The sequence below is a fragment of the Pecten maximus genome, chromosome 9 (genome assembly GCF_902652985.1).
Source record: "Pecten maximus chromosome 9, xPecMax1.1, whole genome shotgun sequence".
Lineage (NCBI taxonomy): Eukaryota > Metazoa > Mollusca > Bivalvia > Pectinida > Pectinidae > Pecten > Pecten maximus.
The window spans coordinates 39615183-39759361 of NC_047023.1; the positions used below are offsets into that span (position 1 = coordinate 39615183).

Sequence of the window (144179 nt, forward strand, 5' to 3'; positions counted from 1 at the left end):
AAATTTGTCGCGATGTCGGAAACAGTTATGTTCTTGTCACCATGATCAATGAAACGACGTATCCGAAAGGATTCTCTCGAATATTTTGATATTGATGGCTTTATTGCATCAGAGGTAAAAAACAAACTTTTGGTGACATAAAGACGTTAGTATCTGTTTAAACTGCATTTGCCGCACATAATTCATTTCCGTCACCAATTACAGGCCATACATTGATAACTCTCACGTTGATTAACTTACAAAAATTACAAAAGATACACGCTCGTGTCTTCTGTAACATTTAAACATCCTATCCAACTACCACTCATTTTGTAAAACTTATTTACTGAGTATTAACCACACCAGAGTAAAAACCAAAGGATCTAAAATAAGTTGTTTCCATTTTCTCATTCGTGAGCAGTCATCAGAATTATGTGATATTCTGCTTGACAAATTCAATATTGAATGTAAAAATCTTTGAGTTGTCACTGTCAATGAAAAATCTAAACATTGGTTTGCGAAGGTCTGGTGTGTTATTAACGTGGGAAGTCCTCTTAGATGTAGAGAACGTTGTTGAAGATGGAATTCTCATTTAAAACGATAACAAGTAAAGAATAAAATAATAAACTCTTTATAGACCTACTGTTTGTCTCATTCAGTCACATTACCCAGGGTTAAGCCCTTAGTCAGGTTATAGAGTCTTACACAGGCTTAGTGAAACAAAACACACCGCTGATCAACAAAAATGATTTGTTATTTTCAAGCATCCAGACCCTATTCTCATGTCAAATTCAGATCATGTATTTAAAGATTTTGAATTGGTTTAACTGATATAGTTATACGTAAAAATTTCGACTAATAAATTAAATGTTTGAGACAGAGAAGTAGAATGATAAGATATTGGCCATGTTGGATATCTAAATATCCTCCGCAATTTTTATATTGTCTCATACAAGCGAGCAGAACGAGAATGAAATCTTTGTTGCTATAAAACTACACAGTGGGACCAGACTCTAATTCAATATGGTGTTTTTATGATCCGCTGAAACTGAACCCCGATACCTTTGGGAAAAATAAAAACAACTGACCTGAATGAGGACATTGCAAAAACATCGTACGTCGTCACGAAATGATCTCACTGTCTTTAAAACGTTGAACATTCGCCAAACATTTACATGGTTGTAAAGCGTCCAATAGTCTCTCTCTCTCCTTTGCAGGGAAGAAACGTGATGATTTTGATAAAACATTTCTGTGGTTCTGAATTCGTATAAAATCCTTGGAAAACAACACCTTATCGAATCAGATACTCCTGCGCCGGAAGTATTTGAAGATTACAAATGATATGCACTTTCGAGAAGCAGACTCATGGGAATATAAAGAGTAAATGGTTGATCGTCAAAGTGTCGTTCTTGAATATCAGTATGTTTTCATCTTATCATGTTATTTATCAAAACATCATAGAACGAATGAAAAAGACACTATCTGCTTCACAAACTATTTCACTCTGATGTGTTGCATAATTGATGGGTTGCTTGACGTTTGCTAATTGTCTTTAGTTAATGTTAGTCGATGTATCGATTTTATTGCTTTAATGACAATTTTAAATATGATGTATGTTCATTATATTTCGAATGAAATTGAAATATTAAACCAAGTTAAATATCCCTATCAAAATAGCTGCAATCATCTTTTTCTTGTCTTTCCATTAAACGCAATTGTCTTTGTGCAACTTAATTAAATGCTGCTCCTGAGTAGTGTAGTAGCAATGTCATATTTACGCTTATTCAGCATTCAGTTTATGGTTTGGACACTGACGAAGTAAACGTTTTTGCGAACAATTGAGCAGATATCTAATGGAACAAAATTAGTATAGCATGCCCCACACATCACTGTCGAGACCTAAAGGCATTAAATAAATGTATCATGCCTCTAACATCACTGACGAGACCTACAAGGATGGAATATCTGTATGGTGTCCTTAACAGCACTAACGAGTCCTAAAGGGACGAAACATATGTATGGTGTCCCTTACATCATTAACGATTCCTAAAGGGACGAAACAAATGTTTGATGCTTTTTAATTCATTTGCCTGCTCTTCTGTATCCAACTCTCAATTTGTAATAAAGGTGCTAATATATTTTGTGTATCTTGTTCAATTATCCAACTACAGGGCTTGAGGTCAAAGGGATGCATTTACGGAATGTCGCCATCTTGAGAAGGTGGTGAAACATTTTACATTCCATATTAGAGTACCATTTGTATTAAGGAGTAGTCTGATGGACACAGTCGCGTGCTAAACATTTCCCAAACGGGTCCTCGCGTATCGAAATGTTCTCCGACAGATCGCCACTTAAAACTTATATACCTACACTAAACCGGGGTAATATCGCTATGGGGACATTTTATACAGAGGAATTGGTCTTCTAACAGAAACGTCAATTCCTTTATAAATTCTTATTGTCGGATTTGAAGAGAAGCATGTGACATTCAGAAAGCAATTTGAGAAGTTAATAATGAGGAATTCTGACATTTAAAGAAGTTCAGTAAAAAGCTGTTCGTGTGTATAATTATAATTCAATGTGACGTGTACTTGTTAATGATTTGTGATTTAAAAATCCATTAAGCCCTTAACATGATTATACACCCGTTGTCTGTTCCACCGTGTTTCAATGTTGTTGCAGCGTGGCTTGGTGTCATAAACCTGACAACAAACCGGCCCAAATCATTTTACCAAAAAAATCGGATTCGAGATCACTGAAACGCAAAATGCAACCCCATACTTCCGGCAAACAAGCCTCATTAAGTGGGTTTTTTTACAATCAGATGAGTGGCAAGCTATTGACGGTTTCAACTCAATCAAGTAAGAGTGTCTTTTTGCAAAACTCTTCTGTTTGGTCCGACCAACACCATAATATAGGGAAATAGGGAAAATAAGCAATTAACAATTGTCAATTATATTTTAAATGTCTGGTGTCAATGTCATTCATTGGAAGTTACAAAAGACAATACATTTTAATTGTCTGGTGTCAATGACCTTAATTGTAAGAAATCATTATTTATATTTGTGATTAAATCAGTTGATTTATCTCCTTTACGTAACAACATCCGCGGTATCCATCACCGGTTGCTTATTGTAAAGGAACTTTGAGATTTTCATTAGTGAGGCTAGTTTATTAGTCTTTGCAGAAAATATGGTAGAGCCTTGAAAAGTTAAAGTGTGAAATGAATTAAAATGCTTCAAACTTGTCTACTCTAATTAAAACTAATAAGTCGGGCGTTTGAAAAGTTTCTTCTTTTCATCCCGGCCACAAATCATTTGATCAATTAATAATGACACATGAGGGTCGGGACTTTCGTATTACACGAATATAAACTGTTTCCTGGAAACTCCCTCTGTTTCAGATAATTTGTGTTCAAACACGAAAAACGTATACTTTATGTCAGTGTTACTACGTGATGTAGTAAAGGGTGCGATATGCTTTTTTTTTTACATTTGTGGTAATGTGACGGAGTAATACATTAGAAATGTTTCTCGTTCCAAGCGACATTTACTACTAGAATATTAATTCCCATATGTTTTAGCGTGGTATTCTTGCCTGCCATCAACGTGAATTCTCGTTCTACACAAACTATTTAGAGATTACAAGATGTGCTATCAAAAATATCGCTGACGAATGTACCTAAAGCAATGTTTCTGTATTTAAGCATTAAAAATCGTATTAATAGAGTGTTCATTAATAATTAATAGTGGTTAGTGAAATAGAAGGACAGACTGAGCAATTCATGATTTGTCGCTATGTCGGTATAAGAATACCCACCTCCCCTTTTCTGCCAATTATTTAATCTGATTGGAACACAATACCAGGTATATCGTATGTTATAAGAAGAGAACAATGCCTATGTTTGCTGCTTTAAAACAATGTCCTAGAACAAACATAATATATCAGGTATAATAGAAGCTAACAAATACCCCAGTAACAAATGCAACTCTGGTTCTGGTACATCAATGGTGTTTATAAAGCCGTGTCTTTTTATCATTATATTTCATCTTTTAATTTTATTCCAATCAGATTACCTTACACGCTATCCTTATTATTATAACTTGGTTTGTTTGTTTTTGCTTGTTTTTTTTTGTTTTTTTTCGTTTTCTTTCTTTCGCACAACGCATAGTCCTTTCCCGAAGTAAGTGAAAATGATAACCCCTTTAAAACAACAATTTTAGCAGTACATGTCTGCCTATATGAAATAGACTGATAATAAGATATTTTGAAGGTAATACTTACACTCTACAAACACATGGTTTAGGGAGGGGTAGAGTGATGAAGGTAATACATACACTCTACAAACATATGGTTTCAGGAGGGGTAGTGTGATGGGGTAATACTTACACTCTACAAACATATGGTTTCGGGAGGGGTAGTGTGATGGAGGTACTACTACATACACTCTACAAATATATGGTTTAGGGAGGTGTAGAGTGATGGAGGTTATACTTACACTCTACAAACATATGGTTTAGGGAGGGGTAGAGTGATGGAGGTAATACTTACACTCTACAAACACATGGTTTAGGGAGGTATAGTGTGATGGGGTAATACTTACACTCTACAAACATATGGTTTAGGGAGGTGTAGTGTGATGGAGGTAATACTTACACTCTACAAACATATGGTTTAGGGAGGGGTAGTGTGATGGAGGTAATACTTACACTCTACAAACACATGGTTTAGGGAGGTATAGTGTGATGGGGTAATACTTACACTCTACAAACATATGGTTTAGGGAGGTGTAGTGTGATGGAGGTAATACTTACACTCTACAAACATGGTTTAGGGAGGTGTAGTGTGATGGAGGTAATACTTACACTCTACAAACATACGGTTTAGGGAGGGGTAGTGTGATGGAGGTAATACTTACACTCTACAAACATGGTTTAGGGAGGGGTAGTGTGATGGAGGTAATACTTACACTCTACAAACATGGTTTAGTGAGGGGTAGAGTGATGGAGGTAATACTTACACTCTACAAACATGGTTTAGGGAGGGGTAGTGTGATGGAGGTAATACTTACACTCTACAAACATGGTTTAGGGAGGGGTAGAGTGATGGAGGTAATACTTACACTCTACAAACATATGGTTTAGGGAGGGGTAGTGTGATGGAGGTTATACTTACACTCTACAAACATATGGTTTAGGGAGGGGTAGTGTGATGGAGGTACTACTTACACTCTACAAACATATGGTTTAGGGAGGGGTAGAGTGATGGGGTAATACTTACACTCTACAATCATATGGTTTAGGGAGGGGTAGTGTGATGGAGGTACTACTTACACTCTACAAACACATGGTTTAGGGAGGGGTAGTGTGATGGAGGTTATACTTACACTCTACAAACATATGGTTTAGGGAGGGGTAGAGTGATGGAGGTAATACTTACACTCTACAAACATATGGTTTAGGGAGGGGTAGTGTGATGGAGGTACTACTTACACTCTACAAACATATGGTTTAGGGAGGGGTAGAGTGATGGAGGTAATACTTACACTCTACAAACATATGGTTTAGGGAGGGGTAGTGTGATGGAGGTACTACTTACACTCTACAAACATATGGTTTAGGGAGGTGTAGTGTGATGGGGTAATACTTACACTCTACAAACATATGGTTTAGGGAGGGGTAGTGTGATGGAGGTACTACTTACACTCTACAAACATATGGTTTAGGGAGGTGTAGTGTGATGGGGTAATACTTACACTCTACAAACATATGGTTTAGGGAGGGGTAGAGTGATGGAGGTTATACTTACTCTCTACAAACATATGGTTTAGGGAGGGGTAGTGTGATGGAGGTACTACTTACACTCTACAAACATATGGTTTAGGGAGGGGTAGAGTGATGGAGGTTATACTTACACTCTACACACATATGGTTTAGGGAGGGGCAGAGTGATGGAGGTTATACTTACACTCTACAAACACATGGTTTAGGGAGGGGTAGAGTGATGGAGGTAATACTTACACTCTACAAACACATGGTTTAGGGAGGGGTAGTGTGATGGGGTAATACTTACACTCTACAAACATATGGTTTAGGGAGGTGTAGAGAGATGGAGGTTATACTTACACTCTACACACATATGGTTTAGGGAGGGGTAGAGTGATGGAGGTAATACTTACACTCTACAAAGATATGGTTTAGGGAGGGGCAGAGTGATGGAGGTTATACTTACACTCTACAAACATATGGTTTAGGGAGGGGTAGAGTGATGGAGGTAATACTTACACTCTACAAAGATATGGTTTAGGGAGGGGCAGAGTGATGGAGGTTATACTTACACTCTACAAACATATGGTTTAGGGAGGGGTAGAGTGATGGAGGTACTACTTACACTCTACAAACACATGGTTTAGGGAGGGGTAGTGTGATGGAGGTTATACTTACACTCTACAAACATATGGTTTAGGGAGGGGTAGAGTGATGGAGGTTATACTTACACTCTACAAACATTAGGTTTAGGGAGGGGTAGAGTGATGGGGTAATACTTACACTCTACAAACATATGGTTTAGGGAGGGGTAGAGTGATGGAGGTTATACTTACACTCTACAAACATATGGTTTAGGGAGGGGTAGAGTGATGGAGGTTATACTTACACTCTACAAACATATGGTTTAGGGAGGGGTAGAGTGATGGAGGTTATACTTACACTCTACAAACATTAGGTTGAGGGAGGGGTAGAGTGATGGGGTAATACGTACACTCTACAAACATATGGTTTAGGGAGGGGTAGTGTGATGGAGGTTATACTTACACTCTACAAACATATGGTTTAGGGAGGTGTAGAGTGATGGAGGTAATACTTACACTCTACAAACATATGGTTTAGGGAGGGGTAGTGGGATGGAGGTTATACTTACACTCTACAATCATATGGTTTAGGTAGTAGAGTGATGGAGGTAATACTTACACTATATAAACATATAGTTTGGGGGGCAGAGTGATGGAGGTAATACTTACACTCTACAAATATATGGTTTAGGGAGGTGTAGAGTGATGGAGGTTATACTTACACTATATAAACATATAGTTTGGGGGGCAGAGTGAGGGAGGTACTACTTACACTCTACAAACATATGGTTTAGGGAGGTGTAGAGTGATGGAGGTTATACTTACACTCTACAAACATATGGTTTAGGGAGGTGTAGAGTGATGGAGGTTATACTTACACTCTACAAACATATGGTTTAGGGAGGTGTAGAGTGATGGGGTAATACGTACACTCTACAAACATTAGGTTTAGGGAGGGGTAGTGTGATGGAGATTATACTTACACTCTACAAACATACGGTTTAGGGAGGTGTAGTGTGATGGAGGTTATACTTACACTCTACAAATATATGGTTTAGGGAGGTGTAGTGTGATGGAGGTAATACTTACACTCTACAAACATATAGTTTAGGGAGGGGTAGTGTGATGGAGGTAATACTTACACTCTACAAATATATGGTTTTGGGAGGTGTAGTGTGATGGAGGTTATACTTACACTCTACAAACATATAGTTTAGGGAGGTGTAGGGTGATGGAGGTTATACTTACACTCTACAAACATGGTTTAGGGAGGTGTAGAGTGATGGAGGTTATACTTACACTCTACAAACATATAGTTTAGGGAGGTGTAGAGTGATGGAGGTTATACTTACACTCTACAGACATGGTTTAGGGAGGTGTAGAGTGATGGAGGTAATACTTACACTCTACACACATATGGTTTAGGGAAGTGTAGTGTGATGGAGGTAATACTTACACTCTACAAACATATGGTTTAGGGAGGTGTAGTGTGATGGAGGTTATACTTACACTCTACAAACATATGGTTTAGGGAGGGGCAGAGTGATGGAGGTTATACTTACACTCTACAAACATATGGTTTAGGGAGGTGTAGTGTGATGGAGGTACTACTTACACTCTACAAACATGGTTTAGGGAGGTGTAGAGTGATGGAGGTTATACTTACACTATATAAACATATAGTTTGGGGGGCAGAGTGATGGAGGTTATACTTACACTATATAAACATATAGTTTGGGGGGGCAGAGTGATGGAGGTAATACTTACACTCTACAAACATATGGTTTAGGGAGGGGTAGTGTGATGGAGGTTATACTTACACTCTACAAACATATGGTTTAGGGAGGGGTAGTGTGATGGAGGTAATACTTACACTCTACAAACATATGGTTTAGGGAGGGGCAGAGTGATGCAGGTTATACTTACACTCTACAAACATATGGTTTAGGGAGGGGTAGTTGTGATGGAGGTAATACTTACACTCTACAAACATATGGTTTAGGGAGGTGTAGTGTGATGGAGGTTATACTTACACTCTACAAACATATGGTTTAGGGAGGGGTAGAGTGATGGGGTAATACTTACACTCTACAAACATACGGTTTAGGGAGGGGTAGTGTGATGGAGGTAATACTTACACTCTACAAACATATGGTTTAGGGAAGGGTAGTGGGATGGAGGTTATACGTACACTCTACAAACATATGGTTTAGGGAGGGGTAGTGGGATGGAGGTTATACGTACACTCTACAAACATATGGTTTAGGGAGGGGCAGAGTGATGGAGGTTATACTTACACTCTACACACATATGGTTTAGGGAGGGGTAGTGTGATGGAGGTTATACTTACACTCTACAAACATATGGTTTAGGGGGGTGTAGAGTGATGGAGGTACTACTTACATTCTACAAACATATGGTTTAGGGAGGTGTAGTGTGATGGAGGTTATACTTACACTCTACAAACATATGGTTTAGGGGGGTGTAGAGTGATGGAGGTACTACTTACATTCTACAAACATATGGTTTAGGGAGGTGTAGTGTGATGGAGGTTATACTTACATTCTACAAACATATGGTTTAGGGAGGTGTAGTGTGATGGAGGTTATACTTACACTCTACAATCATATGGTTTAGGGAGGTGTAGAGTGATGGAGGTTATACTTACACTCTACAAACATATAGTTTAGGGAGGTGTAGTGTGATGGAGGTTATACTAACACTCTACAAACATATGGTTTAGGGAGGTGTAGAGTGATGGAGGTTATACTTACACTCTACAAACATATAGTTTAGGGAGGTGTAGTGTGATGGAGGTTATACTAACACTCTACAAACATATGGTTTAGGGAAGTGTAGTGTGATGGAGGTTATACTTACACTCTACAAACATATGGTTTAGGGAGGTGTAGAGTGATGGAGGTTATACTTACACTCTACAAACATATGGTTTAGGGAGGTGTAGAGTGATGGAGGTAATACTTACACTCTACAAACATATGGTTTAGGGAGGGGTAGTGTGATGGAGGTACTACTACATACACTCTACAAACATATGGTTTAGGGAGGTGTAGTGTGATGGAGGTTATACTTACACTCTAAAAACATATGGTTAAGGGAGGGGTAGTGTGATGGAGGTTATACTTACACTCTAAAAACATATGGTTTAGGGAGGTGTAGTGTGATGGAGGTTATACTTACACTCTAAAAACATATGGTTTAGGGAGGGGCAGAGTGATGGAGGTAATACTTACACTCTACAAACATATGGTTTAGGGAGGGGCAGAGTGATGGAGGTTATACTTACACTCTACAAACATATGGTTTAGGGAGGTGTAGAGTGATGGAGGTTATACTTACACTCTACAAACATATGGTTTAGGGAGGGGTAGTGTGATGGAGGTAATACTTACACTCTACAAACATATGGTTTAGGGAGGGGTAGAGTGATGGGGTAATACTTACACTCTACAAACATACGGTTTAGGGAGGGGTAGTGTGATGGAGGTTATACTTACACTCTACAAACATATGGTTTAGGGAGGGGTAGTGTGATGGAGGTAATACTTACACTCTACAAACATATGGTTTAGGGAGGGGTAGTGGGATGGAGGTTATACTTACACTCTACAAACATATGGTTTAGGGAGGGGTAGTGTGATGGAGGTAATACTTACACTCTACAAACATATGGTTTAGGGAGGGGTAGTGGGATGGAGGTTATACGTACACTCTACAAACATATGGTTTAGGGAGGTGTAGTGTGATGGGGTAATACTTACACTCTACAAACATATGGTTTAGGGAGGTGTAGTGTGATGGAGGTTATACTTACACTCTACAAACATATGGTTTAGGGAGGTGTAGAGTTATGGGGTAATACGTACACTCTACAAACATTAGGTTTAGTGAGGGGTAGAGTGATGGGGTAATACGTACACTCTACAAACATATGGTTTAGGGAGGGGTAGTGTGATGGGGTAATACTTACACTCTACAAACATACGGTTTAGGGATGTGTAGTGTGATGGAGGTTATACTTACACTCTTCAAACATATGGTTTAGGGAGGGGCAGAGTGATGGAGGTTATACTTACACTCTACAAACAAATGGTTTAGGGAGGGGCGGAGTGATGGAGGTACTACTTACACTCTACAGACATATGGTTTAGGTAGTAGAGTGATGAAGGTAATACTTACACTCTACAAACTTATGGTTAGGGGGGGGGGGGTAGAGTGATGGGGTAATACTTACACTCTATAAACATATAGTTTAGGGAGGTGTAGAGTGATGGAGGTACTACTTACACTCTACAAACATTAGGTTTAGGGAGGGGCAGAGTGATGGAGGTTATACTTACACTCTACAAATATATGGTTTAGGGAGGGGTAGTGTGATGGAGGTTATACTTACACTCTACAAACATTAGGTTTAGGGAGGGGCAGAGTGATGGAGGTTATACTTACACTCTACAAATATATGGTTTAGGGAGGGGTAGTGTGATGGAGGTTATACTTACACTCTACAAACATATGGTTTAGGGAGGGGCGGAGTGATGGAGGTACTACTTACACTCTACAGACATATGGTTTAGGTAGTAGAGTGATGAAGGTAATACTTACACTCTACAAACATATGGTTAGGGGGGGGGGGGGGGTAAGAGTGATGGGGTAATACTTACACTCTATAAACATATAGTTTAGGGAGGTGTAGAGAGATGGAGGTTATACTTACACTCTACAAACATATGGTTTTGGGAGGTGTAGAGTGATGGAGGTACTACTTACACTCTACAAACATTAGGTTTAGGGAGGGGCAGAGTGATGGAGGTAATACTTACACTCTACAAACATATGGTTTAGGGAGGTGTAGAGTGATGGAGGTTATACTTACACTCTACAAACATATGGTTTAGGGAGGGGCAGAGAGATGGAGGTAATACTTACACTCTACAAACATATGGTTTAGGGAGGTGTAGAGTGATGGAGGTTATACTTACACTCTACAAACATATGGTTTAGGGAGGTGTAGAGTGATGGAGGTAATACTTACACTCTACAAACATGGTTTAGGGAGGGGTAGAGTGATGGGGTAATACTTACACTCTACAAACATGGTTTAGGGAGGTGTAGAGTGATGGAGGTTATACTTACACTATATAAACATATAGTTTGGGGGGTAGAGTGATGGAGGTAATACTTACACTATATAAACATACGGTTTAGTGAGGGGGTAATGGGATGGAGGTTATACTTACACTCTACAAACATACGGTTTAGGGAGGGGTAATGGGATGGAGGTTATACTTACACTCTACAAATATATGGTTTAGGGAGGTGTAGTGTGATGGAGGTTATACTTACACTCTACAAACATATGGTTTAGGGAGGTGTAGAGTGATGGAGGTACTACTTACACTCTACAAACATATGGTTTAGGGAGGTGTAGTGTGATGGAGGTAATACGTACACTCTACAAACATATGGTTTAGGGAGGTGTAGTGTGATGGAGGTGATACTTACACTCTACAAACATATGGTTTAGTGAGGGGGTAATGGGATGGAGGTTATACTTACACTCTACAAACATATGGTTTATGGAGGTGTAGAGAGATGGAGGTAATACTTACACTCTACAAACATATGGTTTAGGGAGGTGTAGAGAGATGGAGGTAATACTTACACTCTACAATCATATGGTTTAGGTAGTAGAGTGATGGAGGTTATACTTACACTCTACAAACATATGGTTTAGGGAGGGGTAATGGGATGGAGGTTATACTTACACTCTACAAACATGGTTTAGGGAGGTGTAGAGTGATGGAGGTTATACTTACACTATATAAACATATAGTTTGGGGGGTAGAGTGATGGAGGTACTACTTACACTCTACAAATATATGGTTTAGGGAGGTGTAGAGTGAGAGAGGTTATACTTACACTCTACAAACATATGGTTTAGGTAGTAGAGTGATGAAAGGAATGGGTATGCATTATCCTAGCCGCACTTTGAATATTAAATGTCCTGTACCTGACCTAGATCAATCGTCATGTCGTCGATGAAGATGATTACGTTGAAATCGTCCTTCTGCTGTCTGAGCCCTGATATTCATAATTTACGAGTTGGATTCATGGTATTATTTACACATAAACAATCTTGCATTGTTCTATTCGGATAGATTATTTAATAACCAATGAAAACATCAATAACATTGTGTGGTGTGCGTGAAAATGTTTTATTTTACTGTCTTTAACAAACACGTAAAATGTTATCTGGCTTACGCGACAACCTCAATAATCACGAGAAATATAAATATAGATAATAATCAACACCACGTGGTCACCAGCTGACGTCATATATCAGCAAGAAAATATTCCAAAATGAATTGTGCAAGTGAAATCTTAAAACCTGTATCTGGAAGGTCAAATGAAATTATACAGCAAGCACAATAATAATAAAAAGAATCACTTCAACCCTATTTTGTGATAAATAAGTTATGGAGATAAGCCGAAAACTGTACAATATAAGAGCCACATATAAGACAGTAAAAGGTAACATATAGGATAGTTACAGGTAATTGTCCAAGACTTCTGTAGTTATAGCACAGAAAGAACAATGGATGACATCACAGCTATGTTTTAAGTGTGATAGAGAACAGAATCGAGGCCCGACAGATCCGAGATTTGTTCTCTCTCACACATATTGTACAGTTTGAGGCTTATCTCTAACTTAAAACATAGCAACCCTTTATGGTAATATAGAACACGTTTATTTTATTATAAACCAGATTTATAGCCTATTGTCTATAAACTGGGTAGTTCTACCTGTGTGCGTCCAACCATATCAATGTATTCATTACATACCATACAGAAAAATGTAACATATTAGGTAGTACATACCATACAGACAGAGGTAACACATTAGGTAGTACATACCATACAGACAGAGGTGACACATTAGGTAGTACATACCATACAGACAAAGGTAACACATTAGGTAGTACATACCATACAGACAGAGGTAACACATTAGGTAGTACATACCATACAGACAAAGTTAACATATTAGGTAGTACATACCATACAGACAAAGGTAACATATTAGGTAGTACTTTACCTGCGTTATATGTGATGAATAGCATTAATAGACTGAATGCTGAATGCATGAAGCATGTTTTTGTAGTGCACAGTTCAGTTCTGGAAATTCATGTTCACCATGTCATCCGACAGTGATGCAGGGATTTTCCTCACTCAATCCAATATGTCAGGTTGTGATCCTGGACTTAGTAAGGACACAGACAATGTTTTAAGTGATGTTGTATCAATAGAAGAGATTGAAAATATGCCAAAACTTGATTTCATGCCAAAAAGTGACATGTTTCTGATATTTCGGAAAACGAAATGCAGGAAATAATACAGGAAATGAACAAATTAGAAGAGCAACAGACAACAAGGTGTCTAGCCCCATTACAGGAAGGTGACCTAGAAAACGTTTTGAAGAAAGGACTGGATTTTACACTAATCATTCCCTTACTGCAACCGCAGTCACAGGATTGTATGCTGCTGGGGTGGATGAGCAGCTAGTGGCCGAAAACACTGGCCATAGATCATCAGCCATAAGGTCATATAAACGTACCTGTAATGACCAGCTAGTACGTGCAAGTTCAGTAGTGCAAGGAGGTTTGAATTCTGAGTCACCTCCAAAAAAGTGAAAGTGCTGTGTGAAAAAACAGGAGAACTCCATTGCTCCAGGCAACAGATTAACTCAGCATCAGTGCTCCGGATATGTCTTTCACATTAAAATTCTAGAACAAATCCTTCGAACATACTCGGATTCTATATGTGGATGTATTTTGTGCCAGTTGACGAATTTTCTTGGAATAATGACACTTTGTTCTAATTTATAAATTTGTGTCTATTTGATTAATTAAACAAAAGATGACTGTGTATATTGCTTTGTGTTGTGGGTATATAATGGATTATGGATACATTACCAGTAACTCCCCCTAAGTTACATACAACTGTCTTATATGTTACTGTCTTATAAGAGAGTCACACATGACAGTAAAAGGTAACATATAGGATAGTCACAGGTAAATGTCCAAGACTTCCGCAGTTATAGCACAGAAAGAACAATGGCGCTATGTTTTAAGAATGAGGTAATGATCTCATAATTCTTTACGAAGAAAAAAAATATGGAATCGCTTAACTTGATTAAACCTATAATGTAACTTGTAAATATATTTCATTCCGGTGTACATATTGTATACCAATAACAATTACACAAAGCTTCCGTTCCTTCGGTCAGCACAATTGGTGTCAAACGCAAGGCAAAAAGTCAACTAATTACATAAAACAAATAATAATGATGGTTAAAAGTGAGTTTCATCAGTTTTATTGTAAAGAGATATTTAAAAATCTATTCTGAGAAAATACAATTATTCATTGGTTTGAATATAAGCATACGCTTTTTTGCTTGTAGTATATGTAATATAGAGCAGAAGTTTGCAGCTACCCAGCTTGCCAATATCGTTTGAACAGTGACACTTGCTCAGAAGACATTGTAGATTGTGCTTTGAATATCAGCAGGAATGTGTTGATGCTCCTAATCTTCACTCTGGATGTTTACACCTTCGGACCCTAACATTAAAAACAGCTGTATGATACCGGACCCCTACATTACTATCTAATCCTAACAGCTCTATGATGTACAATTGTACATGTAGTTTTCTTTTCTTTTTTGACCTAGATGTTTCTATACTGTATTTTTATCCAATTCTTAGTTTAACAACCTATTTACTTGCATGTTTTGAGCAATTATTACAAATACCGATATTATACAATTATTGCCCTCGTTCCGGGTTGACATGAATATTTGACCACCCGAGAGGTGTCATGTCACCCGAGGGCGTAGCCCGAGGGTGACATGACACCTCAAGGGTGGGCAAATATTCATGTCAACCCGGAACAAGGGCAGTAATTGTTTTATTATACCGAAAAAAACATAAGTGAATCAATTTTGGTATCAATAAGTTTATTTATTACTAGACTATCAACAGTTTTTAAGAAAATTTATTTCATTAATTCATCAACTATTCAACAAATGCTCAATTGTAATCAACCTATAGCCATAGGATTCTAACCTGACCACTGATGTCTATACTCATTTTGTTCAATGTGTATTTCTTCAAACCATATTTTAGACTGTTCAACGAAGATCGTTTAAGAGGTACCCCATCGTCTTTCTGGGCCCCGGCATAAAATTCTCCCAGTCGAACGTTCTATGTATGGACGTCGAAGTTTTCAAAATCCTTTGGTCTACCTGTTGCAGATAGGAAATGTATAAAGGAATCCACGTCCCCATTGATGACCCTTTTGGTGTTTTTAGAATCCTTTTCTTGCAATAATTTCGCCATTTCCTCCACTGTTGGCAGACGATAGCGTCCGCCGGCAGCCATTGTTGTTATCGAGCAGAATACTCGGAACTCCTCTGATTCGACTACTTTTGAAGACGTTACGGAAGAGAGTTCCGAGTTGGGGCTCACGAGAGGGTGACATAACGATTTTGGAGGGCTCACGAGAGGGTGACATTATGATATTCAGAGGGTGACATGATGTTTCGAAAGCGACAGCAAGTAAATAATGAATTATTTGGAAATTTGTGGTTGACACAACGAATGTTTTTAATCACGTGACATGGTTTTCACTAATTAGAAGCTGTGATACAAGTCTGAGGTATAATAAAATAAATTAAGGGAAGGAACGGTTGCAATTTGCTGCATGTCATATTCTAATTTGATGTTTAGAAAATGTCAATGTGTTTGACACTTATTTAAAATATAACACTACAAATTATGATTTATTGAAATATGTTTTGCCTCCATCCGCTCCGTGCTTTAGGATCATTGACGAGACCCAGGAGGACACACATCTGGAGGCTATCCAAAACATCACTGACAGGTTCCAGAAGGACAAAACGGCTGTATAATATCCCTAATATTACTGACAGGTCCAACAGCTGTATGATGTCCATAATATTACTGGCAGGTCCAACAAGGACGAAAAAGCTGTATGATGTCCCTAATATTACTGGCAAGTCCAACAAGGACGAAATAGCTGTATGATGTAGTCTTTGCTTTGACTCCATTGTATATTTGTGTGGAAACGTGATACGATATTGTATTTATTTTATGCAACCTGCCGTTTATTTTGCAAACAAAGTCGAAGTTATGTCTATTTTTGTGAAGATTATTTACAGTAAAGATACGTACAATTTTACGGCACAAGCAACAAGTTAGTTTGTGATTCCCGTGCATGGTGAATGTTATACACTTTGGAAGAAGGAAATTCGAAAACGAAGCATGATTTTACATTACAAATTGGTTGTTTATTTGAAACGTATCCACACCTCGATGAGATAATTCCAGCATTTAACATCACAGTAGATGTAAATCTATCACAATTAAATGAAACCCATGTCATTGGTGTCGATACATATTCATCAACTCTATGATAATTTTCGGTTTTACATCCGTTTCCTGTAATTATACACAACATATCACAATTAAAATAAAATCATTAATTTGATGTTTTTGATGTTTAAACATCAATGAATGAATATTTACCAATAATCAACACTATTTTCACTGAAGTATGAAAATAGCAAATATTTCACACAAGACCAGAATGAGCATGTGGCTCAGGGCTAGAACAAGCGGGCGGAAATGTTTTCCGTGGCGACGTCCGCTTTGTCACAGTATGTATGTCGTTACTCCGTAACAGCCGTGGTACTATTGTCGATCTTTGATATGCTCATTAAGATACCCTATCGTCATTGTAGGACTGGGGACCAAAACGTCGGGTGTATTGAGATTTTCTCTATAATTAGCATCGATTTTATCAGCTTCCTAGTATACACATCATTTTGAAATACATCTTCAGGCACCAGCCTTATGCTTCGTTGGTCACGTCCTTCTCAATATGCAAATTTGCGCAAAATAAATCGATTCATGATCAAACGTATAGCGTCATAAAACCCCTATCAATACAACTATTTTGATTCCAGAACAGTGATGACGATTAAAAATACGAAATCGCTTGGTGTTTGTTTGTTTGTTTGTTTTTTTTACTGATGTACGAATTGCTCAAAATATGCACAATATATATCAAACCTTTATTTACCGTACATGTAACATACAGTTCTGGAAAGAGATTTTGTAAAGTACATGACTTGCGTTTCCTATCCATTGTTACAATCCAGTATAATATCAGCACGAATAATAAATGCAGCGACCATATAATAACATCTTAAAATCTTTTTATCATTAACAACGAGAAAGTTGGTTTCTATTCCTTTTAGGAAGCTCTACTGATGTTCTAATAACGTAACCAGTAGGGATAGCTTCCAACTTGGCTGTGTGATTATCGTGATGACTTAAATTCACCATAAAAAATCCCTATTAAAATGTCACCATTTTGTAGTTGATCGAATAAGATGTCAAAAATTACGCTTATTGCATTTACTCTACGAAAACCTATCCTGTCTTAAAATAGCAAATCAATAGAAAATTATTAAAATTATCTTATTCGGGATTCCATACTGTCAAACGTCTGTCAAACGCTTGTCATCTATGTATTTGTTTCTTGTTTAAAAAAAACGGATGTAAATTTAACAGCCTATTCGGTAATGTTGATTTTTCATTTATTGTTTATATTTATCATCATTTATCACGATCAATTTTTACTACGAAATATTCGTGTATCGCAGATATTATTACTCTGTTGAATAGTGAACGACAGTTTCATTAAAATATAAATATTAAACACGTAAATATCATTTTCAAAGACAAACATAGCACAAAATACCGTAATGTTTTTCATATTTCAATTACAAGGGCTAACATCTGTTCCTTAAATTGCTGAATATTATCAAAATATCGATATGTATGGAAGCGGCCGCCTCTGTTGCCTTTTCTCATTTTAAATTCCTTATAAAATATAATCATATTCATATATACAACTCTCTTTAACTACTGAGAGAAGATTATAGAGAGAACACAGTGTCTTCGACAATACATACAAATAGCGTTTGCATTGTAGGATTCACGCATAGATAATTGTCGCAACATGTTGACCATAATACCCATACTATCCAGCTCTGGTGACATTGGTATTTCTCAACACACATGCAGATATCGTCCAATATAAGAAGTGAATATGAGTTGTGGATTCTATTGAATACGCACCATGCACAGACATGTACAGTACTATTATAGAAGCAAGAGGGCACGGAATGCAAAAGAAGTACATGTACAGTGATGCAATGGACTAGTAAAACGTATCAATTATGAAGCATGAAGTTTGATAACAATGACGTCAAAGCTATCATTACAGTATCGAATCAAGAGTTGTTCGAAATTTAACAAATTATAATCTTGAAATAGTTGTTTTTGTTGTAGTGCTCACTTTTCGAGATAATCCGCGTGACTCAAAGGAGTCAAATCTTGCTCTGATATACTCCTTTCGCCGGTGACGCAAGCATAAGCAAAACAGACACTTCTTGAAGTTCCGTCGAAAGTTTTGACTAAATATGCTGTACAGTACCGGGTTGGCTGCGGAGTTTATATTGGCCACCACGGTTGTGAAAACTGCAAACGACCAGCTCATGTGGAAGGGCCGGTCAGCAAACATGTTATAGAATGTTAGCACCTGAGGGGCGGCGTAACACACTATGTACACCATAACACTGGCCACTAGCATCTTAACCACACCCTTTCGCGCCTTAATCGTTTCTGCAGCTCGGTCCGTTTTACAGTTGTTCTCCTTCCGCATGTGAAACTTAGTACTAAGTTCATCAGTGCTGGCGTAAAGGCTTTTGCCGATCACGGCGTAAAGTGCTGTTTGTATACAAACCGGTACAAAATAGAACAGTGCAAATTCGGTGAACTTGAATATCTGAATGTCCCGGATATGGTTTGGGAAGACTATTTGACAGTATCCCGGTGGTATAACCTGGTTGTACATTGCTGTGGGTAATCCACATGCTATCGAAATGATCCACACTAACATGACAGCTATAGCGTTCTTACGTCTGTTACACAGTATCTGGGCCTTGATGGGGTGGACAATGGCCACAAACCTGTAACAAACAAAATCATAAACCATTAATAATATCAATAGAGGCATAATGTACCTCATTATAACAGGCTTCCCTTCTTAGGACTATAACATTGGAAATTATTGTCAAATTAGAAAGCAAAAAACAAACAAAACAAACAAACAAACAAACAAAAAACAAAAATGGACATATTAGATCAGGGATTAAGCAAAGAACCTTTGGGCACTCCGCCTTAAATAATTCAATTGGATTTTTAAGTCTTTTACAACCCGTATATAGCCATCTTACTTGGTGTTGGGCATATGTGTATGTATATGTATCAATCAAGTGATGTTTCTGATTCAGTATAAGCTTTGATATTTTAGATAATCTTGAAACTCTCTCTCTCAAAAAAAACCCCACTATTTTTCGTGGACATCACTGTCATATGATCCACCATAAGTTTGGTTTGGTGTCGCTATATCAGGTTTTGTGTCTCTATATTATATTTAATGTCTCTTTATCATGTTTAGTGCCTTTATATTATGTTTGGTGTCTCTATATCAGGTTTGGTGTCTCTATATCATGTTCGGTGTCTCTATATCAGGTTTGGTGTCTCTTTATTAGGTTTGGTGTCTCTATATCATGTTCGGTGTCTTTATATCATGTTCGGTGTCTCTATATCAGGTTTGGTGTCTCTATATCAGGTTTGGTGTCTCTATAATAGGTTTGGTGTCTCCATATAAGGTTTGATGTTTCTATATTAGGTTTGGTGTCTCTATATCAGGTTTGGTGTCTCTATATCATGTATGGTGTCTCTATATTATATTTAATGTCTCTATATCAGGTTTAATGTCTCTATATCAGGTTTGGTGTCGCTATGTTATGTTCGGTGTCTCTATATCAGGTTTGGTGTCTCTATATTAGGTTTGGTGTCTCTATATCATGTTTGGTGTCTCTATATCATGTTTGGTTTCTCTATATCAGGTTTGGTGTCTCTATATCATGTTCGGTGTCTCTATATCAGGTTTGGTGTCTCTATATTAGGTTTGGTGTCTCTATATCAGGTTTGGTGTCTCTATATCATGTTTGGTTTTTCTATATCATGTTCGGTGTCTCTATATCAGGTTTGACGTCTCTTTATTAGGTTTGGTGTCTCTATATTAGGTTTGGTGTCGCTATGTTATGTTCGGTGTCTCTATATCAGGTTTGGTGTCTCTATATCATGTTTGGTTTCTCTATATCAGGTTTGGTGTCTCTATATCATGTTCGGTGTCTCTATATCAGGTTTGGTGTCTCTATATTAGGTTTTGTGTCTCTATATTAGGTTTGGTGTCTGTATATCATGTTTGGTGTCTCTATATCATGTTTGGTGTCTCTATATCAGGTTTGATGTCTCTTTATTAGGTTTGGTGTCTGTATATCAGGTTTGGTGTCTCTATATCATGTTTGGTGTCTCTATATCAGGTTTTGTGTCTCTATATCAGGTTTGGTGTCTGTATATCAGGTTTGGTATCTCTATATCAGGTTTTGTGTCTCTATATTAGGTTTGGTGTCACTATATCATGTTTGGTTTCTCTATATCAGGTTTGACGTCTCTTTATTAGGTTTGATGTCTCCATATTAGGTTTGGTGTCTCTATAATAGGTTTGCTGTCTCTATATCAGGTTTAATGTCTCTATATCAGGTTTGGTGTCGCTATGTTATGTTCGGTGTCTCTATATCAGGTTTGGTGTCTCTATATCAGGTTTGGTGTCTCTATATCAGGTTTGGTGTCTCTATATCAGGTTTTGTGTCTCTATATCATGTTTGGTGTCTCTATATCAGGTTTGGTGTCTCTATATTAGGTTTGGTGTCTCTATATCAGGTTTGGTGTCTCTATATCATGTTCGGTGTCTCTATATCAGGTTTGGTGTCTCTATATTAGGTTTGGTGTCTCTATATCAGGTTTGGTGTCTCTATATCATGTTCGGTGTCTCTATATCAGGTTTGGTGTCTCTATATTAGGTTTGGTGTCTCTATATCATGTTTGGTGTCTCTATATCAGGTTTTGTGTCTCTATATTAGGTTTGGTGTCTCTATATTAGGTTTGGTGTCTCTATATCAGGTTTGGTGTCTCTATATCATGTTCGGTGTCTCTATATCAGGTTTGGTGTCTCTATATCATGTTTGGTGTCTCTATATCATGTTTGGTGTCTCTATATCAGGTTTGGTGTCTCTATATCATGTTTGGTGTCTCTATATCATGTTTGGTGTATTTATATCATGTTTGGTGTCTCTATATCAGGTTTAGCGTCTCTATATTAGGTTTGGTGTTTATATTAACTGAATATCAGCACAATGTTGAAATGACTTTCATATTAGCGTAATTTTTAGATTGTTCACTGAAAAAACTTATAACAGAACTAAATTATTTTGTCAGTATAGCATCTCTCTCTCTCTCTCTCTCTCTCTCTCTCTCTCTCTCTCTCTCTCTCTCTCTCTCAGATCAAACCGTCAAATCTGCTTCAGTTACCACATTGCATTTCAACAATTTATATGTTAGTAAAGATAAACATACACTTATAACATTTGTGAGCGTTCGCGCAATTGAAACAATTTTCGTTCGTGACCAAACCAATCTTTGAAATCAGTGCCGGTGACATAAAGAAACAGATCAAAGCATTAAATCGACCGTGACACCACCGGAAGTTGATAAAAAAGACATGCGATCAGTTCCCTAATCCGGATATATAATCCACAGCGATGCACGTAGCTATTGCTACAAAGAGCATTGCTTACAAAGAATTATAATAAAACACTAATTACTGTACGTTCAATTCGAATTTGTCAGCAACACTGATAATATATTTGAATTTCAATTGAGCGCTAAGATAGGATGAAACGACGTCAAAAAGAACCTTTACAAGTTTCTTCGACGGATCAATATAGAATAGTGATAGAAATGAAAACCAATTAGTATTGCTCAAACAACAAACAGTTCTTTTCTTGCGCAAGCCATTTCATTTATAAAACTGATGTAAATTGAATCAAATCAACAGAAGAGATAACTGATGCTTGTGTGTATAGAACGATCCTGTGTATCACCACTATCATTAGTGAACGTTATGGATTATGAATCAATTACATAGTTCACAGTTTACAGATGTATTTAAACCTTCAGTAATAGTATCTGTATTCTGGTAAGTCGAACATCTTCGCGAGAATGTTTTTCTCGATATTTCGACAGCAATTTTTAATCCGTACATAAACCTGGGGATACACTATTCCTTTAATGACGTGACGTTTCATCGAACACTCATCTAACATGTGATGTGGTTTCTTAGACAAACCTTAGCTAGTCGCTCAAATCGCATTTATCCATTGCAATATTATTTATCGATCATTAAAGAGATATGATAAGTTTAGACAGCTTGCGTCTTGTATAACCCCGGTATTCCGTCTGACATTTATGATACAGTTTATTTACATATTACTTTTACAATATCAATGTGTACAGTAAAGGCGGAAGAATGCCACTAGTTACACGTGAATCAAAAACAAGCATGTCATTCTAGGAAGTGCACTTTACTTTTATTTCAATGACAGATTCGCTTATGCAGAATAAAAAAAAAGTTATGTTAATTCAGATTTGCTTAGCAAAATTATCTCTGAAATGTTTATGTGTGATATTTCCGTGACTGGTATGATGTGGATTATGTCACCTTTATCAAACGGTGGTAAACAGATAAAGCATACCCCTAAATAAAGTAACAGATACATGCTGTCTTGACTAATGTGTTTGCATCTAAAGCCGTATACCACAACTGGTTTGTCCATTTACAATATAGGAACTCATCGGTGATACTAGGGGCACCGGACAGCTGTTTCGTCCTTCTAGGACTCGTCAATGAAGCCATGGGCATCACACAGTTGTTTCGTCCTTTAAGGACAATGTTTAAGGTGAAAGGGGCAGTCATGAACCCGACAATTTATCGTATTTCCTTTGCTTTTTGTTTTGTTTTGCATTCTTTTTTTATTTCATATATATCAGACGATCAAAAGCCGAAACAGAAATTAAATACTAATGTATTGTTAATCTGTGCCATTGTTCACGAGAATGAAACTGCCAGTCAAGGTAGAACAAATCTGTTGTTTGGTGCGGTTTTAAGTTCAATATTCGGCGGTACATGCAGTATATACTGTATGCATGAAGAAGTTATTCCATGGAAGTTTTATTTAATTCTTCACATTATCTAAGTTTCCCTCAAACGTTCCGTTGCCCTTGGCTATTGTAATACGAAGCGGAGTCGTTTTTGTCCAGACATAGTACTGTGGCGATCCTATATTATTCCCGATGACGATTCTACACATATCTCTGTTCACGAACTTAATATAAAAGTCCCTACAACAATGAGTCTTATGAATTTGTTACCCGCACCTCAACCATGTTTGGAATCTTTGACATGACCACGCGGTTTCTGTGCCTAATTTGTATTCTAGTCAGGAGATCATTCCTCTCTATGACGTATAAGCTCCCCTATCATTCTAATGAAGCTTTCGCGAACCATAGCGGTTTTGGCAGTTCGGGAAGATCTCCATTTCTTCATAACAACCTTGTTATATTCATGAGCTGGATGGGCAATAGTTCCGTCATTATAAGGGTCAGCGGCTGGACAAACATGTTTGTCACGTGACTGAGATACGCGATAAGGTACCACAATAAGAAATGGTTCGAGTGTTTCTCGTGGATAGATTTTTAGCGCGGATCAGGGATTTTCGTCATAGAGTTATTTCAGCAGAACATTTATAAGGAATTGAAGATACAAAATGTAAGATAATAGTTCTTGCATCCTGCTGAATATGTTGTCGTTGTACATTGGTACACGTCGGAAAAGCAGCATCATTTGCGATGTGGTATATATTGGATAGATATTGTCTTGTGTTTTAGCGCTGTGGTATATATTGGGTATATACATGTATTGTCTTGTGTATTGACGTTGTGGTATATATTGGATAGATATTGTCTTGTGTTTTAGCGCTGTTGTATATATTAGGTATATATATTGTCTTGTGTATTGACGTTGTGGTATATATTGGGTATATATTGTCTTGTGTATTGACGTTGTGGTATATATTGGGTATATATTGTCTTGTGTATTGACGTTGTGGTATATATTGGATAGATATTGTCTTGTGTTTTAGCGCTGTTGTATATATTAGGTATATATATTGTCTTGTGTATTGACGTTGTGGTATATATTGGGTATATATTGTCTTGTGTATTGACGCTGCGGTGTATATTGGGTATATATTGTCTAGTGTATTGACGCTATGGTATAGCTTGTCCATTTTGTTAATATGTGTCACTTAAACGTACAATGTAGTTTTGTTGATGAAATCCCAATGAATCAAATCAGATTAGCTTATGAAAAAAATCCTTGGTACAGTAAATGTACATACTGTATGCTTACTTATTTTTTTTATAAACAAATATAATTTATCATTGCGTGACATGACAGATGGAATCTGATTATGGGGAAAGCTTTAATCGCGGTTAACAATGTTAAACGTGAGTATCTTAACAAGGAATGCACGAGGAAGGATTATAATTAGGTTACAATCCAACATTTAGGGTTAGATACGCTGTATATTGACTTTAAACAAACATCCATATATAGAGAATATTTTATTGTCTGCATTTCAAAATAAACTGTTATATTTGCAGAATTGGGACACTTAATTCGTCCACAGTCCCTTAAGGGCATCTGACGTCATTCTCAAATGTAAAGTTCAACTTTAACAAGAAACAAATTCTTTCTCTCTCTCTCTCTCTTTTCTTTCTTTCTTTCTTTTATTCTTCCTTCATTCTTTTTCCTACAGTTTACCTACCAATATAATGACAGGAACAACTTTTGCTTTTTGAAGACGGTCCTTGTATATATGTTTAAGGGTATGATATAGATTTCGTTAAGGTTTTAGACGAAGCTTGTAAAGTACATGTATATTTTTCAGTGATGAAGCTACATGTACCACTTGACATTCTCGAGGACAATTCTAAGATCATAAGACAGACATCGAAATCAATACAATACATGGACTCTGGGACGAGATTTGGAGAAAAAAAGATTATATAACTATTTTTTTCATTTGAAGGGCTTGAGATCTGTCGAAAATCTAGTTAAATCAATCAGTTCTATGTGGGTTTAGACATTTCATGAATGTCGACATCTATTATCTAATAATATAATTACCAGGGGAGATATATTTGAAATAAGTCGGATACAGTTACGACTTTTCGTTTTCTACATCCCGTAAAACAAATCTTATTAAGTAACACGCCCTGACGTCTGGAGGACGAGTCGGACCTCGAAGTCAGACTAAGATATTACAGCTGCAAAAGACACTCGGCAAGACTCTTGTATGTAAACATATGACGTTACAGATAACAACAACCGACAAGAATCTTGTATGTCAATTTATGACGATACAGATAACGACACTCGGCAAGACTCTTGTATGTTAACTTTTGACGTTACAAATTACAATATTTACATTTCCACTGTGTGTTCTCTAATTGAAGGTTCTAACAAAATTAGCGTTTATTTAAGCATTGGACGGCTTTCAGTTGGCATTCATAGTCAATATGAATGCCAACTGGACAGAGGCAAATTCCATGAATCGCGCTAGCGCTTCATGTTGAATTTGCCTCTGTCCAGTTGGAATTGGAACTATCTGTTACGCTGTTACATCGATCATTCAGCTGTTTCGTCACTACGTATAACGAACGTAGAATACTGTTTCTTATGATTTTTTTCAAAGATTACGTTGAAAAATAGTTTTGAAATGTAAATATAAGAAATAATTGTTATTTTTTGTTGTTCACTGGTGTATGAACGGCATTTTTTGACCGATATTTCAACATGACGCGCTGACAAAAAATAGCAATTATTTCTTAAACAACCGACAAGAATCGTGTATGTTAACTTATGACGTTACAGATAACGACACTCGGCAAGACTCTTGTATGTTAACTTATGACGTTACAAATTACAACCACCGACAAGACTTTTGTATGTTAACTTATGACGTTACAGATAAGGACGCCATTCACGCCCGGAGTGGGTAAATAAAATTTGTTAATGAAAATACTTGTTTGAAAAAAAAAATAAAAATTAAAGTTTATTGCCATTGCGACATCAGAAATGCAATAGAGTGCTGTTACTTCATGATTACATTTCAGCTGAACATGTGTCCTTCCTAATAAAGACTATGAAGGTGCGTATCAAATCATCTTAAAAGTGCATATAGATTAATATTCTTTTTAAGGTCATCCTATCATGAGCAGAGCTGACAACATTGTACAATATACCAAGATGCAGACGTGTTCGCATGTTAGATGTAATACTGTGCTTATAACGAAATTGAGTTTCGTTGTTGTTTGTTATCTAAAGTAGGTCCGCCACAACACTGGTCCACTGATTGAGTCGTTATCGGTAGTTTACGAGGGCGTGTCCTGTAAAACACTGACTGTTACGTACTAGCATAGATTGGACAACGTTCGCTCCGTCGGCGTTGAATTTGACAAATTGATTAAAGATGTAAAGTGTAATATACGAACTGTATAGCACAAAACAGCAAGGTGTTTTATGACATGATGCATTCAAACAAGTACCTCAGAGAAAGAAAATGTTGACAGAATTGGAATTCGACGTGAACGCGAAAGGATAACAAACTGCCAGGAACAGGAAAATAAATATAAAAGAAGATTCACTACTCCGTAGACTGGATATAGGCATTTGTATTTAGTAGTTAACACACTGAGTTAAAATTTACCCGCGATATGATCGTAAAACGGCACGTGACAGAGAATATCACACCTTAGGTATTGATAGAGATATCACACACTAGGGGTGACAGAGATATCACGCCCTAGGTGTGACAGAGATATCACACCCTAGGGGTTGACAGAGATAGCACGCCCTAGGTGTGACAGAGATATCACACCCAAGGGATGACAAAGATATCACATCCTATGGAGTGACAGAGATATCACACCCTAGGGGATGACAGAGATAGCACGCCCTAGGGGTGACAGAGATATCACACCTTAGGTATTGATAGAGATATCACATCCTAGGGGTGACAGAGATAGCACGCCCTAGGGGTGACAGAGATATCACACCCTCGGGGGTGACAGAGATATCACACCCTACGGAGTGACAAATATATCACACCCTAGGGGATGACAGAGATAGCACGCCCTAGGGGTGACAGAGATATCACACCCTAGGAGTTGACAGAGATATCACACCCTAGGGGTAACAGAGATATTGCATCCTAGGGGTGACGGAGATATCACACCCTAGGGATTGACAGAGATATCACACCCTAGGGAGTGACAGAGAAATCACACCATAGGGGGGTGACAGATATATCACACCCTAGGGAGTGACAGAGAGATCACACCATAGGAGTGACAGAGATATCACACCCTAGGGGTGACAGAGATATCACACCATAGGGGTGACAGAGATATCACACCCAAGGGGATGACAGAGATATCACACCCTAGAGGGTGACAGAGATATCACACCCTAGGGGGTGACAGAGATATCACACCATAGGGGGTGACAGAGATATCACACCCTAGGGATGACAGAGATATCACACCCTAGGGATGACAGATATATCACACCCTAGAGGGTGACAGAGATATCACACCCTAGAGGGTGACAGAGATATCACACCATAGGGGGTGACAGAGATATCACACCCTAGGGAGTGACAGAGATATCACACCCTAAGGGGTGACAGAGATAACACACCCTAGGGGTGACAGAGATATCACACCCTAGGGGGTGACAGAGATATCACACCCTATGGATTGACAGAGATATCACACCCTAGGGAGTGACAGAGATATCACATCCTAGGGGGTGACAGAGATATCACATCCTAGGGGGTGACAGAGATATCACACCCTAGGGATTGACAGAGATATCACACCCTAGAGGGTGACAGAGATATCACCCCCTAGAGGGTGACAGAGATATCACACCCTAGGGAGTGACAGAGATATCACATCCTAGGGGGTGACAGAGATATCACATCCTAGGGGGTGACAGAGATATCACATCATAGGTAGTGACAGAGATATCACATCCTAGGGGGTGACAGAGATATCACACCCTAGGGAGTGACAGAGATATCACATCCTAGGGAGTGACAGAGATATTACACTCTAGGGGTTGACAGAGATATCACACCCTAGGGGTTGGCAGAGATATCACACCCTAGGGGTTGGCAGAGATATTACACCCTAGAGTTGACAGATATATCACACTCTAGGGGGTGACAGAGATATCACATCCTAGGGGTTGACAGAGATATCACACCCTAGGGGATGACAGAGATATCACATCCTAGGTAGTGACAGAGATATCACATCCTAGGGGGTGACAGAGATATCACATCCTAGGGAGTGACAGAGATATCACATCCTAGGTAGTGACAGAGATATCACATCCTAGGGGGTGACAGAGATATCACACCCTAGGGGTCGACAGAGATATCACACCCTGGGGATGACAGATATATCACACTCTAGGGGGTGACAGAGATATCACATCCTAGGGAGTGACAGAGATATCACATCCTAGGGAGTGACAGAGATATTACACCCTAGGGGTTGCAGAGAAATCAAACCCTAGGGGTTGACAGAGATATCACAACCTAAGGCATGACAGAGATATCACACCCTACGGGGATGACAGAGATATCACATCCTAGGGGATGACAGAGATATCACACCCGAGGGGTGACAGAGAAATCACACCCTAGGGAGTGACATGGAAATCACACCCTAGGGGTGACAGAGATATCACACCCTAGGGAGTGACATGGATATCACACCCTAGTGAGTAACAGAGATTTCACACCCTAGGGGATGACAGAGATATCACACCCTAGGGATGACAGATATATCACACTCTAGGGGGTGACAGAGTTATCACACTCTAGCGGTTGACAGAGATATCACACCCTAGGGGGTGACAGAGATATCACACCCTAGGGGTGACAGAGATATCACACCCTAGGGGTTGACAGAGATATCACATCCTAGGGGGTGACAGAGATATCACACCCTAGTGAGTAACAGAGATTTCACACCCTAGGGGTGACAGAGATATCACACCCTAGGGGTGACAGAGATATCACACTCTAGGGGTGACAGAGATATCACACTCTAGGGGTTGACAGAGATATCACACTCTAGGGGTGACAGAGATATCACACTCTAGGGGGTGACAGAGATATCACACCCTAGGGGTGACAGAGATATCACACTCTAGGGGTTGACAGAGATATCACACCCTAGGGGTTGACAGAGATATTACACCCTAGAGTTGACAGATATATCACACTCTAGGGGGTGACAGAGATATCACACCCTAGGGGTTGACAGAGATATTACACCCTAGAGTTGACAGATATATCACACTCTAGGGGGTGACAGAGATATCACACCCTAGGGGTTGACAGAGATATCACACCCTAGGGGTTGACAGAGATATCACACCCTAGAGTTGACAGATATATCACACTCTAGGGGGTGACAGAGATATCACATTCTAGGGGGTGACAGAGATATCACACCCTAGGGGTTGGCAGAGATATCACACCCTAGGGGTTGGCAGAGATATTACACCCTAGAGTTGACAGATATATTACACCCTAAGATGACAGAGATATCACGTGATAGGGGTGACAGAGATGTCACACCTCAGGGGTGACAGAGATATCACACGCTAGGGGTAACAGGGATATCACACCATAGCGGTTACAGAAATATCACACTCTAAGGAGTGACAGAGACATCAAAAATCTTAAACAATTAAATTGGAGAGAGTAAGAGATGATTCGCGAGTCCATATCTCAGGTTTGTATTACGGGTGATTCGAGAATTCGGAGGTTAGGTTTGTATTACTGGTGATTCGAGAATCCGGAAGTTACATGTAGGTTTGTATTATTGGTGATTCGAGACGACAAGGTTAGGTTTGTATTACGGGTGATTCGAGAATCCGGAGGTTAGGTTTGTATTACGGGTGATTCGAGAATCTGGAGGTTAGGTTTGTATTACGGTTGATTCGAGAATCCGGAAGTTAGATTTGTATTACGGGTGATTCGAGAATCTGGAGGTTAGGTTTGTATTACGGTTGATTCGAGAATCCGGAGGTTAGATTTGTATTACGGTTGATTCGAGAATCCGGAGGTTAGGTTTGTATTACTGGTGATTCGAGAATCCGGAGGTTAGATTTGTATTACGGGTGATTCGAGACTCCGGAGGTTAGGTTTGAAATACGTGTGATTCGAGAATCCGGAGGTTAGGTTTGTATTACGAGTGATTCGAGAATCCGGAGTTAGGTTTGTATTACGGGTGATTCGAGAATCCGGAGGTTACATGTAGGTTTGTATTACTGGTGATTCGAGACTCCGGAGGTTAGGTTTGTATAACGGGTGATTCGAGAATCCGGAGGTTAGGTTTGGATTAAGAGTGATTCGAGAATTCGGAGTTAGGTTTGTATTACGGGTGATTCGAGAATCCGGAGGTTAGGTTTGTATTACGGGTGATTCGAGAATCCGGAGGTTAGGTTTGTATTACTGGTGATTCGAGAATCCGGAGGTTAGATTTGTATTACGGTTGATTCGAGAATCCGGAGGTTAGGTTTGTATTACTGGTGATTCGAGAATCCGGAGGTTACATGTAGGTTTGTATTACTGGTGATTCGAGACTCCGGAGGTTAGGTTTGTATTACGGGTGATTCGAGAATCCGGAGGTTAGGTTTGTATAACTGGTGATTCGAGAATCCGGAGGTTACATGTAGGTTTGTATTACTGGTGATTCGAGACTCCGGAGGTTAGGTTTGTATAACGGGTGATTCGAGAATCCGGAGGTTAGGTTTGTATTACGGGTGATTCGAGACTCCGGAGGTTAGGTTTGAAATACGGGTGATTCGAGAATCCGGAGGTTAGATTTGTATTACGAGTGATTCGAGAATCCGGGGTTAGGTTTGTATTACGGGTGATTCGAGAATCCGGAGGTTACATGTAGGTTTGTATTACTGGTGATTCGAGACTCCGGAGGTTAGGTTTGTATAACGGGTGATTCGAGAATCCGGAGGTTAGGTTTGTATTACGAGTGCTTCGAGAATTCGGAGTTAGGTTTGTATTACGGGTGATTCGAGAATCCGGAGGTTAGGTTTGTATTACGGGTGATTCGAGAATCCGGAGGTTAGATTTGTATTACTGGTGATTCGAGAATCCGGAGGTTAGATTTGTATTACGGTTGATTCGAGAATCCGGAGGTTAGGTTTGTATTACGGGTGATTCGAGAATCCGGAGGTTAGGTTTGTATTACGAGTGATTCGAGAATCCGGAGGTTAGGTTTGTTATAGATCCGGGTTTACGGGATTCGAGAATCCGGAGGTTACATGTAGGTTTGTATTACTGGTGATTCGAGACTCCGGAGGTTAGGTTTGTATAACGGGTGATTCGAGAATCCGGAGGTTAGGTTTGTATTACGAGTGATTCGAGAATTTGGAGTTAGGTTTGTATTACGGGTGATTCGAGAATCCGGACGTTAGGTTTGTATTACGGGTGATTCGAGAATCCGGAGGTTGGGTTTGTATTACGGGTGATTCGAGAATCCGGAGGTTAGATTTGTATTACTGGTGATTCGAGAATCCGGAGGTTAGATTTGTATTACGGTTGATTCGAGAATCCGGAGGTTAGGTTTGTATTACGGGTGATTCGAGAATCCGGAGGTTAGGTTTGTATTACTGGTGATTCGAGAATCCGGAGGTTACATGTAGGTTTGTATTACTGGTGATTCGAGACTCCGGAGGTTAGGTTTGTATAACGGGTGATTCGAGAATCCGGAGGTTAGGTTTGTATTACGGGTGATTCGAGACTCCGGAGGTTAGGTTTGAAATACGGGTGATTCGAGAATCCGGAGGTTAGATTTGTATTACGAGTGATTCGAGAATCCGGAGGTTAGGTTTGTATTACGAGTGATTCGAGAATCCGGAGGTTACATGTAGGTTTGTATTACTGGTGATTCGAGACTCCGGAGGTTAGGTTTGTATAACGGGTGATTCGAGAATCCGGAGGTTAGGTTTGTATTACGAGTGATTCGAGAATTCGGAGTTAAGTTTGTATTACGGGTGATTCGAGAATCCGGAGGTTAGGTTTGTATTACGGGTAATTCGAGAATCCGGAGGTTAGGTTTGTATTACGGGTGATTCGAATATCCGGAGGTTGGGTTTGTATTACGAGTGATTCGAGAATCCGGAGTTAGGTTTGTATTACGGGTGATTCGAGAATCCGGAGGTTAGGTTTGAGTAAGGGATGAATCGCGAGTCCAGATCTCAGGTCTGTTAATGATTAGCGAAACCCACGCAAACAGAAATGTGATCCCCATACACCTGTAATTGTTAATCAGGAGACAGTTATGGAAAGGTAACACTATTGTTGACTCGCTTATTAGCTTCAAACGAGGCATTTACGTATGTTAGATGTGTGAACAATTTATTGTATAACATACATGTACCTCTGTATAGAACGGTTCATTATATGAAGGTTCAGATTTCATGACAATGCGAACATTCAGAACAAACACACGCTCTGGTAGTGCATAATATCGTAGCCGATCGGCTAAATATACTAGTCTATGTATTCCACTCCGGTGACAGATACGGACAGTTCGATAAGATCGTCATGTTTCCAATTGAATGTGTTTTAAAGCAATGGCTACATTTATCATCGGCTTTTCAATTCATCGGTCTGAATCTGAAAGCGAGTATAAACAAGACCTCTTATACGGGGCCACGTGAACCTGAGATAGTGTGTTCAGGAGAGAATCAGGAATGTACTGTAGCTATCGCGAGAGGCGACCAAAGTGACCCCTACTTAATCAACAGTTTCTTTGTCGTCCTCTGCTAAGAAAACACAATATATCTCGGGTACCTCATGCTAAACACAACCGGTCATTCTAAGTTTCTATAGATAATCACATTATCTTGACATAACATCAAGTATTTACAGAGATCTATGAACCAAATCAAATTAAAAAATGATGGCAATACATTTCATCTGAAACGTTTGTCAATACTTTCAATCATATAATTTTCGGGAGAAACAAATTTTCGCGTAAAATGGCATGGAGTTTCTACATGAACATGTAACTGATTTCCTAGATGCGGGATATAGTAAAATTGAACTACAATATCCCTTCAACAGCAAACTTTATATTTTCCCGAATATGGCCTGTCTACAAACACAATCCACAGACTAAAGAAAACATGGAATTAGACTGACGTTCAGTCTGATTTCTAACGCAGTACAAACACTCTGAACGTACATGTAAAAGTCACACAGATAGTTCAATCGATGTCCAGGGGAAAATCTAAGATATTGAAACGCACCAAATCTCACAGAAGGCAATACAAAAAAAATGGGAAAATAAAAAATGAAATAATCTGATTAACTATTCCCTGTGAACTTTCGATAATAAAAGTGCATGTGAAAATACCGATTCTATCTCGAACGTGCGTTCCACGAACAAAATTTTATTTTACAATTTCATTCCATGGGGGAAAGAGGTTTCTGGCTATAAGGCATGTTTGGTTTACGGCGACTCCGTGTCTCCTGTAAGAGTGGTGGTAGTGTATTCTGATGATGGCCGTTCGGTAAAGTAACGGACAGCACTAAGTAACAAGATATAACAAGTCCCAGGCAAGTGCACGTCCGTGTATACGACACATTCCAATCAAATACAAAGGACGATGAAAAGTATCCCGCGCTAAAGTCCTAAAGATTACTGAAATTGGTCGGACAAAGAGAGAGCCCTTCTGTGCGGTAAGCTTGGCTTGTTTTTTTTGTCTAGCGTCCTATTAACAGCCAGGGTCATTTAAGGACGTGTCAGGTTTTGGAGGTGGAGGAATGCCAGCCTACGGTCAGTACCTGGCAACTGCCCTACGTAGGTTTCGAACTCGTAACCCAGAGGTGGAGGGCTAGTGATAAAGTGTCGGGACACCTTAACCACTTGGCCACTTGCAATTGGCCACCGCGGCCCGTACGGTGAGCACATATGTTACAGTAAGACATCTTAAAATGTACCTTTCAGTTTTGCAGTATATTTTGCCGAAAAGGTTATCAAATTTTCTTAGCATACCCTTTCTTTTCCGTTTTTTTTTTTTTTTTTTTTTTTTTTTTTATTATTATTAATTTGCCTGTTTTCGAGATTTATCACTTAAACATTACAAAACTGGGAACCCTTTAAAATGAATATCTTTACCGAATACTCCGTTAAGATGGGTTCGAATATATATTTCATTCTGTAACACTTCTTGTGTTTCGGACGAAGAATGATCGAAACAAAACCCATTATTGACAGTCCGTGGACATCTTTCATTTTACTAGCTTTATTTGTTCTCTCTAAAATCCCTTGGTAACGATCTTTTTCAGCTCAATATATATATAGATGTATATTGGTCTGGCTGTCAGCATCCGCTAACCGAGGAACATCAGTCAAAATGACACCGAAAGTCAATATATATCGATTACATTCGGTACTTCCCGGTCTTATTCAATGTCTTGACGATAAGTCCATTGTAAATTGTATTAAAAATGTATTATACTCTAGTCATGTTACTCGCCGTTAATCCATTCTCAGTTTCAATGTAGACCAAAAACTGTCCGTTTTCCCGACATATTCTAAGTTATTCCAATGACACCTAAATTATGACGTGGAAGTTGTGAGCCTTTGATAAAGATGCAATTTTAAAGCATACGCTAGTAATGGCCTAGATAAGCACCCTCATTAGGCAAATTGTCGTGTAGATCTTGAAAGAATGTTGGACAAATATGACCACAGAAAGAGGATGTGTACTTTAAACAACAACATCACTTATTTATAAGTACACTCTGCCGAGACAAGCACGAAGTCTAACTGCAATATTTTGAATTTATATTACAACATTTATTTGCTGCAGTTTAGGTAATAAACAATTTTGAACCCTTCACGAACTGTTAAACTCGGCGTTGAGGCGTCATTCGCTGTGAGGTTTTGTTCATATTGAATGATCAAAACAGCCAGTTTATTTTCAACGTCAGAAACACTGCCTCGTGACATCCGCTTTTCAGCAATAAGAAGTAAATAATCACAGTCCATGTTATTCACAAAAACTAAGGAAAGCGTGTAATATTTTCTGCTGAACTTGCTACAAAATTTTGGAAGGTAAATCAGAAACGTAAACAAAACTGTTTTCCTCTGTCTTTGTATTTCTGTAATAGAAAGGAGCAATGAAAAATACTCTGTCCGCGCTATAGGGCTCAAACTAGCGACCTTTCGCTACTTTTAGCTACACTGTACCATTTTAGCACGGCGCCGTATTGGTAATTTACCCACAATGTCTTTACATATTGCTTCACCGGTACAGCTTCAAGTACAGCCTCAATAGCCCCTAGGGACCGCGATGGCCGAGTGGTTAAGGTGTCCCCACACTTTATCTCTAGCCCTCCACCTCTGAGTTGCGAGTTTTTCTTGGGGTACTCCATCTTTCCTCCACCTCCAAAACCAGGCATGTCCTTAAAAGCACGTTAATCAAAATAAATAATAAACCCATTAGCCAATGTTGTCCATCTTGATTTAACTGATAGAGTCGCTTGTGTCCACTTCATCAAATATCGATGTCAACTCGGGACTTCTCATTGATTTGGTATTACTGAATTAACTGTTAGATAAACATACCGGTCAGCTTTTAGTTTCCCATTGTCGTTTGTAAGCAGTGTTTTGATTGGTCGAAGCAGAAAAAGTGACATTTTTCAATAATGAAAAATGTCACTTTTATGGAATGAATATGTTTCGATATTTCACTGGTAAAAAGGTGATCAATTCATAAGTCCAGTGACGAAGAAATCTGATGCACTTTATTAAATCATTTTGAAATAATATTTTTTTTGACTTCTACCAAATTTTGAAGCATTTTTGTTTTTACATTCCTCTTCAGCTTGACAATGTTTGGACGCAAATTGAAATATGTTTTGTTTCAATTGGCGTTGATTTTGTCTCAAATTTAGCACAATATTTAATGAATATATATATTTTTGAATGTGAATCATATGTATATTATAAGAGAAAACAGTTTGGAAGTTTAATCTTTCCATCTGGATGTTTTTTTTCTGATTTCTATTATTTTCTGATAACTATTTCATTAGAACATATCGTTATAATACAATAACGGTTCAAGACAACACATACGCTTCCGTAAAACAGTTTTGAATCTTGTCAAGTGTTGCTTGGGGTACACTTAACTCGTGCACTGACAGCTGTTTGTACCGATATTCTAGGACTATGTCAGCCCTAAATCTGAGCTATTGCCATAACTTCACGTTCTGTACGTACTCTCGTCGGAGATGAAGTCGATGTCACAGAGATGAACTCTTCAGCAGCAATAAGCACACAAAAGGATTAACTTTCTAATTAACACTGTCCTAGATAAAGGGGATTATCAATATAGATCATTCTCTTATTGCCATAGCAACAGTACCGATATATATAAATCGTGTAGAGTTCCCGATACCTGGCATAGTTTTGCTGAAAAAGAAGTTAAACGGCCGTACAAAGCTTTTCACATTTTACACGAGATACTAGTTTAAAGTGATTACCTCCTATAGTCTACAGTCGTCAGTTTGTGATACTATAGTTGGTTGTACACAACTGAAAATATGAGTTGTAAAAGAGCGGGCTGATGTTAGCAGCGGATTCGTTATTCGTTATTTGGGATTCGAATAACGACTGGCAGCGGATTGGGATTCGAATCCCCAATAACGAATAACGAATCCGCTGCTAACTTCAGCCCGTTTTGTAAAAGTTGCCTCTAAAATAACAACACATACAATTTGTCAATATGATCATTCCGGACTATAAGATGGATTGTGTTCCTCAAATGACTTTTAAACCTCTAAGTCTGAGGATATCGCGGTGGCGTTGTCGGTCATAAGTACATAATTTCTCGTCTCGGTGTGAATTTTAAACATTCGTGTTTGTATATTACTTATCCTATTAGATACAATACATTATGTTTCCAACTGTTTGCTGATTGGTTTAGAAATATCATTAACTGTCGTACATTGTAATTGTGTTGTAACTGATCAAACATACTTTATTGCCACAAGGAAAAGCAATAGGATTGGGCATGAATTATCGCAAATTCTACCATGTTTGCTATGCAACGCCAGTTTTGATTGGTTTAAAACCATGTATTATTTTCCAATAATACACGCTCGTGCCAATAATACACGCTCGTGAGTCACGGCTGTTTTTATATATCTAAAATTCACCCGCTTCATAAAAGGTTAGGGTACCAAACGTATCGCAAAAGCGACATAAACAAAACGGTAACGTAACGAAAGCAAACGTATCTCAATCGTAATATAAACGCAACATTTCTTTGATGAAAGAAAACTGTCCATTATACAATGTACATGTCAACAATAAGTATTAGACAGGTGGTGAGAGGGTAATTGTATCGAACACATACACGCAGTTTGTCACATCAAAATGATTATGTCATTCATTATAATTAAGATAATCAATCGTCTTATACACGTATGTATGTGATATCCCAGACAGGAATTTCATATCGAGGAACTTTGACCATTAAACACGCTCTTCCAGGTTTTCATCAAAATAAGCAACAATAGCGGTTTCTTCTTTTTTTTCCCCCGATGTCGGCTACCAAAATACATCATATTCGGTCACATTTCATGTAATGCCGTCTAGTGTTTGTAAAATAGTCTAAAGGTTAGGATGATGAATAGGGAATTAATTACACGAGGAAAATAAATCGAATACGTTTGAAATCGGTTACACTCAAACCATGTTCCGGGAATAATTCAATAAGAGCGTGATCACGCGAGAGACGGCCGCTTTGTGAATATTGAGTCATCCGCACGAGATACTAATCTTACCCGTCTACTCTAATATGGGTCAGTTCATCGAAAATTCCTTTTCTCAGCGTCCTCTTTAGTTATCTTGACATTTGATAGACTGTCAATCTTAAGCACGTGATAGATATCAATACAGTAGGGATAAGTAGAAGCTGAATGAACGATCCTTTACTTGCTGAAATAAATGATGGGAAGCCTTCATATGTTGTCAAATCTCTCTACAAAGTTTTCAGTATCTACACGTCCTGAACTGTAATAAGTGTTTCAGTACCTACACGTCCTGAACTGTAATAAATGTTTCAGTACCTACACGTCCTGAACTGTATTAAGTGTTTCTGTACCTACACGTCCTGAACTGTAATAAGTGTTTCAGTACCTACACGTCCTGAACTGTAATAAGTGTTTCAGTATCTACACGTCCTGAACTGTAATAAGTGTTTCAGTACCTACACGTCCTGAACTGTATTAAGTGTTTCTGTACCTACACGTCCTGAACTGTAATAAGTGTTTCAGTACCTACACGTCCTGAACTGTAATAAGTGTTTCAGTATCTACACGTCCTGAACTGTAATAAGTGTTTCAGTACCTACACGTCCTGAACTGTAATAAGTGTTTCAGTACCTACACGTCCCTAACTGTAATAAGTGTTTCAGTACCTACACGTTCTGAACTGTAATAAGTGTTTCAGTATCTACACGTCCTGGACTGTAATAAGTGTTTCAGTACCTACACGTCCTGAAGTGTAATAAGTGTTTCAGTACCTACACGTCCTGAACTGTAATAAGTGTTTCAGTATCTACACGTCCTGAACTGTAGTAAGTATTTCAGTACCTACACGTCCTGAACTGTAATAAGTATTTCAGTATTTACACGTCCTGAATTGTAATTAGTGTTTCAGTACCTACACGTCCTGAACTGTAATAAGTGTTTCAGTATCTACACGTCCTGAACTGTAATACGTGTTTCAGTATCTACACGTCCTGAACTGTAATAAGTGTTTCAGTATTTACACGTCCTGAACTGTAATAAGTGTTTCAGTACCTACACGTCCTGAACTGTAATAAGTGATTCAGTACCTACACGTCCCTAACTGTAATAAGTGTTTCAGTACTTACACGTCCTGAACTGTAATAAGTGTTTACACGTCCTGAACTGTAATAAGTGTTTCAGTACCTACACGTCCTGAACTGTAATAAGTGTTTCAGTACCTACACGTCCTGAACTGTAATAAGTGTTTCAGTATCTACACGTCCTGAACTGTAATAAGTGTTTCAGTACCTACACGTCCTGAACTGTAATAAGGGTTTCAGTTTCTACACGTCCTGAACTGTAATAAGTGTTTCTGTACCTACACGTCCTGAACTGTAATAAGTGTTTCAGTACCTACACGTCCTGAACTGTAATAAGTGTTTCAGTACCTACACGTCCTGAACTGTGATAAGTGTTTCAGTACCTACACGTCCTAGACTGTAATAAGTGTTTCAGTACCTACACGTCCCTAACTGTAATAAGTGTTTCAGTACCTACACGTCCCTAACTGTAATAAGTGTTTCAGTACCTACACGTCCTGAACTGTAATAAGTGTTTCAGTACCTACACGTCCTGAACTGTAATAAGTGTTTCAGTACCTACACGTCCTGAACTGTAATAAGTGTTTTAGTATTGACACGTCCTGAACTGTAATAAGTATTTCAGTATCTACACGTCCTGAACTGTTATAAGTGTTTTTGTACCTACACGTCCTGAACTGTAATAAGTGTTTTAGTACCTACACGTCCTGAACTGTAATAAGTGTTTTAGTATTGACACGTCCTGAAGTGTAATAAGTGTTTCAGTATCTACACATCCTAGACTGTAATAAGTGTTCCAGTACCTACACGTCCCGAACTGTAATAAGTGTTTCTGTACCTACACGTCCTGAACTGTAATAAGTGTTTCAGTATCTACACGACCTGAACTGTAATAAGTGTTTCAGTATCTACACGTCCTGAACTGTAATAAGTGTTTCTGTATCTACACGTCCCTAACTGTAATAAGTGTTTCAGTATCTACACGTCCTGAACTGTAATAAGTGTTTCAGTACCTACACGTCCTGAACTGTAATAAGTGTTTCTGTACCTACACGTCCTGAACTGTAATAAGTGTTTCAGTATCTACACGTCCTGAACTGTAATAAGTGTTTCAGTACCTACACGTCCTGAACTGTAATAAGTGTTTCAGTACCTACACGTCCTGAACTGTAATAAGTGTTTCTGTATCTACACGTCCTGAACTGTAATAAGTGTTTCAGTATCTACACCCCCTGAACTGTAATAAGTGTTTCAGTATCTACACGTCCTGAACTGTAATAAGTGTTTCAGTGCCTACACGTCCTGAACTGTAATAAGTGTTTCAGTACCTACACGTCCTGAACTGTAATAAGTGTTTCAGTATCTACACGTCCTAGACTGTAATACGTATTTCAGTATCTACACGTCCTGAACTGTAGTAAGTGTTTCAGTATCTACACGTCCTAGACTGTAATAAGTGTTTCAGTGTCTACACGTCCTGAACTGTAATAATTGTTTCAGTACCTACACGTCCTGAACTGTAATAAGTGTTTCTGTACCTACACGTCCTGAACTGTAATAAGTGTTTCAGTATCTACACGTCCTGAACTGTAATAAGTGTTTCTGTATCTACACGTCCTGAACTGTAATAAGTGTTTCTGTACCTACACGTCCTGAACTGTAATAAGTGTTTCAGTATCTACACGTCCTGAACTGTAATAAGTGTTTCAGTATCTACACGTCCTGAACTGTAATAAGTGTTTCAGTACCTACACGTCCTGAACTGTAATAAGTGTTTCAGTACCTACACGTCCCTAACTGTAATAAGTATTTCAGTATCTACACGTCCTGAACTGTAATAAGTGTTTCTGTATCTACACGTCCTGAACTGTAATAAGTGTTTCTGTACCTACACGTCCTGAACTGTAATAAGTGTTTCAGTACCTACACGTCCTAGACTGTAATAAGTGTTTCAGTACCTACACGTCCTGGACTGTAATAAGTGTTTCAGTATCTACACGCCCTGAACTGTAATAAGTGTTTCAGTACCTACACGTCCTGAACTGTAATAAGTGTTTCAGTACCTACACGTCCTGAACTGTAATAAGTGTTTCAGTACCTACACGTCCTGAACTGTAATAAGTGTTTCAGTACCTACACGTCCTGAACTGTAATAAGTGTTTCAGTATCTACACGTCCTGAACTGTAATAAGTGTTTCTGTACCTACACGTCCCTAACTGTAATAAGTGTTTCAGTGTCTACACGTCCTGAACTGTAATAAGTGTTTCAGTGTCTACACGTCCCTAACTGTAATAAGTGTTTCTGTACCTACACGTCCCTAACTGTAATAAGTGTTTCAGTAACTACACGTCCCTAACTGTAATAAGTGTTTCTGTACCTACACGTCCCTAACTGTAATAAGTGTTTCAGTACCTACACGTCCCTAACTGTAATAAGTGTTTCTGTATCTACACGTCCTGAACTGTAATAAGTGTTTCAGTATTTACACGTCCTGAACTGTAATAAGTGTTTCAGTACCTACACGTCCTGAACTGTAATAAGTGTTTCAGTACCTACACGTCCTGAACTGTAATAAGTGTTTCAGTATTTACACGTCCTGAACTGTAATAGACGCTATGAAATACGTCCGTCACTGGTCCTTTGGACAACGTCTTTAAGTGGTATTTGGTGCTATTAGAACGTAAATAATTCAATACCAATCGAAGAATTTTGAGAAATAGTTAACGTCAAAAAATGTTCATACGCAATGTAGTTACCAGAAAGTAAGATGTATATGTCGGCTATGTTATATATATATACATACTATTGTATTGGCAGATTGTTCTGTAGATAAATAGTTTATAGAGGTGTGTAGACATATTGCCTTCTTGGCAGATGGTTTATGGGCAGATTGATTTATGGACAGATTGATTTGTAGGAACATATATTTACTTGAACAGACTGCTGTATGGACATGCATTTGTAATACAGAACTTTATTTTAATCTGGCAAGTTTACAAAGACGGTTTGCATGTACAAACAGTAGAACACATATCCGTTATAGTTGCTGTCTCTCATTTAACCCGATTTTACGACTACGAGGTTTAAGTTTCTAGATACCAGCATGCGTAGGAAGACAAAGACGTAAGGACAAAGACTTCGGGAATTTATACTTTGCTTGAAACTCGCATTTTATCAATAATCACAATTTTTGCCAGGCTCTCCTTGCAATTTAAATCAAATACGTGCTCATCAGTCTCATTATTTTTGTACTAACTTTTTAAATTGACATTAGGTCGGTAGGGTAGCAGACGGCCGGGTTCAGATCCTCATCAAGAAGACGTACATGGGTCACCTGCCTGACCACGTGAGTTTTCACCAGGTACTCCGGTTCCTCCCATGGTAAAATGTACATGTACATTGCAAGACCCCACGCGCACTTCCATACAGGCCAACAGGAGTGATTAATATAAGTTTATTATAAGTTCTTTACTTTGCGATTGTTGTAAAATAATATACGTTTACATTTTTTTGAAACCAAATGTAAGCTTATAATGTGAACTCTTGAATTCCCTCTGTATGAATTGATCTTACTAGCTTACATACTTGTTTAAGGCGATGCATTGATAGTTGTTTGTTGGGTATATCGCCCCGTCAACAGCGAGGTACATTTCGCGTTTGTTCTTTTTTATTATTCTTTTTAGTAGTTGGTGGATGCATGCATATGGATCTGTACTTGTAATATATAGATACGCTAACGTTGCATTTTGCTATAACATTTGAATACTTTAATGTAAATGACGCTGCTTAAGACATTTAATAGATGTGATCTTTAACATTTGTTTTGTCATTAGAGATCTTCTTTTATCAAAATCACACAGCTGATTTTAGGGATTAAGGGAAAGACCGGTGTGTTACCACTGTGCAACCCGACCACCTAACGCAGACATGGCACTTTGGAAACATTTATGGCCAAAATTCAAAATAAATTCTACAATTATTGCACTAAAAATGACACATACATAACATATCAAATATCATATTATATCCTGGATGGAAATCCCGTGTTTTGATCTTGATCAAATCTTTTTTCCATCATTATAATGAGCGGTGACATTCCGGATAGATTTGTTTTCTTAAGTAATACTATCGTACACATAATATAATTAAGAAACAGTGATGATAAAAAAAACATTAAAAAGTAATTCATCTGATTCATTAATGGCTCAAAACTTCAAAACTAAACGCTGCTTTTCCGAGAAATCGTATGAATTATATATAAGCTTTGCACTTTTCCTTTATACCTTTAAAGATCCGTTAGAATCTGTGGGGATTGTTTATATACATACGATTCCCTGTTTACGGAAGTGTAATTGACCATTTGAGAGATTCCATTTATCTGTTAGGCTAATCAATCAAACACCTGTATGACCAAGATCGACCGACTGATACTATCTCGTTGGCAAATACGACGTACATCCAAAACGTGACAACGATTAATCATTCAAAAGCATCACAAGACAAAATCAATGTTTCCCCTTAAAATAAGGATCGGCACTATTTCAGAGAGCAGTGTAAAGTGTTTCAATGAAGTTGAACGCGTATAGTAAGCCTGCACTTTACGTTCCGTGATCGGTTATCATGTGATCCTGATTAAAAAGATTAAAATATTCTTTGTTAAAAACATCACGCTGTAGATATATATTTAGTTAATATTTGGTTCTTATCAACAGCTTCGTGTTTGGTGATTAAAGGATGGTCTCCCCTGAGTGCGAGAGATATATTACCGGTGGTAGCTACCCACTGTAAACATGGCCGACAACAATCCAGGACCCAGTTTCACTTAAGGTCGTATGTCTACACGTAGACGTAAACGTAAACGTACACGTAACTTACGTCTAAAATGAGTTTCACTAAATGTCGTAACTCGATTTACGTCTATGTTTACGTTTACATTTGCGAGTAGATTTACGACCTTTAGTAAAACTGGTTCCTGGTGAGAAAAACAATGTCTCAGATTTCATACTTAACAACTTCAGTAAAGTTTGTCACCAATGCATCGTGTACTATTTTGCTAAAAACTTAAATTTTGAAGCGTAGAGCATATGTTAACATATATGGATAAGCGAAACCAGCTACCACAAAAATGACGATGCCGTAGGTAACAGAAAATTAAAATGTGCGTAGCTAAATGTTTATTTACATGTGTGCGTGCGTAACTGACTAAAATGTTGCGTAACTGACTAAAATGTTGCGTAACTGACGGAAAAGTTGCGGACATGTTACTGAAGCGGCACTTTTAAAAGCATACGCGACTTTTATTTTGATTCCTTTGATTTCTGATCACGTGTTATGACTGCGATGTGGCAGCAGATAAGCTGGATCAATTGATAAGCCATGGGTTCTCGCGTATTTTCACTCGATCTCTGTTCCCCATGAAATTGTTCATATTTTCTATTTTTCCCAGATTGCCAAAGATATGAACTTTGCATTAATATTAGATTTGTAAAGTAAAGCGCACTAAGTATTAATGTGAAAAGACTTCTCCACGGATCTCATTCCTAACCACATTATATACACCTTCTTCGTATAGACGTATTTGGTCGGAACTCCAACTATATTTGAAAGAAAACAGACAACCGCGTGACAAAAGGATATCCCTAATACAAAATGCATTTTCCGCATCCAACCAATGAAGTTTAGACACGTGTACAGTTTTATTTTGATTTGAACATATCTATTATTAAACTTATAAGAAAGGATTACGCACAATTTGCAACGACTTCTCCCAATATTCATTATCATGGATTATCCGAGAATGCGAAAAAATATAATACTGGCAAGTATTTCGATCATAACTTTAGGCTTTTCATCATAAATATTGTGCTGTTGCATTGTATGGAAGAAAGAACAATCTAAGGAGACGCGGAACCCATCTTTAAATACTCAATAAGTTTTAGAATGAAAAACAAATATGACTGAAAATATGTCCGTTAATCTTGCTCCGAAGGCGCCCCTACAGGCAGACAGACAGACAATATGTCAGTTTTACTGATAACTCATTTTCAAGTTTGGATGACGTGCAGCTTTAACAGGTTATATGTAGACCTAGGTACAGTACAGAAAGATGCTGATTGGCTTACCGATTTGTTTTACACATCCATCTACGAAAACATTAACATATGTACTTGATTTAGCATCAATCTTTAGCATCATTCCCGTGCTGCCATAATGTATACAGTTGCCTCCTTTCGATTCAGTTACCTACTTATAATTTTAGTTACCCACATTACAGAACTCAGCTACCGACTTTCGCTTTCAAACATGTTACCTACGACATGCCGACATTTACACAGGTCATTTCTCCTCTTAAGCAAATACGTTCGCCTCTCTGAACAACCAAAAGCTTTCCTAACAGAGGCGAACGTATTGGATTATTCGGGACACTCCAAAACACCATACCATTCGGGACACTCCCAAACACCATACCATTCGGGGCACTCATAAACACCGTAACATTCGGGACACTCCCAAACACCATACCATTCGGGACACTCCCAAACACCATACCATTCGAAGCGCTCTCAAACAACAAAATATTCTGAGAGCAGTGTATGGGGAGATTTTGGAGAAGAAAGTTGTTCAGAAAAAAAGGAAAGATAAGATCCCGAATTTTGTCGCCTCTTACGATCATGCAAAAGGTACAATTATTACGGCTGCAGGGTATCGACGAATATATTGATGTATAGTAACAGAGGAAGTCGGCATGACTGAGATTGTCCCATGCGCGAAAGACATTTTAGTTTAAACATATTTTATTGTATCAAATATATACAATAGGATTGGGCACAAGTTTTCCAACTTATATCAAGTCCTTTCCATACAATATTATATAACACATACAAAATATACAAGATGACATTAACAATAAAATAATTATTTAGTGTGGAAGTGTGGATAAGGGAAGGGTAAGGATGGGGTGTAAGAAGGTGCAAGTATGTGAAAAGAATGTGACAATCTCCTTCATTTTAATTCTTTTATCAAATAATTTAGACATTTCCACTAGTAATTGAAACATCTTTTTTAAGACTGCGTGAATGATTTTTCTCGACCCAGATGGCACAAGTACACAATCCACTACTCGTAACTTTCGGCTTATCAATGTTCATCATATCCCCTGCCACGGTTTTCTTTCGCTTTGGTCTTTCCTTTCCTTCTGATATTTCCGTTTCCCAAGTGCCATATGAGTCGAGAAAGATAAAAGACGCAGACTTTGATAGAGTTAAAGGAGTTAAACAATTTACATATATATATATGATTTTTTTTTTTTCCCAAAAACACAATATATCAAATATATTAAGTATTGAAGAGAGATATGTTGAAAAAAAATGGGGAGACTTGAACGAATGTAGTGATAGAGAGAGGTAGGTGGTAGAGAAAGTACAAATGTAAAATCAAAATCTATTTGTATCGTGAATATATTGCTGAGTGTGCAGAAATATTTTTTCGTTGTCTGCTTTGGATAATTCATGACTGCCATGTAGAATAAGCTGTAGGTCCAGTGGGATGAAATCATTTAACTCACGGTACCACTTTATTCTCTGATCTATGTACTTGTTGCAAATAAAAAAGAAATGAAATGCATTTTCAATAGAATGTCAACAATGACAAATTTGAAAATCAATTAAGTTAGCATGAAATAAGTCGTCGTTTAGAGTACTTGAATTAGTTCTTAATCTAGCATGCAAAATATTAGATTTTCTGTCACCAAACAAATAATAATAAAAATTATTAATCGCGAAAGACATATATATATATATATTAATGATGAGAGGTCCTACAGCAGCCTATAAAGAGACCCATCAATATTTTGAAGTCCTGAAATACTATTTCAACAGCTAAAAAACTACACAAGACTCGACCCATTTATCAGAGGAATTTTATGTTATTTTGCTCAAGTTCTTCAAAGGACAACCCCTCTTCTCTCTCTCCTCAACTTTTGAATATCTTGTATGCGATATTAAAACACTCTTATTGTTATGTCAAACATGTATATAAGTAATGTATATGTACACATGTTGTGACTCGTTAATGACATTGGTGATTAAGAGTAAGCCCCGACTGCAGTGAAAATAACAGCTGCTTCTCAGGTGATTCCAGATATTTATTACACGTACAATGCCGCTGTATGAGTCGGAGCTTTGAACCAGAGTAGGGATCATCTCATTTATTGTCGGGAAGTTTGACTGAATGTCATGGATTTACGATCTCGGAGATCAAAGATATGAAAACAGTAGTGGGTTTTTGTCATAAAAGTACACCGTTAATTTGACAAACGTACTTCGTTTAAACAGGCTGCATGCAGTATTATTATATCATTCATGAGATACAGGTTATACATTGAATGTGACATATATGTGATATAGATTATTTATACACACTACATAATGTACATTATACCTAACCAGATATGGTTGACTGTTTTTTAATAGAATTATAGATTTAAAAAAAATTGATTGCATGCGTATTGCATAAGAGATTTTGTCAATAATGGTTTCAAAGAAAACATGAAATGGATTTGTCAATCTCCTGTGTATCATATACATTCATATAATATATACTGTTATAAATTATATATATGTATATGATAATAAATACCGTTTTATTTAAGCCTTGATGTCAATTTGTTTTAGTTCAATCGAGGTATGAAAAACATTTTGTTTGCAAATTGTATGAATCCGCGTAAAGAAGTTTGCAAACAATTTTTGTTCATACTCCTATGAAACTAAAAATCAATTGACATCAAAGCTTATAATTAATTTTTGAAAATAATTTTCTAATTTAAAACATGTTTTATATACAATTGTACTGGTTTTATATAGGATTCTTTTTCCCAAATCAATCCGCAACTAGTCTGAAAATTTCAGAAATACAGCAAAATAACCAATTTATCTATCTCCGCTTCGACTGGAAAAATCAACAAGTTTCGACGAGGTGAATGCAAAGGTCCGCTGTGATTGGTCAAAAACGGAAAACTTATATTTTCACTGCAAAATCTTATATTTTCACTACTCATCGCTGCAGTGAAAATTTCTATATTTCACTGGCAAAAATGCAATAAATATTGCTATGTATCATTTACATGTTTGTAATACTGAATACTCTTGTGTATCATATACACTTACATAATAATAAATTATAAGGCCATCATTCGGTTAGCCATTTCCTTTCAAACCTGCTGTCTGAGTTTTCATGTTATGAGTGTAGAGCATTTATGGTATAACATTATATTTCTTTATTATTTACTATCTATAATTTGTAAAAAGAGTGACTAAAGAATTAGGTACAAATTATAGCAACATTATCAACGTCTTCTCCTCCAATATATATACAAAAAAATACAAAAATCTGACATAACTGGACATCAAGCAATATAGTGTAGCTAAATTTACATGTAGTTAATTACTATAATTTGAATATATATCTGCACGAGCTTTTAACTTCTATTCGATATTAACATCTCTCGGTCATTATTCATCATGTTAACACGCTCAATATTCGTTTTCGAGAGATCTGTCAATTCCGGATGACATGCGCATTGAACCTAACGCTTGATGCACGTGCAGAGGTGTTTCGCGTCACGAAACCGGTGTTAAGTCGTTACAAATATGTATTAACATCAGTGCAGGCATGTTGGAACTTTCAACAACATCAACAAAGTCCGTGTTAATTACTGATACCTCTGTATATCCCGTGTCAAAAGAGGTGTTACAATCTCATGTTAATGATCTCGGGCAGCCATTAACGTCATTAAGTAGTGATTGTATTCTGAGACTATTTCACGGATCCTGTTGGATTGTTAAATGACGCTGTTAATTCCTCGACGAAAGCTTCAGGTTGTGTAATTAACAAAATATAGTTTCTAGTTGTACAGGTCTGTGATAACTTTAGGAGATATGGCGCTGAGACAATGTCGATGGTAACGAAATTATGATTCCGGTTAAAAATATCATTGACAACTTTTAATCAAAGTGCGATTCAGTAAAAATGCATCAATCTTTCCAAATGTTTATTGCACAGTTCTTATTACATAAGTAATTTGATTGAAATTCATACAAAAATACAAAGGCCTAACATTTTAACAATATAAAAAGTCTTTGATTTTACTAGGAAAAACCTCAAACGGCGTTTTATGAATAGACAAGATTTTAAAACTATTAGCTGACAAAATGGTTATAAATACGATTTTCATCTTTTGACCTATTTGATTGTATTTTATTGCGTTACATTTCTCTATCTTGACAATGTATACAAAAACAGTCCACTGCTCAATATTCAATCTAGTTCTTTTGGTAATAACAATCATTGATATCCAAAGAATTATTTTTTCTTTAAATAAAAAAAAAGTACTAACCCAGTTCTATTTTAAAGTCAAAGCTAATGATTAGAAAGTCAAAACACTGTAAATGAATGCAATCCACGTTTACATAACACGTACCGGTGGGGTCATAGGTTATAGTTCATAGTCGTTATAGCAACACGGGAATCACTTCTATAATAGCTTGGATTATTCTTGATTCGTGCTTGGCACCGCTAGCCTAGGTCTGCTATGCCATGTATCCGGAATACGGGCTTATAAAAACTCGTTATTTTGTACTATAAGTCCAAAGGGCGTTTTTGAATTGTTCATCATTAACATTTGTTCATTTGTTTGAACACGTCGAAGAAATCAGCTCAACGATAATATTGACAATAGTACGCAGGTTAAACATAAATGGTTCTGCACGATTTGTGATTTAATGAGATTAAGAATTTATTTTATTGAAGCGATCCTCTGGCAAGTAAAATAAAAAAAAAGAAATCGTGAAGAGTTTCTCAAATTTGAAATGAAATAAAAACGAATTTGATGTTTTTTATTTCATTTCGACTTTAGACATATTATAGGAGCCCTAAGGTATTACATGTACCGGTACATACATTTGTAGACGGCGCTGTGTCAGGTGTGACAAGGAGAACACATCCCTTATATAATTAACACAGACAGTATTATGATGCTTCAGACTGCGTGCCTGGACTCTAAAACTGATTCTGATAGGTAATTTCTGAAAGTGCTAAAGCCAATTAAACCGAGAATCTTTCCGGGCGTTCAACATTCTCACACTATATGTACCGGATACGCTCGTCCGTCCCGAAATTATCCCTACTTGACTTAAAAGTACAGGACAGCACGCGCACTTGGACGGCGTAGTGTACCTTAACGCACCTGTTTTACATGTAATGCATGTACAGTGTGTATTTGTTTACTTGTATTTGCATGAAACGTGGGTATAATCACTAACCATGGTTCAACAAACTTATGTTATTGTATATTTCATTTACCTTTAGATTTTTATTGACATAAACTTAAACTGAGTGAGGTATAACATTAACCGGATAGATACTACATTGTATTACATATCAAGACGTTTATTCGCATGTAACTCCCGATTGGAATTGTTAGAGTTAGGAACAAAAACAACTCTGAAACTTGAATATCTCGGAACATTCTGTATCGGATAGCTGATTTGGATACATTTTATTTACTTGTTTTTAACGAAGTTCATCAACTTAAATTGTGTTACTTGTAATTTTGAGGAATCACCGGGAAAACACTACAATGAACAGTACAAATGGGAAACAACAGTAATACATGGACAGTACAAATGGGAAACAACAGTAATACATGAACAGTACAAATGGGAAACAACAGTAAATACATGAACAGTACAAATGGGAAACAACAGTAAATACATGAACTGTACAAATGGGAAACAACAGTAATACATGAACAGTACAAATGGGAAACAACAGTAAATACACGAACAGTACAAATGGGAAACAACAGTAATACATGAACAGTACAAATGGGAAACAACAGTAATAAATGAACAGTACAAATGGGAAACAACATTAATACATGTACAGTACAAATGGGAAACAACAGTAATACATGTACAGTACAAATGGGAAAACACTATAAATACATGAACAGTACAAATGGGAAACAATAGTAAATACACGAACAGTACAAATGGGAAACAACAGTAATACATGAACAGTACAAATGGGAAACAACAGTAATACATGAACAGTACAAATGGGAAACTACAGTAGATACATGGACAGTACAAATGGGAAACAACAGTAATACATGTACAGTACAAATGGGAAACAACAGTAATACATGAACAGTACATATGGGAAACAACAGTAATACATGAACAGTACAAATGGGAAACAAGAGTAAATACATGAACAGTACAAATGGGAAACAACAGTAAATACACGAACAGTACAAATGGGAAACAACAGTAATACATGTACAGTACAAATGGGAAACAACAGTCATAAATGTACAGTACAAATGGGAAACAACAGTAATACATGAACAGTACAAATGGGAAACAACAGTAATACATGTACAGTAAAAATGGGAAACAACAGTAATAAATGAACAGTACAAATGGGAAACAACAGTAATACATGAACAGTACAAATGGGAAACAACAGTAAATACATGAACAGTACAAATGGGAAACAACGGTAATACATGAACAGTACAAATGGGAAACAACAGTAATACATGAACAGTACAAATGGGAAACAACAGTAATACATGAACAGTACAAATGGGAAACAACAGTAAATACACGAACAGTACAAATGGGAAACAACAGTAATACATGAACAGTACAAATGGGAAACAACAGTAATACATGAACAGTACAAATGGGAAACAACAGTAAATACACGAACAGTACAAATGGGAAACAACAGTAATACATGAACAGTACAAATGGGAAACAACAGTAATACATGAACAGTACAAATGGGAAACAACAGTAAATACACGAACAGTACAAATGGGAAACAACAGTAATACATGTACAGTACAAATGGGAAACAACAGTAATACATGTACAGTACAAATGGGAAACAACAGTAATACATGTACAGTACAAATGGGAAACAACAGTAATAAATGAACAGTACAAATGGGAAACAACAGTAATACATGAACAGTACAAATGGGAAACAACAGTAATATATGAACAGTACAAATGGGAAACAACAGTAATACATGAACAGTACCAATGGGAAACAACAGTAATATATGAACAGTACCAATGAGAAAACACTATAAATACATGAACAGTACAAATGGGAAACAACAGTAATACATGAACAGTACAAATGGGAAACAACAGTAATACATGTACAGTACAAATGGGAAACAACAGTAATACATGTACAGTACAAATGGGAAACAACAGTAATACATGAACAGTACAAATGGGAAACAACAGTAAATACATGAACAGTACAAATGGGAAACAACAGTAAATACATGAACAGTACAAATGGGAAACAACAGTAACACATGTACAGTACAAATGGGAAACAACAGTAATACATGTACAGTACAAATGGGAAACAACAGTAAATACATGAACAGTACAAATGGGAAACAACAGTAAATACATGAACAGTACAAATGGGAAACAACAGTAAATACATCAACAGTACAAATGGGAAAACACGTTAGATACATGTACAGTACAAATGGGAAAACACTATGAATACATGTGAGCTCACCCGTGGGTGGTAAGTGAAGCGTAGCGTAGTCAAGTCAACCGTGGGTATCCGACGATTGGGCCAGCATTGCCCAACGTCAATATTATGACGTAACAACTCTAATGACGTCACGATCGCCAGTCCAGAGTTATATCACCGTAGCCCATATCATACATAAAAATGTATTTAGCTGCGAAGAAGTACAATGTATGAATCATCAAGTTTATTTACCGTTTCTCTCTCCTTTGTAAATGTAAAAGTACACATTACTTGAGGAGAAAAGAAGGAATATTCATGCTAAGATGTTTGATTACTTGTTAAGCTTTTTTTTCACATCGTCCCAGACAAGCATCTTACGTATCTATAATCGATATTGGAGTGTCATTTCACGAAAAATGAAGCATGGTATAATTGTTGAAAATGTAACCAATTTAATAAACGCATCATGATTGGTTGGCTATCGTCACGTGACTCTTACCCGACGTCTTCTGTTGACATTAACGTCAGACTATTTTTTTCGTTCAACAAACAGACACTTTTTTGCAATATAAAAAGGAAAAGGATCCACCATATGTATCTACGGAGTATACCAGTACAGATTGGTTCCCACACGTCTTTATCAAAACCGGAAGATATAGGGTTATGATGAAACAAAATTACTTTAAACGAACTATTTTAGAAATCAATTTTTTATTTCGAAACATATACGTGTATTTCAACATATATTTGAAATAGGCAAAACATTTTTAGACTATGACATTGATTAATTTCTTCTAGCAGTACACCATGCAAACACTAAGACGGTCGGTAATTACTATTTTACGAAATGGTGTTATTGTCCTATGTACATTTAACCCGCAGTGCTGTATATAGGAATAAAATATACGTTATTATATCAACATTTTATTAAGTAAGTTAAGCTGTCTTTTTTCTGTAAATGCTGGCCATAACTGAGTAAATATGGACAGGATAGTTCACAGACATATTAAGGTAACAAGACATCAGTTGTCGTCCATTCTCCAATGATACCACAGCTAGCCGTGTCAATACATCAAACTGCCCGACTAACAAATATAACGTACGACAATTAATTTTAGTGGAAAACCTGGAGCCAACCGGTCGGCGGAAGTGGACACCGGTCAGTAAAGTGTCGCCTAGTAATGAACGGCGTCCGTATTTGGCGAGTTATTAACACCAGGTAGTGTTCTCCAATAAGATAGATTGAGATAGATGATTGGAAAACGTTCGATACTATCTGCTTCCTAGATAAATCTTATTTAGTGTGATTTACACGTAACTCGTGCGTTCATACACTCCCCGATGATCCCTTCCGTTTCCGGATGTATCGTCATACTCGATGACGTATATAAAGTTATATTTACATTCTGTGTTGCATTTGCCTATATGTCGTTAGTAACCCAAATTGTATTCATGAGACTGTATACTACAATTTACAGTGATTCGGTCAGTGTAGGAATACAGCTTAAGGTGGTGTAGGTTAAAATCGCCGCCAGTTACATTCGGCCGAGAGAGCTTTCAAATGCTGGCATTTATCTACATAAACCACCACAAAAAATAAAGCAATACTAGTTATGAGAGTAAAATTTATTAATAAAAAAAATGAAGTCAACACAAAAGTATTATCAGCGCTATTCTTGATCTATACGAAGTAATCAAATTGTCAATGTTGACACACACACAGGGGCTCGTTGCCGAATTTTCAGAAATGCTAAACACGATAACATTAAAAGTCCAACATTTATAAAAAAAAATCTTGCAAACAATCGGCAGTATCGACATGGTTTCCGTTTGTGTATGCATACTGAATTATATTTATGTGGTTATTCACTGATGTCAAAGGCCTACCTTACTCTAAAATCGAGCCCCTGTGAAGTTGAACACCGTCTGCTAAGTTAGCGACTCTGATGCGACGGGTTAGACTGGAATCGGTTTCGAAAGAAATATCCTTGGAATCGTTTTCACCTACTGTCAAGACGACTTTCATTTAGAATTTAAGAGCTGATATTTCTCCAAAAACAACGTAAATCCAGTCGATAGAAACATAAGTGTTTCCAAGGAATCGAGTCTGTCCAGTGCAATACCCGTTCAACGCCGCATCACTTCTAAATGTTAACCTATATCGTTGCGCCGAAAAACTGCTTTATTTTTAAACGATCAGAAATTATGCAATTGTTAACAATTTGACGATATCTACAAACGTATATGAAATATAATATAACGCCAAATTTGTTTAAAAACCATTTTATGTGATTGGTATTAATAACGACATGAGGGACGATATTATTCCTTCTGGAAATTTTGCTGTTCCGGTATTTGAACTTGATGACGTCAGTGATAGGGGAAGCGGCAAATTTAAACGCGTCGTAATCTACAGTAAATTAAAAAAAATATGAATGTAAATATAAGCATTGAACTGTTACCAAATGGTAGTATACAATCGATAGGGCGACATGAAATATTTATCTGTCACCAAAATTGTATTCATATCGACTGTATACTACCATTTGGTAACAGTTCAATGCTTAAATATAAATCATAAAACTGTAGGCATTCACGGACAAAATTGTCGTGAGCAGGTATTTTAATTAAAAGAAAATAAGGGGAAAGAAAGAAAAGAATTAGATTTTGAAAAATGCAGGTTGTTGAAGACCGTGGGAAAGTTTGATGGTCAACAGTTATTTTATTCCCTTGTGCGATTTTCTGCGCTTATTGATATGCCGAGTAGTTCCGCGGTCACCACCCTTGCTAATTCTTATTTTGCCATTGTGACTGCATGTTACGTAGATTGCCCAGCGGTCACGTTTTTCGTCTTCTATTTTTTTTTTCAAATCTATTTTGTTCATATTTTGCCGTCGTTTATTTGATTTGGATATAGAATGAGTGTCGTTATCATGTCGGCATCCTCTCTTGTTTTTGTCCTGTCCGTGTGCCGTGTGAAAACTCCTAGAAGCACATTTACAAGTATCCTATAGAATTTGTCATTTTTAAGTCAAAACTTTTGATTTTGAATGTAAAATGCGTAATTGTCTTAGTTTATATTTTTTTTATATTGAGTTTATTGTCTCTCAAGTTTTAAATACATTAAAAAATAGTCTCATTTCCCGCTTCCTCTAAACAGCCGGAAATTATATATAAATGCAGAAATGGATTATCTTAGAAGTTACTACAAAACACCGCCGTCGGGAGGAACAAACATGTATAAAAATAGCACCTCGATTTATCTTACCCATAACACTCTACAAATGAACAATATTATACAAGTCTGTCATTTTCTTAGATTCCCCTTCGTCAGCCGAGTTAATTCAGACGAAGGTCGCGTAGTCACCAATGATTAAGTGTGGGTAGAAATCGTGATAGAGGCGATCTTGTTATTCTATTACTGTGGATTTATTGAATTGAATAAACTGAACAGACTTAAAAAATCAATTTACACAGCCTTTCTGTATATATCTGTACGATTACGTCCATTAGTGCCGCAGCCGAACCCTAAGGGATAATATTAAAAGTTACGCAACAATGACCTCACGTGCAGTTATTGTTTGGCATACATGTAATGTACATTTAACTTGTTAAAGCATTTATTTTTTTCAGTTTTCTTTTTTTATTTTGTTTTTATTTGTTTGTCTTTTTCTGTGCATTATGCAATCATCAATTGCCTCTGAGAAACTTTCCTTAAAAAGCAGGATGTAATTTTCAACAAACGATTGGTTTAGGTATTTTAGTTTCCTTTAACAACATATCCGGCCTGTTCCGGTGTCGGCATTTCCCTCTAATTTTACTCTCACCTGTCACGCGGATTTCCGTTATTGTCAGCCGGAAGTACTTCCGGTAGATGGCTTCGCTATAGACATATAATTTTGTTGTTTTAATTGGCAGTGATGGCGATAATAAGGAATACCATCTGCCCTCATGTCCCACAGCTTTGAATTACAATATGGAGAAAATATCGAAAAGGTCTTAAACGTGATGGAATGTTATATCACACCGAATTCACTACGTGTATTTATGAATTTTATTCTGAAATGTATGTGTTTTATATCTATTACAATATACGTGTATGATTGATCTTGTAGAATTAAATGATCGTGACTATAGCTGTCTTCAGTGCGAATAAGTCGTAAACTCTTCCCCTAATACATAGCCAGGGCAGTTTTGTATTATAGAGTGAGCTCCTTTGAGAACTGGAAACTCTGATGTAAGAATTTATCTCCGTAGCAGAAAGATCAGTGAACGTCTTATTTGTATTGATATAGCAGACGTGTTGTTCCTTTGAGAAATAAAGGATGGCCAGTATTTAAAAAAAAAATAATCATATCCACAAGAAATGTAGAAATAAATTGAAAATACAATTAAATGCGACACGTTATCCCCATTTCAAATAAATCAGAACAAGAGTACATAATCCAACCTACCTTTCTATGCAAACGGACACCAGTGACAATATGGAGGCGTACAGCGATACCACAAGAATAAAACGGTTGAATTTACATAGGACAGGTCCTAGTACCCAGCCTCGGTTCAACATCACTTGCACGATTTCCGGTATCCCGAATACCAATATCATCCAATCAGACACAGCCAAATTCATAATGAAAATATTTGTCACGGAGTGTCGCATCTTCCGGTCCAATAGGACAACAATTACAACGAGACTATTACCAACAATGCCAAAAGTTTCTATGATAAAAAAGAGCAAAGAAAGTCCAACGACTGCCTCCAGTGACGCCGCGTGAACCGGATGTGGTGGCATACCGGCGAAGGAAATGTTTGAATTGGTATCCATGGTAACGTTACAGTCCAAAACGTACCCTTCCTGGGTAAAATTAACAATAGGAAGTTTTCCACTCAGCATCCCAAGAGAACAGTTGAGTTCGGCATAGGTTGAACTTTGAGTTGTAGCGGAATCCATAGTCGATCGCACAGTCCATCTGAAATGAAAGAAAAGATAGGTAAAACCCACAGAATTTTGTGACGTGTTTATCCAAGAATTCACGTACAACATATACGTCTTCATGTCATTAATACGCCCTATACAGCCTTTCGATTAAACCTCTAGATTGGCCAAAATTATGCTTATCTACACAGAGTCTCACATGTAAGTAAATATTCTGTCTTACGATATAAACTCATTTGTAGGTTTAAGATAAACTGTTTAGGGAACTGTCCATTAATCGGTTAATACCTACATAGCCGAAAGATTCCGAATGTCTCACTGTGGATCGTATATTTACGCTGGCGGGGAAAACTGCGTGCATAGAGGTCCGTTAAAACACGAAATCTCGATAGGTCCAATTAACAGTCATCAAAGAAAATCTACAAGTTGTGGTTTCGAATAGTTCAACAAACTTCAACCCTCATTAATTATTTTTTCAAGAATCTGATGATATTTCAAATAATTTGTCTGGCGTCAAACGTATATACCTTGATATGCAAACATTCAGATGTGTTTGGTTTACAGAGTAAATTACCGAAACATTCCGATCGTGGCATTTATCAGACCAGGCAAAGGAGGGGATGTTTCTGAACGCGCACTTGGTGGTATGTGCCGGTATATCGTAAACAACGTACCGAACTGTAAGTTAACTATATATGTATTGACAGTTACCAGCCGGAACTTTCCAATGTGTCGGCATACCAGTGCGACATATAGAAAATAATCCAAGGTTTTTAAAACTATTATGATTAGCATTATCTATTTGTATAGCTGTTACTTTGTCCGTAGTTCACGATCTGTATGCACGAGAGGCGAACCTCGCGTACATGAATTTATAGCTAAACCAATTTTTCTAAAGTCACTTTTGGAGATTTACTTTGACTGTTGGTTGGTTTAATGTTAATTGACATGTGCAACTTAAAATTAGTTTTAAAAGAAACAATATTATGGATTTTAGTTTCACGTGCAGATCAAATGTACGATTAAACAAATAACTAAAATATTCAAAGACAAAATCCATCAGCCACCCTGCAATTAAAAGTCCGCGTTGATGAGGATGAACGTCTCGTACAGTGTAATAGTGTGTTTGGAGTGTCTGTAATATACAATGTAACCTATTGACCTAGAAAAGGAAATAAACACTTTCACAAATTCCCTCTTTGCTTCCTTTAAAATACAACGGGCGCTCTTTGGTGGAAAGAAATGGTATCGAGGCAAGTGATCCGGTGAATTTGGTGTTTGGAACCTGGTTGCAAGCAAACATACCCTATAACGTCTCTTCAATTACTTTATAATAAAACATCTTTTTATCTTTCTGAATTTTGCATCCCATTTATCAAATATAAATAATACTAAAGCACATCTGTGTTTTTACTGGTTATTATTGTCATTAGACGATAAGTATCTGTCTGAAATCATTCGGTCGAATTCAAACTGTTTGCGTTATGGTCATGCACAGGAACCAATTGAACGCAGACCTATTTAGTAACATTTTTTCTGTCTTGATTAAATGGGAAATAAGTCCGCCTGCTCGGTTGCTTCAATATTGAAACACCTTGGACATAATTTTCAAAGCCGGTTGTTAACTTCACTTCTCTAGAATAACCGCGTGTAACGTTTCCATTCGAAGCATTGTAAAGATGATCATTTTATCATGATATAATGTATTGATTAAGTATATATTTCTTCCACAATACGCTGTTCTTTTCCATTCTCAAGCCATTGTGTAAATGCGCCGGCTGTTGGATATATACGTTATATTCCAATAGTGGTATATGACTTTCAGGTCTTTTAATTGGTTAAGAATTTGAACGTTGACCCGAGCTGCAATTGCTATTAACGTCATCAATAATCGAGTGACATCAAATCACCGGGTCCCGACCGTCACCTGTACACCATATTTGCATACGCGAAATAAGACTTGGCCACGTTTCCGTTTGATTCAACCCGATATCATTGTGGTAGAAACATGTCACACGACTCGTGATTCTTGGATATGGAATTCATTTCACAATCGTAAGTTATCTTTTTAAAGTTACAAAAGACACTCGCTAACGTTCGTATCTTTTGTAACTTTAAAAAAATTAACTTACTCGTGTGAAATAAATTCCATATTCAACTTGTAACCACTCGTTGTGTATCCTCTATATCTTCACAGCGGCTTCATCATGTTTCATTGGTTGCTAAATAAGCCTTCATCAAAACATCTGAAGATTTTTAGAGTTATTGACAGACACCAATTAGCCAGTTTTTGTCTCCATACAACGTCTCTTTCATTTTCACGATTCCCTCACAATTTTTTCTCTAAAATGATGATTCTCTTTCTTAATGCTTCATTAAAAACAAAAGTCTTTTCGGCGCGGAGCTGAGCTCAGCAGTTCGTCTGGAAATCTGACTGAATATAGGAACAACCTACAAACTAAACGTTGGCATATGCACTGCCTGACCTGTGTGTAAATGAGCGATCTTCCTAAAATATAAATATCACTAATGGTCTATTAGTTTACATTAGCGTAATATTAAACGCGGAAGGAAGTTCATCTACAAATAACACGTGCGTAGATTCATTTCACGTTCAACACGTGCACCGATATTGAATACTAATTATTATGCAACTATACAAATATTGGAAGCTAGTGCTTGACTTGAGGGGTATACTTCCAGTCCAGAACACCGACCAAACGTTATCCTATACAGGACTGCCCCGTGTGTTTTAGTCGGATGTGCTCTTTGGTCCAAAATGATTTAATGGAGTGCTCTCACGGACTGCGAGATAAGACTGCAGCCTAAAGTCAGCCTACTGGGAAATACTGAGCTTTCGGACATGATTATTATCCGTGACTAAGAATAACTAACGGTAGATAAATGTATGGTATAATACGAGTGTATGAATTTGTTGACTTATACGCCAGTTACATGCATTCTCCGGTTGAATGGTAGTCTTTGAATGGATCAGCTTGTCATATCAGCAAGAATGATATATAGAAGCACAATATGTTTATATACAATGTACATATATACCAAAAGTTAGGAATGATCGAGACGCGGCTTTAACAACTAGTAATGTAAAAGTGGAAATATTCGCGGTGTGGAAATTTTCGCTTATTTCGCTATCAGTAAATCTCCGCGAAAATTTCCACACGCGAACATATTAACACATAAAAATACTAAATATAAAAGATACAAGTTAGCGCAAAAATATCTCTTGACGGCGCGAAAATATCCACACCGCGAACACTTTGGAAGGTGGCTAAGCGAAAATTTCCACACGCGAAAATATCCACTTTTACAGTATGTGCTTTTCAATTTCTTCTTTGTTGACCTATCAAATGGTATCTCTTTAATTTTCCATTTGTAGTTGGAAGCCAGTGTACTGATATTGCAGGCCTGTGTTGGTTTTCATGTTATACCACCCCCTTTAATGCCATAATGTATGCTTTTATGGTCAATTATCCAGGGATTCACAAAATTAAAATATTACGTCAAAATAAGACGAATGCTATAAACTCTGGCATGAATTGAATTAATACGTATTTTGAACCAATAAACCCACGAGGTGAGCTCACAAAATGGCATAAAATTACACATTTCCCGATGTGTAAAGGTGAAGCTAGGCGTTATAGGGATGGATGATGATTGGGGTTAGTATCGGGTTGAGTACATGTATTGCTTAAGATGTTATTTGCAGCTTTGGCCATTTAAGCCGGTCTCCCCTGTGTGCGAGATACATGCATGCAATGAGAGTGTTTTGGGAAACTGCGGTATGCCCGAATTTGCTTCCTTTTATAGCACAGAAATGATGCCACTTTATAGTTGTAACTCAATGAGACATACAGACTACACCACGAGGTCACAGGCGCACCAGCCTCGAACACCTTACTCTCCGAAATGCAGAGACCTAAACAGGAAAAGCGACTACCATTTTACAGACTCTGCATGGTATGGATCAGGTCAAGACAGAACCCAATGCCTTCCTCACAGGGGCGAACGCTAAACCAAAGACCAAAAGTTGGGCAGTGTCAAGGAGACATTAGAAAGAAGACAGCTTTTAAGAAAGAAGATAAAAAAATATGATCAAATATTTAGCCTAGTGTTACGATTATGCAGTTAGGGAGCTGCAGGTACAATTCTTACGCTCTACTTACAGGGCGATTGTTTAGATCAACACCAGGTTTTAAAAAAAATGACAACACAGTGATATATAAACTGCTTTGATAATGGCACGTGTATGTAACATCGACACATTAACTAACACGCCTATTGATACGTAAAACACATTAGTGCTGGTCCAGCTGTTGTAATCAGTGCTCCCCCGTCTATCAAAGTAGAACATGTTACAACGGATGATTGTTTACCTTTAGTAACACTTCAGCGTCTGCATGTTTTAATGTCAGATTTACAACAATCCTTATGCTTTGTGAAACAATAATAACTACAAGATTCTTTACTCGAGACTCTCTTACCAGCTCTCCTTGTATACCTTCTGATCTTCAAAGATTTTATTGATAGAGTCAACCTTATACAAGCTAAACTTTCCAATGCCCATTGGGTTTTATCTTCATTTAATTTCTTTCAAATCTGCTCAGTTACGTCAACAATTGTTAAGCTAAGAATGTAATAAAGACCTAAAAATAAAACATGAACAAACCCTAAGCGCGGGCGACTTGCATCCCTGGATGATAAATATAAAAACATGGGTTTGTTTATCAAATGCCGAAAAGTTCAACCGTCAATTCATGGTGGTTTTTTACATTAAAACGATCTATCATTTTTGTCTGACAGACTCACGTTGACGTTAAGCCATAGATGATGTTGTGATTTTACCTGATCATCTTCGTTGCCTTCGCGGCAGCAACAGTACGTCTGATTGACTTAAGGCTCCCACTGCGTGGCTATAAAACCAGTTTGCGCATGCATGTACATTTATGTTTAGCGAGTGGAGCTCTGCATTATAGATTCCCTGTAATCAGTTGGTAGTTTCTCGGTTTCAATTGCAATTATGAAAAAACTATGGTATTGATTCTCACATGATATCACAATTAGAGTATATATATATTCTATGATTCAACATTTTTTTTTTTTTTTTGTAATTTTGTCATAATTTATATGTTACGAAAACAGACAGGCTTTAAATGATGCAGTGCGTTTGCACACCAATGTAGTCCCTTAATTATGATCTATTTAGAACAAACCTTTTATAAGTACGGCATGAACTTTTGGTAATCTTGTGATAATATCCTTGAAACTGTATGTAAATTTCTCTACTCTTATCCAAAACTTTAACTATTTAAATGTTTCAATTAAAAAACAAGTTTGTTTGAAACCTGCATCTTACCGTGGACCTGAATTCAGATGTCCTTTGGTATGTAGAAATCTACTAACGTTTATTAAACCTTATCAAATCGGGAAACTATACCATTGAGTATAGGGAATCTCTAATGTGGTGCTCCACTCTCTATATGTAAAAACGTCGCGGAAAATATGAAATGCACGCATGCACCAACTAAACTATTTTGTTTTGAACAATGTCGGACTGTAGATCAAAGTTAAACATCAAAAGCTCAAAGTCGATCAGACGTACTGGTTGCTGCCACGAAGGAAAACAAAAAACAAAACAAAACAAAAAAACAAGGTTTGAGTGAAATCACAGGGTCATCTACGATTAATAGGGTCAACATGAAGCTGGTAGACTATGGATTATTGACATAACTTGGGAGATTTGTCGGAAATTAAATGAAGATAAACCTACAATGTATAAGAGATAGTGCAGTTTAACCTAGTCAAATTTTATATTTATAAAGAAAAGCATAAACAGACCAATACATACTACTAAACCAAAGAAAACATCACAACATACAAAGTGGACCTCTTCTATCTGCGAACGTTTGGTTGGCGGGCGGTGGATGATAAAACCATCAAGATAAGGTACATCACACTTGTATGTATTTACCCATTTAAATGATAATATTATAAAGCATGTGACGGAAACAATCTCACTTGTTTAAATACAATGTATGTTCAAAGAAAGAAATATAGTAATCACATAAATTGTAACTCTAGCTATAATTTCCAAACGGGATGTTAACTCCTTTTCCAATATATTATATGGATTAGCGTTAAAGCCCTGGCTACATTTGAATATTGACAGTGTTGTTCGTGAATTTGTTATGTACAGTCACGCTCCTAGACACTTGTCCCTCACCTAACCCCGGTCAAGGTGTCCCATGGTACAATTTGGTATAGACTGTGCCCTACAAGTCTGTTTGTATTCTTAGACGATTTCTATATTCATACTTTGAAATATTTATAATCGATAATATATAGAATTTGTTATTATGATTATATGTTTTGATTAATTTGAGTATTGAGTATGAATACGAGCGTGTTAATAGCTCACGGAGAACTCACGGGGAACTCACGGAGAACTCACGGGGAACTCACGGGGAACTCAAGGAGAACTCACGGAGAGCTCACGGGGAACTCACGGATATATCACGGAGAACTCATGAGGTTGTTTTGGGTGCAGATAACTCACTTATGAAACGTGGAAACTATATCTAACTAAAAACAGATTTTATAAGTTATTGCCGACAGACAGAAAGTGACCTTTGGGTTCCTTCCTGCCTTTTGCAGGTCATCGAAATAGCCAAGCATCGTTTCTGTATGATTTAAATAATGCTCTCAAAGCCATCCTGTAGAAATTGTAACAAGATACCGCGCTCAAACATGTATATATCTCCATATTCCTGAGTAACCCAGTATTTAAAAGTGTCGCTTCCATTTCGCCACATGCATGTATGCATCGTGAAAGCAACTAGTGTGTACTCCATTGACTTCGAACTAGCGTCCGCATTCATTTTTTTCGTTGAATATTCAAAGAAGGTGATCCTATTTGTGCATATGTCACATGCTAATTGATGTTTTAAGTATATAACGCACGCGCACACGTTGCAGAGTAACTTGTCTGAATAATCAATGCGATATTGCATATCGTGGTCAAACCATTGACACTTTGTGAAGACAGCAGTGAACAGTGAAAGGCATTACGAAATTTACAATATACATGTATCAACGCTTACTGAGCTTGGTCTCTGTGTCACACGCTCAATTTGTCTGTGCAAACAGGACGGAAAAAAAATGATAAAAAAAAACGAATGCGGTCGTTGATTTGTATAAATCAAATAAAACATCAGATCGTTAAACTTATCAAACGGATTTACATATATGTTTCAATTATAAGACTTTTTAAACCGAGTGTTCCCCGTTAATCCGACATTGCGGCATCTCGTTAAACGTTGTCTGATATTTCAATAGTCAATATTCAAGTTGCCAGCAAGGATGATGACGACAACTGCACGAAAAAAGAAGAAAATCAAATATAAAAACAAAACAAAATATAAACACACTATTATCTACATATAAAACAACTCCTATAAGGGAAAGCAATGCTCTATGGGATTCGAATTTGTTACACTGTCACCAGTATCTCATTTATATGTACGTACCCTGTTTTTTAACATACAAATCATACGTACCCACCTAACCTACACGACTGATTCGTCAATGCAAATAATCTTGAACAACATTTTAAACTATTGCATACACCGATTTTCCCTATCTACAATTGTATGTTAATCAAAATTCAACACGACAGGTCATTCTAGCCGAACTATATCAGTTAATACAAAGGCAGTGCTATTTGTTTTAGTATGTATAACGAGAACAAATAAAAAGAAAGTATTTTTTTGTAGACTTTTTGTGATAAGTATCTGTCACATGAATCCGACGCATTTACTTTTTATTCATTTACTTAATTTTATTGTCGGAAATGCGTGAAAATGTTATTCTACCTGTATATAACAAACCGTTTTAAGATGAGGCTTATAGAAAATATGACAGCAATCTGCTCACTGTTGTCGATTTTCTGTTCTTTGTTTTAAAAGTTCACTGTCGTTCGATATTATTGTTTAGTTCGTGGATTAATTTGCCTTTCTTTGTTTTATTGAGACAATTACAGTGAAATCGGAGATTCTACATAATTTTTAAAAATTCTAACTACATACTTTGTGTACCATTCTTTAGTCCTTTACTGGGTAAGAATTTTAAAAGTGAATACGGTTTTAATGAAGAACGAAACGAACTACATGTATTGAAATTTAATTCCAAATACAAAGAACAATTGCCTTTTTTTCTGGGCAGTGTTTGATATATATTACGTACACAATAATCAAATTATTCAGACGACATCTTGCATGACCACGATACAATGTACAATCGATTCCCGATCTAAAATGAAAATCATCACATCTACTGGAAGGTAACACTGAAGTCGATAGTGCATGTAATCCATAGCTGAACGATTCAGTGTCATGCGCAAAGACATCGCCACAGTAGATTTGTAAGGTCCATGACCTTAGACTTCTTGAGAAACACAACCGGACGGGGGTAGGCATCGACCTACAGGTTTATCTCGGAGTTGCACTATTAACAGGGCTGTTGCGACCTAGTCTAAGCGTCTACTGAATTATAAATCTCACGGCTTTAATTGAAAACGAAACAAAGTAATCAAATGTAATCCAATGTACAAATAACAATTTCCGTTTCGTGGGAAGAGTTTAAGATAAATTTCGTACGTACAAAATAAATCTATGAAATTGTTCAGACAACATTTTGCATGCCTGCAAGGTAATCGATTTCCGGTCAAAACGAACATCTTTACATTTACCGGAAGTGACGATTTTTGTGTGAACGCGTGTTATTAGCGATCGTTAGGGATTAGATTGCTTTCATTACAGAGTTATACATTTTCCGGAAGTCTTTTGCCAGTCTTTTATTTATGCGGCTCCAGTCTGGTGCAAACGCCCGTGTCCCCTAATACAATTACTCGAATGAAATGACTACATAATAGTCACGTGTCTCTTTAGAGGAGACGCCATCTGCAGAAATGCAAATCATGATCATTCAAAATGTTGACCAGGTCTTAGGCTGTGTAATTTCTCGTAGTTTTTGTGCGAATCCTGCAGTGGAGAGAAATGGTACTAAATCAGTCTCACAAGTTTCTGCAAAAATTCTCGTAAAGTTAATATAATGTTGATAAGGTGATAACTCTAACCTATTATGACTATTTAGAGGTGAGATCTCTCCCTACCAATTATAGAAATTGTGTGACGTCATGTCGCGTGTTATCATTCCATCACCATGGCAGTAATCAAACGCTCAACAATGGCATGGGAGCAACACAGATAAAATCATTTCATAAATATCACGCTGTCGGAATCATAATCTGAATTGATTGTCAATAACTGAACTGGCTTTCTATATTTATCAGAATGGATCAGAAAAAAATTCAACCTAACATATCAGATATAAATATCTACCCCCTTGAAGTTTTATCCGATTTCACAAGAAATTATTCTGAAGACCATTCTTTGCAGTCAACCTGTTTTATGCATATACGTCATTGATGACGAAATCCGAGATATTTCGATTAATTTATTTTAGAGGAATCCGCGCGCTGCTGCAACATGGCTGCCCTAGGGGATCTCGTAATTCGATTTCTACAAAATGATGTTATTTCCCAAAACACGTGATGTAGTTCCTAAGATACGAAAATGAGGATTACACATCCTTTTGGTCCTGGACCCATTGTTGTTTACAAGTCAACATTATAAACAAGCACATATCAGAGGTCTCCGCATTTCAGTCTTTATCAAATAGTAGATAAAATGTTTAAAACCATATCATCAGTTTTAGATACAAATGAGAAATAAAACAAAGAAATAAAAGATATGTAAGACTATGACATGACCAACAACTTGTGATTTGATACTGAAAACTGAAGTCTGTTGCGAAACTTCGTTAATCTTCGTTCCTAAAATTCAAACAAGTGAGGTAATCTAGTATTAGAACCATTACGAACTGGCTGGCAGTCTAGTCTCCGACAAATATACGTATCGCGAGACATTATACCGCTTGTTTTCACTATAAAGGAACTGGATTATGTAGTGGGGTACATATCCAGATAGCATATTGTTTTTAAGCAATTGGACACTCGTTTAATTAAATAAATTTGAAAATAAACATATAGCTCAAAATTGATTTAAAAAAACAATCCAAATCGCGACTGAGAATGTTGAGTTCAGGACAGTGGAGGATATGTGCACGAGGTCGGTGTTTAATTTTGAAGGGAATATTTGTACATGTACAACCCTCGGTCTTCGTATCGATCATTTTCGGACACATCGTCGATTAGATACACAATTGTATATTTTTTTTCAAGGTGGCCACTTTATGATTTTTTGTGAAAACCAGTTATACGTTGTCAATAAAGCATCAATAAAAAAAACCTTAGAAAACAGTTTAATTTGTAGCCCTTCTGTACCTGTGATTTAGTTTTCGATGAAAAAAAAACAAAGGCATTCCTTTTGGGTGAAGAAAAATATGCTTATGCTCATTAAAAAGATCAATAACCCTCCCTTCAGTAGCATCCTATATACATGTAGAATGTATTTTGCTACGTCGAAAGAACCTCTGTTCGTCGCAACACCAGACGCCATTTCCGTAGTTTGTTAAACAAAATCCGACCGATGGCGGCACGGTTAATATTCATGCGCTCTAACTGCATGTGATCATTAGCCGGCTATTTTGAGGTCTTTCGTTACTCTACTCGAGACACTTCGAGGTATACAATCAACGTCATCTACAAACCATCGTACACGTGTTGTTTACTGACGAGTCTCACTTCACGCTTTTCTGGTCAGATTGACGACGTGTCTATGGACGACGTATATATGGACGACGTGTCTATTGACGACGTGTTTATGGACGACGTATCTATGGACGACGTGTCTATGGACGACGTGTTTATGGACGACGTGTTTGTGGACGACGTATCTATGGACGACGTGTCTATTGACGACGTGTCTATTGACGACGTGTTTGTGGACGACGTGTCTATTGACGACGTATCTATGGACGACGTGTCTATTGACGACGTATCTATGGACGACGTGTCTATGGACGACGTATCTATGGAAGACGTATCTATGGACGACGTGTTTATGGACTACGTGTCTATGGACGACGTGTCTATGGGCGTCGTATCTATGGACGACGTGTTTATGGACGACGTGTTTATGGACGACGTGTCTATGGACGACGTGTCTATGGACGTCGTGTCTATTGACGACGTGTCTATTGACGACGTGTTTGTGGACGACGTATCTATGGACGACGTGTCTATTGACGACGTATCTATGGACGTCGTATCTATGGACCACGTGTCTATGAACGACGTGTCTGGGGACGACGTATTGATGGACGACGTGTTTATGGACGACGTGTCTATGGACGTCGTGTCTATGGACGACGTGTTTATGGACAACGTGTTTATGGACGACGTGTCTATGGACGACTTATTTATGGACGACGTGTCTATGGACGACGTGTCTATGGACGACGTATCTATGGAAGACGTGTCTATGGACGACGTGTTGATGGACGACGTGTTTATGGACGACGTGTCTATGGACGACGTGTTGATGGACGACGTGTCTATGGACGACGTGTCTATGGACGTTGTGTTTATGGACGACGTGTTTATGGACGACGTGTTGATGGACGACGTGTCTATGGACGACGTGTCTATGGACGTTGTGTTCATGGACGACGTGTTCATGGACGACGTGTTTATGGACGACGTGTCTATGGACGACGTGTCTATGGACGACTTATTTATGGACGACGTGTCTATTGACGACGTATCTATTGACGTCGTGTTTATGGACGACGTGTTTATGGACGACGTGTCTGTGGACGACGTGTCTATGGACGACGTGTTTATGGACCACGTGTCTATGAACGACGTGTCTATTGACGACGTGTTTATGGACCACGTGTCTATGAACGACCTGTCTGGGGATGACGTATTGATGGACGACGTGTTAATGGACGACGTATCTATGGACGACGTGTTTATGGACGACGTGTTAATGGACGACGTATCTATGGACGACGTGTTTATGGACGACGTGTCTATGGACGACGTGTCTATGGACGACGTGTTTATGGACGACGTGTCTATGGACGACGTATCTATGGACGACGTGTCTGTGGACGACGTGTTTATGGACGACGTCGTGGTTATCGATAATCTTACGCTTCCGTAACGGAAAGCGACATATTCGGGGATGGGGATTGGGGGGTGGGGTGGGGATATATTGGGATTAGGTCTTGAGACAACCCGTTCTTCCTCTTACAATCAACAGCATTTTACTTTGCAGCAGCACAACGCGAGGTCACATGTTGTTATGGACGGACGTGACCTACTGGTTCAAAAAAACGTTCCACCATACAGCCCAATTATGTCCCAAATTGAGCATTTGTGGGACGAACTAGACAGGAGGATCAGATTCCAGAGGTGGGCAACAAATATCATCAAACTGTGTTCAGTAAAGATGAAATAATCTAAAAACACACCATGAACACACCATCAGAGAATCATGTAAAATAATAACTATCGAAAAAGTACAATGTAGCTGTCTGCAAGCCTAACTTCCGCCTTTCACAATTAAAACTCACTACATCAATATGATATACAGCTGTTAGGGCCTATACATGTATTATGTAACTCTTATCTATATAATATCGAACTTACAACGTATTTATGGGAGATCAAAGGGATGTATCATTACTGGGAAAAAATGAAACCAAAAGTCAATACTGAAAAAATGACTGATCAGAGAACAGAACAAATTATGATGATATGTTGACGAATAACCAGATGTTGACACAGAATTCAATTTATGTCTTGAATTACCGAGAGAGAAAAAAACTCAAAAGATAGTTTAAAGGTGATTAGGGGAATAATATTCTGAAAAATAGATAAATTGAATGTAAATGTGTTTATTGTAAAGCATGTCACGTTCTGCCTGTTGTTTGTAGGTGGCTGAATGAACCAATTATAATATTGATGCATGATAATTCCAAAGTAACTCTTTGATAAACAACTCTTTTGCATGTTTGAAATTATAGTCAATATATTAAATATTTTTTTAGATCTAGAAGTCAGATAACTTTCTCTATTTTTGTCCTGACGAATCTATCTATTTGAATAATCTTTTTGTGTTTTAATTTGGTTTATTGAATGTCTATATTTTGTGTACTTTAAGAATTCTTGAAAACAAAACTAGACACATGCTATTTCAACTAATATAAAACTTTAAATATAATGTTTTTTACACAAATGGTAACGAAACAATGGTAATGAATTCCACCATCCTAACAACTGTCACTGTCAGGGCACTGGGACCTTTCTTAATTAATTATATAGGTTTTCAGACTAGTTTTATAATAGATTATACATGTCCCTGTGGTTACGTTTATTGCAAATTCCTCATGGTAGTGAGACCGTATATCATAATGTAATAAGATAAGAAATTGCACAGGCGTTTTGAATTTTGACAGTTAATTGAGATTTATGTTTCATAGAAATAAAGGTACTTTTATAGCAAAACTCTTATTTCTATTCAGGATTCCCATATCATAAACACTTGTGAAAATTACAATCGCCGCCATCACAAATTGTTTTCTGTCTCTGATAAACCACAATTATTAACTCGCCAAAAGTTACAATAAGCTGTATATTTTCAAAAAGCTACTGTACGCAGCTCGCGATCGACGGTGACAATTTCTAGCAAAAACTACAAGTGATACAGTCATCACATGGAATGTCGTGAATACATTATATATTTCTGATGAAAATTGTAACAAACCGATCCTTATGTGTTGACAGAACACGTCAAGTTTTCCTCTCATCAAGATCACTATATGCTACTAAATCTATATATAGATCATGAATTTCCCCTTCGATCGATGTGCATCTGGTTTGTGGATGGCATCGATTGTAAACCTCGAGGTGTCTCGAGAAGAGTTATACGAAGGGTCTCAAAATAGCCAGCCAATGACATTGTAGCTAGCTATAGAGCTCATGAATATTAACCGTGCCACCATCGGTCAGATTTTTTTCAAAATCGCGGAAATGGCGTGGGGTTTTGGATAAAACGGAGGAAGTGCTTCTGATGTAATAAGAATGCATTCTACATGTATTGAGGATGTTACTCAAGAGAAAATTATAACGATCGATTTTTTGTCACAGATAAACACCGGAGTGTCATTTTCACCGAATTTTAATTTAGCCCCAAAGACTTCTGGAAATGTGATATACATGTATATACACTTGTGAAGGTTCGAATACACAAAGACTGTAACAAATTCTCAGGTCCCTTTTTGTGAACCAAACTTAATGAATGAAAAATAAAACAGATTACTAAAAAACCTCGTTAATGTAGATGGTTTCGATAATTGTATAAATTCCGGCTGCTAGAATTGTCTTAATTGTCTACATAACGTACTGTCAAAAGGCCAATAGTATCGCTCCACCTTGGCATCTAACTTAATACTGGAAGCCGTCGTTATACATGTAGAAACTATTGTTGCATAAAAATTAACTTTTAGTTCACGTGTATAAACAATAAACCCATTACGTCCATACAAAAAGATTATATGATCAAATCTAACTCCATTTTCTGTCAATTTGTCGAATACCGTCTGTAATGCTATCAATGTAGTAACGATCACCTATACTGTAAACCAGGAAGTTTTAACTCAGCATGTGAAAGCATCAATCCTACTCAATTTCACAGCAGAGAGGCCCCGAAACATTAAAGTCATTTGTGTATACTGATCTCACAGCAGAGAGGCCCCGAAAATGTTGAGTGTAGGCGGTGTTATATGGTTCTATGCGATCTCACAGCAGAGAGGCCCGGACATATCAAAGCCCTGTACTGTGTGAATACGCCCATGTTGAGTGTAGGCGGTGTTGTGTGGTTTTATACAAAATCACAGCTGAGAGACCACGAAATATTAAAGCCTCTGTGTGAATATGGCTCTATCACAGGAGAGAGGCCAAGGAATGTCATAGCGCCTGTGTGAATACGATCATTTTGTGTAGGGGTGTTGTGTGGCTCTATCACCGCAGATAGGCCAAAGAATGTCAAAGCGCCTGTGTGAATACGGTCATTTTGTGTAGGGGTGTTGTGCGGCTCTATCACCGCAGATAGGCCAAGGAATGTCAAAGCGCCTGTGTGAATACGGTCATTTTGTGTAGGGGTGTTGTGTGGCTCTATCACCGCAGATAGGCCAAGGAATGCCACAGCGCCTGTGTGAATACGATCATTTTGTGTAGGGGTGTTGTGCGGCTCTATCACCGCAGATAGGCCAAGGAATGCCACAGCGCCTGTGTGAATACAATCATTTTGTGTAGGGGTGTTGTGAAGTTGTATTGTACGGTTTGCGCTACATGTAAACCTGTAATTCGGCGAACACATACATGAATGGCCGAGGCTTGAAGATCGTATCTCGTCCTAACATAAACGTGATACATTAGTCCGTAGTCCGTGGATTATCGACGTAGGTAGGTATGTATATACTAAATGGTACATGAACTGACCAAACATAAATATACAAGTATATATGTTTACGTCTATAGGACATGGCAGATATCTGAATGATAATAAAATGGTGAAGGAACTCAGCAACCAGTGGAAGGTGGTCAGAGGCGGTGTTGGGGAGGGGGTGGGGTTCGCGATATGCTCATTCCCTTTCCATCCAGACCCGGATCTCTTTACACTAACTTTTCCTTAATAATTCAAGCCCTTGTCGCTAAAGCCCGATGCTTCTGGCGCCGACTCCTGATCTCTGACCCCTGACCCCTGACCAACACCCCTAACGTCAACGTAACTACATACACACCAAAAATACAATTTACTCTTTCTTTTTGTCAATAAAACGTATAAAGATTTAATGTTTTTTATTATTATTATTTCTGTAGATTTCATACAGATTTATTGATCTGATTGAACTTGATAATAAATTGGTCTATAGATGGGCTGATAAATAAATCGATTTTTGGAAAAATCGCAAAGCACTTTCATTTTGGTTTTCGGTCTATCGATTGCCGCAACTCAACAATCTTAGTCGTTTGAGCGATTGTTTACCATTCATTGTGCTATATGACGCGGACTGCCAAGCATCACAGCGGAACAATCGTGCCACAACAAAAATGTTTAATTCAATTTCAGTTATCATTGTTAATGTGTCCTGAACGCTGCCACTGGCTGGTTCAAGTAGTTGACACAATCTACATTTGACTTCTCGGTCGTCAACCTTGGCTTCACCGACAAATGATGTCGATTGAAGAAATATGAACTGACAAAAACCTGAAGGGCTACTTCCAGTTCAGCAGATTCATTTCCTCGAAAACAGATGTCAATATGTATTGTTTAAACGTTTTAGCTCTGGCTGTGTGTAGAGGCAGATTATTTTGTTTTTTTTTAACAATGGCAATATCATACCAATGATTGAAATTTCAGTTCCTTTATTTCAAATGTAGCCAGCTAATACAATGTTTTCAATTTTCCATACGCTGTACCACAGCAAGAAAACGGCCACGTGATCAATGGATGTTACATAGTTAATTGTGTGAACTCTTTACAAACGTAATACGACCGCTACTCGACAGAAACAATATATCGGGATCGCTATCCAATTATTTAAGACGTGTTAAAAGCGAGAAATAAATATTGTTCTCTACCCCGTCACACATCAGGCTGGTCTAAAAGTAAATATTGTCCCCATGGAGTTTACAGCGAACAGAGAGCTCTTTTAAGGTACATTTACAAATGTCGGTGGCATTAAAGGGAAATATATTTACTTGTGTACAGTACAACCGATATCTAGCGAGATAATTTTTCTTGTTATTTCGCGAGAACAGACGTTCACGTTTCATACATTTTATACATCCCGAATTATGGTGGCATCTGCCATCTCTGTCAATACTCCTCAGACAAACACAAACGAGTATGAACTGTACATTATACTTAATGCTCCTTTCAGGAAATGGGACGTTTATGGCAATGACTATACATTTATCTCTGGAAAACAAATCAATGCGATTTATATTTTTTAGAGTGCATAAAACCTGCAGTGTTCCTATATCTGCAGGATGTATTCCATCTAAACCGCTAATTCATTTCGAAAAAAACAACTTAATACAATGTAAAAATATGTATTCTACCATGTTTGCTATGCAACGCCAGTTTTGATTGGTTTAAAACCATGTATTATTTTCCAATAACCCACGCTCGTGCCAATAATACACGCTTGTGAGTCACGGCTGTTACAATTTTATATATCTAATATTCACCCGTTTTATAAAAGGTTACTATAGTCGAGCGGGCTAATGGGTTAATCTTTCAATAATATTTTATCACGATGCAAGTTCGAATCCTACGGAGCCCCCTTTATTTTTCTATTTTTTAGTCCTTTTATTTAATTTTCAAAATCAATGCCATATGATAGGTGCTCTTGATCGTAGTACTGTATTGCCTGCATATTTCATCAACAAATAATGCAATACTCAAGAAATAAATTACAAGGTTTTCTCGGGCTTTCTTTGCTGTTTTTCTATTAGAAAGAGGTCGATCTCAGAGCTAAACAGTACATAGTAGAATAGAAATAATCAACTTTGACTCGTGTATTGTTACAGGATATACAACGAGGACTCGGATATTTTGCAATCTTGATTAATAACTCAGGCCTGCGGCCATCGTTATTTATTTAATTGCAAAATATCCTCGTCCTTGTTGTATATCCTGCAACAATACACGAATCATCGTTAATTATTTCTTAAGTATCTGACGGCATACGTTTTTACCAATATGACAATTTTTTAGATCAATTTTGTTATCAAAAATAGAAAAAAAGACATATTACCCAATGTACCAAAGAATGTATTGCAGACAAAATTGACGTCTCGGCGACTGTAACATTACGTTCAGACAGGTATTTCAGTGAATTTATAATACGAGAGATCTTACATGAACTGTGGGAGGTAACCGGATTACCTGGAGAAATCCTACTTTTTCGGGAAGGTGACCCCATACTTGTTCACGTCCGATCCTGGAATCGAACTCGGCGCCTAAATGATAGTTGAGTGATTTACCACTGTGCCACACAATATTCTCTTTACTTTATCTATCAATTGATTAAACGGAAAGATGTTTTGCTTCAATGGCTTTGTTTTACAATATTCACTGTCATAAACGAATGTTTTTCATAAAAACGTTTTACTGTATACTTAGGGGATTTATCATAGGAGGTTTGACGAACGACAAAAAAATGAATCAAAATCGTACGAACGAGAAAAAAAAGTCCTACAAACGAGATAAAAAGTCGTACGAGCTTTAGCACATATCATCGCGGGTTTGTAAACAACCATTAAACTTTGTGAAACAATAACTATAGAATCCACAATTTATTGATTCATTAATTGTAATAATCATATTTTGGAGTCCGGTATAGAGGATCAAAAGGTCCTGCACTGGTAATAAAATGTATCCTATCTTATCTTAATTTCTCAATTTGACCCTCTCTATCCAGCCCTTATTTCATACAGTCTCCCCGCCTATATGTTTTGGGGCTGTTGATTGTAAGACGAACAAGATTTGGACACCAATGTAGGTCCCTTAATTATGACCGTTTTAGTGGAAAGCCTTGTAAATAATGCAGCATGTACTTATGGTAACCCTTGTGAGAATGTCTCCCACTACTTTATAGAATGTAGTATTTTTACAAAAGAAAGGAATACTCTAAATTTCATTTTTTTTTTAAATTGAATTCGATTTGGAAACATTATTATCTTGAAGTCTATCTCTTATCGTGGACCTGAATTCAGATAGCATTATGTATGTGTGAACGTTGATTACATTCCGCAATATATGTTGATCATAGCACATAAATATTAATGTTTTTATTGTATTACTATTCTTCATTATTTTAAAGTTATATTGGAAGTAGGCGTAAATGAATTGTTGAAACTTGTGCCCAATCCTTTATTACTTTTATATCAAACATGTTTAAAACAAATCACTTATCGAGGATTTACTATAAATAGATATTGAAAAGGATGACTTTATTGGAAAGATTTGTCATTTATAGTTGTATATTCCGGTAGCGGGTGATATTCACGATGACCATTTAACTGTTAGTCCGTGTCATTGTGTTCTCAAACAATGTCCCATGTAATGACAATTCAACATTGTCCTACTAAGTGTAGCAATACTGATATTGGCGGATATTCAACTCTGGTTTAATTTCTTCATCTGGAAGTTACGTGCGTGAAATAAACAATTCTTATTCAATTAGATTGGAACGAAAATAGACGATTTCCATGAAATGGTGACAACCCTTGGGGATTAGTTTAGAAATTTGCCAATTAATTTTAAATCGGGGAGAGAAGTATTCCGACTTTTATTGTTAATTCTAAACTCCCCGAGAGAACAAAATAGTCATTTTCATTTTGTTTTCTTGTAAAACAGCAAACGTCTGTTCGTTACTTGAACCCCATGGCAACATTTCATTCAAGATTCAACATTTTACAGTGTAATTCTGATTTTACAAACAACAAAATTGCCACCGATAAACATGATACCGTGTGCTATACAGATGGATTTGTCTTACTGTTTTTCGTTTGTCGTAGAGGTTTACGTCCTTGCAACAAAGTGACTCTAGACAGTGACGTCGATCACGGCTGTTTTAAAGCGCCATCTTGGTAAAATGTCATCATCATGCTAATTAAAGCTGATGCACAAATTAAAGGGCTGTCTGCTAACCCAAACTCGATATATTGTGATACCCGGGAACAAACGAACTCGATAGATAGTGAAACCCGGGAACAAGCGAACTCGATAGATTTTGATACCCGGGAACAAACGAGTTCGGTAGATTGTGATACCCGGGGACAAACGAACTCGATAGATTGTGATACCTGGGGACAAACGAACTCGATAGATAGTGAAACCCGGGAACAAACGAACTCGATAGATTGTGAAACCCGGGAACAAACGAACTTGATATATTGTGATACCCGGGAACAAACGAACTCGATAGATTGTGATACCCGGGAACAAACGAACTCGATAGATAGTGAAACCCGGGAACAAACGAACTCGATAGATAGTGAAACCCGGGAACAAACGAACTCGATAGATAGTGAAACCCGGTAACAAACGAACTCGATAGATTGTGATACCCAGGAACAAACGAACTCGATAGACTGTGATACCCGGGAACAAACGAACTCGATAGATTGTGATACCCGGGAACAAACGAACTCGATAGATAGTGAAACCCGGGAACAAACGAACTCGATAGATAGTGAAACCCGGGAACAAACGAACTCGATAGATAGTGAAACCCGGTAACAAACGAACTCGATAGATTGTGATACCCAGGAACAAACGAACTCGATAGATAGTGATACCCGGGAACAAACGAACTCGATAGATAGTGAAACCCGGGAACAAACGAACTTGATATATTGTGATACCCGGGAACAAACGAACTCGATAGATTGTGATACCCGGGGACAAACGAACTCGATAGATTGTGATACCCGGGAACAAACGAACTCGATATATTGTGATACCCGGGAACAAACGAACTCGATAGATTGTGATACCCGGGTACAAACGAACTGGATAAATTGTAATACCCCGGAACAAACGAACTCGATAGATTGTGATACCCCGGAACAAACGAACTCGATAGATTGTGATACCCGGGTACAAACGAACTTGATAGATTGTGATACCCGGGTACAAACGAACTCGATAGATAGTGATACCCGGGAACAAACGAACTCGATAGATTGTGATACCCGGGAACAAACGAACTTGATAGATTGAGATACCCGGGTACAAACGAACTTGATATATTGTGATACCCGGGAACAAACGAACTTGATAGATTGTGATACCCGGGGACAAACGTACTCGATAGATTGTGATACCCGGGAACAAACGTACTCGATACATTGTGATACCCGGGTACAAACGAACTTGATATATTGTGATACCCGGGAACAAACGAACTTGATAGATTGTGATACCCGGGAACAAACGAACTTGATAGATTGTGATACCCGGGAACAAACGAGTTCGATAGATTGTGATGCCCGGGAACAAACGAACTTGATAGATTGTGATCCCCGGGAACAAACGAACTCGATATATTGTGATACCCGGGAACAAACGAACTCGATATATTGTGATACCCGGGAACACACGAACTCGATAGATTGTGATACCCGGGGACAAACGAACATCAGTTCTGAATAAATGTTTGTGAACACTTAAAAACTTATTTTTTTCTCATCGCAAAACGGAACAATGAAAGCAGTCATTTGCATTTTTGCGACAAGACACATTTTGTCATGCTGATCATCGTTATTTCCGTCCCACACTGTAACATAATGTAGAGTATCTATACTTCCTAAAGACATCACTATCACCAGGGCTCAGTTGTTCAAAAGATCAATTCTAGTTAAACTAACTTGACAAAATGTTGCGAAACTCTTCTTGCTTGCCTATTTTAAGGAATACACACACACAGGTTTTGAAGTAAAGGAGATATGAGATTTACACTAATCTATTGATTAAGCTAATCACTTTTGAACAACTGAGTCCTTGTCGAAATTTGTTTGTCAACTTGGGCGCTAACAGGGACTTCACGTTGCGCTTTTTTCCTTTCACGCCACGGAAAAATTTGACGAGAAATAATAAATTGTATCAGCCACCTCAGATTTAATGCTATCGAATCAATTCAAATATATTTTCCATATATTATAATGTGTGAAAATATAATGGAAAACTATGTCAAACGATCCGTCGGTCCCAATTCAAACCACCAAGTGTCAACATTACTTACAGTAGGTTTCGATTGTCTTCCTAAAAAGGGCAATCTTAACAACCAAACGAACCTCTTCCTTCAGATTAGGTATAAAAACAAATTTATATTCAGTCTCAACTGCACGGTACACCTTTAACAATCTCTTGATGCGAGTTTATATTCGTGTATTACTAGTGTTTGTTAACGGGTAATGTTTCCTCGGGATCTCGCGAGGCGAATGTCACAGACTTGGATCGTGACGAGTTAATAAACAGGTAATGCTTCTAAAGACTCGCGAGGCGAATGTCACAGACTTGGATCGTGACGAGTTAATAAACAGGTAATGCTTCTAAAGACTCACGAGGCGAATGTCACAGACTTGGATCGTGACGAGTTAATAAACAGGTAATGCTTCTAAAGACTCGCGAGGCGAATGTCACAGACTTGGATCGTGACGAGTTAATAAACAGGTAATGCTTCTAAAGACTCGCGAGGCGAATGTCACAGACTTGGATCGTGACGAGTTAATAAACAGGTAATGCTTCTAAAGACTCACGAGGCGAATGTCACAGACGTAGATCGTGACGAGTTAATAAACAGGTAATGCTTCTAAAGACTCACGAGGCGAATGTCACAGACTTGGATCGTGACGAGTTAATAAACAGGTAATGCTTCTAAAGACTCGCGAGGCGAATGTCACAGACTTGGATCGTGACGAGTTAATAAACAGGTAATGCTTCTAAAGACTCGCGAGGCGAATGTCACAGACTTGGATCGTGACGAGTTAATAAACAGGTAATGCTTCTAAAGACTCACGAGGCGAATGTCACAGACTTGGATCGTGACGAGTTAATAAACAGGTAATGCTTCTAAAGACTCGCGAGGCGAATGTCACAGACTTGGATCGTGACGAGTTAATAAACAGGTAATGCTTCTAAAGACTCGCGAGGCGAATGTCACAGACTTGGATCGTGACGAGTTAATAAACAGGTAATGCTTCTAAAGACTCGCGAGGCGAATGTCACAGACTTGGATCGTGACGAGTTAATAAACAGGTAATGCTTCTAAAGACTCGCGAGGCGAATGTCACAGACTTGGATCGTGACGAGTTAATAAACAGGTAATGCTTTCTCGCGAAGGGAATCTAACAGATTGGTTGATTCCTTTATAGATACTTTGTGAGGGGAATGTACACGTATACTATAGTTAGATATATATAGTTTTGTCTAAGCTCCCCATGGACGCGGGGACCACAGAACGTCTTTTGCTGTTGTGGTAGACTCTTACGTATGTTGTTCATTGAGGTTCTCGCCAACTACTTCATTGAATCACCGCCTCAAAATGGCACTGGGTGTCCACGGGACGACAAGTAATCAAGTGAGGACAATTCAAGTATGTGATAAGTTGAATGAGGTGAATTAAAACGTGTACGTCTAAAGGTCCTCGTGGTATCTCATGAGGTGGATATACACGTGTATCACTATAGAGAACCTCGTGGTATCTCATGAGGTGGATATACACGTGTATCGCTATAGAGAGGTCCTCGTGGTATCTCATAAGGTGAATGTACACGTGTATTACTATAGAGATCATCGTGGTATCGCATGATGTGGATATACACGTGTATCACTATAGCGATCCTCGTGGTATCTCACGTGGTGGATATACGCGTGTATCACTATAGAGGTCCGCGTGGTATCTCATGAGGTGGATAAACACGTGTATTACTATAGAGGTCCACGCGGTATATCATGAGGTGGATATACACGTGTATCACTATAGAGGTCCACGTGGTATCTCATGAGGTGGATATACACGTGTATCACTATAGAGATCCTCGTGGTATCTCATGAGGTGGATATACACGTGTATCACTATAGAGGTCCACGTGGTATCTCATGAGGTGGATATACACGTGTATCACTATAGAGAATCTCGTGGTATCTCATGAGGTGGATATACACGTGTATCACTATAGAGGTCCTCGTGGTATCTCATGAGGTGGATATACACGTGTATCACTATGGAGGTCCTCGTGGTATCTCATGAGGTGGATAAACACGTGTATCACTATAGAGGTCCTCGTGGTATCTCATGAGGTGGATAAACACGTGTATCACTATAGAGGTCCACGTGGTATCTCATGAGGTGGATAAACACGTGTATCACTATAGAGGCCCTCGTGGTATCTCATGAGGTCGATATACACGTGTATCACTATAGAGATCCTCGTGGTACCTCATGATGTGGATATGTACACGTGTATTACTAGAGGTCCACGTGGTATCTCATGAGATGGATGTACACGTGTGCCGCTAGAGGTTTTCGTGAAGTGTAGATAAAACGTCTACGTACTGTATAGAACATAATACACCTGTTTGTTTTAAATACTTTCCACGCATAGAGACCTTAGCGTGTCGTTACACTTGGTGTTGTCTGCTAGTTATTATTTCTCTCAGGCGACAGGCTATTATAACAGTGTAAAGGGAGACCTAATGCTAGAGGAAACAGGAGTATCCTGATAAACCACACGTGGTCCGGAAGGGGAACCCCATACTGTACCTAATAACGCCCGAACGATCACAACGAACCCTGGTCTTCTTGGTGTTATGTGAGTGATAGGCCTTCTTCTGTTTTGTTACACTTTTACCAGTGAAATATCGGAATGTATCAATATAAAATTTGTATCATCACTAATACGATTTTACAGTGACGACATAAGAAATCACGAGGATGATACAACGTTTAGTTTTTTGACCAATCGGAACGCTACTTTTTCTATTGAATGCATTAAAAACCGCCGATTTTCGGTTCAGATGCAAAAGAAGCGCATGTGTAATACTGTAAGTGATTATTTGCTGCACTTTTTGCAGTATAAGTTGTAGTTTTTGATAAAACACTTATTTGACAGCAGTTATGGAAGCAAAACTTACAATGTACATGTAAGAGCAGAAAACGCCGGAACTGCGTTGTGCGGCTCGTTTTCAAGCCTAACCTCAAAAGGTACGGTGTCACAGTTTATTCTACTGATTCTCGCACTTTTTTTTCTTATTTTTTTGACGCTTGGATTTTTTCCTTTTTTTCGTGTTTAAAATATGAAATGAAATATAAATATAATGATTTCCTCTTGAATTTAACATACAGTTCACGACTATGACAGTATATACCGATATTCCTCACAAGTACGATGTTCTCCACATGCACACGAACAAACCAAAACCTTCTTGGATAAGGTACATATACATGTAAGATAATTTAGCAACGCTTACGGACAAATGAGGAATAACAGAAATAGCACCAAAACTAAAGGAAACACACCATGAAATCAATAAGAGTTTCTCTTAATATACATGTAGAAATGAGTACTCCGTGACGGTCACTTATCGTAAAGTGTTTAGTTAATCCGGCAACTGACTCGATAGTCCGGATAGTCGGGATTCTATATTTTCTTTATCACATATGAATAGATAAATTACCTGGGTATACAGAGAGTAAATCATCCGTAACAAATAGTTATCACCTATTTGTTGATATGGTAAAGACAACCTGTACTTAGGACAAGGTCTATCAAGGATTGCCTGTCCTAAAAGGACAAATGGTCGGTTCTCTGTCTGTTAGATATCCTGTCTCTGACGACAAATTAACACAAACCCTATGTATTATACTAAGATGCCTGTTTATTACATGTCATCTGTGTATTAAAGGAATTAACTATTCCTGTCCCGAATGGAAGCGTGTGAAGAGTGTATACGTGTAGGAAACCAGAGTACCCGGAGACAACCCACGTGATCAGACAAGAGACACCAATACCTGTCGACATACATTGTGTACGAACGAAACTAGAGCCCGGTTACTCATATACTTAAGTTAAAACGCAAGTAAATACGAGGTAAGTACGAGGTAAGTACGAGGTAAGTATACTTATAATGCCTATCTATAAATATATGTAGATTCAACAGTGTTCAGTTTTACATTTATATCAAACATTAATCTTTATTAACTTACTTTGTTATTTGTGCAAAGTTAAAGGCAAATTCAGCACAAATATACATTTACATAAATCAATAACTCTCGTTATATGTTAATTGAAGTAAAACTATATGTAATGTAGAAAAAAACGAAATACCGTCAACTTTGAAAAATAGCGAATTCAATATGAATATTTCTAATTGTCAATAACAAACTTCTACGAGTACCACCCAACCATCGGTGTTATAAAAGTCTCCTGTTTATAAGGATGTGTATAACGACCATCTATGGATAAGGACCACCTGTGTATAAGGAACACCTGTTAATTAGGACCACCTGTTTATAAGGACAACCTGTAAATAAGGACCATTTCTAAATCGCATGTATTTTCAGGATCTCTCTAAGATATGCATGTGTATATTCTGCTGTACATAAAACTGACAGTTTTTATGCAGATTTCGTGTTAAAATTACAAATCTAGACAATATATTTAAATTGAAGTAAATCTAAAGTACATGTACAAGAATACACTGTTTACGACGACACGCGTTAGATATAAAATTTACGGTGATTTTTCCTCAATAGCAAGTAAATAAAAGATTTATGTTCTTTTTCATCCTTTCATCGATTATGTTATTATATAGTAACTCTTTATACATTCTGTGAGATGTGCTTATCATTTACAAAATAAAAGGGATATGTACTTCATCATTTTTTCCTGGATAAAAAAATTTACATAAAAAGGAATAAAAAAAAATAACTTAGTACTAAACCAAATATCACGGTTAATTCTTGATGTTTAATATACTTGTATCAACGTATAATACCTGTGTATGAATATGTTAAGATTCAAAAGTGTTCACTACTACATTTATATTAAACACTAAACTTTAATAAGTAACCTTGTTATTTGTACAAAGTAACATATTCAGAACAAGTACACATATACATATTAATCAACGACTTTTATGTTTTATGTTAATTGAAGTATAAATATATTTGAGATCTTACCTATATCATACCGGAGGTATATACTGTCCAGTTTAAGTCCGTAAGTCCTATCCGAGAGAATACCGATACTAACAATTCCGCCGCAACAGCTGCTGTTGCTGCAAACCCTCACACTGGTACTGATGCTGGGCGAACACTACCGCGTGTAGTTTGTACGTGAACAATGATGTCTCCGTCAATAAGAAAAACGCCACGTGCGAATCGACCAATCAATCAATGCAGTAACAATCACTCATTACACTTGGCATAACTAATATGTAACAAAACTAGCCAATGAAAAGTCGAGTGTTGGTAACTAACTTTTAACAAAGTCCACACAATGGGTATAAAGGATCAAACGATTAGTTTCTATCGGCGGCACAAAACGGTTGCTCGATGCATTAGAAAGCTGTTAAGACTTGTTAAGAAAAATCATATTATACATTTTTGTATTTGACGTTATAATAGAACGTTGTTCAATGACATATATTGACTGTTCATGAATTCTTCCGGTGTATACTCAATCATATTGCCCTCAATGTCTAGTTCCTGGGCCGTCTTACTTGTTAAGCCGAGATGATAATTGCAAGACGTGATTTAGCCGAGGACCGATTCGTCTTTATTAGGTAAAAGATCGGCGAGGGGTTGTTTGATCAGGACATCTTCTGGTTATACTGATAATAATTGTCAATATTGTAGCTGATGCCATCACGATACGGTGTCAGGTTGGACTTGTGAAATATTGACAATATATACTGTGTACAGAACGCATGTGGTTTCGAGTGTTTCTCAACAGAGACAGAAATGCAAATATTGGAATATATCTGCTCTCTCATACATAAACGTCGATCTGGAGACCGATATAACTAGTCTCTCTAGCATACCGGGAAACGCATGCATATTCTCTCACACCACCTTCTGTACAAAGTCAGACGAATCGACAGACAGCCAGAATTAACAATTATTGACTCCTTAATATTCTGTCAACCATTCAACTTTCATAATCCTCTAAGAGCGGACCCTTCATGTGCGATAAATGGTTGCATATTGCGTACATTATATTTGACGAATAGCAATAAAACAAGATAAATCGAATTGCCAGACCTTTCAATACGAGATTCCGTGGAGTGTTATTGATATGTATTGTTGTACCCCACTAGTCGGAACTCCGCTGTTTGGTAAGACTAATAGTCTAACTCGTGTATTTTATCAGGATTGTACAGCGACTTAAATACATGTACCCTACGTGGGGCAGTTGCCAGGTACTGACCGTAGGCCGGTGGTTTTTCTCCGGGTACTCCGGCTTTCCTCCACCTCCAAACCTGACACGTCCTTAAATGACTCTGGCTGTTAATAGGACGTTAAACAAAAACAAACCAAATTAAATACATGTACCAAGGTGATATTTTTTCTGATCTCAGCATTTTGAAGTATTACAAGGAAATGTTGAGATAAAAACATTTAGTGCTTAAATTAACTTTGTTAAATACTTTTAATATACCGTATATGGAATGTTTATATTATGTTGACGAAGCAAACACAATCTCGGAGAGAACCCACTGGTATGATAGCCCTCCTGTGAGAGGACACAAATTGTCCCAGGTCCTACTCCTATTATAGGGCTCGACTCCAAACTTTGGAAGTACGTTTAGATTTTTGGAGGAATGACATCTGTTGAACTTTTCGTAACAATACTGACTTTTGGATTGGGTAATTCACAAAAAAAGTTTCTCACAAAGTGTGATTTGCAATCTATACGGTTTTTCACTTCATAACTATATCTAGCAAAATGTATATGTACATATTAGTCTAACAATTCTTACATTAACACATTCTTTCGTCGAATATCTCATAATCGATAAGTTGTTTACGTAAGGGGAAAAGTGGAGCAATCAACGTGGTTAGCTTTCTGCAGACAGGACACAGGGACTTGTGAATTAGTTACAGTCTACATGTATTTAAACCTCCCCTAGTGTGTATAGCACAATTTGAGACGTTTCGCAAAAATGGCATCCCGGTGGTCATATATACGAGGTGACCACCGGGAATGCCATTTTTGCCAAATTTTAATCTAACACCCCAAAAATATATATACACACTAGGTGAGGTCCAAATACATGTAGACTGTAACTAATTCTCAAGTCCCTGTGCGATAGCATCTTAGTTTGACATCTGTCACCAAAATATTTCATAATTGCCGGTGTCGTATGTTTTATATCGTAAGTCACAAGATGTGCACGATGACATTGTTACTCATTCTACACTGTTTAATTATATAACCATCCTTGAATTTCGTTTTCAAATGTCAAGAAAGAAATTAAACACTTGAATCGGATAATGATGGCTACTATTTAACTTTAATACTATATGAACAGGAGGCGATAAGCAAAGCCCATTATACCTATACATTGTATGTGGCGCGGAATTCACGAGTTCTGCCAAATATCTCCCATCCACGGTGTTATTATATAACCATCCACGGCTTTAAAACTATTTACCAGTTAAAGAAAAGGACGAACGATAAATATTAATGTAAGCTTCTCTTCAGGTAGACACACCGACACTCTATCGATTAAAAACTAAAATACATCGTTCGATCGTTTCTCCCTCCGTACAAACTCTCATTAGTTAGCGTTCGGCCTATAATCTGTACGATTTAAAAGATTGAGTGAAGCATACGTAATAAGTCCAAATCGTATACATATGTACAAATATAACCAACAAAAATAATATGAAAATATGAAGTTGATGGCTGTCTCGTGGGATTAAAATATTGTAAGTAAACTTCAAACATAAATATAATGTAAGTAGCTGTAAGCAAACAGTATATGTCAGTCAAAATGAAACCTAAAAGTGTTACTATGTGTACAAACTACATATAACACCAACAAAGATTTATAAGTTCTTGAGGATTTATTTTAAATGGTAGACCGACTTTGTCTCTCATCAATCATACCTGTATTACAGTTTCAGAAATCTCTTTTCATTGCAATACTTGTTTGTAAAAACTGTAACTGGGATGCTGCACTAGAATTGTTTTGTTTGTGAAGCCTTCATTAGTTTGACAAATTAATGGTCATCGTATTTAACAATAAATGTATGTTAACTTAACACATCACAAATCCTTGAGATCAACAGAAACACCCATTGATGTAAAAATAATGTAGATCTAAACGGCAGGAAATCTACTATGTATTTTATAAAATAAAAAGTATCATATAACAGATCTTTATGCCCGCTCGTACATTTCTGACCTCCCTCCTGGATCACCGGATGTCCAGCTAATGACACCGATGTGTCCAATAAGGATGTCCAACTAATATCACTGATGTGACCTATAAGGATGTACAGTTGTATTGTGTCCTTAACATGACTGTTGTGTCCCTAACATCCCTGTTGTGTCCCTAACATCACTGTTGTGTCCCTAACATGACTGTTGTGTCCCTAACATCACTGTCGTGTCCCTAACATGACTGGTGTGTCCCTAACATCACTGTTGTGTCCCTAACATCACTGTTGTGTCCCTAACATCACTGTTGTGTCCCTAACATCACTGGTGTATCCCTAACATGACTGTTGTGTCCCTAACATCACTGTTGTGTCCCTAACATCACTATTGTGTCCCTAACATCACTGTTGTGTCCCTAACATCACTGTTGTGTCCCTAACATCATTGTTGTGTCCCTAACATCACTGGTGTGTCCCTAACATCACTGTTGTGTCCCTAACATCACTGTTGTGTCCCTAACATCCCTGTTGTGTCCCTAACATCACTGTTGTGTCCCTAACATCACTGATGTGTCCCTAACATCACTGGTGTGTCCCTAACATCACTGTTGTGTCCCTAACATCACTATCGTGTCCCTAACATTACTATCGTGTCCCTAACATGATTGTTGTGTCCCTAACATCACTGTTGTGTCCCTAACATCACTGCTGTGTCCCTAACATCACTGTTGTGTCCCTAACATCGCCGTTGTGTCCCTAACATCACTGGTGTGTCCCTAACATGACTGTTGGGTCCCTAACATCACTGTTGTGTCCCTAACATCACTGATGTGTCCCTAACATCACTGTTGTGTCCCTAATATCACTGCTGTGTCCCTAATATCACTGATGTGTCCCTAACATGAATGATGTGTCCCTAACATCACTGTTTTGTCCCTAACATCGCTGATGTGTCCCTAACATGACTGATGTGTCCCTAACATCACTGATGTGTCCCTAATATCACTGCTATGTCCCTAATATCACCGATGTGTCCCTAACATCACTGTTGTGTCCCTAACATCACTGATGTGTCCCTAACATCACTGATGTGTCCCTAACATGACTGTTGTGTCCCTAACATCCCTGTTGTGTCCCTAACATGACTGTTGTGTCCCTAACATCACTGTTGTGTCCCTAACATCACTGTTGTGTCCCTAACATCACTGTTGTGTCCCTAACATCCCTGTTGTGTCCCTAACATCCCTGTTGTGTCCCTAACATCACTGTTGTGTCCCTAACATCACTGATGTGGCCCATAAGGATGTTCTGTTGTATTGTGTCCCTAACATCACTGTTGTGTCCCTAACATCCCTGTTGTGTCCCTAACAACACTGTTGTGTCCCTAACATCCATTTTGTGTCCCTAACATCACTGATGTGTCCCTAACATCCCTGTTGTGTCCCTAACATCACTGATGTGGCCCATAAGGATGTTCTGTTGTATTGTGTCCCTAACATCCCTGTTGTGTCCCTAACATCACTGTTGTGACCCTAACATGACTGTTGTGACTCTAACATCCCTGTTGTGTCCCTAACATCACTGATGTGTCCCTAACATCACTGTTGTGTCCCTAACATCACTGTTGTGTCCCTAACATCACTGTTGTGTCCCTAACATCACTGTTGTGTCCCTAACATCACTGGTGTATCCCTAACATCACTGTTGTGTCCCTAACATCACTGCTGTGTCCCTAACATCACTGTTGTGTCCCTTACATCACTGTTGTGTCCCTAACATGACTGTTGTGTCCCTAACATCACTGTTGTGTCCCTAACATCACTGATGTGTCCCTAACATCACTGCTGTGTCCCTAACATCACTGCTGTGTCCCTGATATCACTGATGTGTCCCTAACATCACTGCTGTGTCCCTAACATCACTGATGTGTCCCTAACATGACTGTTGTGTCCCTAACATGACTGATGTGTCCCTAACATCACTGCTGTGTCCCTAACATCGCTGTTGTGTCCCTTACATCACTGTTGTGTCCCTAACATCACTGCTATGTCCCTAACATCACTGTTGTGTCCCTAACATCACTGTTGTGTCCCTAACATCGCTGTTGTGTCCCTAACATCACTGTTGTGTCCCTAACATCACTGTTGTGTCCCTAACATCACTGATGTGTCCCTAACATCACTGTTGTGTCCCTAACATCACTGTTGTGTCCCTAACACAACTGTTGTGTCCCTAACATCACTGATGTGTCCCTAACATCACTGTTGTGTCCCTAACATCACTGTTGTGTCCCTAACATCACTGATGTGTCCCTAACATCACTGCTGTGTCCCTAACATCACTGCTGTGTCCCTGATATCACTGATGTGTCCCTAACATCACTGCTGTGTCCCTAACATCACTGATGTGTCCCTAACATCACTGTTGTGTCCCTAACATCACTGTTGTGTCCCTAACATCACTGTTGTGTCCCTAACATGACTGATGTGTCCCTAACATCACTGTTGTGTCACTAACATCACTGTTGTGTCCCTAACATCACTGTTGTGTCCCTAACATCACTGTTGTGTCCCTAATATCACTGATGTGTCCCTAATATCACTGATGTGTCCCTAACATGACTGATGTGTCCCTAACATCACTGTTGTGTCCCTAACATCGCTGATGTGTCCCTAACATGACTGATGTGTCCCTAACATCACTGATGTGTCCCTAATATCACTGCTATGTCCCTAATATCACCGATGTGTCCCTAACATCACTGTTGTGTCCCTAACATCACTGATGTGTCCCTAACAACACTGTTGTGTCCCTAACATCACTGTTGTGTCCCTAACATCACTGATGTGTCCCTAACATCACTGATGTGGCCCATAAGGATGTTCTGTTGTATTGTGTCCCTAACATGACTGTTGTGTCCCTAACATGACTGTTGTGTCCCTAACATCCCTGTTGTGTCCCTAACATCACTGTTGTGTCCCTAACATCACTGATGTGGCCCATAAGGATGTTCTGTTGTATTGTGTCCCTAACATCACTGTTGTGTCCCTAACATCCCTGTTGTGTCCCTAACAACACTGTTGTGTCCCTAACATCCATTTTGTGTCCCTAACATGACTGTTGTGTCCCTAACATCACTGATGTGGCCCATAAGGATGTTCTGTTGTATTGTGTCCCTAACATGACTGTTGTGTCCCTAACATCACTGTTGTGTCCCTAACATCCCTGTTGTGTCCCTAACAACACTGTTGTGTCCCTAACATCACTGTTGTGTCCCTAACATCACTGATGTGTCCCTAACATCACTGATGTGTCCCTAACATCCCTGTTGTGTCCCTAACAACACTGTTGTGTCCCTAACATCACTGTTGTGTCCCTAACATCACTGATGTGTCCCTAACATCCCTGTTGTGTCCCTAACATCACTGATGTGGCCCATAAGGATGTTCTGTTGTATTGTGTCCCTAACATGACTGTTGTGTCCCTAACATCACTGTTGTGTCCCTAACATCACTGATGTGTCCCTAACATCACTGTTGTGTCCCTAACATCACTGTTGTGTCCCTAACATCACTGTTGTGTCCCTAACATCACTGTTGTGTCCCTAACATCACTGGTGTATCCCTAACATCACTGTTGTGTCCCTAAAATCACTGCTGTGTCCCTAACATCACTGTTGTGTCCCTTACATCACTGTTGTGTCCCTAACATCACTGTTGTGTCCCTAACATCACTGTTGTGTCCCTAACATCACTGCTGTGTCCCTAACATCACTGTTGTGTCCCTAACATCACTGTTGTGTCCCTAACATGACTGTTGTGTCCCTAACATGACTGTTGTGTCCCTAACATCACTGTTGTGTCCCTAACATCACTGCTGTGTCCCTAACATCACTGTTGTGTCCCTAACATCACTGTTGTGTCCCTAACATCACTGTTGTGTCCCTAACATCATTGCTGTGTCCCTTACATCACTGTTGTGTCCCTAACATCCCTGTTGTGTCCCTAACATCACTGATGTGGCCCATAAGGATGTTCTGTTGTATTGTGTCCCTTACATCCCTGTTGTGTCCCTAACATCACTGCTGTGTCCCTAACATCACTGTTGTGTCCCTAACATCACTGTTGTGTCCCTAACATCGCTGTTGTGTCCCTAACATCACTGTTGTGTCCCTAACATCATTGCTGTGTCCCTAACATCACTGTTGTGTCCCTAACATCACTGGTGTGTCCCTAACATCACTGCTGTGTCCCTAACATCGCTGTTGTGTCCCTTACATCACTGTTGTGTCCCTAACATCACTGCTATGTCCCTAACATCACTGTTGTGTCCCTAACATCACTGTTGTGTCCCTAACATCGCTGTTGTGTCCCTAACATCACTGTTGTGTCCCTAACATCACTGTTGTGTCCCTAACATCACTGATGTGTCCCTAACATCACTGTTGTGTCCCTAACATCACTGTTGTGTCCCTAACACAACTGTTGTGTCCCTAACATCACTGATGTGTCCCTAACATCACTGTTGTGTCCCTAACATCACTGTTGTGTCCCTAACATCACTGATGTGTCCCTAACATCACTGCTGTGTCCCTAACATCACTGCTGTGTCCCTGATATCACTGATGTGTCCCTAACATCACTGCTGTGTCCCTAACATCACTGATGTGTCCCTAACATGACTGTTGTGTCCCTAACATCACTGATGTGTCCCTAACATCACTGTTGTGTCCCTAACATCACTGTTGTGTCCCTAACATGACTGATGTGTCCCTAACATCACTGTTGTGTCACTAACATCACTGTTGTGTCCCTAACATCACTGTTGTGTCCCTAACATCACTGTTGTGTCCCTAACATCACTGATGTGTCCTATAAGGATGTACAGTTGTATTGTGTCCCTAACATCACTGTTGTGTCCCTAACATCACTGATGTGTCCCTAACATCACTGTTGTGTCCCTAACATCACTGTTGTGTCCCTAACATCACTGATGTGTCCCTAACATCACTGATGTGTCCCTAACATCACTGTTGTGTCCCTAATATCACTGATGTGTCCTATATGGATGTACAGTTGTATTGTTCTTTTGGGTAGATTATTTGTATTGCTTGGCGTCCCATCAGCATCGAAAATCATTTAAGTACGGCCTCCCCTGTGTAAGAGATTCATGTGTGTTGTGTACGTGTGTACATGTCTCTGGAGGAGACGTTTTAAGTTTTTGTGATGCCAACTTGTGATGGCACGAAAGTAATTCAGTTTCTTTTTATTCATTATTGAAAGGTATTGTACAGAATATACACTATTTTTTATAGTCAATATGGTTCTGGTACAAATGTTTTTTTAAGGATATGCTAAATTAAGTGACATTAATCACCGAAATGAGATAATTTCTCGAGTTCCAAGTGTAATTAAGTGTACGAAATGTTTCGCCTGGTTATGGAGATATCGAGTGTTCCTTATCTCTAGATAAATCAATACGTTTTCAGTATACCATCTCCCGTATACCGTTCATGCGTCTTTTTCAATTACTTTCACAACTGTTAACAAATCACTCGCCCTATTCATTGTTTACGCGTGTAAATGTTCATTAGTTGGATCTTAGGATTGATTTTACGACTTTATTAACATCCAGGCTGTGGTTATGGGCCCAGTTCTTGTTTCTGAGGATTGGACCGGACACTTTCATTGTTTACGATAACCTGACTAGCTGTACAGTCTGACCGTGTTTTGTCCTCGCCTGTTATTGTTGTGGCACATTGTGTCTTCGTTTGTTAATATTTCAATTTCTACTCGAGTTTGACTCAATGAAACTACCAAAGTTGATCTGTTTGATTTGTCCAAGATTTTAACAAATTAACATCAATATGCGCGCATGAAACAAATCGAGGTTCACTTTTTGTCAGTTGCGAGTTGCGAGTTGGAAAATGCGAGTTGCGAGTTACAAAATGCGAGTTGCGAGTTGGAAAATGCGAGTTGCGAGTTGGAAAATGCGAGTTGCGAGTTACAAAATGCGAGTTGCGAGTTTAAAAATGCGAGTTGCGAGTTGGAAAATGCGAGTTGCGAGTTGCAAAATGCGAGCTGCGAGTTGCAAAATGCGAGTTGCAACTCGCAACTCGCACTTTGTAACTCGCAACTCGAAGAAAAGAAACCCTCTCTACTGGTAATCCATGTGGACATGTTAGGCTACTGTAGATTTATGGGTCAGAAATAACGTACATACGAGGTTATCAGGGCTTTAGAGGAAGTAAATTAAAGTTCTGTTAGATCTATCTGTAACGCGGAACCTCGTGGTCGTTAAGATTCTTAGAATTTCAATGAAATTTCCAAGAAAAACACGGGTCACGGATGAAAATCCCGCCTCAGAATGATGCCTGATTTTGTTTATGTTCAAAACTAACTCATACTGTTTTAAATATGCAAAGTTACAATCAAAATAGATGCACAATCGTTGCTTGAACGGCCCTATTATGTCCCAATACTGTGTGATTGGACAGTAGATTGGGTATCAAGCATTCGTAAGTCCCTGGGTATTAGGCGGTCGGAACGCCTCCATCAGAGACCGTTTATAAAGGAGATCAATCGATCAAAAAGAACTATCAGTAAACATTGAATAAATAAAGCTTCACATCGTTATCAGTTTAGAGCTAGAAACAAGGTCACATCCAACTCCGTAACATATACTTCGTAAAGATGGCCATTCAGTTCTAATCAATGTGGGAGACAACCGGATAACACTGTCTAGGTATTATTCTTCCGCGCTGCTGGCGGAGTGTTTTCATAATAAGTTTTCGATTCAACGACAAAATTAATGTTTCAATCAAATCATGCTATTTTCGTAATAATACAACTTGGTCATCATCTAATGACGGACTATTTCTCTTAAAACAAACCATTAAACTAGCACAAATTCTAGTAAGTGAAAGCTTTGTACTTCTTCAATTGAATAAGGGAAAATGTGTGTCAATTGAAATATAAGGATGGAATGTTGCTTTGGTCGATATCATGGGGTGATAAATTGAGTTGCCCTCGAGACAAATTTAATGAACGGCGAATCACGGTATTTGTGTCCACCTTATACTTAGTGAAAAAGATTAACTTAGGTAAATAGATACACGTGTAAATGCACGACGTAAACAAAGGATATCTACTTAATATACATTTGTAGCAATTTGATAATAATCTATTTTCGTGTTAGGTATCTTACTCAAGCGACCGCGCACGTCTAACACAATATTCCATTTTATGGAAATACAGTATTTTTATTTCCTTTCCTTTCCGGCTCATTGGCTGTAACGCTGTCGAATGACTTCCTGTTTTAAGTCCACGATTGGAAGGTATATAGGTATGTTACTTTGTACAGGAAGTCTCAGCACGACTTGTGTACACTAATTATATTTAGCTTAGCCCTTCTTGCGATAATGTATGCGAGACGCCCTGTTTTAGTTAAATTATCTTGTAATGATAAGAGAAAATAAGCTTTGATTAAACCTTTGTGTCCGTGTACAGTTTTATGGGAATTATAATTTCAAATTAAGTATGCTCCCACTGTAAACAAGAAAAATAAATCTTTACATTCTATGGGACTTTCTATTTATTTACATATCAACATTTTTGCCTGTAACATTCATGAAGAGGATTTTACAAATCTAGTCTTATGTATTAGGAGTTTTCCATCGTGTGTCTGAGTGATATCTTCCACAATGGGATATCACCAACCAATTTGACATCTTTTGAACGGCGGTTTTATGTTTTAGAATGATTGTAAAAAGGACATGCAATATATCACGTGCTTTTAATATGGTTAGTTAAACTGCGTCCTACAGTTGATTCGTCCTCTCCTAAGATGTTAAGTTGTTTCACCTATCCTAGGACACGTCAGCGATATTTAGAGCATCCTACAGTTGTTTTCCTCTTTCCTAGGACTCGTCAGGTATTCGTGATATGTATGTTAAAGCAAACCTCAGAGGAAAAGTTCACCAGCAGTGTAAAGTAACAAAAGTATTTCAAACGTGATACTATAAATGTTCATCTTAAGCTATATTCAATACTGGTACATACGACATCGATATTCTTTTACGTTGTTTTCTCGACAGCGACAGACACACTACTTTCAATCTGTATGATTTATTTCAACAGAACCGTCTGCATTTTAAATATATTCAACAATACCGTGTATATACCATAATCCGACAAATGTAAAACCTTCAGCATGAAACATGCATTTTGGCAACTTGGCGTGATTTGTAAACCCTTTTACTAGTACTGATGTCATAAGTAACAAATAAACCCTGTTACTGGTATCATAACATCTATAACATATAAACCATGTTACTGGTGTCATAACATCTATAACATATAAACCCTGTTACTGGTGTCATAACATCTATAACATATAAACCATGTTACTGGTGTCATAACATCTATAACATATAAACCATGTTACTGGTGTCATAACATCTATAACATATAAACCATGTTACTGGTGTCATAACACCTATAACATATAACCCTGTTACTGGTGTCATAACATCTATAACATATAAACCATGTTACTGGTGTCATAACATCTATAACATATAAACCCTGTTACTGGTGTCATAACATATACACCCTGTTACTGGTGTCATAACATCTATAACATATAAACCATGTTACTGGTGTCATAACATCTATAACATCTAACCCTGTTACTGGTGTCATAACATCTATAACATATAAACCCTGTTACTGGTGTCATAACATCTATAACATATAAACCATGTTACTGGTGTCATAACATCTATAACATATAAACCATGTTACTGGTGTCATAACATCTATAACATATAAACCCTGTTACTGGTGTCATAACATCTATAACATATAAACCATGTTACTGGTGTCATAACATCTATAACATATAAACCCTGTTACTGGTATCATAACATCTATAACATATAAACCATGTTACTGGTGTCATAACATCTATAACATATAACCCTGTTACTGGTGTCATAACATCTATAACATATAAACCATGTTACTGGTGTCATAACATCTATAACATATAAACCCTGTTACTGGTGTCACAACATATAAACCCTGTTACTGGTGTCACAACATATAAACCCTGTTACTGGTGTCATAACATCTATAACATATAAACCATGTTACTGGTGTCATAACATCTATAACATATAAACCATGTTACTGGTGTCATAACATCTATAACATATAAACCATGTTACTGGTGTCATAACATCTATAACATATAAACCCTGTTACTGGTGTCATAACATCTATAACATATAAACCTTGTTACTGGTGTCATAACATCTATAACATATAAACCATGTTACTGGTGTCATAACATCTATAACATATAAACCATGTTACTGGTGTCATAACATCTATAACATATAAACCATGTTACAGGTGTCATAACATCTATAACATATAAACCCTGTTACTGGTGTCACAACATATAAACCCTGTTACTGGTGTCACAACATATAAACCTTGTTACTGGTGTCATAACACCTATAACATATAAACCATGTTACTGGTGTCATAACATCTATAACATATAACCATGTTACTGGTGTCATAACATCTATAACATATAAACCCTGTTACTGGTATCATAACATCTATAACATATAAACCATGTTACTGGTGTCATAACATCTATAACATATAAACCCTGTTACTGGTGTCACAACATATAAACCCTGTTACTGGTGTCACAACATATAAACCCTGTTACTGGTGTCATAACATCTATAACATATAAACCCTGTTACTGGTATCATAACATCTATAACATATAAACCATGTTACTGGTGTCACAACATATAAACCCTGTTACTGGTGTCATAACATATAAACCCTGTTACTGGTGTCATAACATCTATAACATATAAACCATGTTACTGGTGTCATAACATCTATAACATATAAACCTTGTTACTGGTGTCATAACATCTATAACATATAAACCATGTTACTGGTGTCATAACATCTATAACATATAAACCATGTTACTGGTGTCATAACATCTATAACATATAAACCCTGTTACTGGTGTCATAACATCTATAACATATAAACCATGTTACAGGTGTCATAACATATAAACCCTGTTACTGGTGTCATAACATCTATAACATATAAATCATGTCACTGGTGTCATAACATCTATAACATATAAACCCTGTTACTGGTGTCACAACATATAAACCCTGTTACTGGTGTCACAACATATAAACCCTGTTACTGGTGTCATAACATATAAACCTTGTTACTGGTGTCACAACATATAAACCTTGTTACTGGTGTCACAACATATAAACCTTGTTACTGGTGTCACAACATATAAACCTTGTTACTGGTGTCATAACATCTATAACATATAACCCTGTTACTGGTGTCATAACATCTATAACATATAAACCCTGTTACTGGTGTCATAACATCTATAACATATAAACCATGTTACTGGTGTCATAACATATAAACCCTGTTACTGGTGTCATAACATCTATAACATATAAACATGTTACTGGTGTCATAACATACAAACCCTGTTACTGGTGTCATAACATCTATAACATATAAACCATGTTACTGGTGTCATAACATCTATAACATATAAACCCTGTTCTGGTGTCATAAACATCTATAACATATAAATCATGTTACTGGTGTCATAACATCTATAACATATAAATCATGTTACTGGTGTCATAACATATAAACCATGTTACTGGTGTCATAACATCTATAACATATAAATCATGTTACTGGTATCATAACATCTATAACATATAAACCATGTTACTGGTGTCATAACATCTATAACATATAAACCATGTTACTGGTGTCATAACATCTATAACATATAAACCTGTTACTGGTGTCATAACATCTATAACATATAAACCTGTTACTGGTGTCATAACATCTATAACATATAAACCATGTTACTGGTGTCATAACATCTATAACATATAAACCTTGTTACTGGTGTCATAACATCTATAACATATAAACCATGTTACTGGTGTCATAACATCTAAAACATTCTACCTTATATAAATTCTAACCAAATCTTGTTGTCGTCAAAGCACAAAGTTTATATTGATTGTCGCGTTTATTAGGAACAATATGGACGGAGGCTGGTAGCCTCTATGTCCATATGTATCACTTCGATGCAATAAACATTGGCTTGATTGGTTATTGTTTTGTATTATTCGTCAGACTGGATATTAAATTTGAGAACAGTTTTGGCATTGATGACGTGCTGTGGAAGACTGATCCAGAGGTAGACAAATTCGATTTCTGAAGAAGAAGTGCTTCCTTTTATCCAGTCGACATCGTTTTAAAAATATTTTCTTGGAGTGATTTCTACATTGTAGTTCTGCTACCATTGTCCATCTGGAAAACTGTTTTTGGAAACACTACTATATTTTCACTGTTTATTATCTTAAACATGTCCTCTCTGGTCCTCTGATGTACAAGTGTGGGTAGGTTCAGTCTTTTCCGGATACGACAGCGTTTAAAATCCTGATATTAGCCTCGTTCAAGTGTATGTGAGTTTTTTAAGTTCGGGTCCTCGACGATCGTCACACAGATATCCTTCTCACATCTGATGTTTTTCAGTTGGATTCCTTTTCCTCCGGCCTCGACATGTAGTATTTTCTTTTTTCCTCCGGCCTCGACATGTAGTATTTTCTTTTTTTCCCCGGAAGACTTGATTGAGAGAGTTTTGCATTTATTTAGATATAATTTCAGTAACAATATTTTTTTTACTAAACTTTAAGTTTGCCCAGATAATTTTGAAGTATTTTAACATCATCGTTGCCGCTTATCTGCCTAGTTAGTGTCATCGGCAAATAGTGGCGACTAAGAAATTATCTCCGGAAGATCATTTATGTATACCACGAATAAGATTAAAGTGAGTACGCTTCCCTTGGGAATACCGCTAATTACCGGGTATGTTTCCGACGACTCGCCGTTTACAATTACTCGTTGTCATCGATTACTAAGGAAGTCCTCAATCCAATTAATAACTTTTTCATTTATTCCGTATCTTTGATGTGATACTTTGTCAAATGCCCTCATAAAATCAATGTGAATTGCATTTAGTTGACCGCTATTGTTGATAACCTATGTCCATTCATCAAGCAATGTTAATAGCCGGAGTGTAGTTACCTGCCCGATATAAACATGACGATACTGGTCTGTAGTTTCCAGGGTCAGGCGTTTGAACATCGCCGTTCTTTCAATGCTTGTGGTAGCTTACCAACTGATAAAGACTATATCTGCCAAGGGTTCATTTATATTGTTTGATAATTCTTTTATAACTCCTTGATGTATATTGTCTGGTCCTTGAGACTAATTTTCATTTAAATTTGCTAGTAATTTCTGAATAAGATGCAAGTGACATATGAAGACGAAAGCTCGTCTTTAATTCTGGTAGTTCTCCTTGGGGCTCCTGTGTAAAAACGCTAATAAATCTGGCTTTTCTTTGTCACCATTTGTAAATGTCATTTTTTCATCATATCCGTTTAGTCCTTTTAGATAAGAAGTTCCTGTTTTTACCTTCCTTTTCGAGTAGCCATACACCCAAAAACGTTTCGGGTGTAGTTTGCTGTCCTTCGCTATGCTTTTTCTCTCTATTTCTCCTCTTCCTTTCCATATTTCCAATTTAATTTGTTTCCTGATTTAGAATATTCTCAATGTTTATACTCACCCTTTACTTCTATGTATCGCTGTCATGTCCTATGTTTTTGTTGATTTGTACGATTTCGTTCAAGGGTAATTCTCATTTTCTATATGTTTAAGGTTCTTTTTTTTTAAGTATATATTTATTTTTAATGATTGAAGTGAAGGTTTTAAACATTTCCTTGACATTTTCTTTGTTGATTCCGTGCCATTGTTTTGGGATAGGCATATCCTCTGTCATACTTTCGTAGTCGCCTTTCTTATATTTTAAACATAAAATTTGAATTTAAAACGAAATATTCGCTCCTACTAGTTGGGCTATTGTTATGAATGTCTCTAATAGTATCTTCTTCGTTCGTTATTTCAAGATCCAAAACACTCGATTCATCTCCTTTCCCACAGCTTGTGTTGCTATATATAGTTATCCCTTAAGCACTCGATAAATTCTCACATTCTTCCTCATTTTTAGAAGACCATGAATTGTACCTATTTCTATTATTTTCGGCAGGTTGAAGTCTCCCATGGTAGGTAAGTGACGGTGATTTTGTGGCCGATACCTTGTTAATTAGTTAATATTTCCCTCTGTTGGGGTCGGGCTATTATATACACATCCAGCCAATGTACAGTTGTTTCGAGACAACTTTAGTTTTCACCCAGATAATATCTTTGAATGCCATTCCCATGTTATCTTCTACTCCATGGTGATCTGTGTTTACCTACATACCGACTCCTCTGTGTCGATTTACTGTACTGTCTACTCCATGGTGATCTGTGTTTACCTACATACCGACTCCTCTGTGTCGATTTACTGTACTATCTACTCCATGGTGATCTGTGTTTACCTACATACCGACTCCTCTGTGTCGATTTACTATACTGTCTACTCCATGGTGATCTGTGTTTACCTACATACCGACTTATCTGTGTCGATTTACTATACTGTCTACTCCATGGTGATCTGTGTTTACCTACATACCGACTCCTCTGTGTCGATTTACTGTACTGTCTACTCCATGGTGATCTGTGTTTACCTACATACCGACTCCTCTGTGTCGATTTACTGTACTATCTACTCCATGGTGATCTGTGTTTACCTACATACCGACTCCTCTGTGTCGATTTACTATACTGTCTACTCCATGGTGATCTGTGTTTACCTACATACCAACTCCTCTGTGTCGATTTACTGTACTATCTACTCCATGGTGATCTGTGTTTACCTACATACCGACTCCTCTGTGTCGATTTACTATACTGTCTACTCCATGGTGATCTGTGTTTACCTACATACCGACTCCTCTGTGTCGATTTACTATACTGTCTACTCCATGGTGATCTGTGTTTACCTACATACCGACTCCTCTGTGTCGATTTACTATACTGTCTACTCCATGGTGATCTGTGTTTACCTACATACCGACTCCTCTGTGTCGATTTACTATACTATCTACTCCATGGTGATCTGTGTTTACCTACATACCGACTCCTCTGTGTCGATTTACTATACTATCTACTCCATGGTGATCTGTGTTTACCTACATACCGACTCCTCTGTGTCGATTTACTATACTGTCTACTCCATGGTGATCTGTGTTTACCTACATACCAACTCCTCTGTGTCGATTTACTATACTATCTACTCCATGGTGATCTGTGTTTACCTACATACCAACTCCTCTGTGTCGATTTACTGTACTGTCTACTCCATGGTGATCTGTGTTTACCTACATACCGACTCCTCTGTGTCGATTTACTATATACTGTCTACTCCATGGTGATCTGTGTTTACCTACATACCGACTCCTCTGTGTCGATTTACTATACTATCTACTCCATGGTGATCTGTGTTTACCTACATACCGACTCCTCTATGTCGATTTACTATACTGTCTACTCCATGGTGATCTGTGTTTACCTACATACCAACTCCTCTGTGTCGATTTACTATACTATCTACTCCATGGTGATCTGTGTTTACCTACATACCAACTCCTCTGTGTCGATTTACTATACTGTCTACTCCATGGTGATCTGTGTTTACCTACATACCAACTCCTCTATGTCGATTTACTGTACTATCTACTCCATGGTGATCTGTGTTTACCTACATACCGACTCCTTTGTGTCGATTTACTGTACTATCTACTCCATGGTGATCTGTGTTTACCTACATACCGGCTCCTCTGTGTCGATTTACTATACTGTCTACTCCATGGTGATCTGTGTTTACCTACATACCGACTCCTCTGTGTCGATTTACTATACTATCTACTCCATGGTGATCTGTGTTTACCTACATACCGACTCCTCTGTGTCGATTTACTGTACTATCTACTCCATGGTGATCTGTGTTTACCTACATACCGACTCATCTGTGTCGATTTACTATACTGTCTACTCCATGGTGATCTGTGTTTACCTACATACCGACTCCTCTGTGTCGATTTACTATACTGTCTACTCCATGGTGATCTGTGTTTACCTACATACCGACTCCTTTGTGTCGATTTACTATACTGTCTACTCCATGGTGATCTGTGTTTACCTACATACCGACTCCTCTGTGTCGATTTACTATACTGTCTACTCCATGGTGATCTGTGTTTACCTACATACCGACTCATCTGTGTCGATTTACTGTACTATCTACTCCATGGTGATCTGTGTTTACCTACATACCGACTCCTCTGTGTCGATTTACTATACTGTCTACTCCATGGTGATCTGTGTTTACCTACATACCGACTCCTCTGTGTCGATTTACTATACTGTCTACTCCATGGTGATCTGTGTTTACCTACATACCAACTCCTCTGTGTCGATTTACTATACTGTCTACTCCATGGTGATCTGTGTTTACCTACATACCGACTCCTCTGTGTCGATTTACTATACTGTCTACTCCATGGTGATCTGTGTTTACCTACATACCGACTCCTCTGTGTCGATTTACTATACTGTCTACTCCATGGTGATCTGTGTTTACCTACATACCGACTCCTCTGTGTCGATTTACTATACTGTCTACTCCATGGTGATCTGTGTTTACCTACATACCGACTCCTCTGTGTCGATTTACTATACTGTCTACTCCATGGTGATCTGTGTTTACCTACATACCGACTCCTCTGTGTCGATTTACTATACTGTCTACTCCATGGTGATCTGTGTTTACCTACATACCGACTCCTCTGTGTCGATTTACTATACTGTCTACTCCATGGTGATCTGTGTTTACCTACATACCAACTCCTCTGTGTCGATTTACTATACTGTCTACTCCATGGTGATCTGTGTTTACCTACATACCGACTCCTCTGTGTCGATTTACTATACTGTCTACTCCATGGTGATCTGTGTTTACCTACATACCAACTCCTCTGTGTCGATTTACTATACTGTCTACTCCATGGTGATCTGTGTTTACCTACATACCGACTCCTCTGTGTCGATTTACTATACTGTCTACTCCATGGTGATCTGTGTTTACCTACATACCGACTCCTCTGTGTCGATTTACTATACTGTCTACTCCATGGTGATCTGTGTTTACCTACATACCAACTCCTCTGTGTCGATTTACTATACTGTCTACTCCATGGTGATCTGTGTTTACCTACATACCGACTCCTCTGTGTCGATTTACTATACTGTCTACTCCATGGTGATCTGTGTTTACCTACATACCGACTCCTCTGTGTCGATTTACTATACTGTCTACTCCATGGTGATCTGTGTTTACCTACATACCGACTCCTCTATGTCGATTTACTATACTGTCTACTCCATGGTGATCTGTGTTTACCTACATACCGACTCCTCTGTGTCGATTTACTATACTGTCTACTCCATGGTGATCTGTGTTTTACCTACATACCGACTCCTCTGTGTCGATTTACTGTACTATCTACTCCATGGTGATCTGTGTTTACCTACATACCGACTCCTCTGTGTCGATTTACTATACTGTCTACTCCATGGTGATCTGTGTTTACCTACATACCGACTCCTCTGTGTCGATTTACTATACTGTCTACTCCATGGTGATCTGTGTTTACCTACATACCGACTCCTCTGTGTCGATTTACTGTACTATCTACTCCATGGTGATCTGTGTTTACCTACATACCGACTCCTCTGTGTCGATTTACTATACTGTCTACTCCATGGTGATCTGTGTTTACCTACATACCGACTCCTCTGTGTCGATTTACTATACTATCTACTCCATGGTGATCTGTGTTTACCTACATACCGACTCCTCTGTGTCGATTTACTATACTGTCTACTCCATGGTGATCTGTGTTTACCTACATACCAACTCCTCTGTGTCGGTTTACTATACTGTCTACTCCATGGTGATCTGTGTTTACCTACATACCGACTCATCTGTGTCGATTTACTATACTATCTACTCCATGGTGATCTGTGTTTACCTACATACCGACTCCTCTGTGTCGATTTACTATACTGTCTACTCCATGGTGATCTGTGTTTTACCTACATACCGACTCCTCTGTGTCGATTTACTATACTGTCTACTCCATGGTGATCTGTGTTTACCTACATACCAACTCCTCTGTGTCGATTTACTATACTGTCTACTCCATGGTGATCTGTGTTTACCTACATACCGACTCCTCTGTGTCGATTTACTATACTGTCTACTCCATGGTGATCTGTGTTTACCTACATACCAACTCCTCTGTGTCGATTTACTATACTGTCTACTCCATGGTGATCTGTGTTTACCTACATACCGACTCCTCTGTGTCGATTTACTATACTGTCTACTCCATGGTGATCTGTGTTTACCTACATACCAACTCCTCTGTGTCGATTTACTATACTATCTACTCCATGGTGATCTGTGTTTACCTACATACCGACTCCTCTGTGTCGATTTACTATACTATCTACTCCATGGTGATCTGTGTTTACCTACATACCGGCTCCTCTGTGTCGATTTACTGTACTATCTACTCCATGGTGATCTGTGTTTACCTACATACCGGCTCCTCTGTGTCGATTTACTGTACTATCTACTCCATGGTGATCTGTGTTTACCTACATACCGACTCCTCTGTGTCGATTTACTATACTGTCTACTCCATGGTGATCTGTGTTTACCTACATACCAACTCCTCTGTGTCGATTTACTATACTGTCTACTCCATGGTGATCTGTGTTTACCTACATACCGACTCCTTTGTGTCGATTTACTATACTGTCTACTCCATGGTGATCTGTGTTTACCTACATACCGACTCCTCTGTGTCGATTTACTATACTGTCTACTCCATGGTGATCTGTGTTTACCTACATACCGACTCCTCTGTGTCGATTTACTATACTGTCTACTCCATGGTGATCTGTGTTTACCTACATACCGACTCCTCTGTGTCGATTTACTATACTGTCTACTCCATGGTGATCTGTGTTTACCTACATACCGACTCCTCTGTGTCGATTTACTATACTGTCTACTCCATGGTGATCTGTGTTTACCTACATACCGACTCCTCTGTGTCGATTTACTATACTGTCTACTCCATGGTGATCTGTGTTTACCTACATACCGACTCCTCTGTGTCGATTTACTATACTGTCTACTCCATGGTGATCTGTGTTTACCTACATACCGACTCCTTTGTGTCGATTTACTATACTGTCTACTCCATGGTGATCTGTGTTTACCTACATACCGACTCCTCTGTGTCGATTTACTATACTATCGTTAGGAAAAGATCGCAACTTTCTATTACGAGTAGAATCAGTATTACTTTGTTCAGAAATCCTCGATTTCAGCTCGCCTAACTTGTTTGGGAGGCTGTCTATGTTTGTGTAAGTACAGTTATTTCCCTTTGTTCTCTGTCCTGTAATCTGAACCTGCCTTATTTTTCTTTCCCAATGGGGGACCCGTACTCGGCAGATGTATTCCCATAAATTCTGTTTTGTTGTCCTTTTCGCCTGTTCTCTTAGTTCAGTCTCTCAGTTCAGATTCCTTTTCCGTTTCTTGTTTGGTAAGGTCATTACTGATAAAAATGTTTTTGTAATCCTCATGTCTCTGACGTTCTTGAATATGTTTTTGAAAACGTTCCATGTGTCTTCTGTGACATTAAAAATGGCCAGCACTGGTATCGCCTTTTATCTTTGTACTTTCTCTTTTTCAAATTTTTCTATTCTTGTAAGTTTGTCTCCAGTTATGCTACCCGGTGATAATGTGCATGTTGTCAGATTTTATTTTTAATTTTCGTTTCTTTAGTCTCTCTTTGTTAATGACTTGCGGTGTTTCTTTGTTCTTCAATCCCGAGGATAAGTATGATTCTCTTTCTATCCTTTAGTTCCCTTGTGACATTTTATGGGGATCTATGAATATCATTTATTGATTTGATAAAAAATAGTATCTCCATCAATACACAGAAATTGTTATACCACATGCAAGCTTTGAATCTAGCACACTTGGTAGGATGGCTACAGGAAGAGGAGTCACGAACAATTTTGCCTGAATCTCTAATGTTGCTGGATTTAAGACTGGGTGCCAATCCTGTATCTAAGCAATAGCTATTAACTGCAAACAAAAACTTTTTGCAACTCTGAAACATAACAAACATAATCCGACAAAGGATATACAAGAACCTTGTTTTCATTAATTGTTTGTTGTTATTACCTCCCTTTGATCATAAGACTCATTATATTTATAAAAGATGTTCTGTTTATATATGGGAATGTTAATATAGGCCTAGCTTACTTTCTAACCAATTTGTATAAAATATGCTGAAATCAAAATGACATTTTGTGATGTTCATCTCTGCATTGGGAGGCAACGATAAGCGCGGACGAACCGCTTCGGCGTCCGCGATGATAAAGCCACAGCAAACGGTCCTTGGTACGTCTAAGACTCTAGCGTCTCTCACTTTAACTATTCCAGGACTGTATCCACATCGCATTTAGTTATCAACATACTTTCGAGAGCTAATATCCTACTCTGAAATGTTCTATAACTGTTTATACCCCTCCTCAGTGTTCTGTTATGATGCTCTTTTTGACTGTCTGTCTGCATTGAGCACAGAACCACATGAAGTCTAAACCATGTAGAATGTTGTATCCTTCGAACGCCTTCCCTAAGCATTCAATACTATAGTGCGATCGGCAACGTTCGCATTTTGACTCCTGGATCATCGGAAAATGGTTGCAATCATCGCATGCACATCCAATAACATCTTCGTCAATGTTACCTGATATATCAAAGTTCACGACAAAGTTAGAATTTGTTGACTTGGAATATTGATTTTTTTATTTTCTTTTATGTTTTTTTTTTTTAATATTAATTTTTTTTTTATTCAGGGGGTCTCCCGCGGGACCGTCGAACTGCGTTGCTATGGACGCCGCCGTCGTTTTTCGCCGATGATGTTGGGTTTCAGGAGGCTGTAGAGCGGCGCACCCTAACAATGTCATCCGACTCTTCTGTTTTAGACTTCAGAAATTTGTATTTCTGTTGCTGTGTGAAAAATCAGATAGTTTTCTCTATTCACTTCACCGAATGTCTCAGAACTTCACATCATATTACAAACATGGTTAGAATAATAAAATCATATACATGATTTACAATTCAGATTAATGTTATATTTCCAGTGCATCACACAAAATCTCCTAGCTATTTCATTTACAAAAAACAACAACAACAACAACAACAACAACAACATAACATACCATACAGTATCGTCATTGTCGGAGTCAGTAATTGGTAGGATCTTCGGTATTTCCTTGGAGATGAAGTAACCTGAGAGGAAGTAGATTGTGATGATTTTTTAATTGAAATACCGCCAGTAATGTTCTTCACAGCAAACTTTCTCGTGGCAAGATTTTGACAGTCTCAAGATTACCTCGGTCTCATTGACGTTCGAGGTGATGAGACCACATTTTCATTTTTGGAATGTCTTGAATTTTGATGACAGAAATGTTCTTTGGACACGCTGTTGATTCATCAACTTGACAGCATAATTGTTTACACTCTTAACATCACAACTGCATGACCGTCGCCGGTGCAACTCGAATCCAAAAGTTTCGTACAGCGGGTTTTTTCGGAGGGATATGCTGGCATTTTTCACCAATGCCAGCATTGTTTTCCCTTGTTTCAAACATCACAAAATGTTGGTTTTTTTTCAACTGGCTGATTTTTTAGCCAAATTCCACCGTTCTCGTTGTGGTTAGTAAGTTGTAGCAAGGACAAAACGAGATAGTGTTCATTTCACGTGGCTTTTGTTTTGTGTAAAGTGTAAACGATTCGATTGGACACCTGAATAAATTCTCCGGATATGCAAAAAGTTTTGGATTAAATGGTCTTAGGTGAGTAGAGTTCTCCCTACGAGTTCTCGTCGACCTTTTGATGAATTCCAAATATTTTTGTGTTTTCATCAGCAGAATTTCAAAATGCTGACTGTCAAACTTGAATAATCATATTGTAGCAGGCCGCAGAACAAATGGATCTATTCCAGTAAAATCAATATATTTTGATAAATATATTCAAATACAGAACAATGTTTGTAAAATATTGTCATATCTTTAAATTAAGGAAGTAAGATACGTCTTCAGTTTATCTCTTGTAATGAACAGTCTATTTTTAGTTCCTACTGTCTAGATGGAAAAGGGTAGTTCTCTTAAAAATAGTTCCGGCTAGTATAGTGATACAACATCGCATCATAGCGGTCGTTTCTCTTAGGTTTCAAAAATAATTTGAAATAAAAACGAAATAGAGATACATTAGGTTTGAAAAGAGTCCATTTATCAAATTAACTAATACATAGGAATAAATGTCTAACAAGAATGTGAGAAAAAAATACAAAATAAAATTCCTTTCTAAGTCAATTTTAGACTCATTATCAATGGAATTGCATAGGTTAGAACCTGACGTCTTTTGACTTTATACGGAAGCGAAAGAGATCGGAATCATATTAAAACGAAGGAGATCAGAATCAGATTAAAACAAAGGAGATCAGAATCAGATTAAAACAAAGGAGATCGGAATCAGATTTAGACCAATGGTTCTAGTTATTGTATCAAATCATACATACATATACATGCTTATCAAACGTACATATAGAGTATGAAAATTATATCAAATAAAATGCCAGTCAAACAGACACCTTACATACCAACGACTGACAAGCACCTTTCTTTACTGACACCTCATACAGAATCTTGACTTTACAGAAACCCGACAAATTGACCCTAGCGTCTCTTTGCTTACATTATAACCGACCTAGACCCCCACCATCCGCTTGGCTTACATTATAACCGAACACCACCCCACCGTCACCTGACTTACATTATAACCGAACACCACCCCACCGTCGCCTTACTTACATTATAACCGAACACCACCCCACCGTCGCCTTACTTACATTATAACCGAACACCACCCCACCGTCGCCTTACTTACATTATAACCGAACACCACCCCACCGTCGCCTTACTTACATTATAACCGAACACCACCCCACCGTCGCCTGACTTACATTATAACCGAACACCACCCCACCGTCGCCTTACTTACATTATAACCGAACTCCACCCCACCGTCGCCTTACTTACATTATAACCGAACTCCACCCCACCGTCGCCTTACTTACATTATAACCGAACACCACCCCACCGTCGCCTTATTTACATTATAACCGAACACCACCCCACCGTTGCCTTATTTACATTATAACCGAACACCACCCCACCGTCGCCTTATTTACATTATAACCGAACCCCAACTTCGTTACTCGACATCGATAAAATCAGTTATCATTGTTGAAATACGTTTCAAGACAAAAATCAAGACAATGATACTTGTGCAACAGCTTAACTTAACGCCGTAAAATTTATTCGGAAGTTAGTTTTAAACTCTGACATTAAAATCGGACAATAAAGAGTTGTCCAATTGGTTCTCTGGATGGTATTGGAATAAGTGGTTTTGTTTTAAGTGAATTGGTTTCAGAGTTCGGCAGCTTAATGTCGCCAAGCAACCTTGGTCCCTGACATTTGGAAAGGTGATTGTAAAATTTCGGAACGTTAAACCTTTCTATAATGAACTACCGAGAGAGAAGGATTTATAGGGGCATTCCGGTTTTACAACGGTAGGTAAGTGTCAAGTAAGCAATGGCGCGACCCATCTGGCTCAGACATTACCTACTGACTGATTGCATATACACGAGTATCGGCATTTACACGTTGAACTTTACAGGGTTCTCGAAACAAATGTTCTCTCACCAAAGTCTGTGTTTTAGAAAGACAATTGCTATCAATACCAAGAAGACAATTACATGGAATTTATGGCAAAAGATCCGTTTTGAAAAATGTAACCTTTAAGCATAACTTACTGTAGCATTAACATTATGTACATACCGTAACATAGACATAGCATACACACTGTAACGTAGACATAACATACACACCGTAACACATACATAACCTACACACCGTAATACAGACATAACCTACACACTGTAACACAGACATAACCTACACACCGTAACATAGATATAACCTACACACCGTAATATAGACATAACCTACACACCGTAACACAGACATAACCTACACACCGTAACACACACATGACCTACACACCGTAACACAGACATGACCTACACACCGTAACACAGACATAACCTACACACCGTAATATAGACATAACCTACACACCGTAACACAGACATAACCTACACACCGTAATACAGACATAACCTACACACCGTAACACAGACATAACCTACACACCGTAACATAGACATAACCTACACACCGTAACATAGACATAACCTACACACCGTAACACAGAGATAACCTACACACCGTAACATAGACATAACCTACACGCCTTAACACATACATAACCTACACACCGTAACATAGACATAACCTACACACCGTAACACAGACATAACCTACACACCGTAACATAGACATAACCTACACACCGTAACATAGACATAACCTACACACCGTAACATAGACATAACCTACACGCCTTAACACAGACATAACCTTCACACCGTAACATAGACATAACCTACACACCGTAACATAGACATAACCTACACACCGTAACATAGACATAACCTACACACCGTAACATAGACATAACCTACACACCGTAACATACACATAACCTACACACCGTAACACAGACATAACCTACACACCGTAATACAAACATAACCTACACACCGTAACATAAACATAACCTACACACCATAACACAGACATAACCTACACACCGTAATACAGACATAACCTACACACCGTAATACAGACATAACCTACACACCGTAACACAGACATAACCTACACACCGTAACACAGACATAACCTACACACCGTAATACAGACATAACCTACACACCGTACATAGACATAACCTACACACCGTAACACAGACATAACCTACACACCGTAACACAGACATAACCTACACACCGTAACACAGACATAACCTACACACCGTAATACAGACATAACCTACACACCGTAACACAGACATAACCTACACACCGTAACATAAACATAACCTACACACCGTAACACAGACATAACCTACACACCGTAACATAGACATAACCTACACACCGTAACACAGACATAACCTACACACCGTAACACAGACATAACCTACACACCGTAACACAGACATAACCTACACACCGTAACACAGACATAACCTACACACCGTAACATAGACATAACCTACACACCGTAACATAGACATAACCTACACACCGTAACACAGACATAACCTACACACCGTAACATAGACATAACATACACACCGTAACATAGACATAACCTACAGACCGTAACACAGACATAACATACACACCGTAACATAGACATAACCTACACACCGTAACACAGACATAACATACACACCGTAATACAGACATAACATACACACCGTAACATAGACATAACCTACACACCGTAACATAGACATAACCTACACACAGTAACATAGACATAACCTACACACGGTAACACAGACATAACCTACACACCGTAACACAGACATAACCTACACAGTAACACAAACATAACCTACACACCGTAACATAGACATAACCTACACACCGTAACATAGACATAACCTACACATCGTAACACAGACATAACCTACACATCGTAACATAGACATAACCTACACACCGTAACACAGACATAACCTACACATCGTAACATAGACATAACCTACACACCGTAACATAGACATAACCTACACACCGTAACACAGACATAACCTACACACCGTAACACAGACATAACCTACACACCGTAACACAGACATAACCTACACACCGTAACACAGACATAACCTACACATCGTAACACTTTGTACATGTACTATAATATAATAAGTCGATGATGATATCTTGCTTTCGTTTCTTCGGCCTTAATCACTACCAAACAAAGTAAATCTAAAATGCCACCAATGTTTGAGCGCGGTTATTAACCGCTGTACAGCTAGATGGTGAACACAAGGACAAATCTAATCTTTGCGGAATATTCTTTCTGGCACGATTTTGTATCTTGTAATCACCTTGCGTTTCTGTGATTGTAACGGCCAGTCACAGGGGGATCTAGCAAATCCGAACCTCAATTGAATATGCTATCTGGTTTTTACGCACCCCACTGTAAAATTATATTAAAATGCTATAAACGAGTTTAATTTCTTTCGGTGGTAGGTTTCACACTTTGTCTAAGTATATAGCGAATTCTGTTGATAATACGGTTCTGTTTGACGTTTTTACAGACGATCTTTTTAAAGAAAAGATTTTATCTGTCAAAACCTTTCGAGAGGCGCATACAATACAATTCACAAAGGAGGCCAATATCATACAAAATTTAAAGGATGTCCATACTGTACAGTTGTAAAGGATGTCCATACTGTACAGTTATAAAGGATGTCCATACTGTACAGTTGTAAAGGATGTCTATACTGTACAGTTGTAAAGGTTGTCTATACTGTACAGTTTTAAAGGATGTCCATACTGTACAGTTGTAAAGGTTGTCTATACTGTACAGTTGTAAAGGATGTCCATACTGTACAGTTTTAAAGGATGTCCATGCTATACAGTTGTAAAGGATGTCCATACTGTACAGTTTTAAAGAATGTCCATACTGTACAGTTTTAAAGGATGTCTATACTGTACAGTTTTAAAGGATGTCCATACTGTACAGTTATAAAGGATGTCCATACTGTACAGTTTTAAAGGATGTCCATACTGTACAGTTGTAAAGGATGTCCATACTGTACAGTTTTAAAGGATGTCCATACTATACAGTTTTAAAGGATGTCTATACTGTACAGTTTTAAAGGATGTCCATACTGTACAGTTTTAAAGGATGTCTATACTGTACAGTTGTAAAGGATGTCCATACTGTACAGTTTTAAAGGATGTCCATACTGTACAGTTTTAAAGGATGTCCATACTGTACAGTTTTGAAGGATGTCCATACTGTACAGTTTTAAAGGATGTCCATATTGTACAGTTTTAAAGGATGTCCATACTGTACAGTTTTAAAGGATGTCTATACTGTACAGTTTTAAAGGATGTCCATACTGTACAGTTTTAAAGGATGTCTATACTGTACAGTTTTAAAGGATGTCCATACTATACAGTTTTAAAGGATGTCCATACTGTACAGTTTTAAAGGATGTCCATACTGTACAGTTTTAAAGGATGTCCATACTGTACAGTTTTAAAGGATGTCTATACTGTACAGTTGTAAAGGATGTCCATACTATACAGTTTTAAAGGATTTAAAGGATGTCCATATTGTACAGTTTTAAAGGATGTCCATACTGTACAGTTTTAAAGGATGTCCATACTGTACAGTTGTTAAGGATGTCTATACAGTACAGTTTTAAAGGATGTCCCTACTGTACAGTTTTAAAGGATGTCCATACTGTACAGACTTAAAGGATGTCCATACTGTACAGTTTTAAAGGATGTCCATACTGTACAGTTTTAAAGGATGGCCATATTGTACAGTTGTAAAGGATGTCCATACTGTACAGTTTTAAAGGATGTCCATACTGTACAGTTTTAAAGGATGTCCATACTCTACAGTTTTAAAGGATGCCATACTGTACAGTTTTAAAGGATGCCCATACTGTACAGTTGTAAAGGATGTCCATACTATACAGTTTCAAAGGATGTCTATACTGTACAGTTTTAAAGGATGTCCATACTGTACAGTTTTAAAGGATGTCTATACTGTACAGTTGTAAAGGATGTCCATACTGTACAGTTTTAAAGGATGTCCATACTGTACAGTTTTAAAGGATGTCCATACTGTACAGTTTTAAAGGATGTCCATACTGTACAGTTTTAAAGGATGTCCATACTGTACAGTTTTAAAGGATGTCCATACTGTACAGTTTTAAAGGATGTCCATACTGTACAGTTTTAAAGGATGTCTATACTGTACAGTTGTAAAGGATGTCCATACTATACAGTTTTAAAGGATGTCCATACTGTACAGTTGTAAAGGATGTCCATATTGTACAGTTTTTAAGGATGTCCATACTGTACAGTTTTAAAGGATGTCCATACTGTACAGTTGTAAAGGATGTCTATACTGTACATTTTTAAAGGATGTCCCTACTGTACAGTTTTAAAGGATGTCCATACTGTACAGTCTTAAAGGATGTCCATACTGTACAGTTTTAAAGGATGTCCATACTGTACAGTTTTAAAGGATGTCCATATTGTACAGTTGTAAAGGATGTCCATACTGTACAGTTTTAAAGGATGTCCATACTGTACAGTTTTAAAGGATGTCCATACTGTACAGTTTTAAAGGATGTCCATACTGTACAGTTTTAAAGGATGTCTATACTGTACAGTTTTAAAGGATGTCCATACTGTACAGATTTTAAAGGATGTCCATACTGTGCAGTTTTAAAGGATGTCCATAATGTAGAGTTGTAAAGGATGTCCATACTGTACAGTTTTAAAGGATGTCCATACTGTACAGTTGTAAAGGATGTCCATACTGTACAGTTTTAAAGGATGTCCATACTATACAGTTTTAAAGGATGTCCATACTGTACAGTTGTAAAGGATGTCCATACTGTACAGTTTTAAAGGATGTCCATACTATACAGTTTTAAAGGATGTCCATACTATACAGTTTTTAAAGGATGTCCATACTGTACAGTTTTTAAAGGATGTCCATACTGTACAGTTGTAAAGGATGTCCATACTGTACAGTTTTAAAGGATGTTCATACTGTACAGTTATAAAGGATGTCCATACTGTACAGTTGTAAAGGATGTCCATACTGTACAGTTTTAAAGGATGTCCATACTGTACAGTTGTAAAGGATGTCCATACTGTACAGTTTTTAAAGGATGTCCATACTGTACAGTTTTAAAGGATGTCCATACTGTACAGTTATAAAGGATTCCATACTGTACAGTTGTAAAGGATGTCCATACTGTACAGTTATAAAGGATGTCCATACTGTACAGTTGTAAAGGATGTCCATACTGTACAGTTAAAGGATGTCCATATGTACAGTTTAAAGGATGTCCATACTGTACAGTTACTAAAGGATGTCCATACTGTACAGTTTTAAAGGATGTCCATACTGTACAGTTATAAAAGGATGTCCATACTGTACAGTTTTTAAAGGATGTCATACTGTACAGTTATAAAGGATGTTCCATACTGTACAGTTTAAAGGATGTCCATACTGTACAGTTTTAAAGGATGTCCATACTGTACAGTTTTAAAGGATGTCCTATACTGTACAGTTTTAAAGGATGTCCATACTGTACAGTTTAAAGGATGTCTATACTGTACAGTTTTAAAGGATGTCCATACTATACAGTTTTAAAGGATGTCCATACTGTACAGTTTTAAAGGATGTCCATACTGTACAGTTTTAAAGGATGTCCATACTGTACAGTTTTTAAAGGATGTCCATACTGTACAGTTTTAAAGGATGTCCATACTGTACAGTTTTAAAGGATGTCCATACTGTACAGTTTTAAAGGATGTCCATACTGTACAGTTTAAAGGATTCCATACTGTACAGTTTTAAAGGATGTCCATACTGTACAGTTTTAAAGGATGTCCATACTGTACAGTTTTAAAGGATGTCCATACTGTACAGTTTTAAAGGATGTCCATACTGTACAGTTTTAAAGGATGTCCATACTGTACAGTTTTAAAGGATGTCCATACTGTACAGTTTTAAAGGATGTCATACTGTACAGTTTAAAGGATGTCCATACTGTACAGTTGTAAAGGATGTCCATACTGTACAGTTTTAAAGGATGTCCATACTGTACAGTTTTAAAGGATGTCCATACTGTACAGTTGTAAAGGATGTCCATACTGTACAGTTTTAAAGGATGTCCATACTGTACAGTTGTAAAGGATGTCCATACTGTACAGTTGTAAAGGATGTCTATACTGTACAGTTGTAAAGGATGTCCATACTGTACAGTTGTAAAGGATGTCCATACTGTACAGTTTTAAAGGATGTCCATACTGTACAGTTGTAAAGGATGTCCATACTGTACAGTTTTAAAGGATGTCCATACTGTACAGTTGTAAAGGATGTCCATACTGTACAGTTTTAAAGGATGTCCATACTGTACAGTTTTAAAGGATGTCCATACTGTACAGTTGTAAAGGATGTCCATACTGTACAGTTTAAAGATGTCCATACTGTACAGTTTAAAGATGTCCATACTGTACAGTTTTAAAGGATGTCCATACTGTACAGTTTTAAGGATGTCCATACTGTACAGTTTTAAAGGATGTCATACTGTACAGTTTTAAAGGATGTCCATACTGTACAGTTTTAAAGGATGTCCATACTGTACAGTTTTAAAGGATGTCCATACTGTACAGTTTTAAAGGATGTCCATACTGTACAGTTTTAAAGGATGTCCATACTGTACAGTTGTAAAGGATGTCCATACTGTACAGTTTTAAAGGATGTCCATACTGTACAGTTTTAAAGGATGTCCTACTGTACAGTTAAAGGATTCATACTGTACGTGTTAAAGGATGTCCATACTGTACAGTTTTTAAAGGATGTCCATACTGTACAGTTTTAAAGGATGTCCATACTGTACAGTTTAAAGGATGTCCATACTGTACAGTTTTAAAGGATGTCCATACTGTACAGTTTTAAAGGATGTCCATACTGTACAGTTTTAAAGGATGTCCATACTTGTACAGTTTTAAAGGATGTCCCATACTGATACAGTTTTAAAGGATGTCCATACTTGTACAGTTGTAAAGGATGTCCATACTGTACAGTTTTTAAAGGATGTCCATACTGTACAGTTTTAAAGGATGTCCATACTGTACAGTTTTAAAGGATGTCCATACTGTACAGTTTTAAAGGATGTCCTATACTGTACAGTTTTAAAGGATGTCCATACTGTACAGATTTTAAAGGATGTCCATACTGTACAAGTTTAAAGGATGTCCATACTGTACATTGTTAAAGGATGTCCATACGTACAGTTGTAAAGGATGTCCATACTGTACAGTTTTAAAGGATGTCCATACTGTACAGTTTAAAGGATGTCCCATACTGTACAGTTTTAAAGGATGTCCATACTGTACAGTTTTAAAGGATGTCCATACTGTACAGTTTTAAAGGATGTCCATACTGTACAGTTTTAAAGGATGTCCATACTGTACAGTTTTAAAGGATGTCCATACTGTACAGTTGTAAAGGATGTCCATACTATACAGTTTAAAGGATGTCCATACTGTACAGTTTTAAAGGATGTCCATACTGTACAGTTGTAAAGGATGTCCATACTGTACAGTTTTAAAGGATGTCCATACTGTACAGTTGTAAAGGATGTCCATACTGTACAGTTGTAAAGGATGTCCATACTGTACAGTTTTAAAGGATGTCCATACTGTACAGTTTTAAAGGATGTCCATACTGTACAGTTTTAAAGGATGTCCATACTGTACAGTTTAAAGGATGTCCATACTGTACAGTTTAAAGGATGTCCATACTGTACAGTTGTAAAGGATGTCCATACTGTACAGTTTAAAGGATTCCATACTATACAGTTGTAAAGGATGTCCATACTATACAGTTGTAAAGGATGTCCATACTGTACACAGTTGTAAAGGATGTCCATACTGTACAGTTTTAAAGGATGTCCATACTAACAGTTGTACAGATGTCATACTATACAGTTGTAAAGGATGTCCATACTGTACAGTTGTAAAGGATGTCCATACTATACAGTTGTTAAAGGATGTCCATACTGTTACAGTTTTAAAGGATGTCCATACTGTACAGTTGTAAAGGATGCCCATACGATACAGTTGTAAAGGATGTCCATACTTTACGTTGTAAAGGATGTCCATACTGTACAGTTTTAAAGGATGTCCATACTGTACAGTTGTAAAGGATGTCCATACTATACAGTTGTAAAGGATGTCCATACTGTACAGTTATAAAGGATGTCCATACTGTACAGTTTTAAAGGATGTCCATACTGTTACAGTTGTAAAGGATGTCCATACTGTACAGTTTTAAAGGATGTCCATACTGTACAGTTTTTAAAGGATGTCCATACTGTACAGTTGTAAAGGATGTCCATACTATACAGTTTTAAAGGATTGTCCATACTGTACAGTTGTAAAGGATTGTCCATACTGTACAGTTTTAAAGGATTGTCCATACTGTACAGTTTTAAAGGATGTCCATTACTGTACCGTTTTTAAAGGATTGTCCATACTGTACAGTTTTAAAGGATGTCCATACTGTACAGTTGTAAAGGATGTCCATACTGTACAGTTTTAAAGGATGTCCATACTGTACAGTTTTAAAGGATGTCCATACTGTACAGTTTTAAAGGATTGTCCATACTGTACAGTTTGTAAAGGATGGTCCATACTGTACAGTTTAAGGATGTCCATACTGTACAGTTTTAAAGGATGTTCCATACTACTGTAGTTTTAAAGGATGTCCATACTGTACAGTTTTAAAGGATTGTCCATACTGTACAGTTTTTAAAGGATGTCCATACTGCGACAGTTTTAAGGATTGTCCATACTGTACAGTTATAAAGGATTGTCCATACTGTACAGTTGTAAAGGATGTCCATACTGTACAGTTTATAAGGATGTCCATACGTACAGTGTAAAGGATGTCCATACTATACAGTTGTAAAGGATGTCCATACTGTACAGTTTTAAAGGATGTCCATACTGTACAGTTATAAAGGATGTCCATATGTACAGTTGTAAAGGATGTCCATACTGTACAGTTTTTAAAGGATGTCCCTACTGTAAGTTTAAAGGATGTCCATACTGTACAGTTGTAAAGGATGTCCATACTGTACAGTTATAAAGGATTCCATACGATACAGTTTGTAAGGATTGTCCATACTGTACAGTTTAAAGGATTGTCCATACTGTACAGTTATAAAGGATGTCCATATGTACAGTTATAAAGGATGTCCCTACTGTACAGTTGTAAAGGATGTCCATACTGTACAGTTTTAAAGGATGTCCATACTGTACAGTTGTAAAGGATGTCCATACTGTACAGTTGTAAAGGATGTCCATACTGTACAGTTATAAAGGATGTCCATACTGTACAGTTGTAAAGGATGTCCATACTGTACAGTATAAGGATGTCCATACTGTACAGTTTAAAGGATGTCCATACTGTACAGTTATAAAGGATGTCCATACTGTACAGTTGTAAAGGATGTCCATACTGTACAGTTTATAAGGATGTTCCATACTGTACAGTTATAAAGGATGTCCATACTGTACAGTTATAAAGGATGTTCATACTGTACAGTTAGTAAAGGATGTCCATACTGTACAGTTGTAAAGGATGTCCATATCTGTACAGTTGTAAAGGATGTCCATACTGTACAGTTGTAAAGTAAAAGGATGTCCATACTGTACAGTTGTAAAGATGCCATACTGTACAGTTGTACAGGATGTCCATACTGTACAGTTTAAGGATGTCCATACTGTACAGTTGTAAAGGATGTCCATTACTCTACAGTTGTAAAGGATGTCCATACTATACAGTTGTAAAGGATGTCCATACTGTACAGTTGTAAAGGATGTCCATACTGTACAGTTTTAAAGGATGTCCATACTATACAGTTGTAAAGGATGTCCATACTATACAGTTGTAAAGGATGTCCATACTGTACAGTTGTAAAGGATGTCCATACTGTACAGTTTTAAAGGATGTCCATACTATACAAGTTTAAAGGATGTCCATACTATACAGTTGTAAAGGATGTCCATACTGTACAGTTGTAAGGATGTCCATACTGTACAGTTGTAAAGGATGTCCATACTGTACAGTTTTAAAGGATGTCATACTGTACAGTTGTAAAGGATGTCCATACTGTACAGTTGTAAAGGATGTCCATACTGTACAGTTTTAAAGGATGTCCATACTGTACAGTTTTAAAGGATGTCCATACTGTACAGTTGTAAAGGATGTCCATACTGTACAGTTTAAAGGATGTCCATACTTGTACAGTTTTAAAGGATGTCCATACTGTACAGTTTTAAAGGATGTCCATACTGTACAGTTGTAAAGGATGTCCATACTGTACAGTTTTAAAGGATGTCCATACTGTACAGTTTTAAAGGATGTCCATACTGTACAGTTTTAAAGGATGTCCATACTGTACAGTTTTAAAGGATGTCCATACTGTACAGTTGTAAAGGATGTCCATACTGTACAGTTGTAAAGGATGTCCATACTGTACAGTTTTAAAGGATGTCCATACTATACAGTTGTAAAGGATGTCCATACTGTACAGTTGTAAAGGATGTCCATACTGTACAGTTGTAAAGGATGTCCATACTATACAGTTTTAAAGGATGTCCATACTGTACAGTTTTAAAGGATGTCCATACTGTACAGTTGTAAAGGATGCCCATACTATACAGTTGTAAAGGATGTCCATACTTTACAGTTGTAAAGGATGTCCATACTGTACAGTTTTAAAGGATGTCCATACTGTACAGTTGTAAAGGATGTCCATACTATACAGTTGTAAAGGATGTCCATAATGTACAGTTTTAAAGGATGTCCATACTGTACAGTTTTAAAGGATGTCCATAATGTACAGTTGTAAAGGATGTCCATACTGTACAGTTATAAAGGATGTCCATATTGTACAGTTTTAAAGGATGTCCATACTGTACAGTTTTAAAGGATGTCCATACTGTACAGTTTTAAAGGATGTCCATACTGGACAGTTTTAAAGGATGTCCATACTGTACAGTTTTAAAGGATGTCCATACTGTACAGTTATAAAGGATTCCATACTGTACAGTTGTAAAGGATGTCCATACTGTACAGTTTTAAAGGATGTCCATACTGTAAAGTTATAAAGGATTCCATACTGTACATTTGTAAAGGATGTCCAAACTGTACAGTTGTAAAGGATGTCCATACTGTACAGTTGTAAAGGATGTCCATACTGTACAGTTATAAAGGATGTCCATACTGTACAGTTGTAAAGGATGTCCATACTGTATAGTTATAAAGGATTCCATACTGTACAGTTGTAAAGGATGTCCATACTGTACAGTTTTAAAGGATGTTCATACTGTACAGTTATAAAGGATGTCCATACTGTACAGTTGTAAAGGATGTCCATACTGTACAGTTTTAAAGGATGTTCATACTGTACAGTTATAAAGGATGTCCATACTGTACAGTTGTAAAGGATGTCTATACTGTACAATTGTAAAGGGTGTCTATACTGTACAGTTGTAAAGGATGTCCATACTGTACATTTGTAAAGGATGTCCATACTGTACAGTTTTAAAGGATGTCCATACTGTACAGTTTTAAAGGATGTCCATACTATACAGTTGTAAAGGATGTCCATACTATACAGTTGTAAAGGATGTCCATACTGTACAGTTGTAAAGGATGTCCATACTGTACAGTTGTAAAGGATGTCCATACTGTACAGTTTTAAAGGATGTCCATACTATACAGTTGTAAAGGATGTCCATACTATACAGTTGTAAAGGATGTGCATACTGTACAGTTGTAAAGGATGTCCATACTATACAGTTTTAAAGGATGTCCATACTGTACAGTTTTAAAGGATGTCCATACTGTACAGTTGTAAAGGATGTCCATACTATACAGTTGTAAAGGATGTCCATACTTTACAGTTGTAAAGGATGTCCATACTGTACAGTTTTAAAGGATGTCCATACTGTACAGTTGTAAAGGATGTCCATACTATACAGTTGTAAAGGATGTCCATACTGTACAGTTTTAAAGGATGTCCATACTGTACAGTTTTAAAGGATGTCCATACTGTACAGTTGTAAAGGATGTCCATACTGTACAGTTATAAAGGATGTCCATACTGTACAGTTTTAAAGGATGTCCATACTGTACAGTTTTAAAGGATGTCCATATTGTACAGTTTTAAAGGATGTCCATACTGGACAGTTTTAAAGGATGTCCATACTGTACAGTTGTAAAGGATGTCCATACTGTACAGTTTTAAAGGATGTCCATACTGTACAGTTTTAAAGGATGTCTATACTGTACAGTTTTAAAGGATGTCCATACTGTACAGTTTTAAAGGATGTCCATACTGTAAAGTTATAAAGGATTCCATACTGTACAGTTGTAAAGGATGTCCATACTGTACAGTTATAAAGGATGTCCATACTGTACAGTTGTAAAGGATGTCCATACTGTACAGTTGTAAAGGATGTCCATACTGTACAGTTATAAAGGATGTCCATACTGTACAGTTGTAAAGGATGTCCATACTGTACAGTTATAAAGGATTCCATACTGTACAGTTGTAAAGGATGTCCATACTGTACAGTTTTAAAGGATGTTCATACTGTACAGTTATAAAGGATGTCCATACTGTACAGTTGTAAAGGATGTCCATACTGTACAGTTTTAAAGGATGTTCATACTGTACAGTTATAAAGGATGTCCATACTGTACAGTTGTAAAGGATGTCCATACTGTACAGTTATAAAGGATTCCATACTGTACAGTTGTAAAGGATGTCCATACTGTACAGTTTTAAAGGATGTCCATACTGTACAGTTATAAAGGATGTCCATACTGTACAGTTATAAAGGATGTCCATAGTGTACAGTTATAAAGGATGTCCATACTGTACAGTTATAAAGGATTCCATACTGTACAGTTATAAAGGATGTCCATACTGTACAGTTGTAAAGGATGTCTATACTGTACAGTTGTAAAGGATGTCTATACTGTACAGTCTTAAAGGATGTCCATACTGTACAGTTTTAAAGGATGTCCATACTGTACAGTTTTAAAGGATGTCCATACTGTACAGTTTTAAAGGATGTCCATACTGGACAGTTTTAAAGGATGTCCATACTGTACAGTTGTAAAGGATGTCCATTCTGTACAGTTTTAAGGATGTCCATACTGTACAGTTTTAAAGGATGTCTATACTGTACAGTTTTAAAGGATGTCCATACTGTACAGTTTTAAAGGATGTCCATACTGTACAGTTTTAAAGGATGTCTATACTGTACAGTTTTAAAGGATGTCCATACTATACAGTTTTAAAGGATGTCCATACTGGACAGTTTTAAAGGATGTCCATACTGTACAGTTTTAAAGGATATCCATACTGTACAGTTTTAAAGGATGTCCATACTATACAGTTGTAAAGGATGTCCATACTGTACAGTTTTAAAGGATGTCCTTACTGTACAGTTTTAAAGGATGTCCATACTGTACAGTTGTAAAGGATGTCCATACGGTACAGTTTTAAAGGATGTCCATACTGTATAGTTGTAAAGGATGTCCATACTGTACAGTTATAAAGGATGTCCATACTGTACAGTTTTAAAGGATGTCCATATTGTACAGTTGTAAAGGATGTCCATACTGTACAGTTTTAAAGGATGTCTATACTGTACAGTTTTAAAGGATGTCCATACTGTACAGATTTTAAAGGATGTCCATATTGTACAGTTGTAAAGGATGTCCATACTGTACAGTTATAAAGGATTCCATACTGTACAGTTGTAAAGGATGTCCATACTGTACAGTTTTAAAGGATGTCCATACTGTACAGTTTTAAAGGATGTCTATACTGTACAGTTATAAAGGATGTCCATACTGTACAGTTATAAAGGATGTCCATACTGTAGAGTTGTAAAGGATGTCCATACTGTACAGTTGTAAAGGATGTCTATACTGTACAGTTATAAAGGATGTCCATACTATACAGTTTTAAAGGATCTCTATACTGTACAGTTATAAAGGATGTCCATACTATACAGTTTTAAAGGATGTCTATACTGTACAGTTGTAAATGATGTCCATACTGTACAGTTTTAAAGGATGTCCATACTATACAGTTTTAAAGGATGTCCCTACTGTACAGTTTTAAAGGATGTCTATACTATACAGTTGTAAAGGATGTCCATACTGTACAGTTTTAAAGGATGTCCATACTGTACAGTTATAAAGGATGTCCATACTGTACAGTTATAAAGGATGTCCATACTGTACAGTTTTAAAGGATGTCTATACTGTACAGTTATAAAGGATGTCCATACTATACAGTTTTAAAGGATCTCTATACTGTACAGTTATAAAGGATGTCCATACTATACAGTTTTAAAGGATGTCTATACTGTACAGTTGTAAAGGATGTCCATATTGTACAGTTTTAAAGGATGTCCATACTATACAGTTTTAAAGGATGTCCCTACTGTACTGTTTTAAAGGATGTCTATACTGTACAGTTTTAAAGGATGTCTATACTGTACAGTTTTAAAGGATGTCCATACTGTACAGTTGTAAAGGATGTCCATACTATACAGTTTTGAAAGGAAGTTCATGCTGTACAGTTTTAAAGGATGTCCATATATGCCAACGGCAAAAATGATTGTAAGCTATTTAAAGACAATGATATAGATATACCAGCTATGACATACTCTGGTGCATATTCAAAGTACAATTCTACTTCAGAAAGGTTTTATCGCCAAACTATGTCGACCTATTAGCTCTGTAAAAATAAACAAGGCTGTGTTGTAATTTATCAATATTAGATAGGTTTATCGTCAAACTATGTCGAACTATTATCTCTGCTTAGGTTTTACCGTCAAACTGTTAGCTCCTCTAAAATAAAAATAAAAAGGTCTGATACTCTGTATGTACCGCTTAACCATTAGATTCAGAGTATGTATATTATGAATATAAGATGTATTTTTCTCGCTAAACTATACGCTCCACTAAAATAACGAGGATTGCAGTAAGTGAATACTTTCACATATTAGTGTGTAAAACTTGTGTGTAAAACTTGAGTGTAAAATGTATAACAAAATCCATTAACTTTGACTTTTTAAACCTATAAACCTATTCTATAAGTACAGACATTATGCAGGCGTTCTGTTGTATAAACAACACCAGCAGCCTTACTATACCATGGATGGTCAATTGATATTAAAATCGACAGTTGAATAGCGCGTGCGAGATCATACTACGAACCAATGAAATCAAATACAGCTAAGGAAGATCTTCCACACGAGTCAATTAGCAGATAATTACACTTGATATCGCGGGCATATGGATTTTATTCGTGTGTGAACCATCTGTCAAAACAGACCTTCAGGAGTATATAATAAACATCCCTTTGTACCGGATCTGTCTGATGTTTTCTTGACACACATAGCTGGCCTCGCTACACTTACAGAAGTATCTAGTGTAGCATCAAAAGGTCTGTTGTAGTTCAATCAAACATGTCTTATAGAGTCAATCCTTTAAAGTGAGTCATAAATATAGGTATTGTCGACACTGACAAAGTAGTCAATGTTAAATCAATAAAGAAATGATAGAAACAGTGAAGCTGAAGTGTTAGTAAGTTGTGGGTTTTAAAATATGAAACAACGTGCACAAAATATGTATTATATATATATTTTTTTTTCATTCGTATAGTCTTTTCTATAAAATATATAGCTTCAGTCGACATTGGAATCGTGACCTTAAAATAAAACTAATATTACGGTTGAACGCTCGGTTATAACATTTTTCGCGGTTCATCATTCTTTGCATTAACTGCAGCCAACATCTGTCATTATGAAAGAAAGCCTCGGGTTTTCAAATCAGGTATACTATATACCATGTACGACATCGTAACACAGTCAGGTATACTACATACCATGTACGACATCGTAACACTGTCAGGTATACTATATACCATGTACGACATCGTAACACAGTCAGGTATACTATATACCATGTACGACATCGTAACACTGTCAGGTATACTATATACCATGTACGAATTTGTAACATTGTCAGGTATACTATATACCATGTACGACATTGTAACACGGTCAGGTATACTATATACAATGTACGACATCGTAACACTGTCAGGTATACTATATACCATGTACGACATCGTAACACAGTCAGGTATACTATATACCATGTACGACATCGTAACACAGTCAGGTATACTATATACAATGTACGACATCGTAACACAGACAGGTATACTATATACCATGTACGACATCGTAACACAGACAGGTATACTATATACAATGTACGACATCGTAACACAGTCAGGTATACTATATACCATGTACGACATCGTAACACAGTCAGGTATACTATATACCATGTACGACATCGTAACACAATCAGGTATACTATATACCATGTACGACATCGTAACACAGTCAGGTATACTATATACCATGTACGACATCGTAACACAGTCAGGTATACTATATACCATGTACGACATCGTAACACAGACAGTTATACTATATACCATGTACGACATCGTAACACAGTCAGGTATACTATATACCATGTACGACATCGTAACACAGTCAGGTATACTATATACCATGTACGACATCGTAACACAGTCAGGTATATTATATACCATGTACGACATCGTAACACTGTCAGGTATACTATATACCATGTACGACATCGTAACACAGACAGGTATACTATATACCATGTACGACATCGTAACACAGTCAGGTATACTATATACCATGTACGACATCGTAACACTGTCAGGTATACTATATACCATGTACGACATCGTAACACAATCAGGTATACTATATACCATGTACGACATCGTAACACTGTCAGGTATACTATATACCATGTACGACATCGTAACACTGTCAGGTATACTATATACCATGTACGACATCGTAACACTGTCAGGTATAATATATACCATGTACGACATCGTAACACTGTCAGGTATACTATATACAGTGTACGACATCGTAACACGGTCAGGTATACTATATACCATGTACGACATCGTAACACTGTCAGGTATACTATATACCATGTACGACATCGTAACACTGTCAGGTATACTATATACCATGTACGACATCGTAACACTGTCAGGTATACTATATACTATATACCATGTACGACATCGTAACACTGTCAGGTATACTATATACCATGTACGACATCGTAACACTGTCAGGTATACTATATACCATGTACGACATCGCAACACAGTCAGGTATACTATATACCATGTACGACATCGTAACACAGTCAGATATATTATATACCATGTACGACATCGTAACACTGTCAGGTATACTATATACCATGTACAATCAGATATACTATATACCATGTACGACATCGTAACACTGTCATGTATACTATATACCATGTACGACATCGTAACACAGTCAGGTATACTATATACCATGTACGACATCGTAACACTGTCAGGTATACTATATACCATGTACGACATCGTAACACTGTCAGGTATACTATATACCATGTACGACATCGTAACACTGTCAGGTATACTATATACCATGTACGACATCGTAACACAATCAGGTATACTATATACCATGTACGACATCGTAACACAGACAGGTATACTATATACCATGTACGACATCGTAACACGGTCAGGTATACTATATACCATGTACAACATCGTAACACAATCAGGTATACTATATACCATGTACGACATCGTAACACAGACAGGTATACTATATACCATGTACGACATTGTAACACTGTCAGGTATACTATATACCTTGTACGACATCGTAACACGGTCAGGTATAGTATATACCATGTACGACATCGTAACACAGACAGGTATACTATATACCATGTACGACATCTTAACACAGTCAGGTATACTATATACCATGTTCGACATCGTAACACAGACAGGTATACTATATACCATGTTCGACATCGTAACACAGACAGGTATACTATATACCATGTACGACATCGTAACACAGACAGGTATAATATATACCATGTTCGACATCGTAACACAGACAGGTATACTATTTACCATGTACGACATCGTAACACAATCAGGTATACTATATACCATGTTCGACATCGTAACACAGACAGGTATATTATATACCATGTACGACATCGTAACACTGTCAGGTATACTATATACCGTGTACGACATCGTAACACAGTCAGGTATATTATATACCATGTACGACATCGTAACACTGTCAGGTATACTATATACCATGTACGACATCGTAACACAGACAGGTATACTATATACCATGTACGACATCGTAACACAGTCAGGTATACTATATACCATGTACGACATCGTAACACAGACAGGTATACTATATACCACGTACGACATCGTTATACTGTCAGGTATACTATATACCATGTACGACATCGTAACACAGACATGTATACTATATACCATGTACGACATCGTAACACAGTCAGGTATACTATATACCATGTACGACATCGTAACACAGTCAGGTATACTATATACCATGTACGACATCGTAACACAGTCAGGTATACTATATACCATGTACGACATCGTAACACAGTCAGGTATACTATATACCATGTACGACATCGTAACACTGTCAGGTATACTATATACCATGTACGACATCGTAACACTGTCAGGTATACTATATACCATGTACGACATCGTAACACAGACAGGTATACTTTATACCATGTACGACATCGTAACACAGTCAGGTATACTATATACCATGTACGACATCGTAACACAGTCAGGTATACTATATACCATGTACGACATCGTAACACAGTCAGGTATACTATATACCTTGTACGACATCGTAACACGGTCAGGTATACTATATACCATGTACGACATCGTAACACAATCAGGTATACTATATACCATGTACGACATCGTAACACAATCAGGTATACTATATACCATGTACGACATCGTAACACTGTCAGGTATACTATATACCATATACCATGTACGACATCGTAACACTGTTATGTATACTATATACCATATACCATGTACGACATCGTACATGTAACACAATCTGGTATACTATATACTATATACCGTGTACGACATCGTAACACTGTCAGATATACAGCAGTCATGTACCTTGTATGATATCTTAACAACATGATGTGGTGTACTAGTATGGTATCATGAACTGCTCGCTGTTGATGACGTTTATAGACCATTAAATCACATTTTCTTCTAGATACTTGATATCGTGCCTTTTCCATGTGAATATATATAATTTTGTTATATATTGTTGTTCTACTCCTGTTGGGAGAGAAGTAAATGGTTGTTAAGTTAATATAATAATGCACGTTTTCCTATCTTGTAAACAGTAAACAGTCGAATTGATCAATTTTAATAGATTTTCGTGATGATGTCTTGGCGCAAACACAGTATATACAGAAACTGCGTTCAGTACAATCATAATTAGGCTTAAAGCTTTCAGAACGAAAACTGCTAAAATACTGGTACCGTTAAAATATTATTACCGCTAAACTATGTACGTTTACAGTACATCACTGATGCTGTGTTGAGATCATCATAGGCTGTAGAGTTAGATATGTATTACCACAATATACCAAATCAAGGACACGTGTTATAGGTAACGTGGGGCGAGAGAAAACGTCATGGTGCCAATCTCCCTAGATGTTTTGTCATACAAACTTGGTGGATGTCTTAATTGGGGCAAACTGTAAATAACAAGACCAATTTCTAGGCAACAACTTCTAATTATTATCCAAGAATAGTTCCATATTTCTCAAAACCATCAATTGTTTGATAAAACAATCAATATTGTTGAATATAAATGACAATGTTATCCATTATTCGAAGGAACAGGTTATGCTGATATTAAAACGAGTACATGTATGATCAGTGCAATTAATGATCGCTCCGAAATTTGAAAATATTCTTGCATGTCCTGTACGCATTTCATAGCGAGGCTTAGTGAGGGAGAGGTTAATCAACTATTCTACTGTCGATATCAGTGTAAACTCGGGCCAATTGTAGAATCTTGGAGAGATGTAATTATAGCTGAACTCTAGAAGGAGACCAAATGTCGTTCACTGTCTAGATAACGTCGTATAATATTCAACCACATATATAATTGACCTTATCGAATACACAACATCCTGTTTTAGATATGTTTGATGGGCAGCCATGGTCTGTTATCATGACCCATATACAATGAAAAAAACCCATGTCCAAATATTTAAACAATGGTCTTAGTTTATTGAGTCTTGTTATTCATACGTTTCTTGTACATGCAATTTATTTAGTAAGACTAAAACTGACAGTACACGTTAAAATCCTTCCTGTAGAGTTGTTAAAACACAGACAACAACACAATGTCTGTATGTTTCCATATGATATGAAAGTCCGTTCATGAATGATGTATATGACTGCATGCTGTACGAGGCGACTAACTGTTGGGAGGACCCCAAACGATCAGGGCTATCTTTAGTTTGTTAAGGCTACCCTTGGGAATAGAAAAAAGATATGCTGTATCAAAACACTGCCTTATCATAGTAGGACGGGACCTTCGTGTTGGTATATTCTGGGGGAGGGGGTGATGATAGTGATTGTGGTGGTGAGTATGGGGACATTGGTGATGATGATTGGGATGGACGTGATGATGTTGGGGGGGGGGGGGGGGGGGGGGGACAGCCACCCTCCCATCCAACCAACCCCCACCGACCAACCAACCAACAAACTACTAATCAACCAATCATTCATCCAAACACAAACCTAACTCCAAAAGATAACCAACCAGCCAGACTTGGGTAACTTAAACAGCGGATGATAAGGTAAATAAGAGACTAACAGGCAATGTTCATCGTGACTGCGAGAGTAATAGAGTAAAGGATATCGTGATGATAACCCGTCTCAAGGGGCTGTTAGAGTACTGCCATAGTGGTATCGTCAATATTACCTTTCCCTTCCATTTTTTTTCCTTCATCCGTTGATATCGGGTTTTTAATTTGGATTTCTATAGATAGATGTGTTGACGAATGGTGTGACGTACACGCTATTTCCGTGGTGACATGATTTTATAGGAACAATCATGACAGTCTGGCCCCTCCCAGACAGTCATCGTTAAGTCGTGTCAGTGGTTTTGTCTGAAATTTTTCTTCAGACGAAGACAAATCTCTAAAAAAAAAGAACATTTTATTGAAAACATCAGAAATATATTCTGATATTAAAAAGTGGAATAGACCTCTGTTCCAACAAGGAAGTTAAGTACATATGGAAGTCACATTCCATGCAAAGAAAAACCCGGATGTGAAAACGGCTTAGGTCATTACATTATAGAAAAGGAGTGGCACATCTTGTATCTATTTCTCATACAGTCATTAAACAAATAAATACATCTTTAATTATCTTTCTGGTGTACTAATTACATTCATTTAGTTAATTAGTAACAGGAATTCTCAAAATTAGATGAGAGCTAGTACTTTGATCAATTAATGGAATTTATGTCTCGAAGATTTGAAGATTTTATTAAAGGAAATCATTTTATAACATGATGTATCTAACGTCTATATTGGAAACTTGTTGCATTTCGATAACCTTGAACATCTGTTTTAGTGCGTAGTGAATTGTAGCATGATGAATGCATGTCTATTCAATGAAACACTATCGCTTTACGCTGTATCTCCCTATATACATGTAGTTATATATAGATATATACCCAATTAGTTGTAATTAAATCCTACGCTAACCTAATAGTCGAACGATTCTAGATCCAAAGTGTTTTTATTTCTTTTTTTTTCTTACTTGAAATCAGGTACAAAAGAGTCAGTTCATCATTGAGAGCTTAAAGCTCTATGAAACCATGGCGGTTGTTTTGGAATTTTCAAATCGTGAATATTCCCTTTATTGATAGTAACATCGTTGCTCCCTCTACCTTTTGTTTACTTATCACGGTTAACTTGACATTAATGGAGTTAAGTAATCCCAAGTCTAAAACACACTACTGAGAGGACACATGCACACAGTGTTTGGAGATAGGAAGATTGATGTTGGGCCAGACTTGTTCAAATACAAAAGTTAACTCATATCTCATCAACAATACGCTAAATACTTTGTTTGTTAACAAGATGAAAAGATGTTAATTTTGATGTAATAGGGAAAAAATCGTTATATTGTTACATGGGTATTCCGTAGATATAACGCTTTTTGGATGATCTGTACCTTTTAAGAATTGTTTCTTAAGACATTTTTATTGTCTGCATCACTATATCTTTTCCTAGTAGTTAGATTGGACAAGCAAAAAATTGGGGGTGGGGGATACCCCAGGCCAATGTAAATTTAGACTGTCTCAATAAAGCGCATTGGGAATCGGGAACTAAAGGAACAGAAGACCATAAATTTCAGTGTAAACACTGTCCACTTTTAATTAAGGCAGGGGATTGCAATCTGATTGTTTCGTTAGGCTATATCCTGCCAAATTTTAGAGTGTACACAAAATTTCCTTATATATAGTTTATACAACGCAAACCTGTTATGAGGAAACCTTAACCAGGCAGGCGAATATTTGTAAATCAATGTAGCTGGATATATACAGAATTAACACAAATTAAATATACAGTAATACGTTTGTTTATTTGGTAATTGAGGTGAAGGATTTCCAAAGGAACATTTAGAGAAACTGTTCCACTAATCAAATACCATCTCATTAAATTCTTACATGTTTGAATGTCCTTCAAATTCAACGGAATAAATTGAATCATCATTATTTCCTTGTTATTTCTTTTGATTTTCCTCTCATTTCCTGATCGTTCAAATAGTTGTCCATTTGCTCACAGTGACGTTATATTGATGCAGATAAATTAGTGTTGTTAATATCACCGAAAGTGTTATACGTCATCCTTGTTATCATACACAGAGTGCATTACACATGCTGTACTGTACAAACACAAGGACCGCTCCAGATTAAGTCTTAGCTCCAGATTAAATCTGATTGTATCATTGTTCGAATCTAATCCGTTACCGGGACAAGCAATTACTTGTTTATATTTTTATTATTACGGATGACAACGACTTGTTTATATTATTATTGTTGTTACGGATGACGTTGGGTTATTTGTACCCATCCTAAAGGAACCATAAGGAAGATTTCAGACCAAAATAAAGAAACCACCTTCAGAAATCCTCAATCGAAATAAACCAATAGTACGAAAATAGAAATCTAACACAATTAATTACAAATTGAATCCAAAAGACTATGATGGGTTTACAGCATTCGATTATATCCGTATTTTCATTTCGTTTCAACACATCTACAATCAAATTAGCATAATTTTTTTCTCTCGCTTTAAGATAACAATATAAGCATTATAATGACAAAGGAATTAAAAGCTGACATTTAACGCTATTTTTCAAAATATGGCTGAATTGAAATACACCTTAAACACAATAAAAACAAAATGATGCATTTGAAACTCTTGTAAATAATAACGTTTGCTTAAATTGTATTTCCTAATTATCTTGCTGACAAATAGACTTAACAATACTGTTCATTTGTTATCGAGCTTTTCCTCAAATCCCTTCTTAAGACAATGATTTCAATTATAGCTCAGATTTGTTGGAATTAGATTTGAGATCTCCCAGACGCTGGTTGCATATCAAGTCATCTGGAAGAAAAGACGGCTGCGTTACTGGACTATGCGAATGCACTTTTCAGACAAGGCAATTTGTTATCGAAATCCATTGTTTAAATTCAATTTTTAAACTGCAATGAATTCACATAAATAAATTATGAATGCTTTTCGCGCTTTTTATCTTACGGTATTTGTCATCGGGCGATTGTCACGAGGTAAAATTAAGACAAATACGACTTTGTAACAGATTCCAGCATCACTGAACCTCCCGATTTCGGCAATGGGATAATGACATTTTTTAGAGATTTATCATTTTTCGTAACATTCAAGTATAAAATAAAATGGCGAGGAACAACTACATCGAAAATAAACCTTACAAGGGAATGTTCCTAATCATCAATAGATCCATTTTGATCAATCTTTAGCAAAACCAAAAAAAAAAAATGAACTTTCAAAAAACAACCTTTCCAGTAAATATCTGATTATGTGGTTTTGGGTAGGGGTAACATAAATATGTCTCCGGCTACCTGGAGAAAACACAGCTGATACATGGACGTATATTTCCTCTTAAGGATGTATACCTGTGATGTCAAAACAAATCCTGTATTAAACTACATTTTTGGAAATGGGAGTTTACGACATAGCAGAAAATGCCGGAAGGAGTATATGTCCGTATGATTGTTTTTGTGCCATGATCGGTCAAAGATACCAATTTGACATAACATTTGATTTTAAGTGAATTTCCCTTTGTTATCATTTACGTAAACAAACAGGGCCAATGTCCTAACTCTAAATATATATACAAATTCAGTACAAATGTCCTTACTCCAAATCGATTTACAGGGTCAATGTCTATAGATCAATTCGATAAACAAACTCGACAATGGAGCAACAACAGTTCCAATGTCTTCACTTAAAATCGTATACAAATTCATCATCAGTGCTAATGTCCTTACTCTAAAACGATATACAAATTCAGCAAAAAGGGCCAATGTCCTAATTCAAACACGATATACAAATTCAAGATCAGTACCAATGTCCTAACCCAAAATCTATACACAAATTCAACAACAGGAAATCAACACAAAAAAGGAACATGAACACAGAGATGGCATCGCCTCCTCCGGAACAATTCCCTCATACACGTGTGGTATTTGTCACGAATTCCATCAAATCTAAAAAGATATTTAAGTTTCCAACTGTCTTGAAAACTGTGAAACATGGGAGTTTCTATGGAATTCCACAGGGGAGCATCCGGTTTTTACGAGTGAAGTAAAATAAACTGTGAATCAACTTAAAATACAGCATTCCACGAAAATCATGATATGACAGTGTCACCTAATATCGTGTCACTCGCACGAGAAGCACACTCGAGCTTAAACTGTACCGACATAGTCTGAAATGTCAAGGTGAACTCTTTACAGAGGTATACCGTAATTAAGTGCACAGCCAATGTAGTATTTTAACATCGCTAAGACAATGCTGGAAATATAGTGTAAATTTACAGGACGTAACATAAAATCCTTGTATGAATCGAGGTTAAAGAGAACGCGTAAGAACAATTGATAGACGTGTCGAATTTTGTTTGTTTCTGGAAGAGAGCAATGTTATAAAGATGTTACAAAAATATTGAATTGGTGACCTTTAGTCTTTATTTTGTCAAATATTGTAATTTTGTATTTGTTTTGGGAAAGGGCGTTGATAAGTTGCAAAAACTTGCACCCAATCCCTTTGTACTTTTTGACATTAAATATGTTTGAATCAATCGTCTGTTTTCTTGTTTTCTCACACTTGTTCATATGTAAGAGCAAGATACATTGGTTCCATGTGGAACACCCATGTGGGATATCTCTATACGTGCACCGAGTGACCTAAGATCCGGAACTACATTTTAACTGTATGACGTCACTGGAAATACCCTTCTGTTTGTTCATGTGTAGAGTATAATAATTAGCTCTTTCTATAAAACATTTAAACAAATCATTAATTGTGATTATTGACCCATAAATTCAGTCACATTTTAACTGTTTGTTGATAGCTTATTTTTTTACAGCGGAAGACAAGATATTTTCGTTGTGTAAAGCAAGCATAGGCGGAGGAATATGACGTGGGGGTCAAACATCAGTCAGCAGTATCTGGAAAGCCGATCGCCCCTGACAAACACTAATTTATATTTGTTGTTATCTTGATACTTTGAGAGTCACTTATTTTCCATGGTAGGTATACCATGTCTTTTTATCTTTCCAATGATATAATTGGTTTTATTGTTAGTCACCGATTCAACAGAATACGTTGTTTCATCTGAAAACTATTCATCTAGAAATTATCGTATTTTACAATATAATGTCGTGAGGTAAATCCGTCTTAGACCTGCGATATCGGCTATATACGTTTACAGTTTTCCGTGAGAAAAACAATATAGCAGCACTATTTGCTGCTTTTATAATACTAACAATGAGTTGTGCTATGTACTGAAATAAGGAAAGTGTTAAAATGATTTTACCTCCATGTACACGATCGCGAGGTTCCAGAAATGCGGGATAGTGATGACTATGAACACGTTTTCAGTCGCTGTTTGGGAAATATCAACATATACATACAGGCGTAATATGAGCGTCAACAATTTGAATCGAGCTCATCGATCTGCCTTGTATACTCATATAAATGAATGCGACATATGTTGCGTCGATGAAGTCTATGTATCTCAGACCACATCTTGGGTTTTTCTGTAATCTAATTAAATTGTGGCAAGGTTTGGAATATAACACTAAACTTACCATAAGTTCTTATTTATAAAGAATTTCCCATCTTAAATTCCAATACTAGATTATCAGTTTATTAGTTTTAAACGTTGGGCCTCTGGAATCACACGTAACTTAGAGACAAACAATATAAAACTTTTTTTTTTAAATATAGTTTTAACAGAATGCCACTTTTTATATATCTCTGTAACTGACATTCTTCTGAGGTTCAACTTGAAAATTAAAATAATTATTTCATAACGTTGATATTGATTAATGGTGTATCCAGATATTGACGTTTGTTTGAATTTAGTATGTATTTCCTCCAACACCTTAGGCCCTTAGAATCTCTAACGAGTCTTTCATGGACAAATGAGATGTATGTTGATACAGTTAATTCTCACTCCCTTTTTTATTTTTTAAATTTTTTAAAATTGTTTTAAAATTTGTATTGAAATGAGGAAATATTTTGTGGTGCCTTTGAATGAAGGTCTTCAATGCACGTCTCTATTTTTGGATTTAGAGGTTCAGTTGGGGTCATATTAGATATCTAAACTTGACTTGGTATTTCATTTTTACTATAAGAAGGATAAAGATCAATGCTGAACTCTGAATTCTTCCGAAGCGTAAACCAAGCCCTCTCTCAAACACTAGTCATTTAATCTGTCAAAACCCACGAATTTCAAGTTTCAAACCAGAACCGTTGTAATGGAAGAGAAACACATTTCACGATAACAAATAGCTTGAGCATATTTTCGAATGAGGGCATGGTCGGACTTGTTGGAGCTTTAACAATTAGCAGTAGAACATGATAAGTCTCATCCAATAAAGAGGTTTGTTTACGTGATCCAAATATTTTTGGTATGAATACCATTAACAAGGGGTTTTAATTATCTCCTCCAAAATCGGATCTTTACATGAATTAGCTATAATTACTTAATAGAACTTACAGACACAGGTAATGTTCTTACGCCGTAATTAACTTATTGTTACGCTGTGTTATCCTGAGATATTACAGAATAATCTTGATCAATCCTGGCATTAGAATCTACATTAGCTACCTAGTATTTACCCAGTCTGAGCTGACCAGATCTACTTCTTCACGTTTTGTCCAGTGTCTAACAGAAGAATGTCGTAATTCCATGTTTTGTCCAATGTCTAGCAGAAGAATGTCGTAATTTCCATGGTTTGTCCAATGTCTGACAGAAGGATGTCGTAATTTCCATATTTTGTCCCATGCCTAACAGAAGAATGTCGTAATCTTCATGGTTTGTCCAATGTCTGACAGAAGGATGTCGTAATTTCCATATCTTATCCCATGCCTAACAGAAGAATGTCGTAATCTTCATGTTTTGTCCAATGTCTGACAGAAGGATGTCGTAATTTCCATATGTTGTCCAATGTCTAACAGAAGAATACCGTAATTTCCATGGTTTGTCCAGTTTCTAACAGAAAAATATCGTAATTTCCATGTTTTGTCCAATGTGTGACAGAAGAATGTCGTAATCTTCATGTTTTGTCCAGTGTCTAACAGAAGAATGTCGTAATCTTCATGTTTTGTCCAGTGTCTAATAGAAGGATGTCGTAATCTTCATGTTTTGTCCAATGTCTTAAGAATGATGTCGTAATCTTCATGTTTTGTCCAATGTCTAACAGAAGAATGCCGTAATATCCATGTTTTGTCCAATGTCCAACAGAAGAATGCCGTAATCTATATGTTTTCTCCAATGTCTAAAGAATGATGTCGTAATCTTCATGTTTTGTCCAATGTCTAACAAAAGAATGCCGTAATCTTCATGTTTTGTCCAATATCTAACAAAAGAATGTCGTAATCTTCATGTTTTGTCCAATGTTTAATAGAATGATGTCGTAAATTCGAGATTCTCGTACATTGATGGTTCTCTGTTCTCGGCACTAACATTTTCATCATTTAGAGATATCATCCACAATACCAATATATTGTAGGACAACAATCATACCCTGTGACATGACAATACAGATATTGTCTGAAACTGAAAACAATTCATACCGGACATCGTTGTTATTTCGCGGATATTATTACACACCTGGTCTAAGCCCCTCTTAAACCACCTTTGGGAAATGAAATATAATTTATATATATATATATTAATGCGATATATACACTATAATGAGCTTATATGTTACCTACCGATTTTCTGTACTCCATTGTGAAAGTCTGCAGGTTCTCTTTGTTCCAGCCGAGTAACAATTCTGGGTACCGAGAAAATCACGTTTCTAGAAAAGTAGTCCCGAACCAAAATGACCCCCACGTGACGGACTATATCCCCTTTTAGGAGCATAAAGGGACGCACCAATGTCCGTGTGTCTGACACTTATTGTTTAACAACGTGTCATGTAGATATTTCAATCTAAAAGAAGAGATGATTTAACTGTCAATCAACACTGCTTCATTATGCAAATTATTATTCTAAAATACACAAGTGAATAAAGAGTTTAATTTGAACGGTGCGCACTAACTGACATGTTTATTGGAGGTTCCCTTCCGTCCAAATATAAACACTGTCAGACTGACGTTTTGAAAAACTAACCTAGTTTTGTTAGGTATACATGGTCTATGTTAATAAAATATTTCGTATGGAACTGTTCCGTGGATAGGGATATTTCAAGCCGTGTGTAAGACTATGGCTGGTCAGAATAAGGTTTGCCGAGGGTACCGACAACACCTATGTTTTTTTGTCTGATTTTTCTTCTTCTTCATATTACCAAAAAGCCAATTAATTAGTCATGATAAACCCTTAAACCCTTGTGTCGAAACGGGGGCTCTCCAATCACAAACAGTAAATGACGTCAGGAAAGCAATACACAGACGTCACGTCAACAATTTATAACTATGGCGTCGTAGCATCGTCAGGTGCCTTTTCCCTACCCCGGTAAAGACAGATTTTTTCTCTTACTCTGTGTAGGGATATGTCTTATCTCAACCTGGGGCTACACTTTCATGAATCATTGGACGTCACAGCAACTCTACAATGACGTCACAGCAACTATACAATGACGTCACATCAACAACTTAATCACATCACGACTTGTCTTGCATTGATACGAGGGTATAAGTAGGGTAAGAGAAAATATTCATTTGTCCCTTTGGATCGAGACAGGGTAAAATCATTAAGATATCTTTTTCTGAAACGTCCTCCATGCCAAAAGGCCCCACTGTTGTTTCACCGTGCTGATCTTAGACCTTTCAGATATCACAGAAATGCACGTGTCTCACTAGTGTTTGTGCTCTCTATCCTATCGTATACACCACACAAGCAATGGTAACGTATGCTAGGTACATTGTCTATCGTTACCAATGTTCACATTAAAGGGGATGGTTATACCATTTTTTGTTAGGATGGAATTAAGTCGATGTTTGAATAACAATGTAAATAACAATAATATAATATACATGTATATATATATATAGGTATAGCCTTTAGATAATGTTGATACATGGTTTAATCAACAAGATACAAAATATCGACTTAGGACGACGTCGAAAGGCTATAATGATTATATTACAAAATTACTATTTCGATGTTTAAGATCAATGAATGTCAGTAACACTGGTATGTATGTACGTTGTGATAGACACTGCTATGTGGAGCATTTGTAAATATTTAATTTTTATGTTTTAAACACCACATTATAGAAACAGTAAACTTTTGCATTAAAATACATTCAGTACACTTATTTCAATTGCGTGCAGGATATTTGACATTGTTGGACAATACCAAAGGGGACAATTGATAATCTTTTTTTAAAAACACGCAGGTAACTAACTGTAACTTTTTACAAGCGTTTTAATGGGAATCGTGTTATTCTTATTTAGCCAATCAAAAGGTGTGAACAATATTTATAACAATACGATATACAAGTTATTAGTAATATATATCCATTTACAGAATCATTTCTTTATTTGCGTATGTGAATACCATTGACTGACTCGAGTACCACATAGCTTTACCTCTTTGTACCGATGATAAATGAAAATATATATATTATCATAACTGTGTTTGTTTTCTTTTACATTTTTAAAATACCAGCGAGAACTAAGAACATTTAGCTCTCGTTCAATTCGTAAGGACCTTAATTACATATTAAATATTTCACTTGAATTATTCACATTGGTTCACGATACTTACGGTAGACACTTGTGGTCAAAGGTCAGCTGGAATGGAGAGCGATTGACCTTACGTACATATTCTAATGGCGTAATAAATCTTCATCATGATCAAACAGGACACGACTTATCTGTGGTGGTACTGTGACCGTCGTCATAGCTGCGTGTTAACCTCGTGTTACAGCCCCGCTCTGTGTTATCAGCCATTGACAAATACTCTATTTACCATCAAACCTTCGTATGTGTTACATGCTACGATCTATACTGGTGTTATCGCGATAAAAATATATTTGGCATTTTTATGTCTTACCACACCGTGAGTTGTCTTCCATTCTCAATATCATAACCGTCCGTTGTTTTTGTTTCATTGCCCGTGACGTTTTCTCCTCTCTATTGCTGTTTGTTGTTGTTACTGTTTCAATATCCATGACGTTTTACCCTCTATATTGCTGTTTGTTGTTGCTACTGTTTCAGTATCCGTGACGTTTTCCTCTATCTGCTGTGTTTTGTATCCGTGACGTGTGTTGTTGTGTGCTCGTTGTTTCTGTTTGAGGATCCGTGACGTATGTTGTTGTGTGTTCATTGTTTCTGTTTCAGTGTCCATGACGTCTGTTGTTGTGTGTTCGTTGTTTCTGTTACAGTATCAATGACGTGTGTTGTGGTGTGCTCGTTGTTTCTGTTACAGTATCCGTGACGTGTGTTGTTGTGTGTTCGTTGTTTCTGTTACAGTATCCGTGACGTGTGTTGTTGTGTGCTCGTTGTTTCTGTTACAGTATCCGTGACGTCTGTTGTTGTTGTGTGCTCGTTGTTTCTGTTTGAGTGTCCATGACGTCTGTTGTTGTGTGTTCGTTGTTTCTGTTACAGTATCCGTGACGTGTGTTGTTGTGTGCTCGTTGTTTCTGTTACAGTATCCGTGACGTCTGTTGTTGTTGTGTACTCGTTGTTTCTGTTTGAGTGTCCATGACGTCTGTTGTTGTGTGTTCATTATTTCTGTTTGAGTGTCCATGACGTCTGTTGTTGTGTGCTCGTTGTTTCTGTTTGAGTGTCCATGACGTCTGTTGTTGTGTGTTCGTTGTTTCTGTTTCAATATCCGTGATGTCTGTTGTTGTATGTTCGTTGTTTCTGTTTGAGTATCCATGACGTCTGTTGTTGTGTGTCCGTTGTTTTTGTTTCAATGTCCGTGACGTCTGTTGTGTGTTCGTTGTTTCTGTTTCAGTGTCCATGACGTCTGTTGTTGTGTGTTCATTGTTTCTGTTTCAGTGTCCGTGACGTATGTTGTTGTGTGTTCATTGTGTCTGTTTCAATATCCGGGATGTGTTCCTCTATCTGTTGTGTGTTCGTTGTTTCTGTTTCGAGTTCGTGACGTCTGTTGTGTGTTCGTTGTTTTTGTTACAGTATCCGTGACGTCTGTTGTTGTGTGTTCGTTGTTTCTGTTTCAGTGTCCGTGGCGTCTGTTATTGTGTGCTCGTTGTTTCTGTTTCAATGTCCATGACGTCTGTTGTTGTGTGTTCGTTGTATCTGTTACAGTATCCGCGACGTGTGTTGTTGTGTGCTCGTTGTTTCTGTTACAGTATCCGTGACGTCTGTTGTTGTTGTGTGCTCGTTGTTTCAGTTTGAGTGTCCATGACGTCTGTTGTTTAATGTTCGTTGTTTCTGTTTGAGTATCCATGACGTCTGTTGTTGTGTGTTCGTTGTTTCTGTTACAATATCCGTGACGTCTGTTGCTGTGTGTTCGTTGTATCTGTTACAGTGTTCGTGATGTGTGTTGTTGTGTGTTCGTTGTTTCTGTTACAGTGTTCGTGATATGTGTTGTTGTGTGTTTGTTGTTTCTGTTTCAATATCCGTGATGTCTGTTGTTGTGTGTTCGTTGTTTCTGTTTCAATATCCGTGATGTCTGTTGTTGTATGTTCGTTGTTTCTGTTTGAGTATCCATGACGTCTGTTGTTGTGTGTTCGTTGTTTCTGTTTCAGTATCCGTGACGTCTGTTGTTGTGTGTTCGTTGTTTCTGTTTCAGTATCCATGACGTCTGTTGTTGTGTGTTCGTTGTTTCTTTTTGAGTGTCCATGACGTCTGTTGTTGTGTGTTCATTATTTCTGTTTCAGTGTCCGTGACGTCTGTTGTGGTGTTTTCGTTGTTTCTGTTTCAGTATCCGTGACGTCTGTTGTTGTGTGTTCATTATTTCTGTTTCAGTGTCCGTGACGTCTGTTGTTGTGTGTTCGTTGTTTCTGTTTCAGTATCCGTGACGCCTGTTGTTGTGTGTTGATTGTTTTTTTTTTCAGTGTCCGTGACGTCTGTTGTTGTATGTTCGTTGTTTCTGTTTGAGTGTCCATGACGTCTGTTGTTGTGTGTTCGTTGTATCTGTTACAGTATCTGCGACGTGTGTTGTTGTGTGCTCGTTGTTTCTGTTACAGTATCCGTGACGTCTGTTGTTGTTGTGTGCTCGTTGTTTCAGTTTGAGTGTCCATGACGTCTGTTGTTTAATGTTCGTTGTTTCTGTTTGAGTATCCATGACGTCTGTTGTTGTGTGTTCGTTGTTTCTGTTTCAATATCCGTGACGTCTGTTGCTGTGTGTTC

At 37.5% G+C, this 144179-nt stretch overlaps 1 protein-coding gene across 1 annotated transcript; it reads right to left on the bottom strand.

The window, feature by feature from the left end:
• Nucleotides 1-16690: 16690 nt before the first annotated feature.
• On the bottom strand, nucleotides 16691-85314 carry LOC117335098 (neuropeptide receptor 15-like). Its single transcript, XM_033895019.1, has 3 exons — nucleotides 84802-85314; nucleotides 57515-58030; nucleotides 16691-19466 (listed from the first exon to the last, which is right to left on the bottom strand). Exons 2-3 carry the CDS (start codon nucleotides 58009-58011, stop codon nucleotides 18755-18757), a joined length of 1209 nt encoding a protein of 402 aa, XP_033750910.1. The 5' UTR covers nucleotides 58012-58030; nucleotides 84802-85314; the 3' UTR covers nucleotides 16691-18754.
• Between the last annotated feature and the right edge of the window lie 58865 nt (nucleotides 85315-144179).

What these genes read in the sequence shown, in the direction of transcription:
- LOC117335098 (XM_033895019.1), bottom strand. Translation starts at nt 58,011, where the DNA reads ATGGATTCCGCTACAACTCAAAGTTCAACCTATGCCGAACTCAACTGT. An exon ending in GTGTCCGTTTGCATAGAAAG is followed by an intron (nt 19,467 to 57,514) that starts GTAGGTTGGATT and finishes TGTTTGTTACAG; the next exon opens with GTTTGTGGCCATTGTCCACC.